Here is a 141594-nt window from a genome sequence, read left to right on the forward strand (position 1 = left end):
CCTCATAGAGGAGGCAGCAGCTTCTATTGCTTGTTAATAACCAATACATCAAGGTGTCCTCTACAAAGATGCAGGCTGAGGATTAGTGGAAAAACTAAAGCAAATGGATGAGAAGGTTTACTTACAGGGATCCAGGAGACATTTTAAAATGCTCTCCAAGGGACCAGTGCATACAGTGTGTCCACCAGTTGCTGGCTGAGAGCTATGCCTCTGAAAAGCCCAGAGAAGGATTGGCAGTTGAACAGTAATCTTTGTGAAATGCTAATAGGGACCCAAACAATTCCCATTAGGGAATTGAAGAGCCATCTGCACTCTAGCATGAAGCTGCCTATGGCATCCACAGCAAGACTTGTATGCCTTGGCTTGATATTTTGGAATCCAGCACCAGGGAGGCTTAGTCATATGACAGGGTTATTTGCATCATTATGCTGTTAGATTCCTAGGGGAGTTTTCACAATGTGCTGTAAGAGGAAGGGTTTAAACAAGCAGAACTAAAGCAGAAACAAAGCACTGTACTTCCTTTGCATGTCCCTTTTCACTGCGCGCACGTGGTGTTCGGAGTGGGAGGAGGGTGGAAAGCTGTACTGTATAGAACTTTAGCCCAATAAAGCACACACACGAAAACAAGGGGCTTCAACTTCAGTACAAAATGGGCTACTTTGTCAAAGCAAGCCAAGACAGCTGAAATCCTGCATCACAGCCTAGTAGAAGACTGATGTTCAAGGCTGGTGATTTGCAAAATAAGCCCATTGCCATTATCTTCCCTGAGGACTTTGTGGAACTGCTGGTTTGCACTGGGTGAGGTAATGGTCACCTTGCCCCAGCCAAGTGGTGACTCCCTGTCAAAGACTGCCTGCAAGCACTATAAAACTGGGTGCTAGTAAGCAGAGCAGCCATCAAGGAAGTAGTCCAAAACCAACCCAAGGAAAAACATTGTGGGTCAGGATTCAGCTCTTAAAAGGAAGTGAGCTGCTGCTGCTCCAAATGGGAGTCAGAGTATGGTACAGTGTCCCATTTTGAAAAATATGCATTAAAAATGCCTTTTTTATATATTCAATTTCTAAGAGATATTATTGAAGATTCATAAGGGCCAGGTGCTGCTCCCAGTTAGACAAGGAGTGCAGCAAGGAAGGCAAGTTACAGAAGAAAATCCAAGAAAGTTTGTAGTATCTCCATGATAGGAGAGCTATTTCCAAAGTAAAGATGGCCAAAGTAAAGATGGCCAAAGTATTCTCTTCTGGTGACTTTCCAAGTCTCAGAACTTGCCAGGTGCATGGCTGCTGCTCCTGTTGGAATTTGTAATCTCTTCAAAAAGGAAGAACAGCAAATTCCACTAGAAGTATACTGTCCTGGAGCAGAGTTCCCACATCTGGAATTAGCAAGTTAAAACACAGCAAGTTTTTTTTTTTTTTCAAACAAGGAGGTGACCACCAAATTACAGGGCTGGAAGGGATACCAGAGGTCACCTAGCTCCATCCCTGTGAAAGCATCTCTGTCCCATCTGCTTCACCCTTCAAAGACCCCTCCAGTGCTGCAGACATCATGGTCTACCCAGCCAAGATGTTGCTTTCTCATGATTCAATCTTTTTGCCTTCAGAAATTTTTCCCTAATGATCTCTTTTACCATAATTTACATCTACCTCTCACCCTACCCATCACAGACAAAGAAAATATTTGTCCCTCCGGCTCCTGCAACAGCCTTTTAGATTAACAAAGATTTCTGATTTCACTTCTTACTACACTCTCCAGACTTAAAACTCCATTTCTTCCTGCCTGTCCTCCTACATTACAACTGTGAGACCTCTGGTGATTCCTCAATATTGATACACCTTTGGTGGTTCTCACTTTGGTCCATGTCAAGGCCACAACATAAAACCAAAGTGCCACTCTGGTTAACCAAAACTCTTCTATATACAAGTGTTTCTGCTAAAAGTCACTGCATTTAAATTGCTGCCTGCTGGAGGCAGCTTAATTGGGGATCTCCTTAATGAATTATAGTCTTATATTCTGATGCTCACATCTACTTGACAGCTAGAGCAATTTTACGTTTTTTTAATGTAAAAGTCATTTGTATACAAATCAGCAGCTGAATGCTTCCAAAAGAAGAAATGTTTCCAGAAGAAACTGAAAGACAGCAGAGAAAGTCTTGTCTACAGAGGTCTTAAAATTTGCTGTCCTCTGCATCAGCTGCAACTATTAGCAGGAAGAGTTGTCCAATTCTGGAGAAACTGAAGAGCCGATTTCCTAAGCAATAGCACAGGTGTTCAACTTGTATTGGAAACACAAGGCAGAAGTCATCAGCCACCCAGCACTCTCCTGATGCAAGTGCTTATTCACTGTATAAGCATTTGAATAACTGTATTCAAATATAGTCTTTATAAAATGATGGTATTTAACCCCCTTCCACCACCCCTGAACACAGAGGCACACACTGATCTGGAGTGATGTTGTGTGCAGGGATGGGAGTCCAGTTCCAAATAAATTGCTGGTAGTGTTTTGTTACAAGAAAACAAACACAAGACTAATGCACTTGGAAACAAAAAAACAAACCCACAACACCTAATGGCTCATTAAGAAGGAGTAGAAACTTTTCTAGGTAAAATCTTCTCCAGTTCAACAGGGAAATAGAAAGCTGGCCCATAAGCTCCAGTAAACTTTGATCACATAGAAAAATGCTTCTAACCCTTCAGACTAAGAATATGTAAGCTTTCAGATAGAAACTAGTAAGGTTCCTCTGGGGCTACAGGCAAATCTGCTGAGGGTTCAGTGCAGACTTAAGCATTTGCGAGCATTTTTGGAATAAGACAGCCTCCAAGTCTGTGCATACACACTGCAGATAATTTCAATGCTCACAGATTTTTCCAAGCAGTAAAACATAAAATTAAGCTGGGTTTGCTGCTATGATTCAGGACTGTGGGTATACAGGAAGCTAATGAGAAACACGCAACTTTCACTTCACTATGCTGTAACTTTTTCAACAGAAATAACCCAAAATGAAGGCTACACAAGGGCAGAAAACTCCTTCCCAAAACCATACAGTATGCTAAGAGTCTGGAAGAGTAGCCTTCACGCTTCCTTTATGAGCAACAGCAGCTCACAGGTGTAAGGAGGTTCAAGATCACCTAAAGCAGTAAGACAAGTACTTTCCAATGGGCAAAATACAGCTAAGCAAGAAGACCATACCCAGATGAAGTACTACTAGACTGCTGCCATACTATGCGATTTATATATTAAATAAAAAATCAGAAGTACAGCATTTCCTTGTACTCAGCTAGTCCCTGAAAAGGACTAGAGATTTAAATATAGAATGAAGAATAAATAAAGAAACAGACGTAAACATATCTTGGTGAAATGTAATAGAAATAAAAGCCTTGCAGGGTCATTATTGAGATACTTTGTTGGTTCTTCATCTAATTCGGGCTACACAAATTCCACACAAGAGCTGCCTGTGCCGGGCTCCCCTGGGACTGGTTTATTCCATGTAGCATACACCGAGGTCTAAAAGGCATATCTGCTATTGAAGTTCAGTTGAGCAGAGAGCCGTGTGCTATGTTTTGTACTTGTTTTTAAAGCAACAGCTTTTTACTCCTTTAACCAAGTATATAAAGTACTAGTGCTATTAGAATTGTCAGTATTATTAGAGTTGTCCTTCACAAGCTGTAAAAAAAAGGCTCTTCCTACATTCCATCTAAATTAATCACTGTTTAGGTAAGTATTAATAAAATGGGAAAAGGAAATCAATAAAGACACTCTATCAATCCTGAGAACGTGGAACTACTATTAATAAAACATGTTGATGTTGTTTTATGGATAGGTCAAAGTCCTGGTAAGGGTGTGTTTGTCATTCTAATTTATGTGCAGTTTCATCAACAAAGTATTTGTTATTGCAGTATTGTATTTATTCATCTCCTGTTTTCCTCCCCCACAGCCAGAACATCTGCTAAACGTTTCTGAATCTGAGCTTCTTGGGATAGGGCCCATTACTTTTACATATTTATGAACTGTATGGTACACTGGCACTCATTCAGCAAAGACTGCTTCCCAAGGCTCATGCGCGCATGACATAAACCGGTATGTCTTTCTGTGCAAGAGGTCCACATGTGCAGGGGTCACAGAGGGGGCTGGAAATCCAGTTACATCCAGAAGTACTTAAACTCCACTGCTGCAGTGGAACAGAAATACCCGCTAATAACTGAGTGATGCAGGAATGCAAAAAAAGAAGAACAGGTATTTATGGTGTCCTAAAGAATTGTAATGAAGAGTAATAGGATAAAATTGAATGAAATGAAGTTGTATCTGACTCAGGAAACATCCTCTGTCATCAAAATATTTTCAAGTTTGGTCAAACAGTCCAAAAAAGAAAAAGCTACAATGCTTGTGTTATATACAACAGACTGGACAAAGCAGAACACACGACTGCTTCTGAGGATGGAAAAATGAACAAATAATTCATTTTGATTTCTGTTTTTCTTCTGTTGTAGCCCAGCCTCTCATGCCAACACTCACACAGGCACAGCTTTATACTGTTTACACACTGAAGGGAGTGTATTCTGCTGTCATTGTGCAGAGACCTTACACATGTGACTGTTATTACCACAAACAGAGGCAATGTTCATAAATTGCCCTTGTGTGCCTGGACTGAGTGGACCTGTCCCTGTTTGCCTTTCCGGCTGGTTTGCAAACAGTGCCTTTCCAAAGTCGAGGTTACAAGATTTTCAGACCTCGTGAGAACTGAATGTAGCCCATCTCCTCTCAACTATGCAAGCCATCCATACTCTGAGGATCATTTGTCTGCCTAAATCCACGCCAGCAGCAGAACACAAGCACAATTATAGCCTAATGGTCTTAATAAGATTACAGCTAGAGATGCCCCAGTGCTCTTGTCTGGCCAGGGAACAAAACAAGCACCAAATTCATCCAGAGAAAAAAAAAATCTCATTTGTTTTCATGTGAGCAGGCTGCAGGTTGATCAAGATTTCACATCTATGACGTACAAGTTCACTTCAACTTCTTTTGCCTTATATTTTCTTTGCAATGAATTATTTTACAAAGCAGCATAATTTTCTCACAGATCTCTAGATTTAACTAATATTTTACAGGTGAGAGTTTAAAACTGACAGTCATATTGCTCTGTAGCATGATTGCATTTCTAGATGCCTATTGTTAACCATGCTAGATTGATCTTACCCGTAGCTACCATCTGCTTTCTATGCTTGACTATGATATCCATGTACAACAGTGGAGTGTGATGGCTCTTTGCCAATATAATCATTCTTGTTATCAGTAGTTTATCTGGTGCATCTGTTTGGCTCACTGGAATGAAATTCCTTGTAACTCTATCCTACACAGGGCAAATACTCTTTCTGCACCTGTTCCAGAAAACATTTTACTGCTTAAATTCTTCATCTCAACAAAAAAAAAACAAACAAAAAACAAAACGAAAAAAAACAACCCAAACCCAAATAAGATAGCATGTATAACAAAGGGTGGAATAATGAATTAATTGAAAAAGCTGATATTTGGATAGTACCGTATCAGCTAGCTAGAGTACAAACCCTGGTATCTATGCACTAAGGTATGAATTGTATGGCACTCACTGCAAACTGCAGATACAGCCCTGCAGATTTCATTGAGCTTGCTGCACTAAACCTGCTGCTAATGGTTAAGGCTGCAGCTCCTGCAGGACTCCATGCCTAGACAAAAAAATCCAGTGGTAGTTCATGCATGGATTTTTCATGCAGCCTATCCAGAAAACCTAGCACGAAAGAAAATTCCTTCCCTTAGAAACAAGAAAACGCAGAATTTTACAGCCAATAACAAACACTAAATAACATTTTCAGCAGATAGTACAAGAGGCCAGTTGGATCAGTACTCACAGAACAGGGCTGTGCAAGTGACCTTCTCACACAAGTCAGCTCCTCCCCGACAAGTGCTCATAGTTCACCCATCTCTGCCAGGGCAAGTGTCTAAATCAGCTCCCCCTCAGCACTCATCGTGCCCTGCCTCCGCACAGGTTTCTCTTTGGAGAGCTCACACGATTTTCTCTTTCTCTAGACTTGCAAGGTAAAGCCAAAGTGAAAAAGAAATGGGATCTCGGATGCAAATCTCCTCCTGTAAGTCTTTCCCAGAGCATCTCGCAAAGGCTTGGGGAGGCTGTGTGATCATGGGTCTGGCTGCCAGCTCATCACTGTTGCCACGGTAACGGAGCAGTGGTCCCCCGTGGCTTGGTATGGGAGCAGCAATGGCAGCACCCAATGTATGTATTGCCTCCTCCTCTGAGGATGCCTCTGACCTGGGTAATCCACCCAATTCTTTTTTTAAAAAAAGGCTGGTTTATACCAAAGGCATGTCCCTGACACAAACCTCACACCCTGCTTTGGTTACTCCACTCACGGAGCTCTACAGAATCTGTAAATCTTGTTTGTATGGTATAGGAAAGCTGGCATAACCCTAAGAGAGCCACTTGCTTCCCCTGGAAAATACCGTGTCATGCAAAAATAGGAAAAAAGAAACCTTGTTCTGGTAAACACCTGAACATCAGCACACCCCTGTTTAAAGAAGTGGTAGGATGGAGTGATATAATTTTGCCTCTCGAGCAGGTGAATGAGCAGCTGAAACAGCAGTAGGGTATTTTTCTGCCAAGTGTTTCTGTGCCAATATGACCGAGTGCAAGTGTGTCTGTGAGGCCCTATTACAGCCACAGGGAAGCTTAGTACAGGCAGAGATCCTTTGTTCCTATCCCCTCAATTGAAAATTCTTGATATTATCCTTTCTATGCCTTAATATTGCTGTTTTCTACTTAAGATCTCTTTATTATGACAGTGACATAAATATTATTAGTAATGTTAGGTAGGACAGACCACAGCAGCAGAGACCTACAGACTCTGGGCTATAGTTAGAGAAGCAGCCAGGAATGCAGAAGCAGACATTATTTTGCTGGACAATGAACAATTCAGGCTTGTATTTGGAACGCAAATCCTTGCATAGTTAAATAATACCACTTGTATATGAGACAGACTATTTATCTCTTCTTCTTAATAAATCATTTCTAACAGTTCTTTGTTGCTCTCCTTATTATTCTCTCTTAATGCCAAGTGCTTCTTTTAAGGTAATGGATTTCCTCTCTCAGGACACCAGTAACAAACACAGCTCTGTGTGCACATAGGTGGTAGCGACAAAACCAACCAAATAGAAGTAAAACCCACACATTTGTCCTCTTAACTAACTTTTCTATCCACACTTTTAACTCAGGTTGTTTAAGTTCTCTGACAGTGGCTCATAACAACTTGCTGTGTAGGGACAGGCCTTCAGATGCCAAAATCCAAATGTGAAAGATCCCATTAGATATCTTTCTGCCACACTACAATCTGAAGCAGCAAAGATGGGATTAGCTCAAAACAACAGTATCAGGCAGAAGGGTTAAGACTTGAATCAGACTCAAAAAAACTATGAGTGGGCTAAAAAAATCTCAGACGTTTAAAACAATAACAATACAAATCTTTTTACTTGTCTTAGCTTCTGCCTTCTGACTGAGTTTTCCATCTTTATTCCAACACACTAAAAGGTGTCTAATTTATTTTGGTTTAGAAAAATCCTTCAATTTCTCCTGTGCTTATGTGTTCCTAAAACATGGGATTTGGAGCATATCACCAAATGCAGTGGTGGCCATGACAATGCTGCTAGACTTGGCAGTCTGTATCTCTGCAAAGTAATAAGCCCATCTAGGCCCAGAGCCAGGAAGTCTGGAGCCTTCACATTAAAGATATTGGACTTTAATGGCTTTTCCCCCACCTCCTTGCATGGTGGCTAAGTAGCTTGTTTGAAATTAGTTATGAGGATACCCAGACTTAACAGCATCTGGTTCCACACAGATATGAGGAACATATGAAGGCATGTTATAAAAATTCATGTTATAATGGGCATTTTATGGCTGCTTATAGATCTTAAATCTTGCATAATTTAAATTTAAGTAATCTTAAATGAGGATGCATTAAGATCAGAAACTGAACTGCATGCTTGAACTTACATAGGGAAAATGCTGGTTGGTATATATAATTAAATATATCTGCTGGCACACACCCGCTTTCTGTCAGACATGGTTTAGTGGAAAAGATTTGGTGCCTCTGGATGTGGTAGCATGAATCTGTTCAAACTGAAGTTGTCCCTTGAAGAAGACAATCCTGTGAAGGAGTAATGTCAGACTAGCAGGGGGTATGAAAGGAGCAGAGGAGTGTAGGGGACAGGAGGTGGTTGGGCTCGGCCTGCAGCACCAAGAAGCCTTTTCCATTTGCAGCTTTACCTTCCTGCAGTCAGAGCTCTAGCTAGAGCTATTTAATAGGATCACGAGGGTTGCTGTACCATTAGTTACAGAAGAGGGTATAAAAATGACAGCAGCTAATAAGCACCAATTTCTCATCAGTCACCTCATCAGGCTAATTTCACAACCAGAAGGTTTCAGAGGATAAAGGGCTGGAAATCATGTTCAGGCTGCTGGATACAGGCCAGTACAGAGGGTGTACATCCCTGTGCCTGGACACTTCAGTCTCAATCACAAACAAAAAGAGATCAAACCTAAATGTATGTCTACATAAGGATATGGATTTCGTAAACTAAGCTGAAAGGCTAAAGCCACAGCATACTCATTCTTTCTACTGATTAAGAGGCAACAGGAGCAGAAATACGAATGTTCCTTTGTCCATAAATGTCCAGACCACGTTCCTGGTTGTGAAGTTCTCTCACAGGAAGGAAGGCATGTCTGGAGACCACAACTGAGGACAGCAAGAAAACCTAAAAAAACCCTCCAAACTTCCACCAGACCAGGGTGGAAACACACCTTCAGCTGAGGAGTTAGTTCAGAGGAAGCATTCATGTGTCTGAGGGAGGAAGATGGCTGATGTGAAGGGCAGAAACTGGACAGAGATGCGTGTGTGGTCCGAGAGCAGGATGAAGGCAGAGAGTGTGTGTTTATGTGTGTAGGAAGGGAGCGGACTGTTTGTAGTGGGAGTGCAGTCCAGGCATGTGAATTATAGATGTCAAAGCTGAAAAAGAGCTGTTGGTCTTTTCACTTTGCCTTCTTTTAGCCACTGAAGGTTTGAAAATTTGAATCTTCTATTAATTGCACCAGAGGATCTAATGAAGTATATGTCTGCTCTGGTATCATCAGTCACTAATTAGATGATGCTGACCAAAACAATATGTGAAAAGATTGGCTCCTTCAAATATTGAGGTTCATTTTTGCTCTTAGTATCACTATCTAGGTTTTTTAAACATGCGTTTAAGTTTTTTGACCCTGATCTATAGTTAGCCTTGTTAGGAAGTGTCTATGCTGGTTTTCTATTTTTACAAGATGAGCCCACATTTGCTCAGTTTTTGCTTGAAAATCTCTGGTGCACTGCTGGTAAAATTAACTCACAACCAATTTTCAAAGCTATTTGAAAGTTATCACCACACTAAAATATGTTGTGTGCTAAATGATTTGGATATGCTAGGTTTTTTTCACAGGATTTTCACATGTGATTTTCATGGAGATCCTTGCTCCTGCTTGTCTAGACTCCTATTAACTGCTGCTATGGTCATGCATGTTATTGATGGGTTTCTGGAAAGCTCAGCAACTCAGCATTTTTATAACTGCATTATAAATAATTCAATCAACTGTTCTCCCCTATATCTACTTCTCATTTATTAATGGACTTTCTTTCTAGGCAGTATTTTCTCATCTCTCATCACCATCCAATATATATTCTTGGGGGAGGAATGTAATTAGCTTTGCAGTTCTTCTGCCAAAACTTCCACTGACTTCAGTCAGAGATTTGCCTGAGGAATGCCTGATTATAGTCTGTAGGAGTTGGTCCTATTTCTGCACATCAAGAACAGACTGAAGTGAGTGCACACAGGTGGGCAATGGAGTCCCACAGGCGTTTTAACCCACAGGCATTTGAAGGGAAGCATGGGTTTATATGTATGAGAAGAGGAAGGTTAAGGACATGAGGGAAACCAGGCAAGGTGAAAGAAGATTCTGTTATACAAGTGGAGAGCAAACTGAAGATTTTATATGAATAACTCACACAAAACTCTGCTTGTTTTGTTTTTTGTTTTGTTTTAAACTTTTCAAATAACAGAAGAGTAGATTTTCTCTTTCCCTCCTTTTCTGTCAGCAGACAGCTGTGCAAATATTTTAGCATGTGATTGTGGAAGCACAACACTGAAAACTTCTGAATTGTGCCAAGAGAAAAGTACAGGAAAACAAAAGGCAAAAGCCTGGGGTAGATCTAGCTGCCAGGATCTTGTGTCCTCAGGGGAACTAGACAGAGGAAAAGGGACAGAAAAAATAATAAGTCTGATGGCTTTCATTGCTTACAGTGACAGTATCCCAAGTTAGAAGGAAACACAGACTTTTGCAGTCTTTTTGAAGGAGGGTAGCAAAGGTATCAAAGCAATTAGCAGTCTATTAAATCATGTCTTTCTTGGAAGTTGTTTGCTTTATCTGCAGCACCAGCTGCTTGTATTGTACCTGTGTGAGATACTAAGTTCTCAGATTGCTGGTAAACTGAAAGCCCTTACACAGCACAGTGAGTCAAGCTTTTGAATTCAGGAAATCAGAGCTACATACTTGGTGTGTGGTTATACTGTCATGAAAGAGTTCTTCAGCAGTTTATGGGGCTCACTAGCAAAGCATTGATTCAGGCCAGCTGACTGAAAACACATCTCTTCTCAAGTTCTCTCATGAGTTGATGCTACGTAAGTGTGGGCAGCGGGCGATAACACAAACCTGAATATGCCACAGCCAAAAATCAAGTTACACTGACTGTCTGACAAAGAATCCTATCTTCTTGCTGCAGGGGAACAAATTAATCCATACAAAATTTAGTTTTCACTTGCAGCATTCTCAGTGTCTTTTGCCACATTCGTTCAGCGATTCCTCTCCATCAAACGACAGAACAGCTTTGGTTTTCCCTCCTGCTTAAATTAAAGCAATAGGTCATGACATAACCATACCCTGTCTGTCAGCGCATTCTGCTAGTGAGAAGTCAAAGGAACAAGATTTCTTCCTGAAGTTGACCATCATTCTGTGCCCTGAAACAGAGCTGGTGGTACTTCTCATTTTTCTTAGGCCCGTATAACTGCCAAAGTTACTCAAACAAACAAGAAACCTTTGGCTGTGCTGTAATCTCCCATCCCAGGGAATTAAGCAGGTGGTTATTAAAACTGCAATAACACCCACGCTGCAAGCACATTTAAACCCTAAAGGAAGAAATTCTTCCTTCCATCAAAGACAGCAAAATCATTTAATGATTTCAGGAAGCCTTCATACTCCAAACTTCCTCCAACCATTTTCATTCCATTTCCATTTAATTACCTGAATGATTAATTAAGCTAATGTTTTTCACCATGCTTTGAATAAGTAAAGCACTGTATAAATCCTTGGCATGAATTGATTATTACACTACTATTTATTTCACTGGTGTTGCCTTCTGGGCTCTTCCTATTTCTTTTCATGTTCACTTTCATAGGCAGTGCTCAGGGGTACCATGACTATTATTTCTAGCCCAAATTATGGAGCAAAGACCTTGTGCCCTGTTAACCACTTAATAGCATTTCTATCTCAACATCAGGCTGAGACTCCAGCCTCGCTGCACCTATCCCCTGACTACATACGTACAGTGGTGAGGACAGATGGAGACTCCCCACGCTCAGCATGACAGCAGACACCAGGGGTGGTTGCAGCTCCTCCCAAAAGGAGACTGTTTTCCCAACAGAGTCCTGGGAACATCTGCAATTCTGTTGCTCCTTTAGGAAGCCTAACCAGGGCTCTCTTGATGCCACAGGAGCTGAACACAGACTACACCAGAGTCACGGTTAATGTGGCCTCTGAGGACAAACAGGAGGCTTGTCTGTGGCAGGAATTCCCATCCGGCTCCCAGCTGCTCCATAGGCTTGCATGACTGAGCAGGCCATTTACAACTAGATGTACAAGCACTGATTTTGGGTGTCTCAAGTTGCAGTTGTTTTGAGAGACCAAAGATGTGACTTTAAAAACCAGGATATATCCCTCCAGTTGAAATCAGTGGGCTCTGTAGTTATTGTCCTTCCAGATCTTGTGAGGTAAATATACAAAATACTGGGTTTGCTTTCTTTTTCTTTAACTGTCAGCCATACAAATTCTGCTTTATAATTGAGAGGCAAGTTCCTTCCTTCTTACTCATGAGTAACATTCAATAGGGCAAAACAGGCCACAGGGATGCCAAAAATATAACTCTTTGGAACTTGGTAAACAATTTTGTTGATACTGCTGAAGACGAAGGAGAATCATGTTCTCTTGGCGTGTTGGCTCTTCAGAGGTAATGACAGCTCATTGCTCTGAGTCACTGAACTCTGCAGACCCAACTGTGAGCGCAACCAGGGTAGGCTGAGCTGGTGAACCTCATGATCCTTCTCTCATATTCCCATGTCCTTTAACTCTTTCTAGAGTCTCTGAGGCAAAAGACTGTCTCATGCTCAAAGACACTGAAGCAGCAAAGGACAAGTCCAGAAATAAAGTCCCTGTAATGTTCTTTTCTTCCTTGCCTAGCTCACTGCTAGACAAGCATAGGACTTTCTGAGCAGAAATGTCAATGCAGAAAAGGGAAAGAAAAGGAAAGCACCCTAACCATTCTGCCCTCACAATCCCCTTTGCTTCTGTATACTCGCATTGTAAGCAGCTATGGGCATGAGTTTGGGGGTACTATGGAGCCCTGCTTTCTCCTAATCCTTCTTTTCTTGGTCTTTATTAACTCTGGGAGAAAACTGCTAACAGCATTGGTTGCCAGCTAAGGCATCTCCAGTTAGGTCCCACAGTGACGTCCAGGGGTTTGCCCAGTCACAGTCCCCACTGAGGAGAAACGATGGCGTTTGCAGTGAGTCAGCAACTGAGGAGCAAGGAGCCAAAGAATAAAATGGAGGAAAAAAAGCAAAGGGAAGCAAATGAACAGCACAGAAAAGAAACATACAGAAAACAAAAGAGAAACCAGAGCCACTTGATATGGCATAACTCATTGGTGGTTGGCATTTCTAAATGGCAGAAGAGCTAGCTAAAGCACCAGGAAGTTGGCATACTTGTCCTGAGCCCTGTATGCACATTATAGGGGCAGTATGGAGAATTCAAATGTAAGGGTCTATGTACTACTGTCTGTATATGCATGTTACTTGGTATGCAGCTCTGAGAGTAGAAAATCACAAGTCAGCCCTTGTGTTATAACATGATAGGCTTAAAAAACTTAAGATTTTGAACTTCAGATTAAAAGGAAATAGAACTGTGAATACTTCTTTTGCTAAAACAACAAATGCAACAGAAAAAGGTGAGGAAGAACAGAGGTGGCTGCTGAATTTTGTCTGCCACCCACTAATGCTGGAGAAGGTACACAAACCTGTCTGCTGTGGAGGGAACTGCTTTACCTGAAGAAAACCAGAAAGGCCCATTAGCCCTAACAGTGTTAACTGATGTCTTTCTCTGATGACTATAAACAGCAAATTGCAACAAAAGACTGATGAGACCCTGCCTGAGTGCCCACTACACAATGTAACACAGCTTTGTGGCAAAGAATGGGCAGAAGAAAGAGGACAAAAAGGGTTTGATCTTTTCCCACCCAATCAAGAAGGAAACAATATATGTCTCTTCCTTCTCTTTGGCTACAGTCTCAGTGTGAGAGCAGGGGGATTGGTTTCCATGGCTCATTAATCCAGGCTACTGCTGTTTTGTGGAGATCAATGTATCACTTAATAGGGAGAGGCTTTGCGAGATTTTATCTGCTGATGGCTACCATGATATTTATAGACATATCCATCAGCATAACAGCAGGAAGCAACTCTCTAGGGGTCGAATTGGGTGGATTCCCCCCATTTAAATTCCATTATGGATGCAGCTTTCTGTACAGGATTAACCACTTAACTCACTGAATCCCGGACATCATAAGCTATTGTTCACAAGAACTGATGATCTCCCCGGCTTAGTTGTGGGATGGTTGACTTGTTTTCAGCCTCAATTATCTTTCCAAAGAATAAGGTCCTTTGTTAACCTCTGACTTGCTGAGCAGTGTGTAGGCAGCCTATAAAGTACTTCAGGATCCCCTTTAAACCCTATAATTCAGGCAGCTCCAGCAAATTAGTCTTGTGATCACCCTATTTCTGACCAGTCTGCATCTTCATCTGTCACATGAATAGCAAGACCAGAGAACAAGCTTTGACCACAGCAAGCTTAGGAAAATAAACAACAGTGGCTTGGAAGATCAAGGCAGAAACTATGTGCATATTATGCAAAGTGTTTTAATGCTTTCAACTTAACTTTTGGTAATGATTTACAGAGCATGCTTCCCTGCTAAGACTATTTTGAGAGTCAGCTCCTTTGGGGATTTATCATGCACTGATTCTATCTCCTAAAATTATCCTTCTAGTATTGAGTTTCCTATGGTGAACACACCTTTTGGAATGAGACAGTTTTAGAAGGGGAGCTCACAAAAGACCTGTTGTATCAGCAGCTCACAGTGTAGAGAATGTTTACAGCTGCTTAATTTGACACAGAAAGAGGGATGCTGAGTCCTGGCACGGATAAATGTTCTTGAATGCAAATAACAAATGTGAGCTATTTAAGGTTTTGTTTTCAATGGCCAGAGCTAGCATCAGTCTTGTCTGTCCATCCACTTTTCCTTTCAAACTTGCCATGACCTTCTCACCCCTCTATTTCTCTTAACTTCCCTCCTGTTTACAGTGACCTCCACCCTTAAGACCTGGTTGTATAACTAGTGCCAGCATAGCATATGAGCATGTAGCTCTCATCTTCCTCTGTCTACTATCCTTCTACAGCTCCCTCACAAGTACATTTAATGAGGAACATGAGGGCAGATTTTACCTATCCCTGAGTGCAAAAATTAAATTCCCAGTATTTGGCACAACCCATCCCATTTTTAATCTTTGAAGGTCTGGTCAAGTTTTATACACGAATCATATTCCCACTGCTTTCTCTTGAGTAGTTTTATTTTGCTAGTGTATACAGCCACACTGTGCTCTTGCTCCTTTGCTTTGCACTAGTCTACTTCTTTTTACCCACATATCTCAGAACACTCCATAAATACAACATAAATTGCAAAACTAATAAGGCTTCTGTCAGGTAGTAAAGACAATGACGGTATCATCTCTATTTTATGAAAAGAGAAATTGATGCTTAGAGAGAGAAAATTTTTTATAGGAATAAATCTCTGGTCAATAAACTGCACATCGAAGATGACCTGGGTTAATTTCAATGTTTGAAATGTACCTTTTCAAGAAACTCTTAATTTTTAGCGAAATCAAGACACTTGTGCAAGTCTATTAATAGTAGAATAGTTTAAAAAAAATAAAAACAAGACTACATAATATAGCTCTTTAATAATAATCTTAAAACCACCTGGAACAGTTTAAGAAGTCATTGTCAGTGCCCCCACACACACTCCCAATCCCATTGGCACTAACAGATTTTAAATGCCCTGACCAGCCTCACTGGGGACTCTCATCCTGCACCTCCTGGCCAGTGGTCCTAGGGAGGAGGGCTCCATTTAAGCCCCATCATGGGCATCCAGGCCTGCACTAAGCTACACTGTAGCTGTGCAAGTCTGCACCCCTGTCTTTAATCTCCTGGGTGGGCATTGGACCTATGTGACTGTCCTGCCTCCTGCCGAACCCCTGGGATGGACCCTGAACCAAATTCATCACTGCACCTTCTCTGGTGCAGTTGATGAAACCCATTAGCAGTGCTCTACGTTACCCATCCTGCTCAGGTCCTCTGGACATGACTGTGCCCTGGTTCAGGAGGACACTGCCCCTGCCTGCCCTGGGCTCACTCTTGGCCTACCACTTGTCCCCTGCTCTTTCCACTCCCCAAAACACTCATCCCCACCACCAGATTATTCTCATATTGGACATGCTGGAAGAGATCTCATAAGCACCTCAGTGCAAAGCCAGCAAGCCACCTTGGGCGAAACCCTTCTCAGGGGTGGTTTAAAAGCAGCCACTGAGTTTGCAGCAAAGCGGCTGCCAAGCACTAACACTAGCCATCGTGTTACCACTCTCCTGATAAGCGACTGTTGATTCAAGGGTGACAGTAAGTTACTGTGGGAATGCCATGCTGAATTCCCCTGGTTACATCTACTGAAGGATGATTGCAGTGGGAGACAGGAGAGTTACAGCTTAAAGTTCACTTTGATGAACCAAAAATACTCAAAATACAACTTGACCGATCTACAGTAGAGTTCCAAATTGTATTAATTGCAGTTTATTAGCTTTCCTATAATGTTTCAAGCAAGTTCTTTCAGGCTGTCTACACTGAGTCATTTTTTTTTTTAAATAAACACTTTGGATCTAACCCAAAATGAGAAATTATTTCAGATTTGGTAATAGAGACTGGGTTTGCAACTTCCTCTATGAACAGACATCTGGAACGAAATTGTGTCTAGAAAATTTTGGCCTGCCTGTTCAGCCTGCCTGGGTTCAGGCTGCTCTCAAAGCTGAAAAACTCAATGGGAGACAAGAGTTAGATTCCTCACAGGCTGCCCTTCCCCAGTGCTAAGAAGTAAACACCTATGTCTAAGGCTACATAAACTAATTAGACACTTAATCCTACCTTTGTCTGCATCCGGCATTGCCGAGAAAGATGAGAAGGAGCAACAAGTAAGGGAGGAACAGCAGGAAAGAGAACAACAGCTTGGAGGCTAATACACTGCTCGAGACATTCATTTCACACAACTGTAAGCATGCCTCTCAAAGATGACCATAAGTGCCACACAGATCTTCAAAAGAAGGGGAGGAATTGTCCCCAGAAGAGAGGTGCTGCACTTTCATTGACTACATAAAGCTCAGAGGCAAATTAATAAATAAAAGCAATAGCTTCTCAATTACTATAACAAGTCCTCGAGCAAAATGACAAGCAGGGGAGTTCTGCCCACCACAGACCACCTGACAGAGAGGACGCAGAGGTGCGCTTACCATGAAAACAAGATACAAAAGTTGCATCAGTGAACAACCCCTTCCCAGCAAGTCTTCTGAAGCTCAGGCACCACTACCAGGAAACTCTGTGATGCTGCTGGCCTTCCTAACACAAGCTCTCATTACAGCTCTAGTGAGCATCACAAGAACCAGGACCAGCAGGCTAAGATGTAAAAGATTTAACTTCTGTGACATGTTCTGTGATTTCCAATTTAAGATGCAGAATACACATCAACTATTTGTAGTGGTAACTAAAAGCAGATTGCTGTAAACATGTATTCAAAATGAGGGACAGATGTCTGACAAACACTGAAAAAAAGCAGCACTGAGAAGTCAGGAAGCTAGGTTACAAAGAAATACGTATTTTGTCAAATCACTTCATCTGCCTCATGGTACACATACTTTCAGGATTCAGACTGTGAAACACTCCCAACCATGACAGCACAAGGTTTGCTTTTGAAAAAGAGGAACACAGGAGATTAATGGATAGCAACTGATTTCAGCAGGTGGGGCTCTGAGAAGAGGTGCTAGGAGAGCTTACAGCTAAAGCAGTGAGCAAAGAGATGCTGTGCTAGGCAAACAGGACTTAGTTGATCTGCAGTGATGACAGGCTTTAGTATTTTCTCACAGGTAATGACTGGTTGCAGAAAAGAAGGTGCCTTAGGCCTTTAATCAAATTGGTCACCTTAAAGCTATGAAATGCCCCACCCAGCACTAATTATTGCTATTATAACAGTAATAATGGAATCAAAAGTAACAGCTGTTATTCTTTGACTGCTGCTTTGCCAAGGCTGGTATTTTGTTTGATATGGAGCAAAGAATCTTAATCAACTTAGAATCACCCTTTGTTACAGAAAGGTTTTGCCCTTTTCTGAGTAAAACTCAAGTTTCAACAAGTTGTGAAAATAATTCCATGTTTCCAGTTTCCCTATTTCCAGTGTTAACACCTTATGGAGTGTTTGTGTGTCTGTGAGGAAGATTAAAACAGGGATTTGCTCATGCTTTTACAGTATGTGTTATCCATCCCTCAGTTGGACTGTGGCAATTACTACCCCTGTAGTTGCTTCTTTTGCCTTCTACCACCTTCACCTGTTGTTTATATAGGTTTTCATGTGGCCAAAATAAGAGGCAACTGCTTTTAAATGCAGTAACTGGGAACATCAGCAGGTGGTCTCAAAATCAGGTGAGTCACCTCTTACTAGTTCTATTTTTGAAACATCAAAATAGGTTTGATTCTGTGCCACCACACTTGCTAAGAAAGCAGAGTATCACCATCAGCCATCTGTTCAATGCACAGCTGGAAAGCGTTCACTTCACCCAATCGAGGGTTCTGAAAACTGCCTGCCAGGAGCTAGGGAAGCCCTGCACCTAACTGAAGAGGTCTGCAGCCAGCTATCTTTGTGCTTAATAGGGATGAACTGCTGACAGAAACTACAACCAAATTACAGATTCCAGCATGTCATGATCCCTCCAGACTCAAATAAAAGTACATGGGGATAAGGACGGAGTGCAGCACACTACAACCTGCAGCCTCCATGGACCCCATTGCTTCATTAGAGGGTTATTGTTAAGCTATGGTATACTACAAAGCTCCACATCTTTCCTAGAAGCTATCCTTTCCTCAATTGTGTTTATAATGCCTTTTATAATTTCCAGCTCTTCTGTTTATTTTTATATGGGTGTAAGGAGGTTTCTTTCTCTTCAAGTCAAATCATAGGGCCCCACTGTTTCTAGCTCAAAGTCTCTCTAATGCTGCTAATCTCATATTAACAGCCTACTGACACAGAAGAGACCACAGAAAAGACTGATTGCCAGTCCTCTGGCCCTGTGACCTGACCGTGTGCTGCTCAGATCTGGATTAATGCTTGAGGCGATTTACCTCAGGAGGTGTTGTTATAGGTGCCTGTGACTCTAAACTCCTCTCAAACTGCCTGGCAGGAGAAGGAGGAGGGGAACCTGTGAATCCACAGCTGATGCGGATACAAACAAGGCTCCTCTGAAACTCACTTTTCCTATACAAAATTAAGAAAAAAATCCCCTCGATTTCAGATTAAAGGCAAGAAGCTGTGCACCAACATCCCACCCAGGACACAAAAGCCTCTGTGATGCTTCCTCTTACTACCTGTCACTGCCAGCAAGTTTGCTTGACTTTGCTGTATTAACTTTCCATTTACTAGAAGTTGTTATCCAGGAGTGCAGACAAACACACTGACTTGCTCCAGTAGAGCCCTGCTGTGCAGGCTAATTCAGGTACATGAGTGACTCAGCTTTAAAAACAGTTTAAGCCATTCACATTTAAGGAAAGATGGAAAACCAGCATCATTCTTATTTGCTGATGAGTGTCAAATGTAACACTTTGTTTCCCTGGCCCAAACAGCCTCAGGCTCCTCTCCAGGACAGGACTGCATCTCCTACATTCACTGTGCTGTGGCAGCTGTGCTGCTCCATGACTCTACATAGTAGAAAGAGGGTGCTGGGATGACGGATCAGGCTGACCAGCTGCACTTGACGTCACCCGGCACAAGAGAATCCACACGCTGCCTCGTAACTGCACCAGGAGTATGCCCAACTGCCGTGCAGAGAAACAGAGGCAGGAGCTGATGCCACCCACAATCAGGTCAACATCCAAAGCTTCATGCATGCCGCAGTGTGAAGCTAGAGTGTCTCTGATCTCCATTAAGATGATTCTACTTCGGGATTATTTCATTTTGCTCGTTAACAAATTGCCAGTAAAACAGGTAATTGCTCCTGGCCTCTAGTTAAACAATCCTGTTACTGAGTTACTGCTATTTGCAGGTCAGAGAGCTGCAAAAGGTTTGGCCTTCAAGGCACCACACTGTCCCCTCTAGGAAGAGAGGTGAAGTACAAAAACATTCGACCGTGCCTTACAGAGAAATTAACTTTACCTATAATTATGGTCATTACAAGGCTGCTTAAACAACCTTGGCTTCTGAAACAACCACACTACAATTCATACAGATCTTCTGTTTAGAACAGTGCCTACCTCTCCCCAACCATTCCTTGCCTCTAATGCAACTGCAGTAAGTGTTACAGGTCACAGATATTTCCATAGGTCTTTATTAATAAGGAATATCTTCAGCTGCTCCTGCTGCTCACTTACCAACCTGAAACAACAGCCCATTTCAAAGTCACCTCCCTTACCCACAGCAGCCAGTTCCAGTGTCACCAGTGCAAGACTGCACTGCCCTTCTAAGGGAACAATGCTGCTCCCCATCAAAGAGATGCCTGGACAATATTTTTGCACATCACAAACTTACCTTGGGTTTGTGCTGTCTTGCTCCTTTCCTGAATCTCAGTGGGGAGAATCCAGCCAGCATGAACCTTTTTCAAAATTGATTCCCTTATCCATATTTGGGAATTTGTGCTGGGCACTAGCTGGTACGAGGCATGTTCTTCCCACAGTGCACTTTGGGACTTGTAGTTCCCCAAAAGGAATGTTGTTTTCCAAGTTGCAGGCGCCAAGCAACAGAAACAGAAGTTTGAAACGCCTTTACCTCTGCTTTCACTTATCTGCTGCACCCTTCCTTTTATAATGTTTCTGTGCTGTGGTTTCTCCTTAATCAGTTTGAATCCCTGGGGAATTTATTCTGCAGATAATGGCAGCATGCAAACCCCTGGGATGCACCACTGAGCAAACGCTGCTGCTGCCACTACTGTAAGGGGCAGGTACACAGTCCTGCATCCTGGAATGAGAATGAGAGTTATCAAGCTTTTAAGTGTGCTCTCCACACTTTCTTCCCCGTTTCCAATGCTGCAGTGGCATGGAAATCCTCTTTTAAAAGATGTGCTCCACTTTTCAACATGTTCTGCATTAGCCTGATTTTTTATTTCAATAAATAAATATAGTGGGGAGTCAGCATTGCAAAATAAATCAATCTTGCCCGTCTTGTAGAGATTAACTTTTGAAGGGAGTTTGCACTGACTGCCATAATTACTTTGTAACCAAGACACCCTATTGTTTTTGAATAACAGAAGAAGAATGTGTATCGTTGCCTGCAGGGTGCTGATAGAGACAATGTTATTGTGCCCGAGCTCCAGTTTCTTTGACAGATTAAAACCGTGCGCACGGGGCGATTGAGGAAAAGTAGGCCAGAAGAGGAGAGGGCCCGGGAACCTTTAGTACCCACGCCAAACCCCTTCTCTTGCTTGCTCACTCCGGAGCCTCTGCCGAGCCCTGCTGCTGGGGCTGGGCTGACGCCCGGCGGCCGTGGGGAGAAGGACAGCGGCCGCTGCGGCGCCATGGCCCCACGTTTAGCGGAAGCGAGGCGGAGAGTGAGAAACTGAAGGGGTTTTAGAGTGGACCGGTACCGACGCCCATCCCGGCACCATGACCCCATAATCTCCCGTCGCGGCTTCCCGGGGAGGAACCTTGGTAAACCCCGCTTTTAAACCACTGATGTTCGCAGCAACAACTGCTGGCCGCGTCTCCCTCACCACGGATGGACTACATGTCCCGTCAGCCCGCGGGGCGAGGACAAGATGTCCGTTGGGGCGGCCCTTCTGCGGCCGGGAGGCGGTGGGGAAGAGGGTTGCCTTGAGGCCTGCTGCTGCCGCGGGGCTGCTGTTCATGCCTGAGTGGAGCTGAGCTGGGCTGAGCTGAGCTGAGCAGAGCAGAGGGGACGGCAGCGGTGGATCTGGAGCCGGAGCCGGGCGGGCGACGAGGCACGGAGGGGCGCGGTGGGAGCCGCAGCCCTCCCGGTAGCCCTTCCACCGCCACTATGAGGAGCGAGCCTCTGGCCCAGGCGGCCTCGCTGCTGGAGGAGGCGACGGACCTGCTGGTGTTGCACCGGGACTTCGCTGCAGCTGTGGAGAGGTGTGAAGCGGGCTGCGACAGCCTGGGCCCCGGAACAGGCCCTGAGAGGTGCGAGCGACCGGCGGGCCACCGAGCGGGGACAGGGCGGCGCTGGAAGTGGCTCGGTATAGCACCGGTGTCAGGCTGGCTGCTGACTGCAGGCCGCGTCTGCCCTGCTTGTGGGGTTTTTTTTATTCATAGAGGACCTTTTGGGTTCTATAAGCCTTTTTGTGTTTGCTTGTTTGTTTTGTCAGGGGATTAGGAACCTCGTTGGTTCGATTATGTGTATTACTGCCAATAATACGTATGGTCGTTGCTGTGGTTTTGCTTAACTTTGTCTTAGTTATCTAGATTAACAGAGGGCGGCACTGTTGCCTAAATACGTACTAGTGGCTTGGCTTTGGTGTCTGCTCATAGCCTGTCTGTATTTACCTGTTTCATGTGAAGGGCTCTCGTGTGTTTGAGAAAAGCAAAGTGTGCTTCCCCATGTGCTCCTAGAGATCTCTTGTAATGAGTGGCCTCCTGAATTGGCCCCTCACTACAAGATAGAGAAAAGGACAACAGAGCTGGTGAAGGGTCTGGAACACGAGTGTGTTGAGGAATGGCTGAGAGAACTGGGGTGGTTGGCCTGGAAAAGAGGAGTCTCAGGGGGTACCTTGTCACTCTCTACAACTTCCTGACAGGAGGATAGAGCCAGGAGGAGGCTGATCTCTGTTCGCAAGTCACAGGTGATGGGAAAAGAGGAGATGGCCTCAAACTGCACCAGGGCAGGTTTAGACTGGCTATCAGGAAAAATTTATTCACCAAAAGGGTGATCAGGCATTGGAACAGGCTGCTCAGGGAAGTGGTGGAGTCATTGTCCCTGGAAGTGTTCAGAAACCGTGTAGATGAGGCCCTCAGGGATGTTGTTTAATGGCAGTTGGACTTGATCTTAAATGTATTTTTCAACCTAGTTGATTCTATGATACAGATTCAGTGCGTCTTCTCAGGGGGGTGAATTTGCCTTTTCATCCAAGGTGAGGAGGTGGAAAGGAGGAGAAGCAGCTGCCAGAGAAATGTAGAGTACCTAGGCTAGGCTGCAGCTCACTGAAGTGGATGCAAGGGGTTGTCAGAAGTGCTTATTTGGGTATCTCTTCATTACCAGTTCTGCAGAAGTGAAATGCTCCCTTTGTGTTGTGGGGATTCAGGCACTGGCTGAGATGAACCGATGGAGAGAAGTTCTGTCGTGGGTCCTGCAGTATTACCATGTCCCTGAACATCTGCCTCCAAAAGTTCTGGAACTGTGGTGAGTTTCTGTCTGTGGCTGTCAGATATACACAGGGCTTGCATTAGGTTTAATGGCAGGCCAGTCTTGAATATAGCGTGATATTTTCACTTTGTGTGGTGTGAGGATGAGACGGGAGCCAGGGTCAGGCCTCTTCTTGACCTGTGTGTGCTGAACACACATGTGCACTGTTTCATGGCAATAAAATACAAAAGAGGTGATGCTGAGAAAGGAACATCAGTGATTGTACTTCCTGTCCACCTCAGAAATCTTTTGTTGTTTAAGTGTTGACCCTGATACTTGCCTTCATGATAGCTGTCTGTGGATAGCAGCTGTCAGCAATCTCAGCTTTTACAGAGAGTTAGTGTACTCTAACATTTCTTTCTTGTGTTTCAGTATCCTGCTGTACAGCAAAGTGAGAGACCCCCAGGTGATGCTGGAGGTTGGCAGCAGCTGGCTGACAGACCAAACCAACAAGAGCCTCCCTGAGTACTGTTCCTTGCTGGAGCTCTATCTGTTGCATGTGTTGCTTCCACTTGGCCGGTTTGAGGGAGCAGAGGAGCTTGTACGTGGCTGTGGTGTTTTTAATAGCCAGCAGCAGCTAGCATTTCTCGGGACCATTTGTGAAAGCCGATGTCAATGGGCTCAACAGGAAGAGATGCACTTGGCTGCTGAAGAACAGCAAGATGCAGCGACAGAAACTGTTTTGGGTAGGCTTTCCTGCTGTTGCTTGTGCTTCTTTTTTTTAATCATTTTATTTCAAGTTAGTTGCTACCTTGTCAAAGGGCAGCAGGTATTAACTATATATCAAGAATATTGTCATGAGAAGCCAGCCATGAGGAAGTCCTGTTGTTTACCACAGAAGGAAATAGAAGACTTAGTGATCCATTTGCTGAAAATTACAAAGTGCGTTTAGTCTCTGTCAATGTCAAGACATGGGAATTACTTTCCAGGTTCAAAAGCACTTCAGATTTTTAAATTTTATTTTTTAAGGGAAACTAAAACTCCCTAGCAATCCTTTAGGTGGATGTTTTGTTGGCTCTCCATACTCTCTGCTATATATCCACTTATAGTTGAGCCCATTTAGAAAAAAACATGTCTGGCATTTAAACTACTACTTTCCCTCCAGAACTGTAAATCACTTAATGTTGTCTGCTAGGAGCAAAGCTGGTACTACTGTGGTATAAGAGCATATTATACTAAAGCAAATACCTAAAAAAAAGTATAATGAATTGTATTACAAAATAGTACTGTTTCTCTGTTTCCTATTATAAAAAAGGCAAAAAACTCAAGCCAACTCATAAGCGATCAAACTAAGAAGAGTCTTACTTTAGTATTTTAGTTTCTTGTTATGTTTTTGTGATTACTTTTTTTACTGTACTTTGTCCTAACAGCCTTTTTTGTTCTTGTACTTTAGGTGCTTTGTCCCAAAAGCTCTTGAACATGTTGACATTGCTGCGTAGAGCACTGAGGTCCATGTCAAGCCACTTCTATTTATTTCCTTACAAAAAGATGCTCTTGGCTACTTTTCTGCTGTATCTTGTGGTGGTGAGATTAGACCCAGGTACAGTACTGAGATTTCAGATTTTTAAAATTCTATTATGGTTACAGAGAATAAAATAGTTGCTTTAATAGGTCTAGTCTGTGTAAATGTCTCGTCTTTGGGAGACAAAAAAATTGCATGACTAAGAACTTACTAGTAGTATGCTGTGGATGGGAGCAGTGCCCTGAGTGAAGGCCCAGGTGCAGAATCAAACAGAAGGTACTAAGACATCTAGGTTTCCATTAATTCTAGCTGGGATTAGTTCTTTCTTGAGATGCATAGTGTGTTTTAGTTTTACCTTTTATAATGAAAGGCTTTTTTGCCACTTTTATTCTGCAGCTTCCCCTACATCGCTGCCATTCATTTATAAACTGGTCCAGCTCTTCCGACAGGCTTGGGCAGCTGTGTTTACTCCAGTCCACAGGCCTCCAATTCAAGACTAGGTTCCTTCCATCACAGACTGTGTTTTTCTCTGCTTCTGTAAAAGCATCAGCTTGTCTTGAGGATGTAATCAGGCTCGGTCTTCAAGGACTGTTGAGATCAGTGGCCTAATTGAGATGACCACCTGTGAACTCCTGCGTGGCAATACCTTCATTTCTTCAGACAGGCAATGGTGATGTGTGGATCTTAAAACCACGCCAACTGTTCCTGACATTTTGCTTGGCACCAGTCTGTCAAACACCAGGGCAGAGCCCACTCTTTCTCTAATCTACAACTGAATAAGAATCCTCCTTTTCAAATACTTTGCTTTGGATGTAGTTCTTGAGTGAGGGTTGTGTAGCAAATTAACTACAGAAGAAGTTCTCATGCTTGGGAATGCTGGGCAGTTCTCTGAATGAGTGAAATAGGTTCCTGGAGGCATGACTGTAGAAGGCAATGGAGGGGAATATTTTGTTTTGCCTGAAGACACCTGAAAAGCCCAGTTCCTGCAGCATGGGATTTAGGACAAGCATGTGGAAGAAAAACACCGGAGAAGGTGAAGCCTATTGCATATGGTTTCTCTTGTGACTGATGCCTCCTTGCACAGGCGCTCTTGATTTTAGTTATATTTAAGCCAGAAAGCCAAGATGGTGGACCACAAGGACTGTTGTTCTGTATCTGCTCTTCTTAAATGCAAATAACAGCACTTTATGCTTGCCTCATGCATAGTAGTGCTTAGGAGCATGTGATGGTGGTAAGGAAATAGATTTATTTTTTTAAACTATATTCTATATTATTATCTAGTTGAACAACAGAAGTTGTAGCACTGTTTTACTCTTTCCCTACCTCTTGCTTTGTTTCTGTAGATGTCAAAAAGTCTCTGTGTCTAGAATTGCCCCCCTACCCTAAGTTTCTGAAGTCCTGGGTTACATGGCAGCCATTTAGGAATGCTCTGTCATTTGGAACAAAAGTTTATTAGTAGGTGGGAACATACACTTCTCTGAGATCCCAAAACATTCCCCAGATCTGTAGCAAGAAGATTACTATCTTTGCAGATCTGTCACTGACTTACACCATTTCCAACCACTTGGGGCAGAAGTTGGAGGTTTGGTTTAGAACATTCTTTTTTTACCCATCTGTCCATCCATCCATCAATAATCCCATATCCCTCCCCAAAGCTTTTGTCTCTGCTAGGACTTCATGCCAGAAGTAGCACATAATGCTTCACCACATTAAAGTTATTTCTTGCAAACTCTGCTCGCATAGGAAAGAGCTGCACTTGATATTGCTAAATGATTCTACTCGTAAGTGTAGTTACTGCAGCCAGGTTACTCTGCAGCCAGCGTCTGGTAGGAAATCAGGTAGAATAAAGCCCAGAAGATCTGTCTGGAGTAATTTCTTGAACAAGCCTGACTCGGTTGTGTCTACTGGCTCCCCACTTTGCAAGGCGTCTCTTTATGTCCTTTGTAAAGCAGTTAATGAAACAGCAAACTGCACTCTGAAGCCAGGCCAAATTCTGACCAAACTATTTAGGTAACAACAATTTTTTTGCTCTTGTTTTCTATTAACATTTTTAGTTATATGTCAAAGGTACAATTTTGGAGGTTGGGACCAATGGTCTGAGCAGGCCACACATTGTTTACAGACTGCTGTTAAATGTCTTAGCTGTTTGTTTACCAGGACTTAAACATTCAGTTTGATTTTTAAGTGTAGACTGGTAACCTTCACTTCTTTTGAGTACTACTGATTTAGCATTTGTATTGTATTTAATCCTTCCTGAGAGGGCAAGAAGGTAGAATTTTGCAATTAATACTAAATCAGCAATATTTAATTCTCACAATAAAGTGACTACTGATTTACCTCTTTGTTGCTTATTTTTGCTGTGATTAAATGTATGAAAACTTCTGGGTTTAATGTATTGATTCTCTGCATTTTTCAGATAATTTTTGAAAATATTTCACTGTGTCCTTATTGTACAGGTGTATTTGAATTAAGTTGAGGACTTGATCAGTGGGAATCTAACGAGATCATAGAATCATAGAATAGTTTAGGTTGGAAAGGACCTTAAGAATATCTAGTTCCAATCCTCTACCATGGGCAGGGATGCCTCACACTAGACCATGTTGCCCAAGGGTCTGTACAGCCTGGCCTTGAACACTGCCAGGGATGGAGCATTTACCATTTCTCTGGGCAACCTGTTCCAGTGCCTTGCCACCCTCACAGTAAAGAACTTCCTCTTCATATCTAACCTGAACTTCCCCTGTTTAAGTTTAAACCCATTACCTCTTGTCCTATTGGTACAGCCCCTGATGAAGAGTTTCTTTCCAGCATCCTCAACCAATGATGTTGGTAGTGTATAAGTCTGTATTTCATAGGGGTTCATAGAGTGCTAATTACTTTATGTGAAAGATCCAGCAATATATATTTTTGTTTTCAATATCCCATTTTTCATGTGGGATGACCAAGACCAATACTACCAAGAATGAAGTACCTGGTATTAATCTTTAGCTATATTTTTCTTGGTGCTCTCATTGTATCATGGAGGGAAAAGACAGAGCTATGGGGATCCTATTGTTTAAGCCTTGTCAGAGAAAATACGTATGCACACTGTGGGTATATAAACTTTCTGCTAGTAACTCCAGGTCTAAGAGCAAATTACAGTTCTGCTTTTTTGTTTTGCCATCTTGTTAGATGCAAAAAATTTGCATTGGCTCATGTTGTAGGCAGCTGAAAGGCTGAAGAACAGTTGTCTATAAGGAGATGAATGGAGGTCAGAAGTATAAGGAACAAATATAAGGAATGGCTGGCAGAAAGAGGAGGCTTGGTAACTTAGCACCAGGAGGCAAGAAGATAATCTCATGTGCTTTGTTCACAGATGATCAAATAGTCAAGTGGAATCCCTTGCAATTCAACCTGTTCCCCAAGTCATTTCAGTCAGCAGAACCTAGGCAAGCTAACTGCATGTCCACCATTCACTTACAGTCACCTCTATCAGAAAGATGCCATTTAAAAATGATGCCACCTTTTGAAAGTGTAAATGAAGAAATTCTGACATGGTTTTAATGTTCACAGCATGTTCACCAGCTGTTAGAGTTTGAAGGAAGGGAACCAGCTATTTGTGAAGATGCTCCATACATGTTAAAATTCTGGTTGTAATTTGTCTTCTTTTTTACAAATCCCAAGGTTTAGCTGGGAGAATTAACTGGGAAGACTTGCTTAAGAGCAGACTTTAGGGCTTGGGCCTGTTGATACCTGAAAGCAGGCTGCTGGCCTAGCAGGAGAGTGAAATGGGATGGTTGCCTGGGAGACATTATGACCTCTCCTGCTTATGCTGTGATGTTGAGGGGACCCTGCCAGTGAGGTGTAGATGTCCTGTCATCTTGTACTAGGCTGCTTCCACAACAGGAGGAACATCAGTAACCAAAGCTGGTGATACCACCAATCAAGAAAGGAAACGTGTGGGAGAAATAATGGTAAGATAAATAATCCAATTATTTTATGAGATAATGAGCACTGTGTTTGGCCTCCTGTTTCCCCCTGCTCTGGTCTAGATCTGAGTGAAGGTGGGAAGCTTGAAGTGCCTTTGTTTTGCTTAATTTTGAGGGCAACAAATAGTGCTCACAGTGTACAAACAAACAATTGTTAGCTGCTTGGTAAATAGAGTCTGATATCTTGAGCTACATTTGTGTTAATGCATTCAGTATAAGGGAAGTTGTGCAGAAAAAGAAGGATGGGGTTGGAAATTGTTTTCTTGAGTAGAAGCTACTCAGGATGTACTTTGAATACAGTATGTTTAACCCTGTAGTAATGGCCTTTTCCTACTAGTTTGTGAGTATGAAAATGAAGAGCTAAGAAATGTGGATGTTTACCTGGTAAGACTGGATGAGAATAAACCCACCAAAAGATTCATACTCAAAAACTACAGTGTTTATGAGAGAACCGTTTAAATTCACAGTACCTGAGAGACTGCATAGCAATCTACAGAAGGAGACAAATGTCTGTTTTGAGTTGTGATCTTACATTTTGTAGGTTAGATTTCTGTTGTTACACTATGTGCATGACAACGTAATAAGCACTTTAGAAACTGGTTACTACTGAACAGCCATGATTACAGAAGTGTATGTCTGAGAAGGTTTTCTCAGGGGATGAATTTAGTGTAACACGTGAAGGGTACCAAATACTTTTGAGTATCTAGTTAACTCTTCACATGTTAAATGGAATTAAAAGTAGCCGGAGAATGGGCTGAAAAAAATCAGTGATTGAAATTAATGAAGGGACTAAAGGCACTTTAATTCTAGTTCATTTCATTTCCTATTTTCCACCTGTCTGGAACACATGCTCGACAGAAGGTCGGGAGATCAGAAGATACATCATTCCCTTTGCTTTATCTGTATGTCAGTAAAATAGCATAGCTGCATTTTGTCCCAGACTAGTGGACTTGGCTCTTGTTCCTTAGCTGGAACTAATATACTAATATGGAATATACTGTTGTATATTTTGTGTACCTATACAGTTTTTCTATATGTGTAGGCTTATCTGCACTTACATGTAGGTTCTGTGTACTGTATATCACACGTAGGCATGGCTGCAAATCTTTAACTGTTGTGATTATTGCTTCTTTTTCCTCACAGCAAATTATTTTTCTTCCTATTTGTAAGTAAGCATCAGAATGTTTTATATTCATTCCATTCTTGTGGAAAATTTTGGAACCTTTGGTTGATTTGGGGTTTCAGGTAAGATCAACTTGTAGATTCTTAGGATATTCACTGGTCCTTCTCACCATTTCCCTTGTCCTCCCCTTTCAGCGTGAGTGCATCTCTGTTCACATTGGCCAAGCTGGAGTTCAGGTTGGCAATTCTTGCTGGGAACTCTTCTGTCTGGAGCATGGCATTCAGCCAAATGGCATCTTCATTGACCAACCCAGTGATGATGACTCTTTTGCCACATTCTTCAGAGAGACAAGCTCTAGAAAATATGTGCCCCGTGCTATTATGGTGGACTTGGAACAAACAGTAATAGGTCAGTATAGAACTAACCTTGGAAAATAGAAATTAATTAACTCTTCTGGGTGCCAAAGTTCAGATCACTGAATATCAGGGTAATGCCCTTACCATTAGTGATGATCACAACATAACATGCAGGCAAAATGTACAGATTTTAAGATTTTAGTCCTAAGTATTACTAAAAACTGTTATTCTCAATGAAAAGATGAAAACTGGACTGCACTCTGTCATGGATGCTCTACCAATAATAAAATCAAAAGTTTACTATTATTTAAAACTCCACTGGTTATGAGTACCGTTCAGCTTTCTTAAAGACATTCCCTTCTGGTCTTTTTTTGTAGTGGCATTTTTCCTTTGCTGACTGATGGAAATTGCTTTCCTCACATTCAGGTGTAAGAGAATTGTCCTGACAGATCTCCAGGGGAAAACACTGTTTTACTCTTGCAAATCTCCTATTTTTTTCAGTATGGTTCTGATGGATCTTCATCTGATCAGTATACAGAGCTGACATTTTACCACAGCATGACACAGCTCTCATTTGATAAATGAATTAACTGGTATAACACAGCAACTTACACTTGGAGCAGAGTCCACTTTTTTGGTTTTGGGTTCTTTTTCTTCAAAACTGACATCTCGGATGATACTCCTCACCTCTGTACTTTGCTTTTCAAAATCCAGACCTTCCATGCCATTTTCTGCCAACATAAACCACTACCTTTGTTTTGCAAACATTATCAGCATTGGTGAATCATTTCTTCCAAGCTTATTATTTTTGTCTCTTGTTTAGATGAAGTGCGGACTGGCACCTACAGACAGCTTTTCCATCCAGAACAGCTTATCTCTGGAAAGGAAGATGCAGCAAATAATTATGCACGTGGTCACTACTCTGCTGGCAAAAACAAAATTGACATGGTATTGGATCGTATCCGTAAGATGGTATGCACTATTGCTTCAGAAGCAAGATAATTTTTAATAGCAGCTCTCATTTTCTATTTACTGTTATCACTGGCTCAGAACAGAGGCATTCAGGTCCTGGATGTCCTGTCTTAGTTTTCCTATGAATGGGAGATTTAAATGGAAAATCTCAAACATTATCTTTGGGTGTGGGTGTTGCTGTCTCTATTTGAGGGGGTAATGTGAAAATATGTCACTCATTTTTTCACTTTTCTTTTTGGCTTTCAGGCAGATGCCTGTTCTGGGCTGCAAGGGTTTCTGATCTTCCACAGCTTTGGTGGGGGTACCGGCTCTGGCTTTACCTCCTTACTAATGGAACAGCTCTCTATTGAATATGGAAAGAAGTCCAAACTGGAGTTTGCAATCTACCCAGCCCCACAGGTCTCCACTGCTGTGGTGGAGCCCTACAATTCCATCCTGACCACGCACACCACCCTGGAGCACTCGGATTGCACATTCATGGTGGATAATGAAGCTATTTATGACATCTGCCACCAAAACCTGGACATCGAACGTCCCACCTACACCAACCTCAACCGCCTCATCAGCCAGATTGTCTCCTCCATCACGGCTTCACTACGCTTCGATGGTGCCCTCAATGTGGAACTGACCGAGTTCCAGACAAACCTGGTGCCCTTCCCGCGTATCCACTTCCCTTTAGTCAACTATGCCCCCATCATCTCCTCTGACAGAGCACATCATGAGCAGCTCTCAGTGGCTGAAATCACCAGCGCCTGCTTTGAGCCCAACAACCAGATGGTGAAGTGTGACCCAAGACATGGCAAGTACATGGCCTGCTGCATGCTGTACCGTGGTGATGTGGTTCCCAAGGATGTCAATGTTGCAATTGCTGCCATCAAGGCCAACAGAACCCTACAGTTTGTTGACTGGTGTCCAACAGGCTTCAAGGTGAGTAGGCTGCCATGAACTTCTCTTTGATGTTTAAAAGGGCAAGTTTAGTCTAGCAGACAGCTTATATTTAAAGTTCTAGATCTGGTATGTTTTCCAGTTGTGAGAACAAGAGACATCCAAAAGATATATTTGTATAAAATATGCCCTTCCTCCTTTGAATGTCCCATTGACACAGACTCCTACATATTTAACTATATGAAAGCATATATATTATTTTTGTATTCAGTAATAGGAGAATGTCATAGAATCATAGAATAGTTAGGGTTGGAAAGGACATTAAGATCATCTAGTTCCAACCCCCTTGCCATGGGCAGGGACACCTTCTGCTAGACCAGGTTGCTCAAAGCCCCATCCAACCTGGCCTTGAACACTGTTAGTGATGGGCAGCTACAACTTCTCTGATCAACCTGTTCTAGTGCGTCACCACCCTCACAGTAGAGAACTTCTTCCTAGTATATAATCTAAATCTACCCTCTTTCAGTTTAAAGCCATTTCATGTCAACCATGTAAGACTTAAAGAAGTGGTATTTTAGAAAAAAGATCAAGGTAAGGCTCATCTTTTGAAGACACAGACACTTGAGGATGTCTGTTCATGAGATTTAAGAAAACAAACCAATCAAAAGAAACCTCCCCAACACAGACCAGAAATTACCAGGAATACAAATATATTGTTGGCAAGTGAAGCATTTCTATGACATCTGTGCAAAGAGATATTTACGTCATTGTCCTAATTTTCTCCATGCATACTGACATACAAGCATTACTTAAAGTCCAGTTCTGGTTGGTGCTTTCCCCCCCTCCCCTTTTTCTTATTTGTTGAGTGAGTGTAATGAATGTCAAATCCTTATACTTCCGTAATATGCACAAGTCATTGTGCACAAAGAAGGTGCTCGAATGACAGTAGACTATAACACTGAGGTGATCTGGGTTTTTCCTTACCTCATTTCCTCTCCCCACTAATGGTTTTTGAGTTTCCTCCCCCCCTTATTGTTTTATTTTGTTCCTTTTCTCATAACATCTTCTCAATTGTTATTTGCAGGTTGGGATCAACTATCAGGCTCCTACTGTAGTTCCTGGTGGAGACCTAGCCCAAGTTCAGCGAGCAGTCTGCATGCTGAGCAACACCACAGCCATTGCTGAGGCTTGGGCCAGGCTCAACCACAAGTTTGATCTGATGTATGCCAAGAGAGCTTTTGTGCACTGGTATGTTAATGAAGGCATGGAGGAGGGAGAATTCGCAGAGGCCCGAGAAGACCTGTCTGCCCTGGAGAAGGATTATGAAGAAGTGGTAACCGACTTACTTGAAGAAAATGAGGCAGTGGAGTCTTAAAAATCACTCTGCCTTTTCCTGTGCATGAGATTGGCTCTCTGTCTTTTATTCATGTGGCTGCGTTTGTGCTTGTTTCACACACACAAAGTCCACTGTCATCTTAGCAAACTATAATAAGGATGAGGTCACTGAGATAACAAGACAGTAAACATGGGATGTAGGAACAGCTAATCATTCGTCACTTTGCCTCAGAGAGTGACAGCCTTCGTATTTTTTCCTAATGTATCCTGAAAGGATCCCTGTCATCTATACTGTCATTTATTCAATGCAAAGATACAGTCACGTAGCCGGAATATTATTTGAGGAACTTGGTCTTCAAAATGTCCCATGTAATCACTATGGGGCATAGCTGGGAAAGCTGACGCCAGGGACATCCCACACCATATGGCATCATGCTCAGCATATAAACTAGGGGGGAGAACAAAGGAGGGGACATTCGAAGTTATAGTATTTTGTCTTCCTAAGTAATCATAGTTACGATTACTTAGGAAGCAATGGAGCCCTGCTTTGCTGGGGATGGCTGAATTCCTGCCTGCCAATGTGAAGTGGCATGTGAATTCCTTGCTTTGCTTTGCTTTGCTTTGCTTGTGTGTGTGGCTTTTGCTTTACTTTTTAAGCTGTCTTTATCTCAACCCATGGTTCAGTTTTTGTTTTTTTTTTAAATCCCTCTAAGAAGCTGATTTTGATAGTATCTTAAATAATTGGTGATAACTCACAACTTCTCTGCTCTGTTGCATTGCTCTGGAGGTCACCTATGATACAGCACCCAGTCCATGTGGACATAAGAAGTCCTCTGAGAATGTCTAGACCATCCCAGTTGCATGCAGGCTGGATATCAGCCCCAGGAACATGGGCTTGTCACAAGTCCTCTGGCATTACCAGCAAAGCCACTCTAAACTCATGCCAAAATCACTTATTTGCACACCTCAGGACTCCATGGCAGAGCTTTTTTATAATCAGCCTTATTTAGCTCTCATCATCATTTACCAGTGTCACCACATAAAAACTGAAGTTGGCAGGTCTTGACCAGGCTCCTGGGCTATTACACCTCCCTATGCAGGGCATGTCTCAGGCATGTTCCAAGCAGGACAGAAACATCCCCCTACAAGCTCACTATCTGCCCAGCAGGTTGAATGCCTGCACCAAACAAGGTGACTTTCTTTCCAAGAACCCAGGTCCAGACCATATCTCCCTCATATCTGTATGGAGCAGAGCTCAGAGGCTGACTCTGGAGACAACAAAACTCACCAGTACCTGGGAGCACAGTCTCACACTGTGCTTTCAGGTTACCCTCTAAATCTAGGCTGAGAGTTTTCTGCCCAAGCACTCCCCAACATGTGCGGACAAAGCAACATAAGGAAACCTAATGGAAAACAGTATGCCCAAGTCTTCCTCAGGGCTTTTACACCTGTATCTGACCTTCACCAGAGACCAGCACATATTTTCAGCACTTGAGTTCATGGGCTATCTGAAGACAGAGCAGGTCTTTGGTCCTTTCCAACCCTAACTATTCTATGATTCTATGCATGTGTAAGAAGGGGAAAAATAGTGACCTGGGTCATCCCTAGACTTTTTAAGCTCAATTGATTCTAAGAAGAGACAAATCCAATGTACTCCCACTGGCCAGGGACATTGCTCAAGACTCCATCAGTCCTTGCTCCCTGGAAGTTTTTGACTGGTGAGACTCTGTTCGGTGTGGCAACCAAAATGTGGCCAGTCTATGGGTCCTGGGACAGTTGAGCTTGAGTGTAGTGGGGAGGCGAATGATGAACATTGACTCCCAGACGTGCTCTCACTGTCTATTTCAGAAGAGAGGAGAAGAGCAATGGAAGAGAATGCAGCATTGGACTAAGGTGCACATAATTTAGTAATTCACAGATCTCATTTAGGTTTTGTAGCTAGATCTGACATGTTGACTCAAAGAGTGCCTAAGAGGATTTGGGTGGTGGACTGCTCAAAGTATTTCCTGTGAGACTTTTACCTGAGGTGATTCTCTGCACATGAGCATTAACATTTCAGATTGTCCAGAGTGCCAGAGCTTGGCTGGAATGTTACCAGCTCCATTGGAAGAAGAACACTAGAACAACCTGTTTCTTAGCTGCAAAGTAATGATCCAGTAATTTGCTGGAGAATTGTGGGACCCAGCTTAAGCAAAGCAGCAGAGAGAAATTATCACAGGAATTCTTCCTCTGTAAAAATATTTGTGGCTCCAGAAATCTCTGTAGCTTTTCCCAAAATCAGAGTAGTGATTTGCAGGTTTGTGTAAAGATCAGCAACGTAAAGGCTATACCAAAGTAAATGTGAGTTTATAAAAACCAGTATGAACTACTTCACACTAGGTAGTTCATACCTAGGTTCTAAGTGTGAACTACCTAGTAGTAGGTACTGATGTAGGTGCTAGTTAGGGAAGATACTTAGATGCTGGTTGTCAGTTAGGGGCAGAACAATCTATTTATATCATCAAGTCAAAACAGACTAACTTAAAATTTAGGAATTGTGTATTTAAATTCCTGCTGATTGAACATCATAATGAACAGTATGTTTATAAAGTCAGGGAATACACAATACTCAGATTCAAGCAATTAAGTGTGCTCCCTTTGCTCTTTGTTACCTAAGAGTTGCAAACATGAGGATTTCTCCAATGAGAGAAGCTGCTTTCCAATGCTGAGGTAGTGCAGAAGGATTAAACAATAAAGTGGAGGAGGCAACTGCCCTAATTTAGTGTGAGAACATTTGTGTGATGCCTCCAGCTATGTCTTGCAATACGCACTGCAACAAGCATCAAACTTCTCTCTGTGTTTGGACAGATGAGCTGGAGTCTGTACTGAATGCTCTCTCATACTGCTGACAGCCCAGATGAGTGTACACCAAAAGAGAAGCAATGCAAGTAAACTGAAACATTAATAGAGAGGCAGCTGGAGTAAGGATAGAAAGAAGTCAGCCCAGCATTTAAAAGCACACTAGTAGAGGACACTTCAGAATGGTAATTGTATTTACTTTCTGGTTTTCTATGTTTGGGTTTTTTTTCTTCTCCTCTTTTCCATTCTTTGCTCTCTTATGCCCTCTTAGTCTCCTGTATTGGAATTTGGGAGTGATTTTCATCTACGCATGTACGTACTGGCAGAACAGGGAACTGGAATGGTATGTGTGTTGTAGGTGATATGTATGTATAATAGGTGTTAGAAAAGTCTAGCATGCCATGCTCAGACTCAATAAGCATGGTGAACCAGCTGGGACTGAATTTGAGATCTGAGGTATATGAGAGCCCTGCCTGTCTGAGTGACTTTACACCCATATGGTGGCAGGGAGGGCAGGAGGCAGTGGTACAGAGGGTGACCTATTCCACACCACACTGTGACACTGAAGCACAGGAGCAGGTGCTGGATGCTGGGCCAAGGCTCTCTCCTTCTTGCAGCCCACAGCCAGGCTTCTGCAAGGACCGGCCACCACTGATCCGAAAGGGAAGGAAACACTGCTGGTGACACCATGGTAAGGGGGATGTGGGAACAGAAGTCATACAGTGACCAGGAGGACAGAGGGCAAAGGAAAGCAGGGGGATCTGCTGTTCTTATCAGTAGTCTGTGCCATAAAACTCATGCACTGATTACTATGTAAGAGGGTAGGAAAGAAGTTTAGAGAATCTCACTGGCACGGTGAACCGAAGTTTTCTTCAGAGTCTCTAATTAGTGGAATTATAAGACAAATTAGATCTGGAGTCTTAGCTTTGTGATACTTTCTGCTATGACTGGGCTTTGAGCAGCCTGGTCTAGTGGAAGGTGTCCCTGCCTGTGGCAGGGGGATTGGAACTGGATGATCTTTAAGGTCCTTTCCAACCCTTCCATTCTGTGATTCTATGAGTCTATGATTCTATGACTATATTTTATCAGTACAGGTCCATTTTCATATGAGAGAATATTTTTTTTAGAAATAAACAAAATTAGTTACTTGCCTTTCTGTCTGTTTTAAATTTATTTAGCCCCAGTGGTTGTAATTTCTGCCAATACAGCTGCAGGTCTGAAACAAGAGCACGCATTTCACAGGCAAGATAAGATACACACATCCACAGGCTCCCCTATGCCTTAAAGCAGACCCGGGGCAGTGAGTGTGTTTTGGGAATAGCTGGAAGACTAAAGTCTGCCTTTGTACCATAAATACTTAAGATGGGTAGTATTCTGGGGTTTTATTATAAAGTCAAACTGTCCCAGGTATAGTTTCACAAAGGACCTGGTTCTTTCTTCTCTCTCGGTAGCTAAAAAGTCATGTTCACAATCTGTAAGCCAGATCCTGGTACATTAGTGATGGGATGTGAAACATGAGTTTCGAGTGGGCTCCGAATTTAAATATCATGTAGAGATCAGTTTACCCTGCCTGTGACTCTGAAGAAGGCCCACTGTCTTCCGTACTAAAAGTCTTTTAAAGCTGTTTACTATGCAAAATGAGAAACACCTTTGTTACTGTCTTCTCTCTTTGTCAGAATACTTCCGAATTACTGCTGGACAGGGGCATGGCAAGAGGCCTGGCTCTAAAGGGAGGGATGAAACACTGCTTCAAATTAGCACTTCTTTAAACTCAGTCTGAAAGGAAAAGGACTGGTTCTGCAATCCTCAGCTGTAGCCCTATACTAAGCTTTACCATATTAACTTCCTAAGGCAACATTCTCTTGCTCCATCTGTGAAAAAACAGGCAAATTCCTTTATTGATCTGGGGAATAGAGAAAAGTAGCTGTTTAGGTTCAAACTATTGCTTGACTTGTAGTCATGCTCTTTTAAAGACATCCTTTAAAACAGTCACCTGGCCTCACTGCTGTGTTTAAAAGGAATTTTTGTTCTTACTGCCAACCTCACAGACTCACACTGGGATTTGAAAGGAAAGAAGGAACCTGTCCTGTGCAAAATCAGCGTGAACTGAATTCTCAGAGCCCAAAAATGCCTTCAGTGTCTCCTGCATAATCCTCCAGATTGCAGCTCCCCTGCAACATACCAGCCTGTAAAGCCTCGTCACCCAAATTTAACTCAGATACTTTGCACAACTCAGCTGAGAAAAACAGGATTGTGCAAGTACACTTGGGAGCACATTACACACAATGCTGCATATACATTTGTTAACACCTTTTAACTTGGAAATGAGTACTGAATAGAAATCATATATTTAATTGAACGAAATATTTAAGTTGACTGTTCATATTCATTTGAACTTGCGGGGATGACTAACTGTGGCAGTGCTGACTTCTGAAACTCCACTTGCTTCCAAAAAAAATATCTTTAGTTACATTTCTACAACAAATATGTGGCAATCTGTGAAGAAAACACTGTTCCAGGGAAGCTGTTGGTCATACATACTGCCTGAGGAGTTAGTTTTGGGGGAAGATGCAATTCACTCTCAGGTCACAGGATGATTTTGCAAGATAAGCATCTGATATTAAGTCACTGGATATCTCTCAATGCAGTAATACAAAACAAAAACAATTGAGGACCATTATCTGTTCTCGAAGGCAGGTAGCAAGGTCTGCTGCACATTTAGGTATCTGAATTCTCATTTCCTCTCCAAAGCTAGGCAGTGGTTAGTGAGCTGCTCACTGGAAACCATTCTTGACAATGAGATGTATTCTGGAGTGCTGAAGCATTGTCTGGAAAAGTATGAACTGGCATATGCCAAAGCTGTGCCAGAGAGTGTACTAATTATCATTCACACAGGTGACCACAGGCCAGTACTCAGTACTGTCACCTGACTCTTTCTTGCTCCTTAATATAGACAGAGCCACTGAGATCACACAGGCAAAGCTCAGAAGACTTTATAATTAAAGTTGCTCCAAAGCAGAAACTGAAGCTGAAAAACTCTATCTGAAACCACTCCCTCCTTAAAAAAACTACCCTTCACTATACCCAGTGTTGTAATCATCAGGACAAACTCTAGCCTGATGTTAAAGACATCAGTTTCTTTCCATTAAAGTTCCTGGCTACTACAGACACTGTCCTCAAAATTATGCAAATAAGCATACTCTATTGCAATGGCATTGCCTGAATAAGCAATAGACCTGCAATGTAAAATACATAGGTGTTCAGGAGCTTGAAGGAACATGTGTTTCAACAGAGAGAATCTGAGATAATTTCCTGAGGTGAAATGTTCTTAAAGCAGTTCTGCCAAGTTTCTACTCCAGCCTGCTATCGGAGGGTAAAAGGATCAAAACACAGCACCTGTCTTGGGTTACATTATGTTAAAGGATACCACATGGCTGTGTCAGGTTCCAGCCGGGAGTAAAAATAAACTGAACTGGGATGTGCTTTTCAGCAGGGCCAATACATAGTAGGAGAGGTGGGGTTTGTGTAGAGGAAATTATGCCTTTTTTCCTGCCTGTTTTCATGTACCCATATATTACAGCACATAGGTCTCAATATTATAAAGAGCTGTCCCAGCATCTGAATGTAAATGTACAGTCTCATTGTGGTCATGGGGTTGACCAACCAACTGAAATGCTGACAGTGGCAATTTACTGGTTTTTCTGACCCTGCCTCTCTCTGCTCTCTCCCCTTAGCGTGAATGCATCTCTATTCATGTTGGCCAGGCTGGAGTTCAGATAGGAAATGCGTGCTGGGAACTCTTCTGCCTGGAGCATGGCATTCAGCCAGATGGCACCTTCAAGGATGTGCAGGATAAAATCAACAATGATGACTCTTTTACTACGTTTTTCAATGAAACAGGCACTGGGAAGCATGTGCCAAGGGCTGTAATGGTGGACTTGGAACCAAGTGTAGTAGGTCAGTATGGAAATAAACCTGTAAAAGAGAGAAGGGCTTACTTTTCCTAATATTACCACAGTGTGCCACCAGTCTCCACTGGTACAAAGCAGCACTCCTTTTGTATCTAGACCACTAGGTAGCATGAAATTAATTTTCATGTGACACAGAATGTCAGATTCTGCCACGGGTGTTATAAACTTAGGATCAGCAGGATCCCCAGCAGTTTAAAAGCTAGTGCATATGGTTTGTGTGACTTCTCTTTGCACAAACACTTAACTTTTGGTTTTATTTATCACGACATTTTTGCCATTTGAATTCTGCTTTTCCTTGATCCAGATTCAGAGTGGGAGCCTGACAGTTTACCCCCCGCGAATAGAAAGATGTCTAAAAATTAGGGCACCTTGGGGGACCTGATTTTCTTCACACTTTTTTCCTAATGACTTGTCCTCTTGTGGGTACAGACTGTACAACTGACAAGTTCATGAGAAGATATCAACTTGTGTGGCTGGATACAAGTCACACCATAAATCAACAAAATGCAACAATGAAAAAATGCTTGGGAGACATTTCCCCATTAGCATTTGTTATTTGGGTCATGATGTCCCATGACTGAAAGCTTTCATCAATGCCAACATCAACCAGAACTTGTTGGCATTGGAGCGCAGCCATATTGAAAAATTCTTACAATTTCTCTTTCTTGTCCAGATGAAGTGCGGGCTGGGACCTTCCGGGAACTTTTTCATCCAGAACAACTGATCACTGGAAAGGAAGATGCAGCTAATAACTATGCTCGTGGCCACTACACCATTGGGAAAGAAAGCATTGATATGGTACTTGATCGTGTTCGTAAGCTGGTAAGTCCCAGTAGTTTTGAAACAGCAGCTTGGATTCTGCAGAAGAAAGAAGTGCAGAACAGGTACCTGGTTAACTACAAATGATACCATTGCTTTAGAGAAGAGATTACAAGACATACGATGCATCACTGCTACTCTGAGAGAGAGAAGCCTTGTAGTTCAGTTCCCAGCTGTATGCCTCCAGGTATTAAAAAGTGGTTCTGAATTTATAATTCTTCATTATTAGCACAACCCTTGACCACCAATACTGGTATAGAATTAGGCAGTTCTACATTGCTTGTTTCAGACAGACTAACTAAGAGACGTGTGAAGTTCAGAGAGAGAAGCTCCATAGATGAGTCCGATTTTTATGGCCTTAGTAGAGTGAGTGAGGAACTAAAAGGATGGGATTAACATGAGCCCTTTCTCAAGGAAACATACCATGAAATCTATGCTGTATATTGCTGATGCCTGCTCTCTCCTCCAGCTCATACAGTAGACGAAGTCTTTTCATTATTCTTCAGCCCCTATTTTTCTCTTTTGCTTTCTAGACTGATGCCTGTTCTGGGCTGCAAGGGTTCCTGATCTTCCACAGCTTTGGTGGGGGTACCGGCTCTGGCTTTACCTCCTTACTAATGGAACGACTCTCTGTGGATTATGGAAAGAAGTCCAAACTGGAGTTTGCAATCTACCCAGCCCCACAGGTCTCCACTGCTGTGGTGGAGCCCTACAATTCCATCCTGACCACGCACACCACCCTGGAGCACTCGGATTGTGCATTCATGGTGGATAATGAAGCTATTTATGACATCTGCCGCCGAAACCTGGACATCGAACGTCCCACCTACACCAACCTCAACCGCCTCATCAGCCAGATTGTCTCCTCCATCACGGCTTCACTACGCTTTGATGGTGCCCTCAACGTGGATCTGACCGAGTTCCAGACAAACCTGGTGCCCTACCCGCGTATCCACTTCCCTTTAGTCACCTATGCCCCCATCATCTCCTCTGACAGAGCACATCATGAGCAGCTCTCAGTGGCTGAAATCACCAGCGCCTGCTTTGAGCCCAACAACCAGATGGTGAAGTGTGACCCAAGACATGGCAAGTACATGGCCTGCTGCATGCTGTACCGTGGTGATGTGGTTCCCAAGGATGTCAATGTTGCAATTGCTGCCATCAAGACCAAGAGAACCATCCAGTTTGTTGACTGGTGTCCAACAGGCTTCAAGGTGAGTAGGCTGCCATGAACTTCTCTTTCATGTTTAAAGGGCAAATTCAGACTAGGAGAAAACTCATATTTAAAGTTCTAGATCTGGTATGTTTTCCAGTTGTGAGACGGAACATATGAAAGATGAGGATGCATAATGTATACGCCCTTCCTCCTTTGAACATCCCATTGACACAGACTTTTAAATATTTATGTAAATGGAAATCTGAAGTGTATATGAGTTAAAATTAAAGAAGTATTAATTTCAGACCCAAATTTTGGACAAGCCAGCGAGTGCTCCCTCTGAAGCAACATCTAAAGTGAAGGAAATGCCAATACATTTTATAAAGGAAATATATACAGCCTCCACCCTGCTGGCGAGGTAACAGTGTTGGCAAATGTAATTTCAACAATAATACAAACATTAGCAGTGCAAAAAACATTTGTCATACAAACAGCTGGTTTAAGAATGAATGCTTTTAACTGGGAACCAGCTTACTTTCTGTATTAGTTTCTATGGAGTATCTTGTTGAAGCTACATACTCAGTGTTGATTAGTTGCTAAGAAAGCTATGAAGCTGGCAGTGTACATTAAGCAGAAGGATATCAAAGACAGTAAAATGACCATGTGTTGCACGCTGATAAAAGGCCAGAGCATGGTTTTGCTCATATTCTCGGGAACAGAATTAAGACTTAAAAAGGAGTCAAGAGTCAAGGAATTTTATTTGCCCACCAACAAATGCCCACCAACAAATTCCAGAGAGGAAAAGAGAGAGAGAAAAGGAAAGGAAGAAGAAAGTAAGAGGAAAGAATAAAAGAGCTCATAGCAATAGCAACCCTCCCAGAGCTGTGAAGTCTCAACAGTTCGATTAGTTCCAAGTGTGATGGTGGGAGATAATTTCTTTCCTATGCTGGTTGGTGCCGTTGTTTTACAGCTGTAACACATTCTCCACCCTGTGGTGGTGCGCATGCCCAATACTGTCACTAGGGGGCCTTCTCCCCTTGTGATTCCGCGAACATACTGCACTGAAGTGTCACCTGGTGAGCGATGTGGAGACAGATACCCTTCACAAACATCTTGTTGTGGTGGTGGTATTGGCAATGTAGTTTTCCCGCCATAGCAATGCGAGGACAGACATACTGCTGTGGCAGTGGTATTGGCAATGTCAGTCTTCCTACCATAGCAATGTTGAGCCAGACATCCTGCTGTGGTGGTGGTGTTTTCACTGACACAGTCTCTTACACCATGTGTCATATTGTTTATGATATTATTATTTCTTATGGCATATGGTGCCTGGTAGTTTTGATAGTGGCACTACTCTACGCCAGCATCTGTAACTTTACTGACATTTTTTCAGCTGTTTGACTGCTTTTGACGGCTCTTGCCTTTTCACAACCTTCTTTCATATTCTTGTTTCCAGGTTGGGATCAACTATCAGCCTCCTACTGTAGTTCCTGGTGGAGACCTAGCCCAAGTTCAGCGAGCAGTCTGCATGCTGAGCAACACCACGGCCATTGCTGAGGCTTGGGCCAGGCTCGACCACAAGTTTGATCTGATGTATGCCAAGAGAGCTTTTGTGCACTGGTATGTGGGTGAAGGCATGGAGGAGGGAGAATTTGCAGAGGCTCGAGAGGATCTGGCTGCCCTGGAGAAGGACTATGAGGAAGTGGGAACTGACTCATTTGAGGAAGAAAATGATGGGGAGTAATTTTAAAATACACCTTGTTCCTAGTGAGCACAGAATTGTCTCTGTATTGCACGTGTCTACCATTAGGTCATTTTTTTTGTATGTAATATACAGAAATTTAAGAGGGGTCATATAGAGACATCTTATATTCCATAAATCACAGGTAAGTTGTCCTGTAAGATAGGATCAGCTGCAGTAATGCCTCACCACTCCCAGCAATGCAAAGACTTACTCTTCCTCCTTTCACATTTAATGTAAGCCTGTTTAAGCTCTAATGCACATACTAAAACCACCACAATTCAAACTGTTTAAATGAGGAGCTTTTCCCCTTTAAAAAAAGACAACAGAACAAACCAATTAAACCTAAACTTTTATTTTTTGCATCATACCCTCTGAAAACATTTCGGTATTCCTTACCCTACCTGCATAGTTCTTCCTCTGCAAGAAACAACACCTGCTTTATCCAGCAGACCACTGTGCCATCTGTGGTAATCTTTATCTAGTGCACCATGTGCAAGTGAGTCTGCAATATGGGCATTTGAATATTCACTCAAAGATAATTCAAAGTTCTGATCCAAGATCTCAAATCTATAGGATTCACGTCTTGCTACACAATGTCAATTCTTGACTAGGAAACCCCTCAGCAACTTTTTATTGAGGGTCCCTGATGGGGTGCACCCATGAGAGCTGAGGCAGTTGGCAGATGTCATTGCAAGGCCACTCGTGATAATGTTTGATGGTCATGGGGACTGGGAGAAGTGGCCAAAGACTGGTGGAAAGCAAATTCCACTCCTGTCTTCAAAAAGGACAAGAAGGAAGATGCAGGGAGCTACAGGCTGGTCAGCCTCACTTCAATGCCTGGGAAGGTGATGGAGCAGCTGATCCTGGAAACCATTTTCAGGCACATGAATAAGAAGAAAACTGTCAGGAGTACTCGGAAGGGATTCACCAACGAGAAGTCATGTTTTACTGACTTGATGACCTTTTATGATGAAACAACTGGCCTGATAAACTAGAGGAAAGTTGTGGATATTGTCTACCTACACTTGAATAAGGCTTTCAAAACTGTTACCCATATGATCCTCATAGAGAAGCTGTTGAAGTATGGGCTGGGTGAGCACACTGAGGTGGACTGAAAACTGGCTGAATGTCTGGGCCCAGAGTGTAATAATCAGTAGCATAAGATCTAGTTGGAGGCCAATAACTAGTGGTGTACCCAAATTAATTAACCAGACCAGTAAATTACTAAACTACAAAGTTATGTAGTAGCAGAAATGGCTCTGTGTAGGAAAACATCCTATTTAGGACATGCTTGATTATCTACCTAAACCGAAGAAACATGAATAAGTGTTAGCCTAGTGGAATTTAGACTCATTTTTGGCTTCCCTCACAGTTCTGTTCTGAATTAGGCCCAAAACCAGAAACAGGAAATTCATACATGACACACATGTATGTGTTCAAACTGAGAAGTGATCCTGTTCTTCCTGTAAGAGAAGAGAAATAGGCAACAAGATAAAGACAAAACCCCATGGTTAAACATGGCAGATGAATTGCTTGATCTGTTCTGTGAAAAACTGCTGAAAGCAATGCAGTGAACTGGAAGTTGTTGATCAAGTGTGGAGTACTGTAAGCATCCTAAAACACTGGGTGTGCACTTCCTAATTTCCTGAAAGTTTTTAAAATCTCATCTGATCATCAGTATTGTGGTTTATTTTATTTGCAAGGACACTGAGGAACTGGGATCTCTGCTTTCACAACAGTCAATGCATTCTGGAGATTAAAAGTACCATGGCAATTACCAGGAGCTAGCAGTTTTTGTTATAGTGACCGTACTCTGTGATGACCAGCCAGCAGTGTATTTGGAGATCAGAGCACAGCATCTTTCATGTTTAGCCATCCCATCACCTGAGCACACTTTCTGTGCTCAGACTTCTGCCCGCTACCTGTTTTGGCAGTGGGGTGTCACGAGTAACTTCCACATGCAAAGCTTAAATATTCTTAAGACAAATGATCCTCTTAATTGAGCATCCAAGCCCTCACAGGGGTTATTACAAAAAGCCACTTCAGCTGCACACTGCTTCACTAGTTTCGACAGAACTTTCAGACCTAACTTCTGTTCAGTCTCCAGTGTTGGTTTGCATTTTGCTCAGGAGGTTAAACTGTCTCTAGGCAACTTATGGCTTAGCAGCTCTTCTGTCTCTCTTCCTTCAATGAGGCAGATGCCACACAAGCTAGGAGTGGGAACACTGCTAAATTTAAACCATTGGCAAGAGGCTCTGCCAGAATCACAGCAAAGATGCTGAGTTATTTGTGCCCATCTGCTCACAAGCCCCTATAGATACCCATGCCCATTCCTGTGACAATTCAGGAAGCTTTTCACTGCCACTTCTGCCTTGGCTGAAGAGCTCTAACTGCCAAGCAGTGGTGCTGCCTTCAACAGAGCAAGGTTGTATGAGCAGGTTCTCATTTGAATCTGAATTTGGTAACTTAGTGAAACAACAGTTGAAGGCTTCTGCATAGCACATATGAATTCATGTAAGCAGCTCACTGATGGGGCTTTTCTGAGGGGCAAAGGGGTCATCCAAGACACCAGTGACCTTCTAGGGAGCAAATAAAGGAAGACAGAAGCCATGAAGAGGTCCGCACAGCCTATGGAAGGGGGCAACATCTACACCCTACAGGCAGAGAGAGACGGGAAGGGATTAGGGTTTGAGCCTGCCCTGGGGACAATCTAGTGGCAAGGGAAGGACATGAGGTCTGTGATCCTGCTGGAGCTCCTCCATAGAGGGTAGTCAAGTGTGCCCCGACAAATCACACAGGGGTTCTCCCTCCTGGGGTCCAAGAAACTTGATCCATTTCACACACATAGCCGGAGAGACCTGATCTATTTCACACACATAGCAGGACTCCCTGCATCACCTGCACCATTTCCAGAGTCAGCAGAGAGCTCTGCGGGGAAGCACCACCCACCTTCAAACTCTCCTACCTCAAGAGGAGCAATGCCCAACCAGTGGCGATCCTTTGAGTAGCAAAGCTTCCTTATGGGGCTCTGCACCCCTTTATTCCTCCTGCAGATACCCAGGGTGAAGGGGAAAGCCTGGAAACCTAACATACACACTGGAGAAGTGTCCACCCAAGCATTTCTGCTCATCCAGTGACTTACTGAGGCCTGAAATTCCACAGCTTGGGTTAGTGCTGGAGTTGGTGCTTACCATTGTGCTGCTATCTGTATATCCCACTGCATACTGCGGCCCACCATCAGACAGAAAACTGCCGAGGCTTTCAGCTGGCCACCTGGGTTAAGTTTTTCAGTGAGTTACTTGTTTGGGGTCATTTTAAATGAGCTATTTCTTGCTTCTGAGTAGGCTATGCTAGGCCTTGATAAGAGTTTGGCTTCCTATTGCTTTTGTAGCTAAATCCAACAAACGCCTGGCCCAAGACACATCTGCTTTTGAGTGGTAATGAGCAGCCATGCGAAGTCCAGGCAGAACACATCTCCTGAGGTACTGCCTCTGCTGAAGAAGAGGGCGTTTTCTTGCAGAGGTGAACTCCTTCGCCCCTGGCAGGGGGCCGGAACTAGGTGATCTTGAAGGTCCCTTCCAACCGAAGTGCCTAGAACAAACCAAAGTGAACCAGGCCAAGGTGTCAGAAAGGGTCAGGACATCGGCAGGCAGAGCCACCGCAAGCAGCCCCTGTGCAAAGAGGACTACGGCCTTCCTTCCCTCCCGCCCCGCCTACCGCACCGGGCCGAGCTGCCGAGGGCCGGACCGCGGCTGAGCGAGTTTCACTTTCTGTTCCTGCGCTCTGCCGAGCGGGAAATGAAAACCAAGCGGGGCTGCCGCTCTCTGACGCAGCCGGCGAGGGGAGGGAGGGGAGAGGCAAGGCGGCCGCACTCCGCCGCCGGCGCCACGCTGCCCTCCACGGCCCCGCTGCGCCTCTCTCGCTGCCGGCCGCCCTCCGGTGGTTGGGCAGGGCTGGACCGGGCCGACAGGCTGAGGTGGTCCTGAGGATCGCTCCGGGGAGACGCAGTGTCCGAGCGCCCAAGGCTGTGAATGTGAGGACCCGCAGAGGCTGCGGGAATCGGTGAGCAAGCCTCTTGCTGCTCTGTCAGGTGGGATGGGCTAGAGGCACAGAATGCCAGGAGGACGGAAAGGAGAGGGGGGAAAGGGAGCTAAACAAACGCGTTAGTTTGACAGCAAAGTGGGAAACCTCGTGTCAGTCTCATCCAAGAGGAGTATGGAAGTGAAGGGTTGAGTGTCCTTCGAAGAGTACCCCAGGGCTGCTGCCTTGCAGCCCTCCTCCTGCCCCAGCACCATCCCCTTGTCTACCTGCTCCCCAGGGTACCCATGAGGGTAAAGAAGCCATGATGGTGGAGAAGAGGTGTCATGGGTGGTGGTTCCCCTCAGGCAGAGAGGGGCTTTGGGGCTGTGGTACGGGGCTGCTGGTGGTTTGCCATGAGAGGCTGGTGTCTTGGAAGGATGGATAGGCTGTGGAGCAGGCTGGGGTAAAAGGAGGACGCTGGGCAAGCTGAGAGCAATTGAGAGGGCTCGATGATAATGAGGTGGCGGGTATGAGAAGGTATTGCCACTAGTTTTTTTCTGCCTGGTGCTAGCGTGGCCAAGCCATGTGCGTTGAGGGAGCAGTGCTGAGTCCTACCCCTGACCTGCAAAAGAAACTGAGAAACAACCCTGCTCCTCCAGTGAGAGAGGAGAAATTAGGGGCAAGAGGGCAGCCTGCTCCTCACCAGGTTTTATACAGTTATGCAGGGAAAGGAAAGTCAAGTGCAAATATTAGGAATGCCATATTTCTGATATCCATAAAATGGCAGTTCTGTGCAAGGGTTGGGAAATTGTTTTCATGTCCCTGCTCCCACACCAAGGATCCCGCTAGTAGTGTCTGGGGGAGGATTTCATTGAACCAGAGATCCAAATGCTCCTATCTCTGTATCTGCCTTAATATCTTTCCACTTATTTCTCAGATCACCCAAAGCCTTTTAGAAACGAGCTTTCTCTTTTGTCCACTGCCACCTTAATCCTACGTCTCTTGCCAAAAGCTGTGTCTTGCAAGTTCACCTCATGCGCAGTACATCTCTAGCTGTTGTTTAGGTACCTCTGCCCTGCCTATCCTCCCCCTTTATGTCTCTTTTGGCATCTCCACTGGCTGTATTACTTACCTGCTGGATGATATTGTACCAACTAAAACCAGTGGGTCTCTCAGTGCAATCACAGATGGGCTCGTGCTCCAGCTGGGCCCTCAGAAACCTTAATGCCTCTTTAAATTCTTGCCAGGGAAGAGGCAGAGTGATTTCCGATGCTGTTTTGCTGACGAAGAAATCTAGTCAAATTTCTCTTTTCCTGATTAGCTATTAAAAGTACTGTTTTTGTATCTATTGAGTGTCTAAATTTATTTCTCCCCCAATAAAACTCCAAAGCAAATCTGACAATATTTAGAGAATCTGAATCTATGATACCTGATGTTCAAAAGTAAACTTCAAAAGTACAGTATTAAGAGTACAGTCAGGAAAAAGTATACTTGAGGTTAAACGCAACATGGGGGAAAAGATCAATTTCTGGTTTCCCTGCCTAATTCTTAAGAAACTTTGATATTTAACATTATTAGGTGCAGTTAACTTGAAAACTAATGTGCTTTTAAAGGACAGATTTTCTTTTTTGTGCAAGGCACAACCAGTATTTTTTGGTTATTCTTCACTCTTTCAGCAGCTGGCCTCAGGTTCATTGTATGTGCTGTCTAGTATTTGTAGAATATTAATTTCTGAGCATTTGGTTTGTGTTTTATTTTTCCATCCTCACAAATTCTTCCCTAAGCATATCTTTTTTTTTTTTTTTATGATTCTGCCTTCCTGTTGGACATGGACCTTAAGAAAGTTTCGTTTCTGTGTAACTGCATTTGAACATTTGTCACATTGCTTTGCCCTGGGTATTTTCATCTCGCTTTAGCTTGGTGACTTCTTAATCTTTTATTTAAATAGCCAGTAGATAAGTTATGAGAAACCGATGAGTGTAATAGTCTGTTCAATACTCGCTTGCAAATCAAGGCATTATAATGGTTCTTTTGTTTAAACAGTTACTTTGCCTGTGAACACTTGAAGGAGCATAAGAACTAACTGATATTTAGGTGCTTAAATGCTTTTAAAATTACAGTCCAAAGTGCCACAGTAGAGCTGTGACTAGAAAACAATGCAGAGAGCCCAGTATAGAAAACAAACTAATGCTTATCAATTCAAAGGTCTAGACAAGGTGAAATTTGCCCTTTTGAATGCTCGGGATACTTCAGATACTTTTACTAAACAGAGGAGTTTTGCATCATCTCCCATTTGCACAATTTTAAGCATATTATTTACCAAATTTACCCGTGGCTCCCTGGCTATGCAGAACCAGAGGTTCATTTATTTATTTAGCCACAAAAGGAAGACAACAAGATGTGCAATTGCCATCAAGCTCCATGTCTGTTACCTTGCCAGTACCCAGCACAACTACAATACTCCATGTTAATTTAAATGTATCAAATGCTGTTGCAGTAATCTTACTAATTTTACTGACATTCCAGCTTTTTCATAATGAAAATATCACATACAAAGACAAATCCTCTGCTTCTTGGTGGTCCTCCTCTTTCTGATCTTTCTGTGTCTTTCTGCAGCCCTTCCGTCTTTGTAAAGCATTGTTGATGGGACAAAGGAGTGGACGTCAGGGAACAAGCAAGAAACTAGAGATGGCACTAAGAGAGACTCTGAAGGCAGAAGCAAAAGTACAAAATAATGAAGAGGAAGCTGAAGAGCTGAAGGCCAAAGTCCAGAGGCTAACATCAGTCTTTGGTGTGGCAGACTTAAAAAATGGTAATAATGTTTTGTCTATTCCTCTCATACTAATACCTGTTATTCCATTCTCTGTCTTTGGGTTACATTTTCTCCTATTCTTTTACCTTTTCACTGAGGAATATGCAGGTGATTCTCAATTTGCCGTGCCAAGTAGCCATTTTGGGTTTGTGGTTTTTTTTTGGGGGGGCAGAAGGGATTACATGAGGATCTCAAAGCTTTTTCCAATTTTAAGTCCTCAAATTGTCCATTGCAGCAAAAAGGATCTAGATGCTGGTTCTGTTTCTTTCCAAACATAGCCAGCATTGCTTCCGGATTTGCTGAACCATGGACGAGGCCCTAGTTGTTCTGCTGCATCACTTGGCCTCTCAAAAGCTTCCATCAGTATTTCAGGTGTACATACTGTTCTATTTCAGCTACAGCCCACCCTTACCACCAACTGTATGCATTCAAGAGTTGTTCTGAGTTTCCATTCCATGTCCTCTCTTTCTTTGGTGATGAATTCAGAAGAAAAACTTCTGATTTCTGACCATGGTTACTTATACTACTTTGGGGCACGGAATATGCTGTCTTTTTAGATGCAGTATGAACAGCTGTGGCTTGCTTTTTCCACTTCTCTCAAGCTGGTTCCTTTCTTTGAAATGGAGACATAGAACAGCAGAGGTAGGCTGAAGGGGAAACCTGAAGCCTGTGTGGTGGACAGCTAACATGTGAGCTATTCATTTTGTTAATTAAGCCTTATATAAAATATAATTAGTTGTCATTAAGCCTGGCTGTGCAAAAGGCTAAATAAAAATCCTCATACAGGCTGCCTTTGACTTCTGTGGAGTTTTTTTATTTTATGTTTAGATGTGTTATGAAAGGACTGAAAAGAGAGCAACTGGGAGATATCTGAGCATCATAATCCAGTCTTATTTGGATTTTTCCTGTCAGTTGCCAAACAAAAATATGTTATCTGCTTGAGTAACATAAGAATCAGATTGAACACTTTCTCAGGTCTGGCCAAGATGCTGGTTGTATATCCTGAATGGCTAAATATGTGAAAGAGGAGTTTGTCACTTTCAAGTAATTGTCACTCTTTTTTCTTGTACCTATTTCCATGACTCCCTTCCTCTTTTTCTGTGCCTACAGAAGCCATTGGGCTGTACAATGTTGGACACAGCTGCTGTCTGAACTCCCTGCTCCAAGTGTTCTTCATGAATATACACTTCACAAGGATACTGCGAAGGTATCACTGGTTTGAACTACCTAAGATACTCCCATTGTTGCTCTGTTGTCTCCCCTCCTTTTTTCTACATGACGTGCATTTGAAGGCTTGGATCATCAAGGTGCTTGCAAGGCGCTTTCAACTTATTCAGCAAGGTCTCTGCCTTGTTGTGTCTGTCACACACAGACTAGGGCCTGCAAAGGCAACAGTTGCAGATGATTTGTTAGTCATCTCTGATTCATGTGCCATTTGCACGCTGGTAAGCTACAGCCTTGAACTGAGTCTTCAAGACTTATATCTCCCTTTTTCATAACAGGATATGATTTTATTAATCGTTTACACATAGGCTGCTATAACTAAAGGATGTGTTGTGTGTAACCCAGTATTCATTTTGTAACTTTAAACATGCAAAAGTAAATATATTGTGATCCATAGCCTCTGTCCTCTGATTGTCCTGGCTAGCACCTGATACAGAAGAGTTAAGTGTTGTTGCAGAGGACAAATACATAGTGTTATTTTGTTTTGCTTGGCCATGCTTCCTATTTTTTCAAGAGGAAGATTTGGGCTACTGCCTTCCTACCAACCGCACTAATAACTGTTTTGATTTGCTTTTAGTTTACTCAGCTCACTGCAGCTTTAATTATCTAAGTGGATCATCCCTATTCAGTCCTCCTTTCTCCAAATTTCTTACATGCCTACCAGTATGCAAAGAGGGAAGAAGTTACAGACATGCAGAGATGAGAAGTGTCATAAATGGGCAAAGCTATATGATGAGATAGTTACCGGTACCTATCAGTAACCGATAACCAGAAGGTTACCAGTGCTATTTGAAGAAAGACAGAAAAACCTGTGGACTGCAATAAATTTAGGGAGGGTAAACAGCTTTCCAGTTGGCATCTAGTTGAAATACAAGCATTATATATGTGCTGATAAAGTTCTGAGGTTATGTTGAGAATCAAGGCATGAACAGGTGAGAGGCAAGAACAGCTCTGAAACTGGCTCTATCCCAAATGTTGTTTCTAGAGCCCAGAAAGCACTTCAGATCCTGCTCGGTTTGCCCCTTATTCATGAGAAGGCCAACTTAGAATTGTGGCCTTTTACTTTAGAATGGTCAGCCAGCACTTTGGGATGAGCTAGCGCAGGTGTCTGCTTCCCCTTTTTCCTTCTTTTGCTGAAAACAAGCCCACTCTGGTTTCTCTTGAGTTGCTTTCTGTGCTATCTCCCTTTGCTTCTTCAGGTGTGATGTCAAATGTTTCTTTATCGTCCCACTCGATCACCATTCCTGTCACTTCTCTTGATAGGATCACGGTGCCACTATATGCTGAGCAGCAGAAGAAGAATGTCCCATACCAAATGCTCCTGCTGTTGGAAGAGATGCAATGTGGCAAGCAGAAAGCTGTTTATCCCGTAGCCCTTGCTTACTGTCTTTCAGCATACAAAGTGAAATGTAAGCAGCGCCACCTCATGCCTACCTCATTCTGCAGATCAGGGATGTTAATTTTCAAGCATTAACCAGCAGTGCAAACTCTGATGTCTCATTCAGAGATTCAGAAATGTGAGGAGTTAGGTACATGATGATGTGTAGTAGTGAGAGAGATGCTGTTTCTTACTTGTGAAGAGGGGAAAATAAAAGAAAGAAAAGGCCCCTGCTAGATATCCTTGCTGATGTCCAAGGGGTAGGAAGACTATCAGACTACTAGAAGACTCAGCTACTCATACTGGCCAGAGGGAATGGGCTGTGCAGGGCAGAAAAAGGACAGCTTATAGCTTGATTTCTTGCTATACTGGCATGATAATAGTGAAAAAGCTGCTGTTTCTTATTAGAAGGGATCGCATGGTAAAGATACTGAGCTCATCCAGATAACCAAGGATAGAAAACATATCCTTCCTGTTCCTTGTTATAAGGGCAGAGAAAACAACTTGCTGGCTTAACCTCCCACCTGGGCAGGGTCCCAAAGGACAGAGAGTGTTAAATGCATGGGGGACTGGAGACAGTGTGATGCTGAGGGTCTCTTTACATGTGCATATACACACAGTATATTCAAATGCTCTGATCTTTATCATCTAAAAGCTAGAAAAGACAGCACTGCATCTGGTGACAAGGACATAGCTTTTGCATTGGGTTCTACAAATGGGGCATTCGAGCCCTCCCATCTTTTCCCACTGCCTGCCTGGGTCACATGGGGACATTGCAGCTCATTTCCAGTCTAAGCTCTGTCCCTGACAAGGAGTAGCAATGGAAGAACAGACTGGATCTAATGGGGGACAATGAATTTCCCTTTGCCATCTGCAGGAAGTCTGTGGGGTGCTGTTCATAATACTGATCAAGGTTGTGTTTTCTGTTTGTCCAGTGTTTGTGCAGCATGATGCTGCTCAGCTCTTTCTGACTCTCTGGAACTTGATAAAGAGGCAGATGAAAAAGCCAGAGCTGGTAAGAACAATCCCTGAAAAGAACACAAGATCTTTTGGCTCTTGTTATGTGTGATCTAATGGAAGAGGGAATCTTAATTTCATAGGCTTCAGCATTATGAATCACAGTTAACTTCTGTTCATCCTACTTTTTGAGCATGCTAGGGTCTCCATTCTCATGAGAGAACCAATTAATAATAAAAGGTTTGATTTTTTTGCAACACTGGTGTATCTTGACATTGGTGTATCTTTGAAGCCAACCATGTGCATTTCATTGTAATTATTCACTGTTAGCATGTTATGTATATGATGGTTCCTCCCAGAGGAGCTATGTAAGGTAAGAGAAAAGTAACTCTTCCTCAACACACTGCCATAGTTTTGCTCATATAGAAGACAGGCTCCTGTTGCATTTCCAAACAAAACAGTAAAATTCTTTACCAAAGCAGACATTTAACTGTCTGGTCTTGTTAGACTATGTCTTTCCCCTCTGCTATGTGATGAGTTGTTCTCCAGTAAATGAATTGTCCATATAAGTCAGTGTCAGATCTGAGGTCAAGCCTGAAAGTAGTAACACCGTGTGAAGAAACGTGTCCACGTGGTCTTTCCTGCCCACAGAGGAAAATACCTCAGCTGTGTTCTTCATAAACCTTGTTTTGGCCTTTTTTTTACTCCTCCAGGTTGAAGAGCTGAGTGATTTGTACACTATCTGTATACAGGAGCACCTGGCCTGTCAGAAGTGCTCTTTTGAAGAAAAGAAGAACAGCAGCATGTTAACCCTTCCACTCCCACTGCTGGATTCCAATTGCCGCATGCTGAAGACTCTGGTAAGTTAGTGCCAGCACTGGTTACTTAGGAAGAAGATTATCTTCTGTTCACTGTGGGAGCCTTTTCTTTGCAGCCCTGGTGTGTCTTGGACTCAGCTGGAATCTCTGTAAGAATCTCTGCAGGGTACACTGAGGTGATCTCATTCACATTTCTTCTTTATTTTGAGGGGTTCTAAATTTCTTCATATTATCTTTTGTCCTTTGAATACAATATGCCTTCTGTAGCTTTGCTGTTTGCTGTATCCTGTGAAACAAAGTAAAAATGGAAATCTGGCTTGAAGGAATTCAGTTGAAAGAAATCTCCTCTGTCTCCTTAGAAGGACTGCCTGCAATGCTTTTTCCATCCTGAAGAGCTGACTGGTCGCAACATGTGTTTCTGTGACCAGTGTGGAAGAAAGACACCTTTTCTGCAGGTAATCAGATAATTATTTACCAATATTTCTCGTCTACACAGAAGTCCCTTTAGGACTGGGAAGGTGGGAAAAGGACTCAACCATATCAGTTTGAGGAGATCAACAATACAAAGCTTTGTCAGTGCAGCAATGTCAGCTAGATATAAACCAAATGCATCTTTCCTGTTAAGAAGTTCCTTAATGTAGATGTAGCTCTAGCAACAAAATAATGATTTTGTGGGTTTTCATGTAAGCCACCAAGGGATGTAGCATTTCTGTACCAGCCAAAAAGTTGATTTATGTTAGTGTGAGGCATCACTGCCCATGGCAGGGGGTTGGAACTAGATCATCTTAAGGTCATTTCCAACCCAAAGCATTCTGTGATGCTATGATTCTGTGATTCCATGTTGTGCTTCTGCTGTGGGGTTCTACACTGCTGTATAGCTCCAGAGGTAGACAAGAACATGTTACTGGAGCTGTGCATGCACATAAAAGTAAGATACCTTAGGGTGATTTCCTTTCTTCCTTGTTTTCCACTGGCCTCCCCATTTTTTACAGTGTTGATCTCTTCAATACATTTGCCTATTCATGGAACAGCTAATTCATCAGCTGGCAAAGATGTGGGGGGAGACTGCCTCAGCTCAGGGCTTGGAGGCACTTTCCATTGAGTCATCTCTAAAGCCACAGTGCATCCATATGTCTTGTTGACAGCCATGGTGGCAGCAACAGTAGTATCAACAAAGGCAGTGGTGGAAGGGATGTGCTGTGAGCTTGGCATCCTCCGTGGAGCTCTGGTGGCCAAATGTCACAGGAAAATTGCCTTGCCTCTCCTCACCTACCTGGTGCTACTGCCCTAGGGTTCAGGTTAGAAAGCAGGTTAGAAAGTAAGCAACCCTTGAGACAACCAATGCTGAAGTTGAGAAACTTGCTTATCACAAATCTGGCTACAAAGGCATCTGCTGTCCAGTGGAACTGGCATTCATCCACTGTAGCTCTGACTGTTTTCTGGGCTATGTTCACAGGGTGGCAATGGTTGTTTCCACCCTACCTCCCCAGGTCTTGTTCCTTAGTTTTCAATGGTGTTACTTATTGCTTTACAGAGCATGAAGCTAGTCCATCTGCCACAGACCCTGACCATACACCTGAAGCGTTTCTGCGTTGAAAAAGCAGCCCACATTCACAAGCTTAGTCACTACCTGCCATTCCCGCAAGACCTTGATTTCAATGCAGTCTTGACTGAAAGTCAGTGCCAAGCAGATGACAATGAAAAGGTGAGATACTCCTAATGCCCTGGTTTAAAAGGACATTTTCTTCTCCCTTGTCCTCAAGTCTCATAAAAACTTAAGAGATGACATCAGTACTTGCCTCAGTTCAAAGCACCTCTCTTAAAAATGTTCATCTCAGGCTTTACCTGTGCCTGGTGCTCTCTCATATCTCATGGTTTTAAGTGGTTCAGGCATTATTCAACTTTCTGTGCTCAGATATAACTACCAAAGGCACCATAACTGCAGCTTTCTGCCATAAGGACAAAAAAGAGGCTTTACAAATATTTTTTTTCTGAGTGTTTAACATTTTTCTTCCATTTCTAAACATACCAAAGAAAAGATGAAAACACAGTTCGTTTGGATGACCCAATCCAGACACTGTAAACAGTGTCTTAGAGGCAACTTCCGTCGTGTGGTTTGGACTCCAGCTCAAGATGGTCTCAGTGTGAGCAGCAGACCCACTGCTTTGCAGAGGTCACCAGTCCAAGACAGGGAAATTCCATTCCTGGCAGTTTCCCATGTAGTGTTGTTTGCCACAGAGTTAAGGTTAGCAGGGAGGCGACAGCTTTGCCAAGCAGTTGAGAGTGGATCTTTTCCCCTTAATGAGAAACAACAAGGCAAAGTGTGGCAATAGCCAAACCTCACTGGTGCAGTGTTGGCTGCAGTGTAACCCTTTTGCTGTTCCTTTGCTGTCCTACAGCCTTTCTCATGTTCCTGTGTTCAGGGTGCCAAGGAGGCTGACAGCCCCATAACTGATAAGGAAAACTCTGAGGGTAAGAACAGAAAAGGCAGGATCCTCAAGGCCAGTCTAATCTATTTCCTTTTCCCTCACAAAACACACATTCTTGCTGTCCTGGCTGCTGAATCTTCTTTAGGCAATGGCAAATGAGAATTGCTGCACTGAAAGTCACTCTTTGTGGTTCTTCACAGGCTGACTGGCAGTATGACCTCTTTGCTGTCATTGCCCATTCAGGATCAATTAGCTATGGACACTACTGTGCCTATATTAGAAGTCTCACAGAATGTAAATGGTATTGCTTCAACGACTCCGAGGTTTGCCAGGTGAGGAGACAAACCCACATTTCTTTTGTAGCTTCCTGGATACTCCCTGAGATCCCATTCAGTCTGTCCATTTGCTCATTAAAGAGAACCAGGAAAGAAAACAGAAGCTGCAGAGCTCTGTGCACCTCATTCTTCTGCTAGAGTGTACTCTGAGCTGAGGGCAGAGCTTCTCTAGCTTCTGTACCAAACAAGGCCTTGGGTTCTGCTTCACAATGTGCGGAAGCAGCCATTCACTGTATACCCTACTTTATGTACTCTGGATCTGTTTAATGTATGTATTCAGAAGAAGGAAAGGAACTGTTTTTCCTCAAGGGGTAAAGACAATAAACCGATTTATTAATGGGTGTTTAGTTTCTGGAAGTACCATTTATACCACTCTTCTTAAAAGAATTGCTGTGCTGCTATCACAATGTATCCCTCTCTTGAGAGCTTTTACAAGCCTCCTCTTGTGTTTTAATTCTCTAGGTATCGTGGGATGATGTGAAATGCACGTATGGACATTCCAACCTCCACTGGTAAGCAAACGTACCTGTTTTTATCAAATGTTGCTCTGGGGTTTGGAATGAGGGTAGCAAAGAGAGGGAAGACAAATGGTTTGAGCTGCATATTGCCAGGGATGCACTGGAGATGCAAGAGAGCAGAAGCCCTCCTATATAGTGCTGCTGAGTGAATATGATACCTTAGGGATCACTGGAGAGGGCTGGTTCAGTTGACACAGATCTCAAAAAGCTGAGCAGGACCAAACCTGGGGGTTTCCTTGCAACCCTAATCCTCAAACATACATCTTGTTTTGCTTCTTCTTTTTTTCCACAGGGGAGAAACAGCCTATCTCTTGGTTTACATGAAAAAACACCCACAGTGGCCTTATCCAGGAGTATGAGAATGTCTCGTGAAGTTGTGCATATTCCATGGAGATCAGCACCTCTGTGCCATTGTGGACGTGCACAAGTGTTCCACAAGAAAGACATGGCCCACTCAGTCAGTGACCTCTGCCTTCACATTTATTTGTGGAAAATTTAATAGAGAGACTTAGCTAGAGAAAGGATCTCAGAACTGTCACAACTAGAAAGCTTTTCTTTTGTATGTTTTTTGATATTTACATGATTCTATTTATTAATTTCCTCTTAAAAGATAGTAAAGTTAGTTCTTGCCTCTTCTGACTTACCTGTTTCTTTAATGCTGATGCCTGGATTCCAGTACAAGGGAAGCATTTGGCCTGAAAGCCTGCCTGATATTCCATTGAGGCATGTGGTATGACTGGAAAGCTGTGATGGTCATGGCTAGCCAGTAGGACCATAAGAGTTTGAGACTTACTCTGCCCTTTTAACACCATGTTAGATGCTGGCAAGCTGAGCAGGGGACCCCAAAAGTCTTGAGAAACAGCTGGATCAAGGACAAAACTTATGACATGTGCACGAGTGATGTTTACTCCTTCAAACCTTCCTGAAAATGAATCACTACAGGGGCTGAAGTGTGTTTAAAAGTTGGTGTCAGCATAAAGAAGTGTTTTTTAAAATCAGCTGATTTTGTAGTAGTTCTGAACTAGAAGATGAGTTTGTACATATTTGTGCAGATGATTATTGTTTTAGCATGCTTATCAGGCATTTATATGTATTTTCCTTCCTGTATAGAGGAAAATACTAAGAGCAACAAAGATCCTGAATCTAGCTAGTGATTTTGCACAATACAATCAATACTGTGACAAGAGGAGAAGTGAGATGCCTCCATGTGCTAGAACTTGAGGGATTCCTTAGTACACTTCAGCTGTCTGCCAGCTGGAGCTGTCCTGCTCTCTCCCTTCCTTCTCTGACCGTGAATTTGGAAACACCTTTCAAGCAGCAAGTGTTCTGGAGAGAACAGTTTTATAAAGAAAGTAAGTAATCTTTATACCTCCCATTGAGCCCTATCACTCTGCACTGTTGGTTCAGGCTGTGCTCCCATGACAAGACACACAGCTGGAGGGGAAATGTAAAGAGAGCTAGAAAGGAAGTTTGGTAACATGACAGTCAGAAGGAGAGAGTTCTAAAAGCTCACCGCAAGACTCAGCTGGGAGGATTGCGATGCTTTTGATACACTCATGGTAAGTCTCAAGGTATCACAGCTTGTGAAGGGATTGGTGATTTCAGTGGATTAAGAGTACCTTCTAGCCTAAGAAACCCTTTGACTGTATCTTTACAAGGGTGCTGTTTTTGTGGGACTGAGCATATTTTGAAATTAGTGATTTAGTTATAATAGCTGCTATATATATCCTAATTTTATGTTGATGATGAAGTTCACAAGTCATGTCCATTTTCTGTTGGCATGTGGAAGGTGAATTGAGAAATCTTGGAGCGTAGCTGGAAATGACATTTCTGTGACCTAGCAGGGGTTTGTTTCACTGCCCTGGCAAAATCCATTACTCTGTTCAGCTTCTGTATTCATACTGCTCATTCTGGTTAAAAAAAAATAATCCTGTGTATTGTTGTCACCAGGAGGAGGAATTTTTAGCCTATATGCCTTCGGGAATGTGTTAGACTCTTTCTAAAGCACCTTGCAGTAGGTGAGTAAGAAAACCAACCTCCTGTCTTAGCCAGCACTTTGCATCTATGAAGTAGCTGAAAGATGGTGCACTTCCAGGAAGCTAATGGGTTAAGAGACTGACAAGACATTTATGGTCTGATATAACTTGAGATTTAAAATCAAAATATGCTCATGAAAAATGCCTCAAATGTGTCATAACCTTCCAGGTATATCACCAATCAAGGAAGAAATCACTGAGGTATATTTAAGAATCTCTTCAGTTGTTTTTTTCAATGAAAAGTAATCAATGTTTTTCTTTTGAATAAAATAGTATGGGATAAATGCCCTAGGAAATAAGTCTTGTGGATTATTCTTGATCTATTTTTCCTAAACACCATAAATGCAGGTGGGAGACTACAAGCCACATGCTCAGATTAAGCATTCAGGCTAGAGCTACTGCTGATGTTCAGCTCCAACAGTCAAGGAAATGAGGCTAAATGTTCCCTGTGCACTTTGCCCTCGTGCTGGAGACCCATGAGGTTTATTGTCAGGTTTGCTGTTACATGGAAGCTCACGTTGCTTCCAGATCCAGATGGGCCACGGGAGGGTGTGCAAACTGCATCGCGTATAGATTTAAAAACTGCCTGACCTGAGCTGCTTTTGCAAAAAGAGATACATAGAATGGTTTGGGTTGGGAGGGACCTTCAGAGGTCATTTAGTCCAACACCACTGCAATGAGGGGTCCTTGGCTACTTCTGTGTCCACAGTGAAGTTCACTGCACCCTGGATAAACTGCCCAAGGATAACTTCTAGCTGAGTGCACAGCAGTCAGTGGCAGTGTGCTGATACACAGTCATAACATGGAGACTACTCACAGCACAGAGTCCACCTCACCCAGGGGCTGTCTACCAATAAAGAGCTACCACAACATACAATGGAGCTGGGATTAGTTGTCCTGTGTTTGAGCTACTGTCCTCAAACCACTTGCACTGGTAGCAAGGGCTTTGAAATCCAGATAAAACCAAGAGTGTGTGTGTATAGAGATTATTGTAAGTCCTGAGTACTCTTCCTCTCCATTTTTTTTGGTTTTTTTTGGGGATTGCTATGCCTTAAGGGAAGGAGCAGTAGCAAATACACATTATCTGCTTCATCTCTGGCACACTTCTCCTCATATTCAAATATTCCCCCTCTTCAAGAAACACATGGAAAAAATAGAGAACAGTAAATACAGAATCATTCAGGTTTGGGTTGGAAGGGACCTTAAAGCTCACCCAGTTCCAACCCCCTGCAACATGCAGGGACACCTTCTGCTAGAGCAAGTTGCTCCAAGCTCCATCCAACCTGGCCATGAACACTGCCAGGGATGGGGCAGCCACAGCTTCTCTGGGAAAACTGAGCAAACACGTGAGATGAGAAGTAGCTCTTGGGGTATGTGCAAACTTCCCAAATACCACTTTCTTTGCAGAAAAGCAGGGGCTGTGAGATATACAAAAAGCTGCAACCTTGGTCAATGCAATACGTGTAACTAGCATCATGCACTCACTCAACAAATGCATGTGAAGAACCCACAGTCAGTTTCTAAATTCTTCAAAGGGAAAGATAAACGTAAAACCCATGCATTCTCTTGCCTATTGTATCACTTCTGCCCATATTTCCCTTGTCTCCAGCCAGTCAGCAGGCAGGAGGGAGAGGCAAAGCCTAAGTAAAGTGTTTTACAAGGGCCCGCAGCCTCTCCTTGACCACAGTGACTGGGAAGCGACCGCACATGGCCACCTACCTGGAGCTTCCCACCCGTGCGAGGATGCCCATCCTGGGACTGGGGACCTCTCCTTGTCCCCAAGCCTCTGGTCACACAGGTAAGACCAGGCTGAGAAGCACAGTAGTCTTCTTCAGCAATTTCCTCTTCAGATCAAGGCAAGACAGCAAATCCTCAGTGAGGTGTTTCTTGCTGTTTGGAATACTTCAGGTAACATGGATATTTATGCCTGTCCTTCAGGAAGCTTGCTAAGTGAGCAGGGAGTGAGCAGTGGAAGGAGGTTTATCTTAGCTATGGACAAAAAAATGCATATTACAAGTTACTACTTCTGCCTTGCTCGTTTTTCTTCATGTTTTTATCTTTGCTTTTGGCTCAGGCTATTAACATCCCAGCATGTCATGTAGGTGTCAGCTTTGATGAGGGTGTGTGGGTATAGGAACTTAGGTGGCAATTAATGGATTTGGAAATGGGGATTTACAAGAACTCCCTAAAGAGTGAGGATTACTTATTTTTATGGCAGCAGAGTATGCAGCACACAGCAAGAAAGTAGTTTGGATAGTTCTTTACTTGCAAATGTTATCTAATGGGTTTTGGGAAAGGAGAAGGTTTCAGTGTATACTGAATTATAAATGGAAAAAAAAGCCTGGAAATGAGCTGAAAATTTTAAGAAAGTGAGTTTCTTTAGGAAGAAAAAGAAAAATAGTGGATTAGCCCCTGGATTTGGGACTGGAAATTAGTATGTTGAATTGCAAGCTGCCAACCCTATGAAACACTGTCCAGTTAGCATAAAAGTATGTTAAATTATTCTTGCTATATTTTGGGGTCAGCTGTTGCTGATCATCATATACCTTAGGTACAAATGGGGATGAGGTTGTTTAATTCTTTCAGTCTTGATTGGTCCAATGACAAAAGACACTAAGAAGCCTGCTATAACTAACTAGGCTCTAAAAAAACGAAGTGCGCCTTACATGTGCACTGTGATGGATGAGCTTGCTGAAAGAACCTATTGAGACCCTAACGGGAACTGATTAGGACTAAACAGAAGGAAACCTTTGGACACATGATCTCTGCCACCACAAAAATCTCTTATGTTAAAGCAATGAAAACATAGCCCAAACCTTTTTACTGTGATTACTTCATCACAGCTACTTGATCTCAAGGTTCCCACAGAAACTTCTTGTGTTTTGGTGTGGCAATGGAGCTTCTCCTTTACCCAGTCACGGTGACTTGGAGTCCTGTTCAGTGAGCACCACAACGGGTTATCTTTTCTGAAGGACAGCTCACATTACAGACTCTGGGTAACCACAGGGTCTGTTGTTGCCTTTGCTCTCCAACAATTCCTCCTCCACCCAAAAGTGATGCCGATTGCTCCTGCATGGCAGCTTTCTCACACTGCAGCAGCACACAAGGGTAAGGTACTCTATAATGCCTGGCGTTTGGCAGGTGTCCCCATTAGCCTGCTTTCCCAGGGGCTGCAGCATTCATACATAGGAGAGGGTTGGGATGGGGAAAGGGGCTGCAGAAAGGAAAGCTTGTAAGCCTTTATGCCAGCTACTTGGTTGTGTGGAAAAAACCACTGCCGTTTCCATGTTATTTTAAATTTAGGTGAACCAACCAAGAGCCCTTCCTTGGAAATGTTTGGAGAAGTGAAGTCATTAAAAAGAAGATGATGGGTGGGCATGCGGTGAAGTTAAATATAGGAGGTGGTTGCAGTTTTGAACCGTGTTTCTGCTTGAAGTGTCATTGTCCAGAATCAGCATCCAGTCATTGAACTCCTCAGTGTCTCCAAGCCAAGAACCTCAAGTGATTACTTTGCTATTAAAGACCAGGCTCTGTATTTCACCCAGGAGGTGTCACTGTCCGTAGTGTTTTGGAGTCCTTCTCCCAGCTCCGTGTCCTGTGTCAACAAGAGCCAGGTTGTTTGTGTGCAGGGCCAGCAAGCTTTCCAGAGCTGATTCATTTCCTCGTGTTGTCAGGATCTCACACTGAAATTGAGCAAATTAACACTCCTTTTGAGATAGTCTGGTGTCCGAATGTGAATGTTCAATCCTTAGAAAAGGGCAATCAGCTCAGGCAACTCATCGGTGACTCCCGTGGCCATTTTATCCCAGAAGGCTAAATGAAAGCAAGATCCAGACTGGAACACCTCATTATTTGGGAGCTTAAAGTCTCCAGATTTGTGGAACAGCAAACTTCTTTTTCTGATGTTTACCAAATTACCAATTTCTCTTCTTGTTTCAGTCCCTCCAGGGAACAGCCAGAGATGCAGTAAAGTTTGCCATTGATGTTGGGTACTGCCACTTTGACTGTGCTTACCTGTACCAGAACGAGAGTGAGATCAGGAATGCAGCAAGGGAAGAAATCAAGGAGGGGGTTGTGAGGTGAGAAGACCTCTGTACTGTCAGTAAGGTATGTCCTTGGGTAACTTGTCTAACCTGAGGCCAGCTCTCAGGAGGAGAGGCAAGGTCCCAACCTGCAAAATGCTAGGGGATGTAATTGATCTGTGAATTAACTCAGGGCAAAGCGTTTTATAGATGGAGGGAAGGAAGAGGTCAACTCCTAAAGAACAAAAAGGGCTGGATTTGAGAGGGATTTTTTGTAGTCCATATCCATTGTCAGCGATGGAGACAGGAACTAAGGCTGTGCTCTCAGTTGCCTCTGAGACAGGAAGCAGGGCTATTGTATTCGTGGTCACTCCCGCTGTGCTGCCGGCCTCAGCCTGTTAGCTCCTGTATGTTGTGTTGTGCTTTGTTTTTTCCCCACAACAATAGTAGGAAAAATAAAGTAACTTCTATCTGCTGGAAGCTGGCAGGTCAATTTTCACCAGTTTTGCTTTGTTTTCTTTGTTCTGTTTAATTATTGTGTGAATCGTTGGAATTTTTGAGTATCTCATCCTCATTTTACTTGAATAAGGTGCACAGAAGTGACACTTCCTCAAGGCAAGAAGATGTGCCATATTGTGAGCTGTCTCTGTGTCTGCACTGTGTGTTTCCCTGCCAGGGATGCTCTGTGGTTGTGAGGTTAGAAGAGCAGCTGCCAAGCTTTGTGTTACCCCTGCAGCTGTGGTCCACCTTCCATGAGAGATCCCTCGTGAAGGAGGCATGCCAGACGGCACTTGCTGCCCTCCAAATGGATTATTTGGATCTCTACCTGATGCACTGGCCCATGGGATTCAAGGTATTGAGACTTCTAAATCATGGATCCAGTTACCATCCAGTTCACATTCTGCTTAAAGCCATTGGACTGCCATTTGCTTATCCAGGATCAAACAGCTGTGCATTACTTACCTCCTGTTTTTCTCTTTTCCCTCTACCCCCAGGTTAAATAAATCCTCGTTTCCCCATGGTGTCACATCCCTGGCCTTCCCCCAGCCTGACTGAGGCACATAAAAGTGTCTGCCCTTCCTCTGCCTGCAGGGCAGGCTCTCGAGAGGCAGATTTTCTTGGAGATTACTGTTCCTACAGATGACTGGTTTTGGCCACCTCTCTCCCTCCAGCACAAACATAAGACAGGATATCCAGCATCTCCAGCTTCACACACTTATAGAGTGTAGAGACTTCTTTAACTGTTACAATTCAGCCTACCCTAAACTCCCTTTTCTTTTGTGATGACAGGCAGGAGAGGAGCTGTTTCCTGCAGATGGAAATGACATGATAATTCCCAGCAATACAGATTTTCTGGACACATGGGAGGTATGTTCATTGACAGGCCAAAAAATCCTTGCTAACTTCAAATAACAGTCTGAAAAAGTTAAGGTTTCGCTTTGAGAGTCGTTCTCAGCCAACAGGAATCAGTTTCTGATGTGAAGTATGTGAAGTATTCCAGACTGCTGATTTCTCTGTGCCCTTGGGCTCCTTCTTGTGTTACCTTGCAAAACTGAGGTATTTTTATGTCTACTGCATCCTAAACTGGCTGGGTGGGCATGGCAAGAGGAAATCTTTGACTGTGTGTGTACCCTGCAGTGGCTTTAGATGAGATATGCTGTCACTTCAGTCTCCACACTACTCTCTGGGTATTTGTTGGTGGCTTTAGCTGTAGCCACACTCAACCCCAGTTACACCCAAGCTGTCCAGACCACAGGAAAGCCAACATGTCTGTGTCAGTGTAGCCAGAACATCCAAGTCTCCTCCCTCTAGAAAGTACTGGAACTTGCCCAAAGCCCATCGCTAAAGCTATGTGTGCTGCAACACGAACAGGCAGGAGCACAGGGATACAAGACTTGGGTGCAAGCTCAAATTTCTGCTTGGCTGATGGCTTGGGCTTCCTTTGCCCTCCATCTTCACTGTGTGCTCAGCATGGCCAGGCTGCAAGAAGACAAGAGACTCACCAGAGTCAGGGGAATTTGCTGATGCTCTTTTCCTTCTGCCATGTGAAGAATAAGGCTCATTTCTGTGGCTCATTTGAAGGAAAAAGAACATTTCAGGCTGCTTCTGACGATAGCAGCTGCAAATAAACATGCATTTTGTTTTGGAAGAGGTGTTTCTTCTGCTCTAAAGGCTGGTAGTAGATTATTTTCTCATGTTTCTTTTCTGCTGGAGTTGTCAATCTAATTATGGCTGTCCAGCTGTTTTAGTGTTCGCTAGTGTGAAAGAAAATAGGTGGAGGTGGGGCAACACAGCACTCTCTATGCTGTACTGCCACTGCTAAATGGTTCATCTCCCTTGGGAGATTAATCTCCATTAATGAGCAGGTATCCTGCTCTAGCTCCTCCAGAACAGCTCCTTGTCAAGCTGCTCTGTCCCAAATGACAAGGCTTTTGTTAGGGGATAATTATTTTGTTAGCTGAGGAATTACCCTAGCAAAAACCTCTTTTATTTAGGAGCAGAAGTTCTACCTGGGGATAATTTTTCATTTCAGTATCCTAATGAATTAATAACAGTATAGTAATTGTTAATCTTGAATAATGCTGTAGTTTATTTGTATGATGATACCGGATGTGAGAGGCTGAGTCTTAGACCAGGGTCACACCAGTCAATGTCGTGTACTAACATCACATCAGAGAGGATCCCAGCCGTGATGATTTTTACCACTGAAGTCTTTGCACAGGCACTTTTTCCATTAAGAAAACCCAAAACCTTAATTCAGGAGCAAGTCTGATTCTGTAGTGTTTCTAGGCTATGGAAGTGCTGGTGGATGTGGGAATGGTGAAAGCAATTGGAGTCTCCAACTTCAACTGCAAACAGATCAGGTTCTGAGCAAACCAGGCTTAAGACATAAACCTGCAAATAATCAAATAAATTGCTCTCAAACTCATCAGTCCTGATATCACATCTGTCTGGGATGTTGCATTTGATGGGACAGCACTAGCAGTAAATGGCCTTCTATGTTAAGTCTGTGCTTTTTTGTGTCTGCGTGGGAATACCCCTGTATTTGCTAAATGAGAAAGTAATGAAAGATGCAGAACATTCTGTGCCCCAGCATGGAACATCACTAACAGTAAATGACCTTTTATGTTAAGGCTGTGCTTTTTCATATCTGCGTGGGAATACACCTGTATTTGGCTGAATGATAAAGTAATGAAAGATGCAGAATGTTCTGAGCCCTTCCTTGCGTAGGAAGCTGCAGGCACACAAACCTATGGCACTCCTGGGTTGAAAGTACAGTCTTCACCTTTCTTCTGGCTGCAGCACTGAGCTAAGGTAGGCTGAGAGCTGAGCTCTGCAAGGGAGAATGTGACAGCGCTTACCCTTCTCCTTTTGTACAGTCCCTAGGGGAAAAGATAGAACCAGAGCCAGGCTACACTGCTGGGGTGAATAGGTAGGACTAGATGATGTGAGAGTTAGGTGCTTCAGCTGGATGTGCACAGCTGGTCCTTGAAGCCCATTGGTATAGGGACTGTGAGAAGTCATGAAAACTGAAGCAGGCAGCTGGAAAAAGAAACTAATGGGTGAAGATTCGGTCTTGTTGGAGGCAGGGTTGGGAAAAGGGGAAATGATATGAAACACTGACTGACTCTATTAAAACCCTCATAGCTGCAGAAGGAGCAACCTATTCAAAGCTGATGTGGGGCTTGGTAGGTCACCATAGTGATGTTAAACATTCAAGTACCTTCTGCTTCTGTAGATTGAGAGCCACCTCTATCTTCCTCAGGAAGAGCTGATCAAGTTTTGCTAGTCCAAAGGCATCTCTATCACTGTGTATTGTCCCCTTGGGGTGCTCAACTGGCCATGGTAAGAATGCTTTGTGAAACTTCTATCTCAGACATAGATTGGAGCCAATGTAGTAAACCAGTATTAGGATGTGGATAAACCCTCGCAGAGTAAAACTGATGTAATTAGAAGAAGATTTACTTATTCTTTAAAAATTACACACATACAGAAATCTCTCACACTTACTGTGATATTCAGTTTGCTTATTCATACCTGTGCTGTTACTGGAGTTTCATATTTAGGAGAAAAAGGATCAATTAGTTAGTGAAAGTAGCAAAGATAATTCTAAACTGAGCTTGAGTGAGCTTATTAAATATGTAAGAGAACTTCTGAACTAAAACACCCCCAAAGCAAAGCAGAAAACGCTTCTGAGAATGGATTAGGTTTTTAAAAGGATGACTTGAAGAGATTTTGCCTTTACTCAGGTCTTCATGGCTGGGACAGGATGTTTACCAGAGCAGCTGTGCTTGTGAAGGACACGACAGCTGCCCATTCTTAACATGAAATTTTTGGGATCTGGACCAAAGAAATTTCCAGCCTCATCCCAGGCTGGACTGAAATGTATTACAGTGACCTGTTATACTAGAAACTACAGGCCTCTTCTCATGCCAACTGGCAATGAAAGAGAAAGATGGCAGGGACAGGAGCAAAAAGAATATAGTGAATCAAAGTGCATAATATTATGCTTTCTTATTCTTTAAATGTTATTTTTACACTACAGTGCCTGAGGGAGGAACAGTGGACCTTTCAACTGCTTAAATCTGCTTTTTATTTTCACAGGTCCAAGCCTGAGGACATTTCCATTTTTGATGATCCCCAAATTAAGGAAATTGCACTCAAGTACAAAAAAAACCCAACTCAGGTTAATACCCGTCATAGTATTTCCCCTGGTGATGGGTATTTTTACCACTTGTGCTAAAGTAGCTATTTACAGAGGTATTATGGAAAGCTGAGTTCCAGCTGTGTCCCACACACACTGTAGTGCTTTAAAAAAATACTACCTCTAAGCCAAGTTTTAACGATGGACAGATTACCAATGGCTTTGGGCTTTAAATAGCATGCCAGCCACCTCTGTGCACAGCATCCCTGACTGATCCTGAACTCTTGCTCAATGCACTCCTATGCTGTCATCTCAAGAGACAGGTAACGATTAAATGAGCTCAGGTAATAACTGGGGAAGGTTTACTACACTGCTTTTTCTCTGTGAACCATCTCTGATAATCAGCAGAGCTGTTCCGTGTAACTGTGTAGCCATTTACAGGCTTTGGCTTTCAGAAGACAGGCAGAACTTGTCCACTCTAATTCCATATCTGCTCCTTCAGGTGCTTATCTGCCTCCAGATTCAAAGAAATGTGAGTGTAATTCTCAAATCTGTCACTCCACACCACATTCAAGAAAATTTTAAGGTAAGAGGGTACCTTATGAGATTATCAATGGTGTCAAACTTTACACAGAAAAAAACCCCACTCTGCCAGTGGAACAAAGTACTCCCTTCATAGCTAGAGCTGGCAAAGTCTTCATCTGACAAATAACAAGTAGGTCACTTCTTTATGAATGCAAACAGTTACTTTAGAAGTAATGAACCACATCTCCTTCAATAGAATACATCGGCAGAGGTTACCTTCTCCCTCTTGTGATATAAATATGATGCAATTAGACCCCACCAGCACTGTAACTTTATGACATTCACTCGTAGCTCGACACAATAATGCATTTGTTGCACAGTTCCTCGTACTCCAACAAATAAGCTACTTCTACTACTTCAAATAAGCTTTTCTACTTCTGTTTTCAGTGTTCTTTCTGCAAGTGAACTTAATGCTTCTCTTCTTGCAAACTGAAGTAACTCAGCTGGTTTGGACCTTTATTCAGGTGTTTGACTTTGAATCGGCTGAAGAGGAGATAGGCACCTTACTGGCTTTCAAGAAGCAGTATCACATCTATACATTAAGCAACTGAGTACCTCCTCCTCCATGTTTTAGCAAGATTGTCTCTGGATGTCCACTTCACTGACAGCATTTGAAAACCCCACCTTAAAAGAGAGGGAACTGTGGCCAATATCCAGTCACATCCCTATCTGCCAGAATCCAACTCTAAGGTATATTAAAGCATTACCTGTCTTGTACAAGTTGGTAGCACTAGGATTTTTGCAGGGACGTTTTGTGTTAAGACATTTTGTAACAGATGGATACCAAACTGCTGTCTGAAAATCAAAATCAGCAGGGAACTCCAAAATAAATAGGCAGCCTTCCACCCCTGCCTCCTCTGTTTTCTTTGGCTGCTTCATGTAAGAGACAGTCACTGTAAACAAACTTTTTAAGAATGAGAGTTTTAAGTTTTTTTGAAGTGAAAAGCTGTGCCTATATATTTATGCCAACATTATTAAAGCAGCATCTAGCTAATACGGCTATTAGATAGAGACTTACTGAGATCTGCAATCCATTCTGTTTTCCCAGGTTACCCACTTACCTAATAGCATCCTGCGGACTTAGGAGTTAACAAGAGAGTGGCTTCATGTTGCGAACAAGTTTAGCAATTTCAGCTAAGCGAAAGATACAGTTTCCTTTGAGAACAAGGTCACTGGTATATGTGAAGGCTACAGAGCATTCATTTTCACTGCTCCATGAAAATTAAGCAAACCCACATTAGTGTTTTTGCTGTAGCTCACCATTTTAGTTCTGAAGAGTTTTTGTCAGGGGGAAAACTTTTTCATCTTAGCCTTGAAATGTTTCAATCATACTCTCTTTTTCTAGATGCAAAAGATCACAAGGACTATCCTTTTGTTTTGGGGAAAGTAACATAGGCACCACTATCAGATCCTCCAGGGACCAGGATCATTATTTCAAGCAATTTCTAATACTTCATGTGTATTAAACCACAAGTGGAATATGCATTACAAGATAGAAGATAACTCACGGGCACTATGAAAAGTAATCTTTGAACATGCATGTGTTTGTTTCCCTTATTGTCAAGCACAGTTAGTTCTTTATCTGTATTTTTTGCTCTGCTTTTGCAGTGAAATTCTCAGTTTGCGCAAAATATATGTTCTCATATCATTTAGTAATAACAGTCGAAGAAGTTTAATAAAACTGAGTGAGATTTGTGAAAAGCAGCTTTTGTCATAAATATAAATCCTGACCAATTTTAGAGAAACTTAGATTCTCCTTGTGGCTGTATTTGTGGACAAAAGTTTAAAACATGCTACCTTTAAGCTGTTAGTGTAAGACAATCCATTTAACATCGGAAGGTCTTGATAACACAATACACAGCTTTAGAGTCTTAGTTCAGTAATTCCAGCATAACAGACTAAAAGCTCTTTAGAGGACACCACTGAATTATGTGTCAGGAACATTTTCTCAATGAGGTTTCCTATTTATGAACTGCTAAAAACTAATAAACTGGTAGGAGATTTGTATGTTTGGTTTATCATATCTACAAAAGTATATAAATACTGCCTTTCATCAGTAGAATAGCTGCAGTTAAAACTGTGAATCACTCCCAGCAAATCCAAAGTCTGATAAAGGAGACAGAGGAATTATTTTGTTTGGCAACTGTCTTATTTAACAAGCAGAGAAGTTGGGCAACCTCATAGAAGCCAAAAGTAGATGTTTGCTCTCTTGTGCTGCTCCCTAAAGACTGTCTGCTTGTGCTTTGACTTAAAGGATGTCACTGGATGTTGTTTTCTATGGTAAAAAACAAGTCAGTGGTACTGCAACCCATACATCTGCTGGAGTTTTAATGAGGTCTGCGTTAATCAAGATTTCTTGCTCTTGAACCCTAACAAGTGACTCAAAATGCCTGTGATTGCTTTAGGCTCTTCCAGGCCAGTAGGACAACAATGTGGATCAGCATTGCCTGCAGAGAAGAAGGACAATTGTGTAATTAAGGTTCAGGGCTCAGATACACACTTGATGGATATCCTTTCCCAAGTGATTTTCTTTGTAGTCAGTAAAGGAAGTGATGACATAGCTTTGGGCTACTTTAGACCTTTGCAAGATGTTTGAATAACATGCCCTAGAAACAGCCGTTTTACCAAACTGTATTTCTTACAACAATCGTTTGATAGAGAGAAGTCTAAAAAGTGTATCAACAGTTGACACCAAACAGTTATAATACAGTGGGATGGACAGAAAAGTGTAATAAGTACTCCCTTTCTCCCCTAAATTCAAATTCAGTTCAAATTCAAAAGGTCAGTCACAGGATATTATCATAGTCTGCAGTCAGACAAGGAGCTATGTGGAAGGTGCTCTGCCTCCATGCATCGAGACTGCCGTAAGGTTGTCAATTTACTGCAGCAGGAGCAGTACACACTTCAGGCTGTGGCATACAGCCTATCTTGAGATATACTCTACTTCATAGGAATTTTCTAGCAACATTCCAATTTAATCACATCTATCAGACCTGAAGTTATTTACAGGATGTTTATAGACCGTGGCAGTCAGGAAGTCAGACTAGATGATCACAGTAGTCATATAATAGCAAAAAAATTCAAAACAAATTAGAAGCCAGAGATTGTGCATTTGTTTTAGACACAATAGATCTTTTTCAGCTGCAGAAACTTTAGGAAAGGTAAGAAAAACTTGGGTGATGTCAGTTACAGGGAAATAAAGTACCTTTTCTTCTGCAGTGGAGATGCAGCCATATGATTTAAAGATAATGTGCCTTTCCAGCAAACCATTGTTGCCTCACAGCAACCACAGCAGCAGGCTTACTGTCATCACAGGCTGCTATAAGCTGCTCAAGCAGCACACTTCCTAGCTTCACGTGATATAAGGAAAGCAAGTGCCTGGAAAACAAAATACTTTTAACTTAACTTAGGTCTAAGATAGAGAACAATGTTTGTGTTGTAAGCCTGTGGTGGATAACAGAATTTAGTAGTCTTACTAACAAGAGTGAATTCTTTCTTTCCATCCTTCTAATGAGTGAATTATTTCTTACCATCCTTCTAATTATCAGTTAATTTGGAGACAGTGACTCCCAAACATCTGCTAGCTTGGGATACTCCTTGTTTGCCCATCCTGTTCTGCTTGCAATTAATTTTGTACGGAGGTCACACTGTTCCAAATCTTTGCCAGCTACCAGAAACCTGCAGATACAGTTGGTTTCAGCTAATTTGTGATTACTGGGGTATCCAACTGTGCCAAAAGTGAAAAGTGCACCCTGAGGAAGACTGCTTACTTCATCTTGAAGACCCCTGCCCACAACCATTGGAGGGCACTGCACAAACACCAAAATGGAGGAGACTTACTATAATGAGTACCCAAACTAATTGTAATATCCCCACCGAACACTCAGGAACCTAATGAACATGAATGTTTGTGTGTAATAAATATCCGCCTGCTTAACCCCTCGGTGTGCAAGTTAGGAGGGGTGATCCCCCTTGCATCCGGTGCTGTAATAAATATACCTGCTTTATAACTCTGAGTTGTAGAGTCTGATTTTGTGCTTCACACCTACCCCAGCATTCCTGTGCTCTAACTGAATCTGCTATCTGCAGAGAGGAAACGACAAAGCATGATCTTCCTTAACTCAGTTTTGAGGATTCCAGAAATCTTCCAGCCTGTGTTTTTAGTGAGTTTAGACTTCGCTTTACATAGAAGCTACTTGTTAAGGAAATAAAATTTGCTATCAGAGGCTAGGGTAGAGACTTGGGCATGTTCTTCTGCTATTGTGAAGAGGAGTAAGTGTTTTGTTGGTCAGTTCACTGATGCAGAAGCGAGGAATGGACAAGCTACAACAGTCTTCTGAAGAGTTTTGTTCTGTCAGTGCAGGGACTTACAGCAGAAGTATTACCAAACACTGACAAGTGCTAGGAACTTGCTAGTCTCTATCTTCAGATTAATTTGACCCTTGCGATTAATAAGCAAGCACACCTTTAACCCACTCCCTCTTCTGTGGTTGTAACTAATTCAACTCCATGCTGCTATCTAGGCACATGCAGTGACTATTTGTCTTCACATACTTTTCAGTGGCCCATGAAGCATTAATTAGTTACATCTGCTACACAAGGAGCAGATGTGGAAGGGGTCACAGGTCTAGCACTTTATAAACCCTTTTATAGACCTGAAAATACAGAAGCCATCTCTGAAAGCCAGGAGAGAGAATGCCACACTAGAAAAAAATGCTCCAGGAAAAGAACATAATATCCTCCCAGTGTCAGATATAGCATAAACAGGCTCAAGTCACCATGACCAGCTGTAGGGAACGGAGTTTTTTTGAAGGACTAAGCAGTTTCTATTCCTGTGTGTCTACTTCCTCAGCAGAGAAATCATTAGCTTTCCATCAGAACTACAGCAAGGGACCAATATTGTCCACATAGTTTTCAGTAGTCATAAGCTATGGAACAGTGCTTTTAGACCAAACCCAAAGACATCTTTCCTAGTCAGCAGTGAGACTGTCTGTGCCACTGGACTGAACCCAGTAAACAGAACACATCTTAGCATTTTGTCTTTGTATCACAATATGTTGACCCACAACTTGAGCTTTTATTGCACAGTTCCTCCATTCTGGCACAGTCAAGCCTTCATGAAAAGTTCCAAAGAGACTTAGTAGAAAAAAAATATAAAGTCCATGCTTTAGAGTGAAAACAGAAAAACATACTTAATGAACAATAAGTTCAAAACCCTTTGCTGATCAGCTTTTCCATCTATTATAATTCCAAGCTCACATATTGAGCTCAGTATCATTCAAAAGCAAGCAGAATGAGAAACAAGAAAAACAGTAAGACAAGAGACCCATTCTATGAACTTTTTGCATTCAGTCCCACACAAAAATCATTGCCTTCCACTGTACCTTAAACAAAACATTTACAGAAGACTACCTAGGATAATCGATGACCTAGGAACAATTTATACAGCTGGCAATTAAGCTGCCTATGACTTTATTTGACATGACAGCAGACAGCTATGCCAAAGTTTACCAAATCTAAAGCAGCTTGGAAAGTATGGCTGGAAATAGACTAGTTGCTATCTCCTCCACTATAAAAACTAGCAGCAAACATGCACAAAAAGTAGGACATAGCAACTCTTCATAAGATGTGTGAAAAATCATTCCTTTGGAATGTGGCAGATTCACAAGGTAATTGGGCAAGAAAGAGTTAACTGATGACTGTTAAACAAAAGACCTTAAACTGCTGTTAGAATAAAGAACACATAATTGCAATGCTCACATTACTCATCTTCAACTTGTTCTGGCTACACCTGGAGATAGGATGCTGCAGTAGGCAGTATTTAGCCTGATTCAGTTCAGCTGTGCTTATGAGCAGATATCCTTTAATCAGGTTTATTTCAGTTCACAAAAAGATAAATTGTATATTCAGCTTCTCTTCTTAAGAACTTGGAAAACAGATGTAGCTCTGCAGATTAACTGTACAATACCCTTCAACAAATTAAGATACAAAAGAAGTATGGCCTCTCAGCTTAAATGAGCAAGGTCTTACCAGAGTAAGGCAGGGCTCTAAGATTTCAAGTGACCAGGGACAAGGCAGAGAGAGGGATGACAAATAGCTACTAACAGAGCTTATAGATGACAAACTAGGGGAGTCTCAAGTGATTAAAAAGGAAATTATTTGTCCTGAGTCAGCTGTTGTGTGTCCCAATTAAGCAAGAGACTCCAGATCTCTAGTCATATCTTCATCACAGTGGCTACAGATTAAAACCCCAAATCCTGTTTTGAATAATGTAGTTTCTTATGCCCCAGATTTCAAAACTCTGCTCAGATGTTACAGCATATGCTTCTGCTAGTCTTGTGAGCTCAGCAAGAAGAGACCCTGCCTCCTCCTCCTCAAAGAAAAACAAAGCTACAGAGCATCATATAAAAAGTTATTCCAGCCAGGCAAGCTGCTTACTGATGTTTCAATATCAGAAGTCAAACCATTTCCTCGCAAAGAATTATCAGTTGCAACCTGAAAAATACTGTTCCTACAGGACTATTTGTGGTGTCCTACCTCCAGCACGGTACCAATTCCAGCTGCTTCTTGCATATTCCTCTACTATTCCCTCCCCGCTCCCAATCTCAAAAAAGGTATCCTACTATCTGAAATAACAACCAATTTCCTCTTTTGTCTTGGTAAATCAGTTCACCATCATTCTTTGCTGCTATGGAAATAGACCTATTCTGTCAGAGCTATTTTCTTATACTAGCAAGAAGACCTGCTAACCTGGTATCATCTGAAGCAGGGAGTGCTGCTGGAAATGAAACAAATTTTGAGCACAAGCACCCATTCCAGTGGTCTCAAGAACACGATTTTTCCATCTCCTGCTCTTAATCTCTCCCATAGTCTGTACTCCTTTTCCTAGGGTTATGCTAGAGTATCACAGTAGCTGAACTCCTGCAGCAGTCCCAAGAAAGTCTTGTAAGAGAGACAAACAAGGTGGAGCTGAACTACAATTCTTAAAATCAAAAACCAAAACAACCACTTTTCATTGGAAGAGCTACAAGACTGTATTTGTCCTTAAAAGTTCTTTGATCAGAAACCCAGGGATCTGTCAAATCACAATACAAAAACAAATGCTGTGAACAGTTAGAGCAGGAAGAGCTCAGTTAGCAGGAATGCTAGGCTCCGGATATATAATTCTTTGATCTTTCCACTTTACCTTTTAGGAAACTGAAGGAAATCTCTACCCTTGTAGGCAGACAGTGTGGCACAAGTATGGGGGTACAGCAGCCATTTATTTTACTGTTAACAACCCCCACATCAAACTAGATTAAATGAAGGCTTGGCTGCAGTGTTCAAGACTGGTTCTTCATCTCAGCCTTAATTATACCTGGCCTTGAAGAAGCAATCCAAAATTGTTACAGGTGTCAGGGTTTTCTGTCCTGCTCATCCTTCCTAACAACAGCCTGCTTTCTCTTTGAGCTTATGCATCACTGTCCCTTTGCTCAGGTGGCCCTGTTTTTCCTCTATTCACGCTGCTGTATCCCACAAAGTATCCAAGCCCTCTGTTGGTTAAGCACTGCACTGTGTCCCAGAACGACCCTATCCAAATACTTTCCCCTTAAGTCATCCAGCAAAATACAGAGAGTGCTTGTTACAATACCACTCCACCCACAGTGCTAGCTAGTCCTGCTGTGGAGCAGCCTGTCTGAAAGTCTTCTCCAGTAAAATTCCTACTTTGAAAATGGAAAATTTCAGGCACAAACTTTCATAAAGTTACAGTGAAAGGAAGACAGAGGAAATGAACAGAACCTGATGCACCATTTTGGAAACCCTGACCCTCAATGTAACTTTTTGCCAGAACATGCTTATCACAAAAATGTTATTTTGGGGCAAGCCAACATCATCCTAGTTTTCCGCCACATCTCAGACTAACCTATTACCTGCTCTGTCTTTTTAAATGCCTTTGGGCTTTTGTTTATTACACTACACAAACACTTACAGAGCTGAAGCTTCTTGTATTTGCTTTTAAGCTCAGAATTTAAAATGAATTTAACCAATTTATGTCAGGAGAATCAGCATTAAAGGAGGCTGTTGCTTGGAGTCAGATATTGATCCTCTCCTCCCTCTGCCTTGTGCTGTAAAAATTAACTCAATGTTGTCTGCCCAGCTTATTTTAAATTATGCTGACCAAAATCCTGTCACATGTAAAGTGATAGTAGAGATTTAAATTAAGCATTTGAACATAAAAAACCCTCTTTTTTCCCCTCAATATAATGCTTAGCATTTATCAGAAATGACAGAATAAATCAGCATGACTCTTTAGTACCTTTTTATCAGTAGCAGGAAACAAACCACCTACTTCGCAAATAGTTTGAGAACAACTGCATTCATGGCATACTTTAACCCAGCCAACTTACCTTTAAAGTACACTGTGCAGTTATGGAATCAGAATCTTAGCTTACATTTACCATTTAGGGGTGGTTATGTATTAACAGTTCTGGCATCTCCCTTCTTTCATCTGCTCAAGAACAAACTCCTTTCTGCCAGGCCTACACAACCTCCTTGAGAAGACAGTTCACACTCCAGATCTACTGAGACCTTGGAAAAAATGACAACAAGCAAGAAAAATCACCCAGCACTAGCTGCTGTTTTTACAAGTGCCCAAATGTATTCTGTGAAATCTTAAGCAGCTTTCAGCAGACAACAACTTTAAAACCATTACCTGCAAGTATTCTTAAAACCATAAAAAAATCCCAAGAGACAAACACACTTCATGTGTCAAAATTTCAGAATAAGCCCATTTTTCTGTCCTCCAGGAGCATAGTAAGTTTCTGATCTGCTAGCTCATGACACAGGCTTCTTCTTGGAAACCCATTTTTAGTGTATTTGGCAATGGTAGCCTGTACAAGAACAGAATTCTTTCCTGCATCGTATGCTACTAACTGGAAGGGCAAGTTTTCTACTGCTTACTAAAACAATACCATAAGATGCTGCATAGGCTCCATGTCTCAATGGAATGAGTTTTCTAGTAGCCAAAATATACTATAACTTCAGTAAAATAAAGACCAATTTAAACATTAGAGATCAGTTGTTAGGCATATCAATTGTCCCAGAACAGCTCTATTTAAAGAAAAGCTCAAGCAGACACACCAGTGGGCACAGGTTCATCACACTCAGGTGTTCCACACGCACTAGCATTAGAACAGCAGATAGTAGGTCATACGTACGAAGTTAACATTGATAGAAGATGAGTTCTTGGGGGACAGTAATTTTCCTTGCTTTTGTGTAATCTCTAGATACAGCTGATGTAATACTACTCCAGCATTACTACCATTAAAGCACAACTGAAATAACTATCTCATTACACACAGTAATGAAACTGTATTTTATTAGAAGCAAAACCAGCTTTTTTATCACCAAGAAAAAAGGACCTATGCACTTTTCAAGGAGCTACACATGTAGAAACTGCTCTACTTGGAAATCAACTTGTACTTCCAATAGGAGAAAAAAAAAAAGACTGGAGCATTACAAAAAGAAACAAAACCAAATCTGAAAGTAATCAGAAAAGAACAGACCTCATTAATTATGTAATATTTGCCAATATGCTAGTCCTTCCAGACAATGATAGCCACTAGCTCCAGTTCACAGTATTCCAAGAGTGACTGCTTGTCCAAACTTCCTCAGTGTTTTCTGCTTACCCATTCCAGACATTCAGTTTGGCAAAGACAATCTACAAGTCCACAACAGTGTGCTCTTCAGAAGCATTTTAGCATTTCCTTCTTCCAAAAAAGAAAGCAACACAAAGCCACCGAGTACATATATTGCATCTTTGTGGGGAAAAAAAAAAAGGAAAAAGGAAGGTCTGATGCAGTAAGAAAGCTATGTAGACAACTCAGGCAATGACAGAAGCATATCTGGCAAGTCTGGAGAAAGGCAGGAAACCATCTTCAGTATTCTGCATTGAAAGGGTAGTCCTTGTGATTCATGCACCTAAAGGAAGTAAAAGAGGAAAGATTATCTCATGTCTGAAAGATATTATATGCAGCTGTAACCACCAAGGAAGGGCCGACCTCTATAAAAACAGCACCAGTTTATTTCCATTTTCTTTGGAGATGCACTGCATTTGTAAACAATGATTCTTGAATGCCTTCTGTTTGAATTCTGAGCATTTTGGGAGATATGACCTAGGTACTTTGTAGGCAACTAATTCAACTAATGTTTACTTCCAGGTAGACTTTTTTTGTAGCCTTCCAATAAGGATTTCATATCTGGCTTCCAAGCTGCAAATCCTTATGCTATTTTTTTAAAATGTTCACCCACTTTCCCAACCACTCCTGAAGAACCTACAGTTGTGTTTTATAATATACCTAAAAGTTATGACAGAAAGACAAAATGCCACAAGCAAAGTAAATACAGAATCGGAGCCTGCATCACGTTCATTTCTCCAACAAGGACAAAATAAAAAATGTTAAGTAAGAAGCCTCCTTTTTCAATGCCAGCCACAAAAAGTATCTTGGAGACTGAACTGAAAATGAACATGAAGTAAGTCTGTTTTATGCTCATCATGATTTAGTTCATAACACAAATATTCAAAATCTCACTCTGAAAAATAATTTGAGGATGATCACTTTAGAAATGGAGTTTGCATATCATGAATTTAAATCAAGCCTATAACCTCACATACTAAATTATGGCATAACAGCCACCTCATATACTGAACTACGGCATACTCAGCTTAAAACCTTCCCAACACTGCCACTTACATGCTCATTCCACAGGCTCTCCAGTTTCTATTAAAGGAGAGAATAGTTGCCATCTCATCTTTAGTCAGTTCAAAGTCAAACACCTAACAAGGGAAACAGATGGAAATCACCCCTTTGAACAAATTAGAGATTGTAAGCAAAACCGAACAAACAAAATAACATGAAGTTAAAGAACAAGTCCACAGTGCAGGGGTGCTTGTTAGAAGAAATGACTGCTTCATGAAGGAGGGAAAGGCAAGACAGCTCTCTGGATTTCTGAGACTTCCCTAGCTGGAGTATAGGGAGGAGGTGAGCAGGAAGAGGGAGGAATTAAAAACAAATTTCAAGCTGCAGTTACACATGCCAGTTGTTTTAAGAAGTTGGGGTAGCACTTTGTGCTGCAGAACACCTCCATCCTCTGTTTGTGAAAAATGGATCTTTCTGTCCTGTTCCAAAGGAACATCTACAGGACTTTCACAACTCCACCTAATGAAACTAAGATTCTTTCAACATGCTAACACTGATTTCAGTAAAGGACTACTGAATCAAGAGCAGCAGCATGGTCTACAGACATCAGGACTATTTTCTTAATAGTGTTTGCTCTACATAAGCCTTGTTTTGGGCTACTGCACTCTGGCCTCAAAGCAAGCTCTGTCAGATGAGCCATCCACATGACATAAAACAGGAAGCATCACATAACATGACTGCTAAGGTTACCAGAGTAGTATTTCCAAAGCTTTCTTTGCTCTGCTCTCTAACTGTAACCTTAAATTCAGCCCTGAGTAGGCAACAAGTAAACATACAGAGAGGAAAAAGCTCAATCATCTTGCCTGAAGACAACTTCAGAAGAGTGAGAAAGGATCACTGCTTGCTCTGCAATGGGAAGGCATGCCATCCCTGAACAGGCCATGAACCCAGGCCACTCCTAATTACTCACATTGAAGTTCTCCACAATGCGCTGTGGCGTGACAGACTTGGGAATCACAATCACATTTCTCTGGATGTGGAACCGAATGAGAACCTGCAAGAGGTATATCCCTGAGTCAGAGAGAGGATGGCTTTTGTTCAATGGCAAGTAGAGCCTCTTCCAACAGTTCTTTGTTGTAAGCTATACAACTTGGCAAAATTAACCCACTTTTGCAGAGCTGCATTTCACATCATACCAAAATTCTGTGCAGCACTTTTTGAAGTGCAAATAGAGAAGTGCTGGAGCCCTACATAAGCAGCCTTCTTGCTCATTTCCCATACAGGTTAGTGATACTCATTTCCCCTTCTTCCCTTTCCACCTATACTTTTAGTGGGCTATAAAAGTTCATGTCTCTGCAACAGGACTTGAGATGGGAAGAATGAAACATGACAGCATCTGAAGATGCCAGAAAGTATTTCTTATTGACAGTCAAACAGCCCTCACAAGCATGCATTCTAGGCCACATCATAAACAAACCTGCATTATTACTTAACAGCACAAAGGAGCATCACAGTTGACAGGGAATGAAGAACCAGCCTGTCCTCTACATTGCCATTAGGTGTTCCTTATGCTGTGTTACAGGAAAGGGTACCCACTGTTCAGCTCCTACATACCTGTGCTGAGGTCTTATTGTGCTTGGCTGCAATCTCTTTAATCTTGGGATCATCCAGAAGGGAAGGGTCCTCTGGCTTAGCCCTACACAGAGAAAAGATGATCAGTGGCAAGAAACCTCCACAGAGCCAACCTAACAGAGAGCTGTATCTGGATGAATAATTAGTGGTGCACCTGCAGTCTCAAAAGTTTGAAGCGTAAATTCATGCTAGCTCCCTTGCAAAGTGCAAAGCAATCTTACCATGGTCTGTCAGGAGAACCAAGAGGACTGTATGCTGTCACAGTAATCCCTTTGGATTGACAGTACTTGATCAGCTTCTCCTGGGTGAGGTATGGATGGCACTCAACCTGCCAGCATAAGAGTACAAAGATTGACAGCAATTTAATGGCTTTACTATGCTCCAGGGATTAGGTTTTAGTTTAGTCTCTGTGCGATATTACATTCCCTTTGGGTTTTTTATGCCCCCATCCTCTTTCTAGCATTTATAGTATTTCTCCTTGCAGTGAGGAATCCCAAGGACTGTAACACCACTCCTTAGAACTCTGCTGATCCATGTTATCTCCAACGTATGGAATGACCAGCTACCCAATTACTTAAATGGAACAGTTCAGTAAAATATACACAAGAGAACTGTAAAACTCTTACCAAGAGAATACCAGAGCAATAAGAACAAAGTCTCTTTTCACCCCCAATTAACCATGCTATAACTTTTTTACTGTTTCATTTTGTTTTATTTGCCTTGCGTCAATACTCACACTGAATACCTCCAGCTTGCAAACACAGATCTGCTGGATTTTAGACTTTCAGCTTACTATCCATTACAGACTTCTTACAAACACAGGTAGTTACCATGAATTTCCATAGGACTACCTAACAGAATACAGATTCCTTAACAGTAGATTTGTAGTCTGGCAAACTAATGCACAGATACACAGTACAGAACAGGACTTATTCATGTGTCAGGAGGCAGTGAATGAACATGAATATTTGATAATTTAAAGCACAGAGGTACTTTCAGGATAGGAGCACTATTTTACTTTCAACAGGCAACATCAAGAACTTTGTTCTGTCATGCAAGCCTTTGGCAGCCTACTGCTGCATTTGGAGGAAGTCCCTGGAAACTTGTTCTACTAGCAGGTTAAGTAACAGTGCAGAACACGGGATCAGTTTACAGCCTTGTGGGCTTTATTTGTGGTTCTAACTGTATGTTGTTAACAGAAGCCTGCATGGCCGTTTCCCTTCTGGGCCATGTTGAAATATTAGACAACAGGATACACCTCAGTTTTTCAGGCAGATTATACATATTTCACTTCAGCAGCTCCAGAAATACAGCTACTCAAGAGTAACAGAGCATAGGGTTATTTTCTCAACTATTCAATAGGTAGAATTTCTGCAATAAGCAAGGCAAAGTTATTCTTACCTGTCTACTGACACTCAAATTCAAAACTTCTGGGCTACATTATTTAGTCTTATGTTTGGATCAGGATGAAAAGCCTATGATACCTTAAGATATTTCAGCAACCACCTTAAGCTACTGCAATCGACACTGTGTGATGATGATCAAGTCCTTAAAGATCTACTGAACTAAATACTAATATCATTATAATTACTACCTTGCCGTATTATTTCCTCACCACAAATGAAAGCAATCCACATATTGGATTTAAATTAAGAATGGGAACGAACACCAAATACAGGGGGATTACCATACTTTATCCAAAGCACCTGCACAGAAAGGGTTTGCAGGAAGCACTACCACTAGAACATGACTGATCACAGACAAGCTTTCATGCTTGCAAGCATTTCCGCAGAAGCAATAGGTTTTGAAGGACAAGGACCAAAGACCCATTGCTCTGAGCTTAACTTGGAAAGCTTGAGAACATACACAAATGTGATGGAGCAAATTGCCATCCTCTGCAAGAGACAAGGGTAATGATCAACTACAGTGATGGAGGCAATGAGGTGTGGCACATGTTGAAAGGTATCAAAGACTTTTACTAAGTATCCTAAAAGTACATTGAGACAGATAATGAAAATACACAGTAAAGAATTATGAATTTTGTACTCGTCAGTGTTTCAGTTATGCTGGATAGACTGTCAGAGACAAATCCTATTTGCTTTCTGAAAAAAAGGGTACTAAAATCCCTCTTCAGTACATATGCCCCATCTACAACATAAATTAAACCATAAACATACTATATATCTTAAAATTAGGTATCAGTAACTGAGACTGCAGTCCTTCAAAGGTCATAGTAATCAAGGGCAAATCTAGACAAGCTCAGGGCAATGGGCCTTTGGTTCCTGTCCTTCACAGGGGACTATCCCAGGTCCTATTCCCTTTAAAAACTTGCACCAGGCTACAACTTTGTCAAGTTTGCAGGTGATGACCAATTGGCAAAGGACCACTCAATATACCCAAGGGCAGGGCTTCCACTTCAGGAGGACCCACTCCGGCAAGAAGAGGCCAACAAAAACCTTATGAAATTCAACAAGGCTGTGTACAAAGCCCGGCACCAGGGAAGAAAAAGGCCCTGGCAATAAAACAAGCTGGAGCCTGACAACCTGCAGAACAACTATGCTATAAATGACCTGGAGGCCATAGCAGGCAAAAATAAATGTGAGCCAGTGGTGAACCCTGGCAGCAGGAACACTGCCAGTAAGTTTTGGGATGTGATCAAATCCTCTACTCAGTACTTGTCAGACCTCCATAACACTGTGCCTGGCTTTCCCCTTCATAGCCCTGTCAGCAGAAGAAATATTGACAGACTATCATGAATTCAGCAGAGGGCTATGAGGATACCTGGGGGCTGGAAAGCCTGCTGTACTAGGAAAGGCTGAGGGAGTTGGATTTTTTCAGCTTGGAGAAGGGAATACTTCAGGTCTCCTAGTAACAGCTTTTCAGTACCTAGAAAAAGGTAATCCAAAGGCAAGCCAAGGTCTTCAGTGGCACATAGTGGGAGAACAAGAGACAACAAGCATAAGTTGGAACAAGAGAGGCTGAGACTGCATATAAGACAACTACCTCCCTTACCCATACACTCAAGGCATCCAGTTCTTTGTTAGGTCCTCAGTATACATACTAAAGTTTACTCCAACAAAGTTTTTAAAGCTTATCTGAGTTCCCACTGTCCTCATTATCTCTCCACTCCTTTCCCTGCCCCCAGTAGAAGAAGAAAGTGGTTCTGGAGCTGCTCCTTGTCAGATTTTCAAGCAGTAGTGCAGGAAAGACCATAAAATTACAGCACCTTGTGCATCCAAATGCAGTTAAAGGGTGGGATTGAGAGAATAAACTGTGTGCTTCATTCTCTTTCTAGAACCTTATTTCATGCTAATATCTTCATAAATCTTGAGGAAAAAAAAAAACCAAACAACCAAAATACCCCAAAACCAAACCAACCAAATCACCAAAACCCAAAAAACCCCACACAACCAAAACCAAACCACAGAAGTCACCAAACAGAAAACCACACCACCAGCCAAACATTTGCCTGATGTCATGCTGTAGCTTACCTGGTTATTTGCAGGCTTGTATTTCAGTCCTGGCTTGTTCAAGATTCTTTCAATCTGATCATGGTTAAAGTTGGAGATTCCAATGGCTTTTACCAGACCAGCATCCACCAGCTCTTCCATGCCCTAACAGAAAGAAGTCAGAATCTAGTATATGACAAGGCCTGAAGAGCACATTCTTACTGACATGGCTTATTTCTTTCACAAGAAGCACAAAATAAGCTATTTTCAGAGTTCAAATTTGAGGGGAAAAAAAAACAACCAACAAACAAAACCCAAAAGCAAACAGCAGCATTAATATTTGTGTCATGTCTCCCATTTCCCCAAAGATCAGAGATTGATTCTTTGAGGCAGGGGAAATTCACAGCAAGATACGCATGGGAAATAATGATATCCAACAATCCATTACCATACCAGTGAGTCCTTCCAGGTAGTTCTACATACATGAGAATTTAGGCTGCTGAAGGTAACGTGGAAATGAAAATGAGGAAGAGACAGCTGAAAACAGAAGACATGATTCCCCTGCTGGGGCTAAACTTACCTCCCATGTCTGTAGAATATCTGTGTTGCTGGGTATAGACATGCCTTTGTCATCTGTGGGAAACAGCTCTTCTCCTGCCTGGCAGTGATAAAAAAAATGCTTGAAACACTTTGACGGGAAGTGAAGTTAACACCAGCTGGAGATCTTGATACTACAAACTCCTACTGCATGACATAACAGGATGTACATACGTATTAGATAATACTAATACTGACTATCTACATTCTTCAGTCTTTTGTCTTGCTTTCACATGAGATTATAGCATTTTCACCAACACACATTCCAGTGTGGACATGTGCTTCCACTGAACAGTGTCAGCAGGTGACAGATGAACCAGAGGGTTCATCAAAATACATATGGTGACATAGAACCCTTCACCTGTAGAACTGGATCCAGTTTACAAGTTTAATTTCTGTATTATAACAATACACAGTTCTTATATGAACATAATGAAATGCTTTACTAAAACATGTACTAAGGACCCACTTAGGACCTGGAATATGTTCAGTCTATACTGTACTAGATCTGCTGACAGACCTTTCATGGGGAAGCTCTTTGTTGAAGTTGCTGGCACAGGGAATGTTAAAACAGCTCATTTTCCAGTTAGAACTATGGGCCAAGTATCAGCTTCATTCAAAGCCAGTTGTTTTCTACACCACAAAGCATTTTCCCTTTGACAATTCTATCCATATGAAACTAATCTCAAAAATACAGATGCTATGGGTAATGGCTGATCTCAGAAACAAGTGGACCCTGATCAAAACCTTTATTCCTAACAGAAAGACTAAGCTTAGAAATATTAAAACTGAGACATCAGTTCCTTTGCATGCAGTCAGTAGAAGAATTAGGAACTAAAAAGCTTCACCTTTTGAAATCCAAGGTCTGTGGAACACTAACACTCCTACAGCAAAGGTCAGTTCAGTCTGTACTGTATTAAAGGACTCAAGTGATTAAAAACAGAAATGGAAGACAGAAACATTCTTGGGTTCTGTGATTCTGTAACATGCAGGGGAAAATTTCTGTCAAGCAGCAAAGCACAGCTCTCCTTCCCACAAAGGAGGAACAGCATCATCAGGTAAGCATACTTTGGATTTGTAGGAGACAACACACAGGCAATAATCAAAAGGACAACATAACTTATGCTTGAAGCAGTGAGGCCAGCCTCTACTCAAAGTCTACCTTTTCCATGATCAAAAGGACTGAGGATGCCATGCAAAGTAGGGGGTCTCAGAGGTAGAGATCAACAGCCTGGCTGTCATGGCCAGACCAAAGCTAAGTGTCAGAACAGTGCTGGTATACAACAGACACAAGATAATTTGTGTCAACTGAAGCAATTACTAGGGTGTAAAGCCATAATGCTTTTCAAAACTGCCAGTCACAACAGCCAAAGCCAAAGGCACAGCTATTACTGTACCTTAAAACCAAGAGGCCAGTGGATGAGGTAGAGATCCAGGTAATCCAGCTGCAGTGAGGCGAGAGTCTTCTGGCAGGCTCCCTTCACCAGAGGCTTGTCATGGAATGTGCACCACAGCTAGAGACAAGAAGCACATCGTGATCTTGAGTTAAACCCCTTGGTACTCTTCTGTTCAGAAGAGAGCATCTGTCCCCTTTGGAAGGTGATCTGGAACTAGATATCCTACTAATCTTCCATCAAAGCTTGCTCTGCTAGTCCTGTGAGCAGGATTGGCCTGTAATACTGGGGGCAACATGTGCAGTGGCAACATACATCACTGAATGGTGCAATGTCAGACAGCAGAAGTAGACTTATTTAATTGAGTCTCCATTTAAGAAACACCTGCTAGAAGGCCAGATACTGCATGAAAGAGGAGAGCATAACTTCATGCTAGAAAAGGTTTAAAGCATCACCTCTATCAATGGTATATATCCTGCATAATTCTCCATTACATGAGAAGGCAAAGTAGGAAGCTTATCTCAGGAATCTCTTAAGTGACATTCTGTACTGTTCTATGAAGCACCACAGAACAGGAAAGTAAAGAACTGGGGGGGGTCACTGTGAAAAACACAGGTGTCTCCTGGGATCCATACCTTACTGACAATGAAGAGGTCTTCTCGTTTCACAACACCTTCCTTGATTTTTTGCTGGATCCCTTCCCCAACTTCATTCTCATTCTGGTACACGTAGGCACAGTCAAAGTGGCGGTATCCAGCATCAATAGCAGCCATCACTGCAGCTGTTACTTTTCCTGGTGGGGACTGAACATAAAATATCCAAGAAATTCTAATCAATATATATTGAAAATAATTTTCCTAGCAAGACAGAATTAAGAAATCCACCTTATGCAAAGAAATCTCCCAATCAAATAAAAATCCCAACAGCAGCTTAAAGCCAGCCTTCAAATGTCCCCCTGTACCCCACCACCAGGCAGTGCTCAGCCCAACAACTTTGCTGAGCTTAGGCCCCAACACCTCATTTCTCCGAGGACAGCTCTTCACAGGCAGGCCGAAGCCTCCTCACTTCCCTATGCCACTTCTAAGAGAAGCCCTCAGCAGCCGCCAGCCGGAGGAGCCATAGCAACCCACATTCGCAGGCAGAGCCCTGCAGCGGTGCAGGTGCTCAGGCTCCTGCGAGGGATCAGCGAGCAGGGAGGGACTCACGTTGCCGCACGCAGCGGGGAGCCCAGCTGACCTACTCCCCGCCTCGGGATGCTGGCAGCAGAGGCAGCGCTGCGCCTGGGCCCGGGGCGGCGGCGGGGACAGGCCTTAACCCCGGCCGAACACCCACACCGGTGGTCAAGACTGCGCCCGCAAGGCCCGAGCCGCACTCCATCCCTCCCACTGCGGTTCCGGGGAAGGGGCGCCCGTCCCGCACGGGCAGTAACGGCTAATACCAGGGCCGGACCGAGCACATCCACCCTCCCGTCGCCAGTCAAACTGAGCGGAGGACACGGCGACGAGCCCCGTTACCTTCCATGTACCCAGCCCCAGGATGGGCATCTTGGCCCCGGTGTTCAGCTGCACATACGTCGCCATAGCCCCACACGCACTCAACAACACCACCACAGCAACTGTCGGCGCAGCGCCTTTAATAGCGGCCAGGCCCGCCCCTCCCCGGCGCAGAGCGGCGGGGGAAGGAGATGGCTGGGCGGTGCTGATGCTGTGATATACAGCATAACTGTGTAGCTCTGGCCTTGACCTTGTGCAGCCCACGGCGGGGGCTGGGGTTGGAGGAGGTTGGCTTTGCGAGCCGTAGTGCTGGGATGAGTGTCATGTAGACCCCGGGCTGTGTCAGGGCCTAAACTGGGGCTGGGTTGTATCTTTGTGCCTAGCTGGTAGCCCTGTTGCAGCACCTCGGTCCCTCCGTGTCCCCAGTACAGGGATGGCAGAGGGGATGGAAGACAGAGATGTCTCCCTGTGCACTTAGTCTGAGGGCTGTGGGCATCAGGCCTTTGCCCGGGCAGCATGTCCCCAGGACAGGGATGGTGGTTTTGGCTGGTCTCCCTTGTTGGAGCCCGGGACCCAGTGTGCTGGTTCTGTGAGACTGGAAATCTCATCTGTGGGAGTGGAGACAACCCGTTCTCCACGTGTGATAAATGCAGCTTCCACTTGAAGGTACACAGACCTGTGCTTAGCAGTAACTTAGGATAAAGCCAGTTTAAAAAAAGAACTTTAAAAACCGTCTCCCAGCATTCAAAATAAAGTGTTTTGAAAGTCTCAGTAGAGAAACAGTGACTTCCTAATGAGTGACATAATGATCAAATTGTTCCTTGGCCTTCAGGGCAGCACTGAGGGCATTTCAGAGTAAAACGCAGCACTGTAGCTGTAGGTGGTAGGTGGCCAGCAATCTCACATCAGAAAGGGTGCAGACAAAGGTACGCTGTTCTGCAGGAGAGGTTGCAGCCCAGTGGAAAAACCCAGGCTTGCCCTGGAGGGTTTGCTACCTACTGAGACATGGAGAACTTCCTCAGGTGTGAGCGTTTGCTCTGGGTGCCTCTCCCACAGCAGATGCCCCTGCCTGCTGCAGCTCGGTACTTTTTGCTCCATTTAACTAAGGGCAGGCAAGATAATTGGTTTTCCTCTTTAATGTTCCTGCTGTTTTGTGTCAGCATCATCAGCCGTCCGTGGCAGGATGCAGTGTGTTTTCACGTGGGTCACGAAACCCTTATGTAACTCTGTGCTTACCTCTGACTGTTTGGGTTTGGTTTTCCCTGGTGTTTTCTTTTTGGTGACAGATATCTCCATCTTCTCACAAGGGGTTTGAGGCCAAAGTTGTGTATTTTGATTTTGCTGGGGAGGCTTTCTCCTTGCAGCTGTAAAGCGGGTTGGCTTTCCGCTCTGTATGCCTCCTGAAGGCTAGGCAGGGGCCACCAAATGACAGCAGGGCCTTGGGGGAAGAAGTGCTGTGTGTATCAGCAGGTGACAAGACAGTGTGGTAAATCCTGTGCACTGTGTCCTTCATAGCAAGGTCAGCTGTTTCTTTATAGTGAATGCTGGTGATGAAGAACTGTGTGGGGGAGGAGAGCTTTTTCCCCAGCCTTGATCCACATGCGGGGGTTTGCACTGGAACAGGATGCGTAGTTTCATGGGGTTTTGATTTGTTTTGCTGCCTTGGCATTTAGTAACTAGGTTCATCAGAAGCTGTGACTTTGGAGAGGGGCAGTGTTTGGTGTCTGGGAAGAACAGGGCCCAAGGTAAGTCCTTGTGGAGGCAGCCTTTACCAGCAGAGACCCTGTGGCCTGCAAGAATAGCACAAAGGTAAAGTAAGTAGGTGACAGAGTTGCAACATGAAATCATTTTGACTCATAAGGGGGAGAGCTGCTGGGGTGTGCAGCTTTGAGGTTACTGACAGATACAGGCATAGCTTAAGCCAGTGTTCTGAGGTGAGGGCACTGGGCAGCCCTGGGGACAGCAGCCTGCCCACCCGGCATCACTAAGTCACAGTAATCAGGCCCCTCTGAGCCACCCTTGCCTCAGGGGAGGGATTGGAACGGACTAGCTGTCATCTGTGGTGAAAATGAGGGAGGCAGAGATGAGTACAGGGAAGGGATCTGTGTTTGGCTTAGACAGAGGCTGGGAAAGTGGAAGAAAGGCATTTACTGTTTTGTTCTTCTGTGTTCTTGCTTTCCTCCTCTACCTGAATTGGTGAAAGGAAGTCTGTGTTAATGGGAGATAAATCAGCTTAGATTGCCCTCAGATGAGACTGTTTTGCCTGAGACTGTAGCTGTTGGAGAATGTGTGTGACACCCAGCCATTTCACAGCCCAGAACTGGAGTAATGGGAAGGACTCCAAAAGCAGCCATGATCCTAATCCTGGGAATACATTGTGGTGGAAGTGGCACAGCCTCTGTGTGTCCAGCGCTGAGTGCAGACAGTGCATGAGTAGCTGGAGAAGGAAGGGACCTGGGGAGGCCGTTGCTGGGTGGGAAGGTGATTGGGAAGAGACAGAGAGGTGCTTCCTCCAAGCTGGTGCTCCAGTGGCCTGGTATAGTGCTGCCTCCACATGTAGGATCCAAAAGCACTGGCTGGGGAACTGCAGAGGGACTGGCTGTGAAACAAGGAAGAAGGGTATGCTGCTGTGGTGTGGCTGTGTGCTGAGCTTGCCATGTGCTTCAAATGGGGCTTCAGAGAGACCAGGATCGCTTAGCAGAGCAGGGGAGTCATCCAGTTGACCTTTGTTGGAGTAATGTGCGTAACAAGTGCTCAGGGTGAAGGGGAAGCCCTTGGTCAGAAGTGAGCAATAGCGGTGAACTGGCCAGTTGGAAAGCTGTGTGTCAGGCAGGCCAGGCTGCAGTTGTAGGAACAACGAGTGGTCTTAAAGGGACTGGCTCAGGGGGGCACCCTGGCACGTCTGGGAGGAAACTGAGGACTGATGGCAAAGTAAAAACAAAGCCATGCCAGGCAGCCTGAGTTACAGTTAAGTAGACCTCTCTACTTTACTTAAGTAGACCTGTGGAGGTGGGGGGCTGCTCCCCAGAGTGAGAGCACTCTCATGACAGTCCCTTGCTCAGAATGACCTTACAGAAATGCTGAACACTTGCAGCAACTGGTGTCCCTGTAGTGGCTGTGGCAGTGCTGGGAAGCTGCAGCAAATGTGATGCACCTTCTGCCTTGGAAGAGCAAAGCTCTGGGGAGTTTGGGCTCTATGCTATTTGCAAGCACTGCCCTGCACAAAGGAGGAAAGCTTTAAGAATCTGCTTATGAAGGACTGTGTGGAGCAATGGCCTGATCCTGCTGATTCCACAGGTGAGACACCCCCACAGAGGGTCTGGGAAGAAGGAGGTAATTGATTGCAATTACTTGGACTGCTGAATCGTGTTTACAGGCAAGGGGGAAGGAATGAAAAAGTGGTGATCACTGAAAGCTCCAAGGTCTGAGCACAGTTACTGCTGCCCCTTTGGTATTGCCTGATAAACTGGTGGGACGTGAAGGAGTGACTTACATGTACTGTACTGGAGGGAGCATGCCAGAAGACAGGCAGGAGATTGGCAGCATGGCCAAGGATAATGCTGGGAGTCCAGTAGTATGGTTAACCTTGGAAAAAAGTTTTAGAAGGGATTGGAAAGCATATTAAGAATGTTGCAGTCTTGATCCTGATAATTCTGTCTGCTGGGAAGGAGTGGGTTTGTGATGTGTGTTATGTTCACATTGATGAAATGTTAACTGGTTTGCAGGGACAAGGGATTGAGTCTATAATGAATATATATTAAGATTGTGATAACATTAAAGGTAGCTTTTTTATAATGGTGAAACAATTCTTAATTTATCTTTCAATGTGGTGAAGGGTGGAATGCAAAGGGCATAAATTGCAGTGAGCATCAGAGAATGGTGGTGGTGACTTGTCTGTAGATCATGAACTGCTCAGTTCCAGACAGAACCAGTTCCAGCTGCCTCTGAAACTGATGTAGACACCCTATCTCTCACAAGAATTTAAGCCTGTGGTGCCCTGGCTCTGGCACACTGTTGGAAACATAGGTGCACTCTTGGAAGGAGGTCCTTGCTGAAGACGGGAGTGCAGCTGGAGGATGAGCTATGCTGGGGCAAGGAAACCGCCTGAAGGCACTGCGGGCACTGGGTGACCCATGCTGGCGAAGGGAAAGGACAGTAGTCTAAACTTTTGCCTCTTCCTGCACCACAGCAAACATAGTACCTTTATGGCTCAATAAAAATGTGTATTCAGTCTCAGCAGGGCTGTGTCACCTCAGCCTGGGGATCACTGAGGGTTTCATGGGTTGCTTCGTTCAAGAAGCTGCAAAACATAAGTTCTTGGGTTATGTGTTCATTAATTGAAAGTGAAATTTTCAGAAAAAAGGTGCTAAGATGCCTCTTTCATTGAACAAAGGTTTTACTATTTTCCCAGTGTGCCACTTTATGAGTTTGGTCACTTGCCCAGCAGGAAGGAACAGACGGGTGACACAGCCATGGAAGCAAACACCTCCTCATCTCACCTGGTGTTGCTAAAGGAAGCTGGCAGGGCGATTTGGGCCCAGCACCGAGGGTCTGAGCTTCCCCTGATGGGGGAGCAGACACCCAGGTTGTGTGGCATCTGAAATGCCCCCTGGCTGGGGGCATTGGGCTGGTGGCAACGCGGGTCTTCTCTTCTCTGAGGGCTGGCTGCCCTCTGCTGCCCGCGGGGGAAAGTGCCGGGTGGCTGCGTTGTCATGAGGAGCATCTGCGTCCCCTGTTGTCACAGGAGAGATGGTGCATGAAGGCGAGACTAAAACGAGCAAGCTGGGTCTGAACCAAAGGCAGACTCCACCATGGGTGTGTAAAGGGTCTGCTGAAGGCTACTGTCTTGTTCAGCCCAAATCTCCCTTGGCTCTGACTATAGCTTAGATGTTGGCCCTGCGGGGGGTATTAAAGTTAGGGGAGATGATTCCACAGCAGAGAGACTTTAGCAGCTGTCTGTGACTTAGATGTTCTTTGTGAGTTTCATAATTTAAGGGATCAAATGACTTAATTTCAGACATTTTTCAGGCTCTCAGCATTCTAGACAATGTTTAGATGCAAAACCTCTGTATATATAGTATTCATAACTTAAGGGTTTGGAAAAAAAAAGTGAATTGAATGCTGTCACTTTCATGCTCATTGCACAGGATCTCTGGTTTCTGTTAAAGCTGAAAATAGTTGCCATATCCTCTTTAGTCAATTTGAACTCAAGCACCTAACAGCTGGAAATCAGCTCTCTGAACAAACCAGAGACTGAAAGCAAAATCCACAAAATTAAAGAACAAGTCTACAAGGCAGAGGAGCTAATTAGAAGAAACTACTGCTTCCTGGAGGAGGGAAAGCCATCTCTTCCATTTCGAAGAATTCACTGGCAGAGGGAATAAGAAAGGCTATTCAAAGTTGCAATTCACATGCCAGCCACTGCAAGACGCTTGGTGAGCAATTAGCATTACATCTACTGCTTGTGGAGGGCAGTAGGTAGTTGGTCTGTTCCTAAGGAACATCTACAAGACTTTTATATTTCACTTACTTCAGCTAAGACTTTCATATTTCACTTACTTCAGCTAAGACTTTCAAAATCCTGATGACCAGTTTCAGTCAAGGACAACTGAATTAACAATGGAGCAACATGTCTTATTGGACACCAAGATTTTTTTTCCTTCCCACCTGCTTTTATTCTCTGCAAGTGGACTTGGGATGGCAAGACTGAAGCATGACAGCATCTGAAGATGGGTCAAGACCAGGGGTCTTCTCTGGGCAGAAGGTCTGTATTTTGCTTTGCTGTTTCTGCCTGTTGGTGTGACACTTTTCCCAGATCATGCCAAGACACAGGATGTGTCAGTTGTTTCTCTGTTCTGAAAGCATAGCTGGGATTGTCAGATGAGGGTAGAACCTTCAGGAAAGAAATACCATGTGTCACTGGATGAGAACTAGCCTGGGAAATACTGCAAAATGCCCAAGAGTTCCTTGCATGAGACAAGGAACTATATGTGCAAAATGGCCTGATTTGACTGTCTGTGAAGGTTTGCACTAAAGCTGGATGCTTATTGTAGTTCTTTTTCAGGTTTGTTTTATTGACATTTGCATGTAATAATTCTAAATCAGCAAAAATCATAGCCTCAAGAGATGAGCACTATTCAGCATCTGAGAAGAACCAGACTCAAAATGATGACAGTTGGTAGGTCCCAGTGAAAAAATCTTTCCCAGAAGGAAGGCTGCCTGGTTTGCTTCTGAACTGTAATGACAGAGAAATTCAAAGCTCCTCTAAGGGCCGGTTGCACCTGATACCGGTAGGGAAAAGCACTGCATGGTTTTATTGGTGGGAATTGTCCCAGGAAAGGTTCATGTCCATTAAATGCAGGTGATTGCAGCTGACTTCACCTGTGTTCATAGGAGAGGGAGAGAGTGCATGAGGTCTGGAGAGCCTAAGTAAAAAGATGGGTCAGAGTTACGAGCAGTCCTGAACCCAGGCATAATGAATCACACTGAATGCTGCTGCCTTGTTTTGCTCGAACATCTTGGCTATGAGTGGAGCTTAGATGTTGGCCCTGGGGTGCCACATGTTGTGGATGCCTAAAGTTAGAGAGACTGCTGCATCTGACCCAGGAGTAAAGAACAAGTATGGTCAGCACAGAGACTTTCAAATGTGGAAATATGTTAAAAAACCCCCAAACCAGTAGCTCACAAACACAACAAAAAACAAAGCAGGAAGTACTGCCCCCTGTAAATTCTGATTCTTTTGTTTGACTGTAAGTACTAATTAGCAGTAAGATTTCTGCTCTAATACTTCTTCCATTTTTTTTGCCTTATCTTGTGGTTGCATTTTACATTCTTTTGGAAGTTTTGGTTGGAAATAGTTGGATGACCTGCATCTGAAAAGTATATTATTCTAAGGACTTGTAGTGTATATTTTTGAATATTTTATGTGATCTGAGTATTAGTGTACTGAGATGAATATTTGCATATTGTGGGTGTTTTTGTTTGTTTGTTTGTGTTTTTTTTTTTTGTTGGAAAGAGAATAAATGCTAACAAAACATAAAGCTGTAATGTATCTGAGGTCCATTGTCCTGTCTTTGTCATAACCATCATGCTTAAGCCCAAAGTAGAAGTTTTGCTCAGCCCTGAAAACAAAAGCTTATTTCTTTTTAATCACACAAAAAGGCTAAGTTCTTTTTGCACTTGTCATAGGGTAAGGAAGCACCAGGCAATATGACACTGCTAAGCTAAATTAATCAAGTGGACCAATCTTGGAGTAGGCTGTCAGGGAGAGGGTATATATACACAGAAAGAGTTGGTACATGAGCTAGGGATGTGAAAGACAGATTGTTCTCCTGTTACAGAGAACAGGATCTGGAAGCATCCACAAGGTGCAATATTACGTGTCCCTCATCTACTGTGACAGTGAGTCAGTGTGGTCTTACATGGTGAAAATACAACACTCAATGCTGACCTTAGTGCCAAGTTCAGGGCAGTGGCTCAGCACTAACATGTGCTGTTACACCTCATGTCCAGTGTATTTTGGGTATCTGCATAGTGATGTTTTCCCATGGTCTGCTTTTTTGGGGTTTATAAAGCTAGATGTCAGCACAGGCTGGCAGCCAAATCTGTCCAAATTTCCTCATATGGCACTTGCCAGCACTTCCAGGTATTGTTCTCCTGTCACTTTCACATCCATAGCTCACATGTGCCAAGACTAGTCAAACATGTCTTGTTTGCACTGTCTGGTCAGCTGTGGTTCATTATATCTAGTTAGTCTACTCCTGATCAAGGCAAGATCTTGATGCTCCTGTGACATCTGATGTTTGAGCCTATCATCTGTCAAACATATTTTGTGTATCATTAGTTTGTAACACAGGTGCCTGTATAGAACAATAGCACAAGCTTGTATAAGCGTATCACATGTTGCACACTGAATTACACTGTAAGTTAGTATGGGAAAAGGAGTAAGTCAGCACTGGGTCCTAATATTGTTTACCTTTACAAAAGCAGATTTTTGTTAATAACCTTGTTCTCAATGAAGTTTCCAGATCACCCAGTTGCTCAAGATACATCTCAGACTTCATACGCTTTTGTCAGATCCTACAGCTTGTTCTGCTGTTGATAAATGCAATAGTTGTACTGCAGATGGGCTGGTGGACACAGGCTAAGATACACCGACTGAGAACCCCTGAAGTGCCATGCTGTGGAAACACCTTCTAGCACTGCCCACCTGCATCCGCCACCAAGAAGGATAGGCTTATGTCAGTGAAAAGCTTTACCAGCAGATAGTTAACAAGAGACCTGTTGCAGTTACCAGGCTAGTGAGTCAGCACAGCATAGCCAGAGAGAACAAAACACTTGCTTCAATGTCAGGCTCTGCATAGCAGCCCAGTATTTACACTTAACACTTACACCTTCTGCTTCCATGCAGGATCGGACACCTGCTTAACACCATCTTCTCTCTTCCCCCAGTCTCTGTTGCTCTGGGTTTTTAATAGCCAGATGTCAGCATAGGCTACCAACCAAATTAGTCTACAGCAGTATATATCCCTGTACAGCTTTCCAGCAATTTCAAGTGTAAGTCTCCTGGTCATTGTTGATCCACTGCCCATACCAAGGCTTGTCATACTGAGCTGTTCATGGCACCACTGCTCTATCAACCAAAGTTTATTACATCAGGTTATGAAACTTTTGATCAAGACAAGATCTTGATGCTCCTGAGACATCATTTAAAATTGAATATGGATCATTTTTTCCAGTGACAGTGTAGATCCAAATGGCTTTGGCATTTTTTCCACATTAGAATAGAACATCCAAACCAGCAGTAATCTAAGTATTTTTTATTTTGGAACAATGTATAAGAATAAAGTTGAACACTAATCTCTGTTCAGATTCAGTCTGTAAAAGAATGTGACAGAAACAGTGCCCAGTAAGAGTTGTTATGCATCTGTAGGTATGGCAATCTCTCCCAATTACTATTCTTTCACAGAAAGCTTGGGGCTGTGCTCTAGAAGTCAAGTTAATTGTTGTCTTTTATCTCCAGGCAGTGATTGTGTAGTTAATTCTTTCAGGGTGGATATTTCTTGTGTGCTCACATATTCTTACCCTGCAGCTTTAAATGGAGGTGATCCAAGACAACAAAAATTATTCAGTTGCTAGTTCATTCTTCAGGTTTTCTACTTTGCTATTTCAGTCATGCAGAGACTATTCTACCTATTGATAAGGGAATTATTATAGCCCATATTTTGTTCTTGAGAACAATTTCACCATTTCCTTCTACCAAAGAAGAAAAACCTCATGTCACTGAATACATACACTATGCCTTTGCTGGCAGGAGAGATACAGTGTGTAAGCTACATAGTGGACAGCTCAAGGCAGCAGTAGATGCTCATTAGACCACAGAGGCCTCCAGGAAGGCAGGATAAAACAGTCTTTAGTATTCTGCATTGAAAGGGTACTCCTTGTGATTTTTGCACCTGAAGGAAATCAAAGGGGAATGATTACTCTCAAGGCTGAAATAAATGCTATTAGAGCTGAAGTGGGTGTACTTCTGTACTTCAGAGCCTTCAAGGGAGGCTCTGAATTCTGTAACTGCAGAAGGAACTTAAGAGACTTAGTAAGGAGATGGCATACATGAGACTAATAAGTTCAAATCTGTTCCTATTATTCAGGCACTGAACAGTGCTGGGACCAAATTACTTCCTAGATAAAGTTAAAAGTTCACACTGCTTACACAGTAAACAGCCATTTCTATGGCTTTTCAGCCAAGACGTCTTGCTATAGACTTCCAAGGTGCTATCTGCAAGCAGTTGTTCTTCATACTGCACTATAGGTGGTCATTACCTCCCCCCAACCACCTATATAAGAGCTGACATCAGTTTATAATATGCACAGAAAAAAATTACTCTAAGTTTAAAATTGGCTAAAGCTCATTTCCCCAATATGGAAAATCCCAAATTATCAACTACAACCCTCCTTTGTGAATACCAGGCACAATGTTTCCTGAAGAAAGAATTCACGATTAATACATAGTATGCCTTATCCTTTAGCCAATAAAGGGAAAAATACAAAGACACCAAGGGTTAAATAACTGATCTCAATCCCCCAAATGAGTCCAGATTTCAAAATATACCCAATTTAAACAGCTATAGGAGTACCCCTGAGATCAGAGTAAATATTATTCAAAATGTAAGAGCTTGAAAGAAACAAGCAGTGTCACTTACATGTTCATTTCACAGATCCTCCAGTTCCTGTTTAAGCTGAGAAGGGTTGCCATCTCCTCTTTAGTTAATTCAAAGTCAAACACCTAAGAAGTGGAACACCTGGAAGTCACCTCTCTGAACAAATGAGGCAAGCTTCACAAGATTAAGGAACAAGTGAGATCAGAAGGGGTGCTGTTTAGAAATGATGGCTTCATGAGACAGGAAAAGGAAAAAGTTGTATCTTTAGACTTCTTGAGACTCCATTGGCAGAGAGAAATAAAGAGACTTCTAGTTGCAGTTATGTGTGCTAGCTGTTCCAAGATGTTTAGTAAGCACCCTGGAGTTGCCTCTGCTCATGGCAGACTCATTTCTCTCCAGTTCCAAAGAAACACCTGGAAAACTTCCATATTTCAGTAAGTCCAGCTATGCTACTTCTGAAATGTCAGGAAAAAACCCGGCTTACAGTCCAAGGGGCAAGGTGTTTTATTGACACCAGGTCCCTTCCCTTAACATTGCTTAATCTACATTTTGAGAAACATTACTGCACTTGGGCTCCAAGCAAGCACTGCCTGCCATTTCATCCACAAGTCACAGAAGACAGTAAGGTTGATAAAGTTATCAACATACTGTTGATAAGGATATCAACATACTGTTTCCAAGTGTGCTATCATTTCTCCAGCTGTAGTTTTCATTGTAACCCTAGCTTCTAGACAGAGAAAAAGTCCAGTCCTCCTGCCTGAGGCCACTTTGGGAAGGGTGAGAAAGGATCACTTGCTGTACAAGAAGAAGCCATGCCATCCATGAAGGGCATCACCCAGGTCTCTTAACATTTACCTTGAAGTTCTCCACAATGCGCTGTGGTGTGACAGACTTGGGAATCACAATCACATTTCTTTGGATCTGGAAGCGAAGGAGAACCTGCAAAACCAGACCACTCAGAGAACAGTTCCTGTTCTGGAGGAAGCAGAGACTGTTCCAACTGTTTGAAAACTCAGCTATTTTCCCAAAGTTATGCCCACTTCTGCACAGCTGTATTTCAAATCATGGCTGTCCCAGTGGCCTATGTAGCACTTCCTGGACAGTAAAGACAAAAGTGGTGGAGGCCCACATAGAAGGCTGCCTTTGCCATCCAATTTTGGGACAGTCAATTCCTTTTCTTTCCCCCGGGCTTTTAGCAGTGTATGCAAGGTGTTCATTCTCTGCAAGAGGACTTTCCTGGCTAAGGGCCAAAGAGACAGTAGCAGAGATTTTTTAGGACATAGAACAGGCTACATGCATTACTTGTTAACACAACAGAGCACCACAATTCACATGGAACACTGACAGAAGCTGTACCCTCTCTTCATACACTTTCCTTAATGACTGTTACTGGAAGGAGTACCTACTGTCCAGGACCTACCCACCTGTGCTGGGGTTTTATTGTGTTTGGCTGCAATTTCTTTGATCCTGGGATCATTCAAAAGGGAACTGTTCTCTGGTTTATCCCTGCACAGAGAAAAAAAAAACGGAAGAAACAAAGAATCCCTGCAAAAAGACTCTCCCTAGCATGAGTAATTAAAGTATGTACATGCCTGCACCATTACTCATTCAATTACTCTGAATGTTTAAACTTAAACCACACTAATCCACTTGGAAATTACCTGTCAGGGCGTCCAAGGGGACAGTATGCTGTCACAGTGATCCCTTTGGATTGGCAATAGTTGATAAGTTTCTCCTGGGAAAGATATGGGTGACTTTCAATCTGTCAACACAGAAGCAGAGACTGTAGCATTCCAAAGCTCCAGAGGGTTTCTTTCTGAATTCTAATTTCCTAGTTACAGGCTGCCTTCATCCTACCATGCATGTGGTCTGTGTGACAAGACTAATTCTAGAGGGCATCAACTTTAATGTTGAGTCCTTATGAGACTTTGATTTTGTTCTGAGAGGCTTTATAGAAATAATTGATTACAGTCAGAATGTAAACTTGTGTCTGGACTCTTTATCCCTCCAGAGAGAATGCTTCATGGGAAATTACTCCAGAAAGAGAGTGGTTCAACAAGCCAAGACAAAAAGGAATTTTTCTTGTCCTTTTTGTATTGATAAATACCCATAGAGTGGGATTTAGAGAACACAATCTGTCTTCTTTGTTCTCCCTTTTCGATTTCCTCATTCAACTGTAACCAGATACTTATAACCCCTGGAAACTATTCACCTGCAGTCACTGCAGCTTACCTGGTTATTTGCAGGCTTGTATTTCAGCCCCGGCTTGTTCAAGATTCTTTCAATCTGCTCGTGGTTAAAGTTCGAGATTCCAATGGCTTTTACCAGACCAGCATCCACCAGCTCTTCCATGGCCTAACACAAAGAGGAACAAAGTCAGCATCCAGTGTACAAGACATGACCCGAATATTTTTCCTGATGGGTCTTGTTTCTCTTTGCTGGAAGTAAAGCCTAAGTGTTAAGACTTGCCAGGTTTTTGATTCTCATAGGGAAATGGGGGTACTGGTAGTATCTGTGCTGTCTTCTGTGACACAAAGACCCAAATTACTGATGAGACTGAAATTCACTGAGTTACAGAAGGAACGTATGACTAACTCTACTGCTGCCACAGCACTGGAGGGCCCTGCAGGATGGCAGGATCACAGCTTAAGTGCATATTTCCAAGAAAATCTATTTGAGCAGCTCAAGAACTGCATGAGAACTGTGGTGAAGAAAAAAAAAACAGTCATTCAGTTATGGTGAAGTAAGTAACTTCTGCTAGGCTCAGTTTGGACTGCAGCTCCACTGAAAATGACTGTGCAGCTCAGTGACTAGAGATATGAATCCGCAGTGAAAAGAAATAACTTGACTAAGCACTTACATTTTTAAAATGCTACCCCATCCTTTTGTGAATCCTTTCCAGCTAGTTCTGCATACATGCACAAACTGTTCTGTGATGGCTGAAGCCAAAATCACTGCTGAGGACAGAAGACAACTCTTCTGCTGCAGCTGAACTTACCTCCCATGTCTGTAGAATATCTGTGTTGCTGGGTATAGACATGCCTTTGTCATCTGTGGGAAGCAGTTCCTCTCCTGCCTGTCAGTGACAAAAAAAATGCTTGAGAATCTGTTGAGAAGTTCACTTAATACCATGAAGGCTCACAACCATGACAGCTTAAACTTCTAGTGCAGGAAAGAACACTAATTATTGTCTACTTTCAGTCATTCCCTGAGGACCAGGGAGAAGTTAGAGTATTTTTGCCAGTGACCATTCCCATAAGGACAGGTTTTCTAGCTGGACCCCTTAAATTGATGTCTCACACGAATACCTACAGGGAAACAAAACACTTAGAATTACAGCCTCCACTCTCATACATGTTCACTTCATGTGAGGAAGGAAGAGCTGTTTTTTTTCCAGACAGGCATCAGGGGACCTAGCCAGGTACTGGGAACATGTAGCTTTGGTCTACACACCATCAGATCTGTTGAAAAGAGTTATGTGCAGTGACAGTTCTTCCACAACAAAGCCTAGGGTAAATCTGCTAATAGTAGGAAATTTACTAGGAAATATGTGAATATTAGGAAAATAGAAGAGCCTTTGTGTACAGGTTATGAAAAGACACCAAATTTGAACTACATTTAAAAGCAGTTTGCTACTGTTACCATGAGATGGTTTCATTTCTTTGTTAACATAAAACTAGAGTATGAAGTAAAGATAAGCATCTCAAGAGAGACTGATCAGACTGTAGCAGGACAGAAAGACTAAGACCAGAAAGTCAGAGACATTAGCTCCTTCACTCATTTGTGAACGAATGTATGCCCCCCAGGAAGTTTCATCTTTTTCATTCCTGTCTCCGTGGAACAATGCTAAGGCTCCTACAGGCAAGGTGAGCTCAATCTGTGCTGTATTAAGGACTTGGTGATAAAAGAGAAAAACGGAGAACATAAATATTTTCTCTTGCTCTACAATTCTGGAACACACAGAAAATTTCTGACAGGCAGCAAAGTGCAGCCCTCCTTCCTGCAAGGGGCAAAAAGGGAAAGCACCTTATCTTATGCTTGTAGCTAGTCCTAGTCCTCAGACAATCATTCCCAGGATCAGAGGGATATGCAAGCAACAGTCTCAGGGCAGAGATCCACAGCCTGCCTCTTATGGCCAGAGTAAAGCTCAGCACCAGAGCAGTGCTGGTACACACAACAGACACATGATCATCTTTATCAGCCACAGTAATTGTTGGGCTGTAAAGCCATATAACTCCACCAAAGCTGCAGTCACAAAAAAAAGCCAAGGGTGTTGCTGTTACCGTACCTTCAAACCAAGAGGCCAGTGGATGAGGTAAAGATCCAGGTAATCCAGTTTCAGGTCAGTGAGAGTCTTCTGGCAGGCTCCCTTCACCAAAGGCTTGTCATGAAATGTGCACCACAGCTAGAGAAAAACACAAAAGCACAGTGTGACCTCCAAGGTTAAAGCTCTCAGGTGATCTCCTGCACACAACAGAGGAAGGCCATATGGAATCAGATCATCCTAGTGCTCTTGAGATGAGGCTTCCTCTGTGACGGGCCTGGCCTATGACAGGGAAGGCAGTATGTGCACAGACGTTTGAGCAGGATCATAACAGGCAACATCCTCTGCTCTCATTAGGTACGAATTCGTGCAACCCCTTTTACACAGGGGCTGCCTTTGCAATAGACAGCTTTTGAATGAAGATGTCTGCTATTCTTAACCATACATAAAACACCTGCATAGAATGTAGAAGGCAAAGTCACAAAAACATAAGATTATCCAAAGGCATTTGAAGCTCCTTTCCTACCCATACTCTATGATTCTATGAAAGAAGTGGTTGGCACCTACTTCTACCAAGAAGCAACTTCACATCTAGCTAAACAATCTGATTTCCTTAGTAAGCAAGAGAAACAGAACCCACCGATGACACCTTCCTTGCAACATATGCTGAGCAAATTACACTGCACCCTGAACAGATTACAGGGTGCCCAAAATCTTATCTTCCTCACACAGCAGAGACACCCTGTTGGCAAGGTGTGAGCCTGGCTGCTGGAACAAGCAGCTGGCACTGCCAGGCTCATCTCCTCTACTGTGCTTTAGCAGTCAGGGAGATGCCATCGTGAAACTGGTTCTCTTCTGTATCAGTCCATGACACTGAGTGATGTTGGATGTCTGTATCACGGGTTTCTACCTTGCTTGGTGCTGCATGGCCCCAGTGTCCCTTTTCCTGCTTCCCTCCTGTACCACTTGGTCTGCAGATGGCTTCTCCTCATCCATCCCCCAGCACTTCTGTGTCTCCTCAGCAGGGCTGTGGTGCTCAAGCTTTCTATAGATGCTGGGGAGAATTCAGAGCCTTGACTTTGTTCATTGTAATAGATTGACTGGGGAAGAAAACTACCACCAGACAGTTCAGAGGAGGGTGACTCTTTTCCTTGCTCAGGCCTCAGTGAGCTCACTCTTCCTACCCAACAGCCATCAGTGGAAGTAATCAAACAAGAAATAATCAAACTCTACCTCTGTGCTGATGGAGGGAAACAAGAAAGTATCAGGACTGATCTGTTTTATACTACAAGGTTCTCCAATGCTATATCAATGCTACTTTAGTTTCCTACTGTAAACATTTGCAGTCCATGACCATCTGATCTTTACCTTACTGACAATAAAGAGGTCATCTCGCTTCACAACGCCTTCCTTGATTTTCTTTTGGATCCCCTCCCCAATTTCCTTCTCATTCTGGTACACGTAGGCACAGTCAAAGTGTCGGTAACCAGTATCAATAGCAGCCATCACTGCAGCTTCCACCTTACCTGGTGGAGACTGAAGAGAGAAAAGGTATGACATGCCTGGATTTGGGATTCTCACACACTGCTCCTTAGGTAGATACCCTCCTTAGCCGGAAGGTAGATAAACGTATAGAGAGGCTTTAAGAGGAGCTTTTCCATAAAGCTTTCTCGGGTCTGTAGACATCTCAAACACAGCCCCCCGAGCCTAAAACCAGGCTCCGGCCATTCCTCTGGCACCCCACTCCCCAGCAGGGCTCTGGAGAGGCTTTGCAGAGCCTCTTCACTTCTGCGCACAGCTCCTCAAAGGAGAAATCCCCCGGCAGGTTCAGCCAAGACCTAAGTTGGCGAGAGGGGCCTCAGCCCCAGCGATTTGCGTTCCCGGGCAGAGCCCTACCGCGGCGTACGAGCTTGGGGTGCTGCGAAAGGGCAGCGGGAACAGAGCGACCCCCAGCGCCAAACGCTGCCGCGGCACGGCCACGACGAACGGGAGAGCCGGCCGCGAGGTCGGTGGCACAGGCAGCGCTGTGGGCCCACCGAAGCGAGAAGCCGCAGCAGAGTCCCACTGCAGGAGGCTCGCCGCGGTTACCTTCCATGTGCCAAGCCCCAGGAGGGGCACTTTGGCCGCGGTGCCCAGCCGCACGCAGACCGCCATCGCCCCACTACAAACCAACTCCTGCAACACCCGCGCAGTGCTTTAAGAGGGGTCCGCTCCCGGGCTGCTGGTACGGCCCTTCCCGAGAGTGGTGCCCCACGCCCACCCAGGCCTTCCCCTCCCTTGCAGCCAATCACAGCTCGAAACCTGCCCCGATGGCAGCGCAGCCCAATCAGCAGCAAGCGAGCAACCAATGGGAATCCTGCCCTGGTCCTGGGGTCAGGTACGGGGGCGGGAGTTCTGGCTGTGTAGGGGTGTCCAAGTGAGCTCTGCCGCAGTCGTGGGTTGCCCCTGGCGTTGCTGCCTGTCGCTTTGTGTCGGTTCGGTGTTTCTCCGGCGTGTCTCAGCGCAGCGGGCAGGCGGGCCCAGCTGCTGAGGCCCGGAGGAGCCGCCCGCCGGTGTCCGCAGAGGGCCTCTGAGCGACCATTCGAGGGCAGGCTAACCGCTGCTCAGGCTGGCCGCCTGCTGCGGCTCGGTTCGGGTGTGCTTCTGTGAGAGCTGAAATGAAGTCAGTTCAGTCACCCTCCCTAGTGAAGCTGTAACCCAAAAGGGTGAGGGCGGCTGTGAGCCGATCCGGGCGGTGTGTGTGTGCAGGGGTCATCTGCCGCACCACCCTGCCCCTGTGCCACTGGAAGTTCACGTGTATCGCTCGTGGTACGCGCCGGGGTGTTGCAACACTCTGTTAACCCCTTCGGTTACCTGATAAGAGACCTGTTTCATTCAGCGGCCGCACGATTTGACTTGTTAAAGACATTGGTAAAGTGCCAGAGTGAGACAATGAGCAGGAGTCCTGGGGCACGACGGATAGGACACACAAGTGCAGGCTGTTAGCCATGAGCTTGTATTAGGGCTGAGCAGCCTCCCTGCAACAGCGATGGTGGCCCAGGCTGGTCTCAGGAACCATGTGATGCTTGTGCTAATGAAATTAGGTGGGTGAGAGTGGGGAGCACCCTGTTTCCCTCTCCAGATGGGACAAATGCAGCTTTCGCTTTTTCGTAAGTGTGATTATCAGTAATTTAGAAAATAATGAGTATACCCCACTGCATTTTAAATGTTGGAAGAAAGTGTTTCTTAGTATGTTTTCGAAGCTGCGAGTTTTCTGTGAATGACACCATGATCACCTTGCCCTTCTCTTTTCATGGAGCTACAGACCATATTTCAGAATATAATATACATGTGTAGAAATAATTGGTAGGTGACCTTTAATTTCACATTAGAAACTGACTTTTGAGGCAAAACATGTTGTCCTGATAAGGTGGTCAGAATGCAATGGAAAAAAAACTTGATTTATCAGCAGGATCCTGTAAGTACTCCATAGTGGTATGTTAGGACTGCTTGTGAGGCTCTGATGTTTGCTTGTACTTGGAGAATGGATCCAGGTACAAGTGTAAGTTTGGAGAATGTGTAAAGGTGCATTTTTCTCTGGGTGCCTCTCCCACAGTACATGCCCCAGCTTGTTTTGCTTCATTTAACTGAAGGCAGACAAGATAATCAGTTTTTCTCTTTAATCCTCCGCCTGGTTTTGTTAGTGCCATCAGTTGCATAACAGTTACACAACTCAGGGCTCATCATTCATCCTTTTTTTCTGGGATTCCTTTTCCATAGAACTGCTTTGAGTCTGCTCAGCTTCTTGGGCCTCATTTGTTATTCAGAGAAGTCAGTGAAAAATGCAGAGTGACAGATTTTGCCTTGGTTGCAATCCATGTCCTCCAGAGAGAATAGAGATCAGCTGAAGTGCCAGTTTGCTTCTGCTCTCCTTTATATTCCGAACCACTCAAGCTTGCAGTGCTATGCTGGTGATTTATTGCTGTTAGCAGCGCCACATTCAGCAAACAATCCATGGTGAGTGGGTTTCAAATTTTGGTGTTGGAACTACCAGAATCAGATCTTGTACTAGAGCAGCACCAAGGTGAGCTGGCACCATCAGAGTTGTGCTTAGTGAGTCTGTGACAGCTTGCAACGCTTGATTGTCCAAGTAAGACGGGATCTCCTGTACAAAAGGGCAGAAAACCCTGCAGCGTTCTCATTCTTCCGAGCCTGTGTTTTTAGGGAGCGGTTTCAAAGCCTTGTGTTCCTGCAGCAAGGAGCTGGGTAGAGTGTGTGAGAACAGATAAAGAGACTTGGTGGAGAGCCTGGCTAAGAAATGCAATTTGTCATTCCTCTTCTTTTCTTCTGAGATTTTGGTGTTGATTCCTCTGTGAACTCATTTCTCCAGTGAAGCTGGGTGCTTGGTGTTCCCCAGTGGTTTCTTGAATGAGATGTATCTTGTTCTTTTAGGAGAGGATTTGGGGAAGAAGGTTTTCATTTTGCTTTGCTGTTTGCTGGGAAGACTGAAACATGACAGGATTTGAATATGGCTCAAGACCAGGGGTCTTCTCTGGGCAGAAGGTTTGTATTTTGCTTTGCTGTTTGTACCTGTCGGTGTGGCACTTTCTCCAGATCATGCCAAGACACAGGAGGTGTCAGTTGTTTCTCTGTCCTGAAGGTGTAACTGGGATTGTCAGATGATTGTAAGACCTTTGGGAAAAAAGTATACTGAAATTGGATGTTTATCTTGCTAAATAGTGTGCCTTGATTCAACTTCCAGATGCCTGTTAATGCAGGAATGCAGGCAGAGGTTAGAGGTTTAATAAAATTCTAAGACCTTGGTGTCTTTCTTGCATTGAGTTTATATCAAACCAGGAGCATTTTCTGAGATCCTGCCACCACCTCTGCATCTTCTCAAGAGTTATTTGAAGACTTTAGTCTTTGATAATTCTGGTTTTTGGCTATTAATTTGATGAGCTGGCAAAACAGCATGGGAGGGCTCTGCTCCACATTGTAAGCAAGATCTCAACTTTATGTCTTTATTTCTGTGAAATGTTTCTGAGCAATTCAAGAAGGGTGCAAGAATTATGGTGAACACAGTGGTACCCTTGCAGTCAAGCAATGAACTGTTTCTAACCTCAGTCTAGTCTGCAGCTCCACTGAAGGTGACTGCAGCTCACTGTGGGTCAGGCAGTCAAGGTGCTCAGGGAATGGGAATAACTAGGTAATGACTAAGAATGGACATTATGAAAAGCTACTTTGTACTGCCTTATGTTCCTTCCAAACGATTTTGTATGCATAAGACAACACTTTGTGACTACTGAAGGTAGTGAAAATGTGGAAGAGGCTGGTGAGCACATCTCTTTTGCTGTGGCTGAACTTACCTCCCATGTCTGTAGAATATCTGTGTTGCTGGATATAGACATGCCTTTGTCATCTTTGGGAAACAGCTCCTTTCCCACCTGTCAGTGAGAGAGAAAATGCTTGAAATACTCTCCATTGGAATGCTAGCTATATAAAAGAACCAAACAGGAATCTAAGGAGCTAGAGCTAACAGTGCATGAAGAAAAACCTCAAATAATTCTCATTATAACTTAATTCTTCAGTCATTTCTCATTCTTAGTTCATGAAGGGTCATGGCATTTTTGCCACCTACTATCCCAATAAAGAGGCATTTCTGCTGAACCCATTGAAGTGATGATCCACAAAATACATGCAGGGAAGTGATTTACTCATAGAACAATACCCTGGAATCTTACATGAGTTCACTTTATGTATTGTTCCATTATGCATGTTTAGGAATAATAGCTTCTTTAGCTGTTTTTAAAGAAATACATGGTCCCGTGAATGTACATTTATACTGGAGTACATCTCTGACAAAGTACTGCTGCCAGATTTCCCGTGGGGAAGCTCATTGATGAAGTTGCTCCTAATGGAAAGTTAGAAGAGCCTGTAATTAGACACTATGGCCAAAGTGTTTTGAATTCTTGGAATTTTCTAGATGCCACTATATTGTGCAGTTTCGCTTGACAGCTTTGTCAACATAACACTAATTAAAACAATATGAAGAGAATGAAATAAATTTGAGTTCAAAAGCATGAGGTGGAATAGAGATTTCGATCTGGATATAGCAGAAGGGAAAGGCTAGGGGTATGTGTATGTATATACAAATTGACATAAATCCTTTGAAGTACATGTAGTCTACAAGAGTCTGGTATTGAAAAGTCTCATTTTTCAAAATCCAAGGTCTGTGAAACAACACTGAGGCTTCTACAGGCAAGGTAAGCTCAATCTGGACTGTATTAAGTACTTGGTGATTAAAGACAAATGGAAAACAGAAGCATTTTCTTTGGCTCTGCAGTTCTGTAACATGCAGAGGAAAGAATTTCTGTCAGGCAGCAAAGCACAGTCCTCTTTCCCACAAGGGGTAATTTTCAGATAAGCTTACTTTGGATTTGTAGAAGAAAGGGAAAGTGGCATAGTTTATTCTTGCAGCTGTAGATCTTGGTGCTAAGTCTGCCTCTTCCACCATCAAAAAGGCAGAGGATGCTGTACAAGCAGCTGTATCAGGGGCAGAGAACAAGAGCCTGGCTCACATGGCCAGAGTAAAGCTGAATGAATGGCACTGGAGCAGTGCTAATTCACACAACAGACACATTCTGAGCTGGAGCAGCAGTAGTGCTGCAAGTGTTACTGGCCATTTTGAGGAGATCTTCCAGGAGTGAAAGCCAAGGGCATTGCTGTCACTGTACCTTGAATCCAAAAGGCCAGTAGTTGAGGTAGAGATGCAGGTAATCCAGCTTCAGGGCAGCAAGAATCTTCTGACAGACTCCCTTGCCCAGAGACTTGTCATGAAATATGCACCACAGCTAGAGAAAAACCCAAACAAGGCACACTTCTCATCCATCCCCCTAGCGCTCCTGGTTCTCCTCAGCAGAGTGCCAGGCAGTGGCTGGGTGCAGAGACTGTATATCCTTTCTAACATTCAGTACAGACTGAGGTGAATTAGCCAGCTTGTGTCAGTTTATTGGTTTATCCTGCAGCATAAAGTTTGTTTCCAGTACTTAAGCATCATACTATGAAAATACTATAGGCAAAGTGCTCCCCCCCCTGCTCAAGGCTGGAAGATCATCAGATACCCTTACCTTACTGACAACAAAAAGGTCTTGCTTCACGCCTTCCTTGGATCCCTTCCTCAACTTCATTCTCATTCTGGTACCTGTAGTCACAATCAAAGTGGCGGTACCCAGAATCAATATATAATTATATACATAATTATAGTTATATAATTAGTGTCATAAACCAGTGCATCCTTTTGCACAAAAATAGAATAGAATCCAGAGGATGGGTGGGAAAGTGTATTTTAATATTTGCACACAAGAGGGCAGAGCTCAACTTGTGTGGAATTGCTGCTTTTCTATTTCTTCGATAATCTCTCAGCTTCTTGAGCTCAATATTGCATTCCTTAGATTCTGTAATAATGAGAAGGTGGAAATAACTCTTCCTCTGTCTCTTTACCTAAAAGGGATAATAAGAAAAAATTGAAGGTGTCTTCCATTTGTAATAAATAAATAAATAGGCATGAAAATTTTCTGGTAGGAATTCAAAAGGTACAATCTGAGTTTTGAAGAAGACCTTAGCAGTTAGCACTGACATACCAACTTTCCGAAGTATCTGGTCTTTAAATTAGAGGCACAGAAAAGAATTTCCTTTTCCCTTCCGTCTTTTGTAGTGAAATGTATGAGACTGCTTTTCCCACCTCAACTCACCGCTCTCTCTCAAAAAGATTCCAAAACTTGCACTTTACAGCATTGTTAAGCAGGTGAAAGTGGGGGAGAATGGGACAAATCTGTTTTGTGCCTTCTGTTAACTGGGCACTTTCTTACAACATGTTCTATAACCCAGGGGAAACAGAAAGACTATCTGAAATTTGGAATGGTTGGATTTACTATGACTGATACTACTCTAATGTGCTTGGCACTTCCCGCTTGTTTTTGACTGCAGCAATAAATGAGGACTGTGCTGTCCACAGCTCGTAGGAAGCAGTGTGTACTGTACACATTTGGATTCTTAACTACTCACCTGTGGCCAGAGGCTACTTCCATTGGGAGATTTGCCATTGATTCAACATCAAGCATCAGAGCAAGCCTTTTGTTAAAATGTCAGCCAGTGTCAGCTGTCTTCTCTGTTCAGCCAGTCTAATACCAGACTGTCTAACCTATTTTGTGTATTGGCCCTAGTGTCCTCCGAATGGCTGAACATCATTATTTCAACACTGTGTATGTTTTCCAGTGCTTCATCACCGGAAAACCCCTCTGCCCCCCCTGCAGCTTTCATGCAGCCATGCTGGTGGCTTGGGCACAGTGGGAGAGACAAAATTCTTAAGGATCTGCATCTCAGCCTCGGCCTGAGCATGCTGGTATCTGGGGGCAGGGACCAAGAACAGCAAGAAAAGTAAGAACTAACCTTTCCTAAGCACTTTCCCCACTCTAGTGTAAACCAGTGGGCTCAAGCTGATTGAACGTATGTTGGGATATCATGCCAAGCTAAGATATGGTTTATGGCCTTTTTTATACTTATGCTCAGTCACTGTGTGTGACTCATCTCTCTGAAGAGAGATGGACTTCCCAGAAAGAGTAGTCACATTCTGACACTTCCACAGCATTGGACACACAAAGAGCACAGAGTGATATATGCTGGTTTCTAAGGAAAACCCAACCAGGCTGGCTTTGAAGCTGCAGTACCTATTCCTGTTACAAGTAGAGGAAATTAGGGGAAAGTTTCTGAAACATCAGCTTGGGAGTGCCCTGAAGAGGAAACCTTTTAACTTACCAGAAGTGCAGGAAGCTACAGTTTTGAGAGCTACATCAAATGGGGTGGTTTGGTGATAAAGGGGAGTGTAACTTGGCAACAAGTGGGTACTTGAGGGTAAGAAAGACAGGAAGAGACAGTTAATAAAACTGTCAGGTGCTGGGGTGCAGACCCCTGGGGGCAGTGGAGGAGGGTGTTGACAGCAGGTAAGGACAAAACAAGGCATGTTCGCATTATTCCTAAAGTGTAATATGGTTACATTTTCTTCTGAGTCTTGTCTACATGAAAATCTTGAGCTATTTCATTATGTTGGTGCAAATGCATTTTTTGGACACATATCAGTTGAAGTACCTTGCATATTGATTTAGCCTAAATCCGTTCCTTACCACTTCTGTTAAAACCGTAGAAAGCACTCTTCAGCAAAATCACATCTATCCTCCCACAGCCTTAGCATTAATTTAACAGCATCATGTTTTGAACTGGTTTAATTAAACTGCAGCTTCCTTGCACAAGCCAGGACTGGTTGCTGCGGAAGCAAAAGCACGTCAGTGTCTTTTGTGAACTTGTGAAAAGAAACCTTCTGATCATAGACTGGAGAGGTGGTTTAATATGGGACTGGTGAATGCTTTGCTTGATTTTCTCTAGGTCAAGCCATGTGAAAAGAGCAGGTACCAAAGCATCAACCAAAGACCAGATCTTTTCAGTTTTCTATGGAAGAATGGGCTTTGTAATGAGAGGATAAGCAACTGAAGTTGAATAGGAAGGACACCATGGCTAGCATCCAAACCCAACTCATCTGCAAATGGAAAATTTACCCATCCCAGACCCACATTCCTGTCCAGTTCTGTTGGTAGGAATAGTTATCACAAGAACGAGGTTTTCCTCTTTCGTGTATGTAGACTGAAAGTTTTCCAAAACTCACTGCTTTTGAGACCAGTCTGCTGTTTTTTTGTCAAGTGGAGGTTCTTGTCCTTGTGGAAAAATATCTTCATGCTCCATTTCAAGTTTCAGCAATCAACCTGTCTAGTGTTTACAAGAAAAGGGGTGACTCAAATGCCTTTAGAGTGGAGGAAGGGATATGCTTTCCATCTGGGGAACAGAAAAGTGTTGACAACATTTTCCTCATGTTTGAAAAGCAAAACAAAATGAAGCACAGAGTCTAACCAATGAGTTCATCTTGATTAGGAACAATGTGAAAAATACCATTGTAGAATCTGTGCAATTAAGGAAGAATAAAAATTGCTTTATAACCTGAACTTTTACTCAACAAGGAAGGCAGATTGTTTTAGCTGAGTTACTTAAGTTTTGTGAATATGAGAATGGAACCTCAGGTGGTCTTTCTCCTGTCACACGGCAGGATCCATGGGCAATGTGAACATTTGGTGTGGATATGGAAGGTCCAGTAATTCCCAGAAAAGTTCAACATGTTGTCCTTCACTAATCAATGGATCTGCAGTTATATCACTGCATGCTCAAGGTTTTCTGTAGGGTTGGTCAGGTGGGCTTCAATGATCTCAGCATCTGTCATTTCCAGAAGTAATTCAAGGCATGCAGAGGGCAGATGCCATGAGCTGGAAATTGTTCTGTCAGGATGCTTCCAGCTGTTATCTGGTCTGGGGACTCTCACCTGTCCTGTAACCAGAACATGTATTTACCTGAGGGGCTGGGAAGAGGTGATGGCTAGATGTGGGTTGCTGAAGAAGCCAAGAATATGAATTTGGCCTCTCTGTGCCCCAGCTGCCCCTGTAAACTAGATGTAACTCAGAAGACCAGATAAAATGGCTTCTTCATGTCTAAAGTCTGTGGGGGCAGGAGACCTTGGTCAGATAACATAGGGCTCATTTTATGGCATATTTCTAAAGGTATTATAGCCTCCTCCCCTCAAAGAAAGATAGATAGTTTGTTACCAGATCAATGTTGCTTCTGCAAGCACCTTCTTAATAAAGGTAGGACCATACTGCCTAATTGTTTCTTTTTCTCACAGATCCATTGAATTGATCTTGGCTCAGTTTTTATTTGGTATATTGCAGATGCAGACTTTGATAGGGAAGAATAATGACAGCAGTACCAAATGTTTAAACAAGTATTTGACCTATCCAAAATGCTAAATGTTGATAGTGTATTGTATCTCTGGGAAGCAGAACAATGTCTTTCATGTAAGATAAAAAGGAGATGCTGTTTTACAGGCAAAATATTTTTGTTTTCCGGGTTCTTTTGTGAACAGCCTGATCTGATGGATCTAGAGAGGAACAAACTAGTTCTGAGTAAAAAACCTGCAAAACCCAGTGGAAGTCAGGCACAAAATTATTTAAATGAATGGATTTCCATGTAAATAAAACAGGTGTGAGACAAAAATTAGAATTGAAAAACTCTGGGAAGTTGGATATCCTGACTCCTCCATGCATTATTTATTAGTTTTGTCTTCATGCACCTTCTTTGTTAAAGAAATGGAGGGGGAAGCATGAATTAACTTGTGATACACAGCTATTTATTTAGCAGCTTAACTTCTAAAGTTTCCTGGGGAACAATCACGTAAAAGGGAGGCTTGATTTTGTTGCTTTTTAAAGTCAGGAGCAACCCCACTGAATTCTGAGAAGTTACAGTAAAGTAGAACAATGGTGTGACTCAGTTCTTTATAGTATCTCATCATGACACATACGACAGATTTTTTATATAGGAAACTAATTTTTGAGCTCCATTCAAAACCACGTTAAACATCAGTCAGGCTTGGTTTGTAAACTGGCATGCTGCAAGCGAGCCACATACCATAGAAATAAATGTAAGAAGCACAAGACAGGTCTTTGCAATCTGTGAGAAAACAAACATAATAAATACAGAGATAGCTTTGAACACACATCAACAAGTTCTTAGTTAACCCAGGTTTTATTGTAACATGGAAGTAAAAGACTTTAGAGACATTTAATTGAGATGAACCACTAATTTTTCATAGAAAGACATTAGTACAAGCAAACTTGAGTATGTTTTGTGTGTGTTTATTGTTCTCCCCATTCTGTGCAATGACATTATAACCATTCTGGTTGTATTTGCCCAGATTCTTATGTGCTGTTGCCATGCTCTAGTATCAGCACTATCCAGTTTGTTTTCTAACTAACTTATCATGCCTTGTCTAGACACCACCCTGCTGCGTTCTTTTTTTCAGAGGCCCTTTTAAATTATCTCTTCCCAGACAGTTTCTTATTGACGTCTGATGTCTGCAGCACTTTGTTTATCATGGGGGAAAAAAAAGGCAGATTACTCACAGGATTTTTTTTGCCCTTGATACTGCTACATTAAGTTAATTAGCCCAGTACTGTGACTAGAAAATAGTGAAAAGCCCTAAACCAAAACCTGCATTGTAAACCACTCCAAACCCACAACACTTAAAAGTAAACCTTGCAGATCTTCAAGTCGTGTTTCTTGCCCTAGAAATGGGAAAACTTGGTTGTGAGAAATAATTCTGTTTTTCTGGCTGTTGGCACCTTGTGCGACTTCTTTTAGAGCTATTTTAGGTCTGTATCCGTGAGCTCTCCTTCAGAACAGTGTGTTCTGTGCACTTTTCCATAGCACCTCGGTACCTGTTGTGGTAAGGTGCTTATTTGAAGACGTCCATGTAATGATTTTGAGGGCATAGAGAATGTAAGGGTTTTTTCCATGTGTATGTTTTCATCTTTGGACATGCAGAAATAAAAGATTTTGAGTTAAGACAAAAGTCACATGCTTTACTTCAGAATACTAGTAGCTAACCATAGGGATTACATAAAAAAATAGTTCCGTTTCAGGTTTGGAATATGATGTCTCACATAACAGTTTCCCTCCACCTGTTTTGCATATAATGCCGGCTTTAATGTATTTTCTTCCTCTTTCTCAGTCATTTATTTGGTACTTAATGATTCAGAAAAACTTCTGCATTTACTTGAAGAGGAAAGCTATGATTCTGGTGACAAATGCAGGGTTAGTTTATGTCCTTACACACTCCTCTTTTTAAAACAGATTTCCCCCCCAAGCAGTGGAGTTAGAGTGAAACAACAGCAACAACAACAAAAGTAGAATACTTTATCTGTCCTCCTTATGCTTCTGGGTTTGAAATAAAGAGAATTCACACAGATGCATGAAGTTATATATTGCCTCCATACCAGAAAGCTCCACTGTATTTACATATGAAAGCACGAGTATAACAAAAGGTGGAAAAGGCCCTTTGTTGAGGAGCTTAAATTGTAATTGGGTGACTAACAGGTATGTCTCACTGCTCTGCCAGGTGCACCCCCAAGTTCTAGGTAAGAGTAGGCTTGGTTTAAGATGTGGTGGTGTGATATACTGCCAAATAGGGGTAGATGTGTGATGAAAAATTACACACTTGAGCCAAGCAAATGCTGAGAACCACCTGTCTGGTTAATGCAAGATGCAGTGAGTGGCTCTGACAAACAGATGTAGAACTGACATGTCCTTGCCTGCTATGTGCTCTCTGGCCTGTGATGGAGAAATCTTTATTTTCCTTGTATTATAGACCAAGGTGTGATGCATAGAGAAATATGAATGAACCCAGGCCAGTAGGACTGTGCAGCACTTCACGTGAGCTGTGGCTGTAGTCTCAGGAACAAGGAAAACCACTTCCAGTCCATGAATACGTTTAAGTTTGCTTGGAATTCAGCTAAACAAGTGGGTTTAGAGACTAGGCTTGGATAAAAATGTGATATTGATATCTTGTAGACTTGCAGTCTTCCTGGGATGGGAAAAAAATGAAGCTGATTGAAAAAGCAATGAATAAAGTGGCTTTTTAAACCAGAAAAACTGAGTGAGCAGAGGTGTAAAAAGAATACATAAGGAGACTGAAGACATAGATGGGTAAGTTTGCAATGGTGTTACAAGGAAGTTATTCCTCCCAGGTAGCACTGTCCTGGTAAGGTAAGGTTAACACACATTGTGGGCTTCTCAGGCCCCTGTCCACTTGAAGGTTTGGTGCGTTTTTTTTTGGTGAGAAATCAAGCTTGTGTTTGGTTTACAAGAGAAAACTCATGTGTTGGGGGGTGATGGGCAGGGAGATGGATGGATCCAGTGTGACAGCATAAGGATGTGTTTATTTCTTTGCATAGTCTGTGGTACTCCCAGACCTTTCCCAATACAGATTTGGCCTTGAATGAAGGTGGATTATCAGGAAAGTTGCAGAGGAATGTTAGACAAAGGTAGCATGGACATCAGATAAAGAAAAGACAGGATCTAGGACTTGTAGAGGAAAAACTGTCAGGTTTTGAGAATGGCCCAAATGGGCCCACATCAGGAAAAAGATATGGGTGAGGATTCCTTGGGCACACATCTGGGTGGCAGAGAGAATGGGCATGCTGGCAGCAGGCAGAAGTGGGAAGCACGAGGGAAAGTCTAGGAGGGAAGGCATAAATTCATGAGGTACAAAAACACCCAGGAGGAAGTTATAAAGTTTCAGAGTTATTAAAGAGTGTGAGGATTTGATTGCAGAAGTTTCTTTTGAGGATGAAGTTGTTAATGAAGACAGATTTTATATCAAATAGATCTAAACAAAGAGTTCAGGGTCTTCTGCAAGTTACAGTGGGTATGTCTGTGGCGGTCTTTGACAAAAACTTGATCTAGCTTTGAACAAAGTAACTATTCTATCAAAAGGTACCAAGGGTATGATCAATGAAGAAAGCTCCTTGTTGGCAGTTTTCTTCAATGGTTAATTGTCTTTCTTCTTTCCAGTTCTGTTTTGTTTTGTTTCTGCCTTGTTCAGCTCCAGGCCTTTTCTCAGTGCGGTGCAGTTACACTGGCACCCCAGCAGAAGTTTATTTGTTGAGGAAAGTTTTTTCACAAACTCCTGTTTTGGCCATAAACATTCCACTAAGGCCTGGAAGGGCACCAGAGCAGAGACCCTGAAAAACACAGCACAGCTGTTCTGGGAGATAATCACTGCCAAAAGACTTCTTGCTGTCTGCAAGACGTCACGCACATGGACTTGGCTTTAACTCTTCTGTCCTTGTGTAGTTTGAAATGTCAATCAAGGTCATTAGGCTGGTTTTGGCCTGCTAATGAAATGGTCTTGCTCAAAGACTAATGGAAATAAGAAGTCCATATTTAATGGTCATGGAGGTCCTGGCATGTGGCACAAGTTGCTGTCTATTCACTTGTAGTTATGACTGTTTTCTTCTGTTAATTGCATTCTTATTGGTTGAAGTACAGCCAATACATTGTATTGATACTCAAGAATAGTGATTTTTCTTTTTATCTCTAGGATTTTTGGTTCTTTTTCTTGTATTGATCAACCAGTTTGCCTGTGATACACTCATATTCAGAACTATACCACTAGTATATTTCTACAAGAGAAGATGGGTTTGATCTGACCAGAGGCAGGGTGAATGCAGGTGTGTCATCATGCACTAGGATGTGGGAGCATTTCTCTTGACCAGTTTGAGCTGTGTGGCAAATCAAACTCTTGCAGTGCAGTAAACTTAAGAGTACTACTTTGATTATGTAGGCTGGACTGGCTTTATAGTGTAGTTTGTGGTTTAGACAAGGTTGATAGAGACTAAAGGCAATTATTAATGTTACCTTTAGTTAGTGGGTGAGATGGAAAGGATACTATGTATAAGTGCAATTCACATCCAGTGGAAATACTTTGCAGAAGCAGCAGATTTTATTGTGCTTCTCTATTGAGGAAAGGCATGGCTCTTCTTATCTGGAAAAGCCTTGAAGATATTCTCCCTGAGATGTAGAATTCTTTCCAGGGCTTCCCAAATAAATAAGGAACAAAGTCAGTGCAGTACCCATCAAAGATATATACAAAGCTGCTCACTGACAGCCTGACCACTCTTACCACTTGGCACACTTCGTGCTGTGCTGTGATAAAAGCCTAGTGAAGCAGTGCTTCATCTGGCTGGTCCTTCTTTCCTACTGGCAGGTTAGGATCTAATCCCTCTAAGTGCAAACAAAACACCCTTTCTCCTCACAGCACTTTAGAGATGTTATTTGAACCTCTGCCCCAAATTTTCTTACATTTTCCTTGTGTTGCTTTTTCCTATCAGAATCTGAATCCTCCATCTTCCATTTTCCTGCACTATCATTTTAATTTATGAAGACTGGAAGATCACCTCTCACTCTCCCTTGTAGAGAGGGTGGTAGGGCACATTCAGTATACATTCAGGTTATGGCCCTTTAACCTTTACATTGTGGCTGTTCAAGGGTAAGGTCTTAGAGAAGAAAATGTGAATCTGATTATATGTAAAAGACGTGCTCTGCTTCTTTTAAAAAATGAAAGTAGACCTATGTCATTAGAAGCAGTAAAGGACAACAGCTTCCCATACCACTTATCTCAATTTCTAGCCAGAGCTGCTCTGTCCACTTGGTTTTGATCACTTTGAATTGGAATTACAGGTTGTGGGTATGAGGGTGGCTAGCATGACTGTTAGGACTTGTGTCTAGTTCCTTTTCTGCGTATTACATTATGAGTAATGGGATGTTGGACGCTTGCTGCTCACCAAACCAAAAAGTCCTTAAGCCAGAAGAAACAGGGAGTCCTGCCTGGGAAAACCCCCATCTGATTGCCCCCGGGCCCTGTTTCCTCACCTCCCGGGAATGAGGGCAGCCCAAGGCATTGGTGCTACACTCCTTCCTTGCTACGGAGAAGGCTCTGGGTAGGGGAGCAGGAAGGATCCACCGGCTGCGCTAAGGATCGCGTCCTGCCCCCGACTGCCGCCTCCATGCCCAGCCGGGCAGGGGGTGAGGCAGCGGAGATGCTCCAGGGTGGACGGAGACCAAGGCAGCCGCGGTTCTAGAGAGCGGAGCCCATCTGCTGCTGAGGCAGCGGTAGCTGGGCCGAGGTGGTTTCGGGAGAAGTCAGTGGCTTCGCTGTCTCTTGTCGTGTTCTGCACAGGCTGGCGTGACTCCATTTCTCCTTTGTGGTGGCCCACGCCAACGCCGCCTGCCTTGCCATGTCCAGAACCACGGGGGGAACCAACATCTCTGCGGGGACCCTTCGCGGAGAAACGACCTGCTCTTGCAGGACGGGACTTAAGCGGCGGGACACGACACCAGCAGCCCGGCAGGATCCACTGGGCACTGAGTCCCGCCGGGAGCTACGGGAGACGAGAAGAGGCCAGAGCCGACCCGGACCGTACTCAGCTCCTGGCACACCCACACCAGACACCACGTGCCCTAGGTACCACGCCACTCCCACGTCACCGCCCGTAGGCTCGACCTCATTGGCTGAGGGCGGTGCTCATCTTGTGTACCAGCCAATCAAAGGCCCCACGCTCCGTGGGCTGGACGACTCCGAGGTCTCATAAGATGCGGGGTCCGCCCCTCGCCTGGCGCGGTGGTGGTGCTTGTTGTGTCAGCGGGGGCGGTTGCGGCCATCCGCGTAAGGCAGCGCGGGGTTAGTTTGTGAGTGCTCTGGGGCTGAGACACCAGCGTGGCGGGAGCGCGGTGGACGGTAGTGGTGGCGGAGGGGCTTCCTGAGGGGGAAGAGGGCGGTGGGGTGTTCCCTGCGGAGTTGTGCCGGCGGTCCCTACCGAGAGGAGTTTTAGGGGCCCGGGGAGACTCCCTGAGGAGGGGGATGTAGGCCGGGTGTGCGTGTGGGTCCCTTGCGGGGACGGGGGTGGCGGTGCTAGGGCTCGGGGCGGATTGTGTGCCTGAGGGGCTGTCCCGCTCCTGGGCAGCCTTGTGTGTATGGGAGTTATTGCCCTGCTTCTGGGTCAGCCCCTCCCTTCCTAGGGAAGGCTGAATGCAGGTGCACCGCACAGGGACAGGTGAGCTGGTTGGAGAAAGGAGTCTTGGGAATGATTGCCTCGGCACTTAGACCTTAAAGCTGTGCTTTGCTACAAGCTCTGCAGGTGTAAGATGTTACCCTGAGCCCCTTGTTCTGTGCTGAGCCAGCACTCTGTACTTGTGTTTTATGGTGAGTCCAGGTCTGCTGTTTGTATTCTTCATGGTGTCCCAGAGGCGTTGGTATATTTCAATGTGCTAGAGCTATGGTAATTGCAGTCTAAACAACTCTTGGGGAGCAAATGATATCCTGGGGCATCTGGGAGACAAGCGGTTTCCCTTGTTAGAAATGCAGGAGCTGTGCTTTCACATCTTTTTGGGAAAAGGAAGTTGGTAGTTTTCCCAGCTCATACAAGGGGTGTGTGCTCTATTTTCTTATAGCTCTGAGAGCCAAATGATGGTTGGCATAACCATTTGTACTTGTGGTCTTTTTCTGTGTGAGCACTTGATGTTTATTCTTTTCCTGCAGGTAACTTAGCCAAGAGTGTGTGTTGGCCTCTGTAAGGAACTGTTGAGTCTGTACTGGGATTTGTGTAGGTTGTTCCTTTGCCATAAGAAAGGTGAGTAGGATTATTTCCATGTGTTTTTCTAAGACTTTCTAATTTAAATACTTCCATAAATGGACTGATATTTAAACAGCCCTGTGACTGCCAGACCTTTCTAAACTTGTTTGAGAATCATAGATTCAGCTATGTTGGAAATGACCTTTAAGCACATCAAGTCCAGTTGTTACCCCAGGACTGCCAGGACCACCACTAAACCATGTCATTGAGGGTCTCATCTACAGATTTTGGACACCTCCAGGAACGGTGGTTCCACCAATTCCCTGTTCCAATACCTGATCACCTCCTAGTTGAAGAAGTTTTTCCTGATACCCAGTCTAAACCTCCTCCTGTGCAGCTTGAGGCTGTTACCTCTTGTCCTATCACTTGTTACTTGGGAGAAGAGATCAGGCACCTCCTGGCTCCATCCTCCTTTCAGGTAGCTGTAGAGAGTGATAAGGTTTGCCCCTGTGCCTTCTCCAAACTAAACACCCCAATTTCCGCAGCTGCTCCTCATCACACTTGTGCTCCAGACTCTTCACCAGCTTCGTTGCCCTTCTCAGGACCTGCTCCAGCACCTCAGTGTGTTTCTGGTAGTGAGGGGCCCTGAACTGAGCACAGTGTTTGAGGTGTGGCCTCACCAGTGCCCAGTATCAGGGGAATGGTGGTACTGCCTAATTGTTTATGTAACTGAATTGGAAACTGGAGTTTATGGTCTCCAGATGGTCTTTGGTCTTTGTATGTTTTGTGTCTTTTATTTTTTTTTCCTCGTCTACTCTTTGGTCTAAATTTTCATATTCAGCCTTAATTTGGATTTGTATATTACGCAAACCACTTTTATCCATTGTTCCTGTGGATAGTACAGTCTGAGCAGTGAGGTGTTTGCAGAGATGGAGCTTTTTATGGGGTTGTGTTTGTTGTAGTAGTTTATGCTGTGAACACACTGCAGTCTTTAATCCTATCTATGGGGATGCTGGGGAAAGATCACTTTGGCTTTAGATGGCAATGCCATCTGATACTACTTTTTGTTATAAATCTGGGATCTTAAGGGATGTACTTTAGAATTGTATCAGATGTGATATGACACCTGAATTCTCATAATAGTTATTTATTTGCGTACTGTGCAACTGATTATTGTGAGTGGAACATGCAAGGTATTTTGCCTGAGATGCTCCTTGTAATACACATAATTCAGGCCTCATTGGCATGAAATCACAGAAGACTTTCTTTTGTGTTTGCCAACTGTTTGTTGTGTGTCAAGCAATACCTCTGGATATTTCTGTGGAAATCTCTGTCCTCAAATACTTTGTAAGCCTGAGGTGTAGCAGTAGACAGAAGTTAGAGCTGGGGAGGTGTTGCCTCATGCCCTTGTGTGATGAGAGTGTCTTCTGTGGGAGTAAAGGAGAGCTAAGCTGCCTTTACAGTCAAGATCAAATTACTGAGGCTGTTAAGGAATTCAACTTTTTTATATACTTTTGAAAGTCTGGTAAAGATTAAGGCTGATATTGTGCTGAGTTCCTAAAATCCAGTGTGCATGGGCTAAAGCCGTCCTACTCACTTAATTCATGGTCACGATGCTCTTGAGTTTGAGACACTTGGGGTGTGATTGAATCAGCTCTGACTGATTTGAGATCATGGGAGCTCCCATAAGCATGTTTCTTATGTAAATCTAGTCTAAAGTTTGTGCAGAAATGAGACCTCAGACTCCCCCTGTCTACAGTTTTGGAAGTACTTAATGTTCATAATAATTTAGTATACAGCACTCTTCCCAATGCAGAATTGTATTTCTGTATTCTCCCCCTGTCCATTGCTGTTTAGTCTGTGATAGATCAGAATGATCAGATGGAGCTTTTAGAGTTGCAGTGCTATGTCAGATGGACCTTTCAGGCATCACACATTGCACCATGTTGCAAAAGCTTGTGTGAGTGGTCAAAATCTATCTTCCATTGAAGTCAATCCACAGATGGTGTTACTTAGCCAACAGGAGCAGAAAAAGGTGCTGTATGACCTTATGAATATGTAGCTGTTATTTAATGAGGACAGCAAATACACATTCTCTCGGAGCCGATGTGGGCCTGGGCAGACCTGGGAGCTTGGACTCCATGTCTCACTTCTAAGTTCACCAGTGAGAGTGAGTTCTGCTTCTCTGGTAGTTGGCCTCTGATATTCACTGGGGCTCTGTTTAAGCATGGGAAGGAAATCTGTAGGCAGGAACAGGTTGTACAAATCTGCAACTAATCAATTGGTTAAGTGGAATAGTTGCAACAAGCTGGGTGGAGGATGATGATTTTCCTCCCACATGAAGTTGGGAAGGAATTCAAAGCCAGGAGACCTCAAAGGTAAAAATATACTCAACAGACACTTGTTTCTTTAGTTGTTTTGATTGATTGTTGGCTATTTTCTGCCATATTACTACTTACAATACATGATCTGTGGGATGTTTGATCAATCTGTCTCATGTCTCTGTTCAGATGGGTCATTATTAGATGCCAGACCAGTTGTCATCGGTGCTAAGCTGCAAGCAAAATGGCTAAGTACAGGCTTGTTCTCTTAAGACATGGGGAAGGAGCCTGGAACAAGGAGAATCGCTTCTGCAGCTGGGTGGACCAGAGGCTGAGCAGTGATGGGATAAAGGAAGCTCAGAACTGTGGCAAACATCTTAAAGCGCTGGGCTTTGAATTCGACCTCGTCTTCACCTCTGTACTCAGCCGCTCCATCCAGACTGCATGGCTTATCCTGGAAGAGATGGGCCAAGAGTGGGTCCCCATGCAGAGTTCTTGGCGTCTGAATGAACGTCACTATGGTGCTCTGATCGGTCTCAACAGAGCAGAAATGGCTCTGAATCATGGGGAGGAGCAAGTGAAAATATGGAGGAGAAGCTATGATGTTACTCCACCTCCGATAACCGAAACTCATCCTTTCTATGAAGAGATATACAATGATCGCCGGTATAAGTGCAGTGATGTCTCTCAGGATAATCTCCCAAGGGCTGAAAGCCTAAAAGATGTGCTTGATAGACTCCTTCCCTATTGGAATGAAAAGATAGTGCCAGAACTGAAAAGTGGCAAGATGATCCTTATCTCTGCTCATGGTAACAGCAGCAGGGCATTGCTGAAGCACGTGCAAGGTAAGGGTCTTCCTTTCAGCCTTTCCCTCTTCTCCTTAGCTGCATAGAGCTTTACATATTGTTCTGTAGTGTGTATTACTACTCTGGATGATGTAATACAATGTCTATGGTCTCCAAGGAGAATATAAAGAAGATGACTTATTGGAACAGGAATCAAACTGGGGTATGTGGAAGAGGGAGAGAATTGGTTAGGTTAATGTAGTTAAGAATAGAGCTAGAAGCTTTCACGTAGCATCAAGCTAGATGTTTCTCCTGCTTATTTTAACTTCCTGTGTTAAAACCAACTTTGTTGTTGGTCTAGATAGACAAAACTCTTCAGGCTTTAACTATTTTTTGATTTATTCAGTTGCTTTGTTGGAAGGGCTGAAGTTGTAATCTGTTCATTAAACAACCACTGCTATAAAGCATCAGGAAAATGCTTGTGTTATGTTGTGGAAGACATTCTTGACTGTTACTGTGATGGGTCACTTTTGAAGCTTCATTCCTCACAATTCTTTACTTTAAAAAGCTTCTGACAGGGAGTGTTTCAGAGAGTAGGTGCTTGCTAAAGTTTATGTAAACACTATTATTTCCCAATATAGATAATGTATACCAATAAACAGCTAATTTGGTAGCTTACCATGAGCTTGCTTAATTGGGACTTGAAAAGGATGTGGTTTACCTTTAAGTCATTGCTGGATTCTTCCCCCACCTCTTCTCTGACATGGCTTCTAGTTTAGGTCATCATAAACTGGAAGATGGACTATATTAATTTCTTTGTCTGTGGGTAGAGTACTATTTGATGATTATATGTGTATGAATGCAGCCTGTTAGAGTTGTATTTGCAAATATGCACGCACCATATTGTGTTCACTCAAGTTTTTAGTATAAAAGCCTCTGGTGTGTGCTTCTACAGCTCTGAGTGCTGAACACATTTTGCAACCAGGCACACTGTAACAGGGTAGCTGATGCTTTAGCAGGAGTTGGAAGCCTATGGAAAAACCATGCACAAGTGGCTCCTGGAATAGAGTCTGAATTCTGGGGTGCTGCTTTGGTGAAGGAAGAAAGCTGGTTCTGGCATTTCCACTGATGTGGTCAGGGTTGTTGTCTATGTGAAATGATTAAGAATTACGAAGGAAAAAGGGGCAGGGGGATCTGCAGCTATGGTAAACCTCCACACACCGCACACTCCCTCTGCCCCAAAAACTGAACCACTTCCATGAAGCCATGCTGTCCAAGTCCTTTGGGGGTGGAATGTAGGAACTGTGGGCCACCTTCTGTACAGGCACGCACCCAGGCTTGAGCCAACAGTGTCAGTGGCTGGTAAAGGTTACTTTAAAGTTAGCATGGCTAGATTCCTTGCTGCATTGAGATCAAGGAGCAGTATAAGTTGGAACAGCTTTTCTTTGGAACAATTGGGTATAACTCCTCAAGGTCTGCCCACACTTGGCCAAAGTATAATAGAGCTATGTCTCTGTCCTACACCATACCTTGTCCGCTTATATAGGGAAATGTGAGGAATCCGTGTTAGAGGATCTAATTCTTTTGGCTGAGGATTGTCCATCAGCTACCCCAGCTGTAATTACCCCAGGAGTAATTGCCACATACATACTGGCTTTTCTGCTGTTCATGCAGTGAAGATTTAGATTGCTGCAGAGCTGGCCTGAAGATTCACAGGACAGAGCTTTAAGACTCCTGTTATTGCAACCTGCTCTTTTTCTTTTAAGAGCTCCAGCCTGTATCTAGTTGTATCTAAGAGGTTTCTTGTTTGTGTTGCTGTCTGTCCCTTTCTCTTCTGAAAGGTTGTGAGCTGCTCTGGGGCCCTGCTGGAGTTGGACACAATTCAACAGTTTGTCAGCTGCTGTATTTATAGCACCCACTGTGAGGTGGGCCTTGTTTTCCTGGACTTTGTAAAGCTTGGTGTGTCTTGCAGTTGAGTGGAAGTTTCTAGGTACCTCTGTCTTAGTCTGAACCATGTTTTCTGGCTTTCAGAAAATGCGGCTCCAAATGCCTCAAGCAGCAGTTGTATATGATTGCTTGAATGTTGTCTTAGTCATGGGGATAACTCAGTCCCATAAGATGTAGCTCAGAAACTTTAAATGGCAGTAAATATAAATGTTTTCAATCAGTGTGATCTGATGAAACAATTCTAGTTGTTTCAGTGTGAAATTTAATGCCTTTTCTGGAAGACTTTGGAGTATCCTTGAAGTTACCTTTTTGGGGGTATTTTTTTTTTTTTAAACAGGCCTGCAGTTCTCTGAACCTGAATGTTTTCATTGTTAAGTAACTGGTAAAAGCTTGAAATGTTGATCTGCTTTCTAATTTGCACATGAAAATCATCAAGCTAGCAATATTGGGCTAACATGGCTTTGACTGTGGGCTTGGATTTTGTTCTTGTTTTCTAGGTGCCCAGAGTGGACCTCATTATATGAAGTATACTGAAATATGATATGTGAAATGTCTGTACTATTTGTCATGCTTGCATGTGAGGACTTAAGTGAAACCTCCATAGTCTTTCTGAAAACAGTACTTAATACAAACTGGACCCTATTTTTGTATGTACTTGAAGATCAGAAACAGCAGCTTCTCTGAGGCTTGTTCTTCTGTCCTGGTGGGCTGAGTGACGTTTCTCCTACATGGTGCTACTGAAGATGTCAATGCTATGAGCTGTTGGTGTCTGGTGGGGATGCTGGGCTGTGTTCCCTCTAGGTAATGCTTATGCATTTGATAAATGCCACCAAGGCCAAGCAGGGCTGCTTTGTACAGTCCTGGTGAAGAAACAATGTTGACATCAAAGTAAGTCTTTAACTGAGCCTACACAGTCCTTTCAGAACACTTTTTGCATCATCTTCAGCTGATGTATGTGGTGATGCCAGGAATCATTGGCACAATGAAAATTGGCAGAGTGAGAAGACGCTTTTCATTATATATTGTTAGGCTTGGAAAGGCTCTCTAAAAGTAACATTTTCTTCAGGTGAGAGTCTTGTGTTTGTGGTGGAAATATCTCGTCATGTCTTAGTAACTGTGACACCTATTGGTGTGGACCATGACCTGTAACTGATTTTGGTCGCCTCCTAGATGCACAGGATCTATTTACAGGTGATTTTTCTCAGTTCTTTGAAGGAGGATTCATTTTCTCTTTTACCTGAATTATCAAACTGATACTTCAGATTGAGACTCTTAGCAGTGTCCTATATAGCATTTTTCTTCTGGAGCAACAACCACTATGCGTACTGAAGCCCTGCTTCTTGGAAGTGGCTGGACATTGCCTGCTGATGGGAAGTAGAGAATAATCTTTTGTTCTCCTTTGCTTCTGTCTCCAGCCTTTGCTTGTGCTTTATTATAAACTGCCCTTAGCTTGACCCATGAGTTAATTACATCTTACTTTCTCCCTGCCTGTCCTGCTGAGGAGTGATGGAGCAGCTTGGTGGCCACCTTGTGTCCAGCCAGGGATAATCCTGCTTACAGTCCTTTTTGGTGCCTCACTGTGGTGGATTGACCTTGGTTGAATGCCAGGTGCCCACCCTCTTGCAACCTGCTAGGTCCTCTGCCAAGAGGGCAGAATCTAGTCCTGAACATTTAATTTATTAGGCTAAAGCTTTTGTATTTTCATTAAGGTTGTGGGAAACATGCGATGACCCGATTGGGATCTCAATTACAAAGTACCAGTTCTAGAACAAGCCCATTGTGGCTGAATTTGTACACATGATCTTGTTTTGCTGGGTGAATCATCTGGCCTCAAGTGTAGTTGACATGCAGGGGAGGAGGTGTGTAACTCTTCTCAACAGCTGTTGTGTTTTTTGTGTTCCTTTGGCCATAAAAGGAAGGAACTTTGTAAGAACATGTGTGAGGGCAGAAGAAGCTGAGCCAGCCCTTATAGAAGCAGGCTGTAGTGATCGAAATCAAGCCTGATTGGGGTTTGCCTCTGTAGGACTTCCCAGGCTGCAAGTATTTCAAAGCACTTCATGGGCTACCAGGTAAAGGTGAAATCTTAAGCTTGCACTGAAATATTATTGGTCTGTGTGTCTGATAACCCAGTTCAGTTAGATGGAGCATAAGTGAGCTTGGAGAGAATTCTGAATGTGATGTTAAAAGATCTTTTAATAAGTATTGTACCAAATTCTTAGTGTTCGTGTACCAAACTGCTTGCTGCTATTCAGGAATGATGTTTAGTAAGTGCTTATGAGAGAATGTGGAGATGTCCACTTGAGGAATGAAGTTTTCCTGATCAGCATTTTACCAGTTCTGAAGAAGGCATCCTGAGTCCTTCAGTGATGTCTGTGGGATCTCATGGTTTTAAGCAGGTTTTAAACTGTTTCCAGTAACACAGTAGTATTCTTCATCAATGCTTCAACCCAGGCTCAGCGTTCCTTTTTCAATAGTCTTTATTTCCCATTGCGCCTTGTAGTCAGCAGCTGAGTCCTTGCCCTTATTTCACCCTTCTTTCCTCTGAAATAGGGTGGGGTTATGACCCAGGCCAGCTCAGATGAAGTGCAAGAAAAAGGTCACTTGGCTATAGTTACAGTACATGAAGTAACTAGATAGTAGTTAGCTCATGTTTGTGATGGCCAAGGTGTAAGATGGGATCTCTTTACTGTCCTTCTAGCATGTGAGGTTCTGTATGTTTTGCCTGCAACTTGAAGAGCTTGTGTGACAAGCCTGATAAGCTCCTCGTTTCCTGAAGACCAGAGATACTATACAAATACAGCAACAGTGCTGAAATAAAGCAACAGGATACTTCAGAATGTCTTTAGAATTTTCATCTGACTTTCATTTCCAGCCTGCTGGCTATGAGACAATGTTCCTGTATGAGGAAGAATCCTGAGGAGAAAGGCAGCGTGCTTGCTGCAGCTTGTTTATCCTAGACTGCACTGTTCTGCTTTGTAGATTAATACTAGTTGACATCGGTGTGGTCACTTTGTGTTCTGTAGAAACAGTAAACTGCATTTCTGGATCCATGTAGCTACAGCTAATTTTGTTTAATCTGTCTTTAGAGGAAACCTTTAAGTATCCTAGCTACTGACCACAGTATGTGGTTTGCCTAAATTCTCCTACATGACTTCATCAGCTGTGTACCTCTTAATGGGTTAGTCTGGGAGGCTGAATTTGAGGTGGGCAGAGGACTTCCTGGGGTCAGATTCTCTGTGGCTACATGGTGATGTGTGTATGTTGCTAAAATCTTATATGATTAAGAATCCTTGAAATAAGCTCAGGCAGCTTGGCTACTTGTTTCGCAACTAAAAAAACAAAGTCCTTGAGATGAGTGCTTGTGCCTGGTAAAGGGACTCAGGATTTTCCCATTATTTTCTGTGTGGATGCAAATTTTTAGAAGCTTCTTGAGTTCTTTTCTGTAGGTCTGATTGTGCTGCTTGCAACAGGTAAATTATTTATGCCTGTCTTACAGGGATTGCTTGAACTGGAACAGTGTGACTTTTAATGGGCTGGTACCTCAGTGTATAAGAAGATGTAAGCTTCTTGGAAGGGTTTGTCTGTTTCTCTTGCTCTGTGCCTTTCTGAATCTTGGGGCTCATCTACAGCCTGAAGCAAGAGCTTAAGCTAATTAAAACAGGAATAGGTCACTGCAGAAGTTGTGTGCAGGGCCATAAACTGATTCTTGCCTCATGATCAGTTCTTGTTTTTTCTGACTTGTTGTCATCTAGCTGTTGCTAAGTGGCTTAACTCTGGATTTGCCTCTATGTTTGCTCTGCTTTTCCACTTAATGTGTAAATTGCTGGCAAATTTGCACCCATATGTTCTGAGAACCATCTATTTTGTCAGCTGCTCAAGAGGGTGTTTTCTTCATACACCTTGGTCTTTTATATGGTGTCATCATTTTAGAAGCTTGAGTGTGTGCATTTTCTAAGCATGAATTACTTGAAGCTGTCCTGCTTTACAACAGCAGGCTGCTGCTGTGACCTCAGTGCTTTTAAAAGGTGGCGGTGGTGGGGAATATTGCCTTTTCCAATGACATTAGCTTTCTTTTGCCTGAAGTTTTTGCAGAATACTGTAGAATATTGTCTTTGCAGCTACTGCTTCTTAATGCAACTATGTAGACCTTGTGCAGGAACTTTACTAGAAAGTTGATCTCAACATTCACTTGGGTGCTTTAGAGATGTTTTTCCAGCAATGCATTGATATTAAAGCCCCAGACTATTTTAATTAAACAGAGCTGGGTAGAATAATTTTTCTCCCCAGGTACACATTATTTCAGTGAAGTGGAAAAGGCTGCAGGTTGTGTAAGTTTTGCCCTTCCTTTGTTTCCCTCCCTCATTTGAAAGAGGAAATGAATAGCCTATTAATTCTGGGAATAATACTATATGCAAGATGCTGTAAACTTGCTTATGAGAAACCAGATGTGGGGAAGCAGGAATCTTTACACTAGAAGAATTAAATACTGATTTTTGAAGACAACTTGTGTGAGAAGCTCTGCATAGAAAATTTGATAGGAAAAATTAACCATGGTATCCTGCCTTTTTTAAGAGGCTGTTTGTAGTGGCTGATGGCTTGGCTTCACCAGCGAAGATTTTGGGAAGGCCTTACTTAGCTAATAACACACTGATGTTTTAGTCATTGCTAAGTAGCACTTACCCTGACCAAGAACTTCTCAGTCTAGCTAAGAAATTGACCATTGAGTGCTGGTGTTGATGTAAGCTGGAATGTATCTTTGTTTTAAAACTAGATAATCTCAGATATAAGGCTGAGCTAGGTAGACAATTAGGAAGCTGCTCACTTTGTGTAACTGTGTTTTTGCTTTTGTTTAACAGGCATCTCTGATGAGGACATCATCAATGTTACTCTCCCCACTGGTGTGCCCATACTTATTGAACTTGATGAGAATCTGCGCCCTCTGGGCCCTCACCAGTTTCTGGGTGATCAAGAAGCTATCCAAGCTGCCATCAAAAAGGTGGAAGATCAAGGGAAAGTAAAAGCTGTTGAGAAGTAAAATCCCACTGACACAGCTGTTTCCAACATTTATGTATGACTGCTAGGTTGCACTGTGTAGAAGTCTCAATTTTAAGCACAAATAATTGGAAGGGAGAGTTGTTGAATCTCAGGTTGGTAGATTTACCCTCTGCTTCTCAAAACCTGGAATTTAGATCTGAGCATGAGGTTGTGGATACTGAAAAAAAGAAATCAAGAGATCATTCAGGTAATGGAAATTTGAAGAGCAGTCTGCCTCACATCTAGGATTGAGGGTGGCCCAGTACAGAAATGAAGAGATACTGCTGCTGTCTTCTGGTCATCAGTACTAACCTAAGAGGAAAAGCACCAATTTACTGGACTAAATAACTTCAGGTTATTCTGTGCACTAAAACTTACTCAGTGTGATGAAATGTCCCTGAGTTGAGGTATCCAGTTTGATTCTTCTGTGTCACTGGCCATGACAATTTGTTTTGGAAGGAATTCCTTTGGTCTTTCAGAACACTTTCAGCTGTATAAGTCTTTGCCTTTGTTATTTTGAGTCTTCCAAGGTCAGTTCATGCCAGAAAATTTTGTAGAGATGTTCTGACTGTTATAGTTACCATAGCTGTGTTTTTACACTATAGTCCAGTTTTTAAGAAACCTAGAAGGAATCCCTTTTCCTCCACCATCTTTGCAAAGCCTAGCATGACTGCATTTTGCTAGCTTGAAATAATAGGATTTAACTCAGAGTTTTGACCACAAACTAAGCACGAAGCTTTCCTGCTTATTGTTTAAATGATCACTTACTGAGTGACCTCAATAGCTTTGAAACACTCAAGTGACATGTACTAGAGGTTTGATCATCTCTTAGTCAAGTTAAAATAATTCCTGTTTACCTCAGTAAAACTGAATATAGGAAAATCCCCTTTTAAGCTTTCCTGAGTTGTAAGGGTCTCTTGATAAATGTTCCACAGGAATATTATGTGACATTCTCTGTATCAGTTTCTCTGGATTGTGGAAAAGATGCATAAGGCATATAAGAAATGTTACTGGGTGCAGCACACCCAGCCATCATGCTGGTAGGGAAGGGTATTCTGCCATGCTTGAAAGTGTTCACCTAGAAGACTCTCCTCAAAACCATGGCTTAATTACTGCCTTGATGTTAACGTATGTCACTAAATTCAAACAGTTCTCACTGGTTGGGTGTGGTGTAGCGTGTTTGGCAGTTTGTTCTTTTTATGTACACAAGGATCAAGGTAATACCACTTTTGAAGACTTGCTCCAACCTTACAAATATGAAACTGTTACTTAAATTCAAATCTGACCCAGTGTCTCAACACCTGAACATCTGGATTCTGACCTTAGTTACTAACATGGGTGGAACTTCTGTGTGTGTACTGTTTGAGCTGAATGTGTTCTCAGCAAGGCCTGTCTACAAATTTCAAGACAAGTTGATGAGAATTCCCTTGGTATGATGACAGCGTAAGCTTTTAAAATCCTAGAGTAGCTGCTTCTTTGTAGTGAGCAGCTCTGTAGCTCACTGCATAAGTGTGAGAGGAGGTTTTGTGTTTTTTTCCTTTGAGGAGAGCAGTGTGAGTGTGATGTGCCTCTGACAGTCTCCCTTCTATATGGAAGTAGACTTTCCAGATCTGATGCTGCCTCACATTAGGGTATAGCACATACTCCATAAAATATTTCTTGCTAGATGGTAGTTTCTTTTGCATGAATGATGCTTGCACTTCTCTTCGGCTTAGTGTTTTGTAGCCCTCGTGGTAGGAGTGAAGTTACATGTTTTGGGTTTTTTTTAAACATAAAGCTGTTAGGTTTCCCTTTGCTTTTTATGAGCAAGGATATTCCAGTGTTGTTTTTTTCTGAAATACTATTAGTAGCTGCCCTGATACTGTATTTGATACTGACTTACTCCATGCACAGAAAACTAAAATCCCAGAAAGGAATAACTGCTTTGATACTTTTCAAGTCAGTGTTATGGAGTTGGATTGTTGATCAGCAAATACTCACCTGTCAATGCCTTGAGGAAGGCCACTGGCACTCAAGTGATTAGATTGTTTCCCCAACATTGAGTAATGCCTGAAGTTCAGCATCAGGTGAAAATCACTGTAGACTTGTTAACAAGGCAAGCAGAGCCAACTGTTAGCAGTGGGAACTGCATGCATCCAGATGTGTGAGCTTACAGGCCTTGGTGTCCATATCCTTTAGGCATTGTGGTATTGTAATGTAGAACTTGTACAGGACTTGAGATGTAGTTGGAATGTACTTGAGAATGAACCCTGCTGAACTGGAATTTATCCTCTGTCCTCTCTTCTTGGAGAATTCATGATCTCCTCTGGGGATGGAGTGGAGAATGGAAAAGTGGATGAATGAAAGGGTGTTTTCAGTTAACTTCATCTATTTGGCTGCAAGAAGAAATAGTAATACTCCCTACATTCAAAGGGTTGTGGACAGCATGAAAAGCAAAACAGTATGATGTTTTCAGGTGGCACTGTTTCTACAGTGCTGCTTGAGGTCTAAATAGTGACAGTGCCCTGGGCAGTTTAGAGTTGCAACCGAAGTAAATCAAGTCAAAGACCTGACAAAATTTTACATGCACATCTGGCAGCAATACCACCTTGCAGAAGTATTAGATGGGATCAGCTGGGGATTTCATTGTGCTCTTCAAGATTATTTTAACGCCTTGCAATGCTTGCTTTTGAGTAGTCTGTAATTAAATTCCTCATTCATAAAATGTGTATAGTGAAGAACAGAAACCAGTTTCTATCAACAGTGGCATAAGGATGCCTGGTTTTCAGGCATAGCTAACTACAGAAAGAAATTAGAGTCTTGACGGTGGCTCTAGAGATCATATCTGAGTATGCGTAAAGGTACTTTAAGGTAACTGGTGTTTCTACAGTTGACATCATGGATGTGGTTGATTTGGTTTGTTTATATGTTTTTAACTTGCAGATCAGTAGCAGTAGATATTTTAAAACTCTCTTGAAAGCCTTTGTAAATGTGGTGGAACTGGCAGTTTCTTTGTAACTCAATAAATTAACTGGAAATGGAATTTAACTTGGCTTCAGTCATTCTTTCTTCTACTTCTGTGGTCTTGTCTCCTTTCCAGGGCTGAAAGGTAAATAAAACGGTGACCTTTAGAGTCCCAGAACTCATCAAGCAGTTGTTGATTACATGATGCAGTCAGTTTGGTTAAAAGTGGTAGAGAAAACACATCTCATGTAAAGTAGTTGTGCTGGAGGGGAATATGTACGAGTTGAAAAATATGAGGGCACTTGCAGGAACAGCAGAATAAGCATTTAATTCCAGAACAATGGGGCTAAATAAATGGTCACTGGTTCCCATGCTTGCTTTTCACATAAAAAAGCACTACTATTTTGAGGGTGTGGAAGTGCTCCCTAAGAAGGTTTCTCTCAGAAACTCCATGTAGGAAGCTGTTCCAGGAAAGGGAATTATACTATGTAAAACGAATGCAATTCTTATCCCCTTTTTTTCTGTCATGTTTTGTGATGCTGTATGCTTGAATGTTTGGTGGGTTCCAGCAGATGGTTGGATATACTGCAGTCAGGAGTACAGGGGTTTGTTTTGTACCTACCTGTTTTGTAAACACTGAAAGTGGGTTACAGAAATAATAAGGTAGGATACATATGTAAAACCGCTGTAAACTGCATAGCTTAGATAATTTTGTTACTGTTTGTTGTGAAACTGAGTGTTAAGGATTGCTAAGAGAATCCTTGACTGGGGAATTATTGCTTGCCTGTTTGGTGTAACTCACCATCCTTCATCATTCTTCTTGGCTCCTAATAGACTTTCCAATTTGTCATCCTTTGCATTATAGAATAGAATAGTTAGGATTGGAAAGGACCTCAAGATCATCTAGTTCCAACCACCCTGCCATGGGCAGGGACACCTCACTAAACCATATCGCCCAAGGCTTCATCCAACCTCGTCTTGAACACTGCCAGGGATGGAGCATTCACTATCTCCCTGGGCAACCCATTCCAGTACCTCACCACCCTAACAGTAAAGAATTTCTTCCTTATATCCAGTCTAAACCTCTGCTGTTTAAGTTTCAACCCGTTACCCCTTGTCCTATCACTGCATGATAATGTCCCTAATGAATAGTCTCTCCCCAGCATCCCTGCAGGCCCCCTTCAGATACTGGAAGGCTGCTATGAGGTCTCCCCGCAGCCTTCTCCTCCCCAGGCTGAACAGCCTCAACTTTCTCAGCCTGTCTTCATATGGGAGGTGCTCCAGTCCCCTGATCATCCTCATGGCCTCCTCTGGACTTGTTCCAACAGTTCCATGTCCTTTTTATGTTGAGGACACCAGAACTGCACACAATACTCCAAGTGAGGTCTCACGAGAGCAGAGTAGAGGGGCAGGATCACCTCCTTTGACCTGCTGGTCATGCTTCTTTTGATGCAGCCCAGGATACAGTTGGCTTTCTGGGCTGTGAGTGCACACTGCTGGCTCATGTTCATTTTCTCATTGACCAACACCCCCAAGTCCTTCTCTGCAGGACTACCATGAATTTCCTTTATGTCCAACCTGTAACTGTGCCTGGGATTGCTCTGACCCAGGTGTAGGACCTTGCACTTGGCATGGTTAAACTTCATGAGGTTGGCATCAGCCTGCCTCACAGCTTCATTATCCAAGCACAGATACTTAATAGGCAACATTAATAAAAGGTCCCCACCCACAGCTTCTTTGGCTGCTTTGTCATCAAGGTGATTACCAATATTCACTGGCATATTACTGGATTGATGTGCCTTGCAGTGCGTTATTGCTGCCTTTCAGGATAGCTGGACTCCTTTTAGCAGTTCCTGTATTATTTGCCCTCATTTCATAGGGAACCCTGAGAAGTTAGTAACCCCCTTTCCTTCCATATGGCCCCATGGGCATGAACAGTTCTGAAAGCAAACTTTGAGTCCATCCATATGTTAATGATTTTACCTTCTGATAATTCCAGGGCTCTCAGTAGTGCTATCAGCTCTGCTTTCTGCGCTCATACGTTAGGGGGCAGGGCTTTACTCTCTATTACCTAATGCTGGGTTACCACAGTGTATCCTGCTTTCCAGTTGCCATTCTTCACAAAGCTGCTACCATCCACAAACAGCTTGCAGTCTATGTCCTTTAGGGATGTGGCTTGTAGTTTGGCCCGACTGAAATACATCTACTCAATAGTCTGTAAACAGTTGTGAGTCAGCTCTCCTGCTTCTGAATTGGTTGTCAGATACACTGTTGGGTTCAGAAAGTTAGCTACTTTCAATTCTACATCCTCTTCGAAATGCACAGCTTGATATTTTTAACAGCCTGCTTGGGGAAAACCAATGACTGCTATTCTATGCCAGGATGGTTGTTAACCATGTGAGGTACAAATACAGTTTATTTTTGTCCCGAAGTATTAAATAAAATTTTCTATTAGAGGCTCTAGTCCTTTTCTTACTTCCAGTTTTATAGGATATTGCTTCTTCCTTACTGGTCTGATGTTTGGTTTCAGACAGGTAGTCTGATCATCCTGGTGCTCCAGCAACCCACCCCAGCCGGGTGACTGCATTCTCCACTTTCTCTGATATATCCAGCTTGGTGGCTGGTTTCTGTAACATAAAAACTTGGGCCTCCACAGTCTTTTAATCAGGAACGTGTATCTGGATTTTTACTTCTTTAAATGTAATTTATGCATGTAATTTACTCAGTGAACCCTACCTAATAACAGCTTACATGAGGCACTCAGGTGGGTCAACATCCATTTGCCAATTTTAAAGGCTGAAGGAAAAGCCAGTTTTATTTCTGCTCGGAGCACCAATGACTGAAGCTGTTTGTTTGCTTCATTGGCCTTTACAAGTATTTATAATAGAATAGGTAGCTCCTGTATCTACTGGAAATTTTACCATATTATTTCTAAACCTAGGGTTTCAAATATTCCCCAAGTCCTCCTCAGTCTTCTTCTAAATAATCATTTTCACTGCCTGTCCTGACATTCCACTGAATCTTTGGTATTTATTTTGACTCAGGGCATTCTCTCTTCCAGTGCTCCCATCTGTTTATAAATTGCACCCTGATCCTTGTCTCAGTGAACCCATGGAGTCTGTTCACAAACATTTCCATGCAATCCTTATTCCCGACCCTTCCCTCCTGGGCCATCCCCCCCTTTACCGATTTCCTATGTGATAGCTACAGCCAACAATTGTCTTTCCCTATTCCTTTCCTTCTTTTCCGTCTCACTTTTGACTTCTCTGTTATTGTTCAGTCTCCAAGCTGTTTCCAGCAGTTTATTGAGACACCAAGAACTGGAACCTTCCAGTTTTTGCAGCTTGTGTTTAATATCTGAATTTGATTGTTTAATAATTGTGCTGCATCATCATCTTTTTCAGGGTCCATATCAATATATTTCCTAGCCACTGCCATAAGTCTTTCACAACAAGGCAGACAGAGATTCCCCTTTTCCCTGTACTACTCAATATAATTCTTTTCTCCAGGAATCGCGTGTTTCATTCCCAACAAAATCAACCATTGATACCTGGTTAATAGATCCTGCTCAGCAGGAACATTTGGATTGTACTTAGGGTCTGTGGAGGGGAAGTGGTGGTCCACTGACCCCTTCTGGGCCTTCTGCACAAGGATCCTTTCTGCCTCTTGCTTTTGCCAGCACTATACTTTTCTCATCATACATTACTAAAGTATTCAGTATTGTAAATCATTCCAGTCTGGGTCTTGCGTTCTAGTAATTGCATATATCGCTTTAGATACTTTCTCAGGATCTTCCCTATAGGTCCCAGCTAACTCTTTCCAGGCTTGTAAATCTGACACAGAAAATGCCACTTTGAGAACCACCACTCCCTCCACCCTTACTTCATGGCATGAGGGGGTGTGAATGCTTAGGGGAACACCTCTCCTTGTTCGCTTCACAATGGGGCTAAAGCTCTCCAGCTTTTCTCCCTTTCTGAATCTGAATCTGTCTCCTCCCTGTTACCTTGTTTTAACTTTTAGCCGAATCAATAATTCCACGTCTGCTTCTTCCTTCCTATATTTAATGCACCGCTTACCAACACTACATGCAGAGCAACGTCTTCCAATATCCTCTTCCAATATCCTCTTCCAATGCTAATACCTTAGGATTCTCAAGGTATATGCATACCTTTTCACAAATCCAAATCATTCTGCAAATCAAAGAATAAATCAACATACAGTAATTCATCCCACTTCACCTTCCTTCGCATAACAGCATCAATTGCAAAATCATATTATAATCAACAGCTCTGTTAACAAACCGTTTCTCATGACCTTTCAACTTACATATTGGCCACCAATGTACATGTCAAGAGGCCACCCCCAAACTTCTTCCAGTACCTTAGAATACAACCTAAAGGAGAATGGTTGGAATACCTTTGCTTCAGGATTGCCAAGATTGTTCTGCACCACCCAATGTGGTGCCCAAAGAAAGTTTTGGAATCCTTTCCCTTTGAGATTGCCAAGATTGTCCTGCACCACCCACTGTAGTGTCTGAAATTCCAAAAGCTGAGGTGTACTCCGGGTGTCTTTATCAAATGTACCAAACCTTTTTAGCCCAGCACTGCATACTATCACTGAGTGCGACTTAGATGCAGGCAAATACCATCAAGTAATGTCTTTACCTGTTTCCAGAAGGGAAATGCATGGAATATTCACCAGACCAGGGAACTGGAGTATCTCCCCGAAAATACTTTGGTGTGTGCTGGAGCTCTCACAGTTCCTCCAGTCTGCTGATCTCCTGATGCAGGGTCCCACTTGGGTTGCCAAAAAGTGTCACCAAAAACTCAGGAAATAAACCAGAATTCTAACCAGAATGGTAAGTTAGAAACAGACATTATTACACTACCGGGTGCAAGAGGGATTGCTCTGCTTATCATGCACACAGAGAAGAGACAGTTTACATCTTATATATCCCTTCATTATACACATATTCATTATCATTCCTCTAAATGCCCACCCAGTTCTCGTTACTGATGCACATGATAATTCAGGTAGATAAGACAGACAAAGGCACTGTGAATTTTGAGGAGCGGTCTCTGGGGGTCATGGTGGTTGTTTGGGAGAAACACTCCTACTCATTTTATCCCCTTATAGAAATCTGTTAGTTAAGGACACTGGAATGCATGTTTAGTCTTTCCAATTAACTACATGTTTTTGTTTGGTCTAGTTTATGACCCTGAGAGGATCCTCATGTTGTTTTCTTTTGCAGCCAGTTACCTATTTCTCAGGCCTTATCAACAGGAGGAAAGCTTACACCGGTTTGGGAGATGACATCTGGTCCTCTTGTTGCATGACTTCCTTATCTTGAGAATCCACAGCAATGTGGGTAGCACTGTTGCAATGCCAATTGTCTGCAGAAGAGGCGCAGCACCAGTATTCCCTCCTGGCTCTTTGGCTGTGGGAGCAGGGATCAAGTGTTCGTACCCTATTCTGCTGCTGGGCATCCGAGAGTGGGCACTGCAGTTTTTGGACACAAATGGACTTTCAGGTGGGAAAACGAGGAGTGACAGAAATGCGGGTGGCACCGTTGCGATGCTTGTTCTCTGCAGAAAAGGCACAGCACAAGTATTCCCTCCTGGCTCTTCAGCTGTGGGAGCAGGAGCCAAGCATTCGTGCCGTACTGTGCTGCCCGGCATCCGAGAGTGGGCACTGCAGTTTTTGGACGCAAATGGACTTTCAGGTGGGAAAACAAGGAGTGACAGGAATGTGGGTGGCACCGTTGCGATGCTTGTTCTCTGCAGAAGAGGTGCAGCACCAGTATTCCCTCCTGGCTCTTCAGCTGTGGGAGCAGGGGCCAAGCGTTCGTGCCCTGCATTTGAAAAATGTCAAGTGAGTTGCAGTTAATGCAGATTACCCCTGGCATGTTGAAATTAAATTAATAAATATTACAACAATCAATAGAATTATATGTCTAAATCAATGAAAATAAAAGCACTGGTTTGAGCTTAGATAAAACTTCTTCCCAGAACATATTTCAAACCAGGATTTCCATACAAATGGAAACACTTTTTTTGTGATCAAGTTTGTGTTTAAGTAACTTCAACCAGAAGGATTGTTAGGGTACTTGGATATACTCAGTGTTATAATGAGAACTGAGAAGAAAGTCTGCTGGTTTCCTTTGAGTCCTGTGATGGATAGACAAGTATATGGATCTACTAGTTGGCAGGTAGCACTATCTTCCTATCAAAAAATGCTCTCAGTTGCTTTAGGGATTAACCATTGCATATTTCCATGGACTAGATAAGGTGACTCAATAATCATTTGAAATTAGGGATCGGCGCAAATATCCTATAAGATTGAAACCCACGTGCATTATCAGATGCAGACTGCGTCCCTTGTGTGTTGGAGGGCAGGTGACTTTTTGTTGTGCCAAAGCTATCAGTGAGTAATGCATGTGCTGATGCAGCTTTATAAACATTTCCTCTTGTTTGGTCTTTATTCAGATTCCTGCAAAACTCAGGTAAAACAGAAAAAAAAAATAATTTTGAACTCCAAAGGTAAATTTAGATGTGTTTGATCTAAAAATCCGTGCAGCCCTGACGAGCATAAACACAGTTCAAATTTGAAGCAATACTTTAGTCCAATACTGTTCTCCTTTCGTCCAGGTTTATGAAAACATTTTAGTAGGCTTAACCTGTGTTTCCACTTTAAAATGAAAGTAGGCATCATGAAGGCAACTCAGGCTTGTTTGGGGCTTTCTCTGTGGAAGTTGCACGCAGCTTCAGTCAATCATACTCCATATACTAATGACTGTATACCCCTTTGGCTTGCTTGTTTACTCCTCTTGGTTGGAAGCTAGCAAAACACATGCTGTCTTTCTGCTTTTAGTTAAACAACAGACAGCTGTCAATCTCCATCTAATGTTCTTACAGCTTTAGCAATCCTCAGTGATGAACAGCTGTGTCTAGGAATATGAATGAGAATAACTGATACACATTTTGTTGTCTACATGGTACTTTCATGAGTAATCTGTCCATAACCTTTATTGGTTTCTATGTCGTTCTAACTTGGTGCTAGTCATTTTCCAGCTTAGAGTTCCCAAACTGCACAAAAGTGTTCTGTTCTTAGCATATGGACATACAATGAGAAGCAACTGAGTTCCTTTCAAAGTAGTTCAAAAGCTTTTGTGTGTATTTTGCTTTAAGGCATGAGGGAGCAGGGTCAGGGTGATTATCCTGGTTCAGCTGCAGAACAGGAACTGGTTTGGCTTTTTCAATTGTTTAGGCTCAATTTCCTCAAAGTAATTTTTGGTGAAAGTTGCTCCTTTGATTTTTTTTATCTTTATTTTTTATTAAGTGATTGGAGTTCCTGCTGTCCC

General features: G+C 43.0%; 7 protein-coding genes and 1 pseudogene across 15 annotated transcripts; 6 read left to right on the forward strand and 2 right to left on the reverse strand.

Moving 5' to 3' along the window:
- The first annotated feature begins 21290 nt into the window (after positions 1-21290).
- PEX26 (peroxisomal biogenesis factor 26) lies at positions 21291-26888 on the forward strand. The gene is made up of 5 exons (XM_005144355.2): positions 21291-21871; positions 22947-23087; positions 23463-23776; positions 24484-24630; positions 24949-26888. The coding sequence occupies exons 1-5, from the start codon at positions 21729-21731 to the stop codon at positions 25050-25052; spliced, it is 849 nt and encodes a 282-aa protein (XP_005144412.1). The 5' UTR covers positions 21291-21728; the 3' UTR covers positions 25053-26888.
- Positions 26889-29838: 2950 nt separating this feature from the next.
- On the forward strand, positions 29839-36119 carry LOC101875769 (tubulin alpha-2 chain). 2 transcript variants are annotated; one of them, XM_031044976.1, is made up of 5 exons: positions 30006-30048; positions 30820-30968; positions 31215-31895; positions 32938-33187; positions 36070-36119. In XM_031044976.1, exons 1-5 carry the CDS (start codon positions 30021-30023, stop codon positions 36117-36119), a joined length of 1158 nt encoding a protein of 385 aa, XP_030900836.1. In that variant the 5' UTR covers positions 30006-30020. The 2 variants fall into 2 exon arrangements, with proteins under 2 accessions (XP_012983291.1, XP_030900836.1); XM_013127837.2 differs by lacking the exon at positions 36070-36119 and having other exon boundaries at positions 29839-30048; positions 32938-33256.
- Positions 36083-43743, forward strand: LOC101875315 (tubulin alpha-8 chain). 2 transcript variants are annotated; one of them, XM_031044971.1, is made up of 5 exons: positions 36083-36211; positions 39761-39983; positions 40671-40819; positions 41350-42030; positions 43429-43743. In XM_031044971.1, the coding sequence occupies exons 1-5, from the start codon at positions 36209-36211 to the stop codon at positions 43714-43716; spliced, it is 1344 nt and encodes a 447-aa protein (XP_030900831.1). In that variant the 5' UTR covers positions 36083-36208; the 3' UTR covers positions 43717-43743. The 2 variants fall into 2 exon arrangements, with proteins under 2 accessions (XP_030900831.1, XP_030900832.1); XM_031044972.1 differs by lacking the exon at positions 36083-36211 and adding an exon at positions 36615-36717.
- A 3864-nt stretch (positions 43744-47607) lies between these two features.
- On the forward strand, positions 47608-60542 carry USP18 (ubiquitin specific peptidase 18). Of its 3 annotated transcripts, none has more exons than XM_031044973.2 (11): positions 47608-47806; positions 50353-50548; positions 51659-51755; positions 53036-53181; positions 54086-54165; positions 54821-54967; positions 55285-55380; positions 56460-56630; positions 57555-57686; positions 58152-58201; positions 58500-60542. In XM_031044973.2, the coding sequence occupies exons 2-11, from the start codon at positions 50380-50382 to the stop codon at positions 58564-58566; spliced, it is 1155 nt and encodes a 384-aa protein (XP_030900833.2). In that variant the 5' UTR covers positions 47608-47806; positions 50353-50379; the 3' UTR covers positions 58567-60542. The 3 variants fall into 3 exon arrangements, with proteins under 3 accessions (XP_030900833.2, XP_005144464.2, XP_030900834.2); XM_005144407.3 differs by having other exon boundaries at positions 47608-47778; XM_031044974.2 differs by having other exon boundaries at positions 47608-47749.
- Positions 60543-61950: 1408 nt separating this feature from the next.
- Positions 61951-70046, forward strand: LOC101869424 (aldo-keto reductase family 1 member B1-like; annotated as a pseudogene).
- Positions 70047-78836: 8790 nt separating this feature from the next.
- On the reverse strand, positions 78837-88901 carry LOC101875142 (aldo-keto reductase family 1 member B1). Its single transcript, XM_005144352.4, has 10 exons — positions 88761-88901; positions 87882-88049; positions 87250-87366; positions 85836-85913; positions 85298-85420; positions 82028-82134; positions 81789-81870; positions 81145-81228; positions 80229-80311; positions 78837-79455 (listed from the first exon to the last, which is right to left on the reverse strand). The coding sequence occupies exons 1-10, from the start codon at positions 88824-88826 to the stop codon at positions 79413-79415; spliced, it is 951 nt and encodes a 316-aa protein (XP_005144409.1). The 5' UTR covers positions 88827-88901; the 3' UTR covers positions 78837-79412.
- Positions 88902-97542: 8641 nt separating this feature from the next.
- Positions 97543-105411, reverse strand: LOC101874966 (aldo-keto reductase family 1 member B1-like). Its single transcript, XM_005144351.3, has 10 exons — positions 105252-105411; positions 104532-104699; positions 103188-103304; positions 101898-101975; positions 101132-101254; positions 100561-100661; positions 100324-100405; positions 99755-99838; positions 98942-99024; positions 97543-98194 (listed from the first exon to the last, which is right to left on the reverse strand). Exons 1-10 carry the CDS (start codon positions 105315-105317, stop codon positions 98152-98154), a joined length of 945 nt encoding a protein of 314 aa, XP_005144408.1. The 5' UTR covers positions 105318-105411; the 3' UTR covers positions 97543-98151.
- Positions 105412-120235: 14824 nt separating this feature from the next.
- BPGM (bisphosphoglycerate mutase) lies at positions 120236-134318 on the forward strand. Of its 5 annotated transcripts, none has more exons than XM_005144350.3 (4): positions 120236-120320; positions 121171-121261; positions 123715-124370; positions 131114-134318. In XM_005144350.3, the coding sequence occupies exons 3-4, from the start codon at positions 123770-123772 to the stop codon at positions 131290-131292; spliced, it is 780 nt and encodes a 259-aa protein (XP_005144407.1). In that variant the 5' UTR covers positions 120236-120320; positions 121171-121261; positions 123715-123769; the 3' UTR covers positions 131293-134318. The 5 variants fall into 5 exon arrangements, with proteins under 5 accessions (XP_005144407.1, XP_030900799.1, XP_030900798.1 ...); XM_031044939.2 differs by having other exon boundaries at positions 120239-120297; XM_031044938.2 differs by having other exon boundaries at positions 120246-120312.
- The last annotated feature ends 7276 nt before the right edge of the window (positions 134319-141594 follow it).

This window comes from Melopsittacus undulatus, chromosome 5 (assembly GCF_012275295.1).
Source record: "Melopsittacus undulatus isolate bMelUnd1 chromosome 5, bMelUnd1.mat.Z, whole genome shotgun sequence".
Lineage (NCBI taxonomy): Eukaryota > Metazoa > Chordata > Aves > Psittaciformes > Psittaculidae > Melopsittacus > Melopsittacus undulatus.

Coding starts and splice junctions, on each gene's coding strand:
- PEX26 (XM_005144355.2), top strand. CDS start 21,729: ATGAGGAGCGAGCCTCTGGCCCAGGCGGCCTCGCTGCTGGAGGAGGCG. Junction 23,088..23,462: donor CCAAAAGTTCTGGAACTGTG/GTGAGTTTCTGT, acceptor CTTGTGTTTCAG/TATCCTGCTGTACAGCAAAG. Junction 23,777..24,483: donor AGCGACAGAAACTGTTTTGG/GTAGGCTTTCCT, acceptor CTTGTACTTTAG/GTGCTTTGTCCCAAAAGCTC.
- LOC101875315 (XM_031044971.1), top strand. Junction 39,984..40,670: donor CTTGGAACCAAGTGTAGTAG/GTCAGTATGGAA, acceptor TTTCTTGTCCAG/ATGAAGTGCGGGCTGGGACC. Junction 42,031..43,428: donor GGTGTCCAACAGGCTTCAAG/GTGAGTAGGCTG, acceptor TCTTGTTTCCAG/GTTGGGATCAACTATCAGCC.
- USP18 (XM_031044973.2), top strand. CDS start 50,380: ATGGGACAAAGGAGTGGACGTCAGGGAACAAGCAAGAAACTAGAGATG. Junction 57,687..58,151: donor ACGACTCCGAGGTTTGCCAG/GTGAGGAGACAA, acceptor TTAATTCTCTAG/GTATCGTGGGATGATGTGAA. Junction 58,202..58,499: donor GGACATTCCAACCTCCACTG/GTAAGCAAACGT, acceptor TTTTTTCCACAG/GGGAGAAACAGCCTATCTCT.
- LOC101875142 (XM_005144352.4), bottom strand. CDS start 88,826: ATGGCGACGTATGTGCAGCTGAACACCGGGGCCAAGATGCCCATCCTG. Junction 82,135..85,297: donor ACAAGCCTGCAAATAACCAG/GTAAGCTACAGC, acceptor TTATGCTGGCAG/GTTGAGTGCCATCCATACCT. Junction 81,229..81,788: donor ACAATAAGACCTCAGCACAG/GTATGTAGGAGC, acceptor TACCTCTTGCAG/GTTCTCATTCGGTTCCACAT.
- LOC101874966 (XM_005144351.3), bottom strand. CDS start 105,317: ATGGCGGTCTGCGTGCGGCTGGGCACCGCGGCCAAAGTGCCCCTCCTG. Junction 104,700..105,251: donor TGGGGCTTGGCACATGGAAG/GTAACCGCGGCG, acceptor TTCTCTCTTCAG/TCTCCACCAGGTAAGGTGGA. Junction 98,195..98,941: donor AGGATCTGTGAAATGAACAT/GTAAGTGACACT, acceptor GATTTCCTTCAG/GTGCAAAAATCACAAGGAGT.
- LOC101875769 (XM_031044976.1), top strand. CDS start 30,021: ATGGTGGACTTGGAACAAACAGTAATAG. Junction 30,049..30,819: donor CTTGGAACAAACAGTAATAG/GTCAGTATAGAA, acceptor TCTCTTGTTTAG/ATGAAGTGCGGACTGGCACC. Junction 30,969..31,214: donor TGGATCGTATCCGTAAGATG/GTATGCACTATT, acceptor TTTGGCTTTCAG/GCAGATGCCTGTTCTGGGCT.
- BPGM (XM_005144350.3), top strand. CDS start 123,770: ATGGCTAAGTACAGGCTTGTTCTCTTAAGACATGGGGAAGGAGCCTGG. Junction 124,371..131,113: donor ATTGCTGAAGCACGTGCAAG/GTAAGGGTCTTC, acceptor TTTGTTTAACAG/GCATCTCTGATGAGGACATC.